Below are 144,179 nucleotides of genomic sequence, written 5' to 3' on the forward strand. Positions count from 1 at the left end.
GATCTTGGTCTCGGTGAGAAGGTTGTCTAACTGAGGTCAACTGTGACCTCGCGGAAGTGGTACTCCGCGATCGTAGGCCCCTCAGCTCTCCTCGTAGATCGGTGACAGTCTCTCGCTATGTCATCAGCTCCTCTCATGCCACCATCTCTCACTGGCGCGATGCCTCAAGATTTGCCATCAATTGGCACACTCAGGGGTGGTCTAAGTGACCTGCGGCTCCTTATTGTGCAGCATCCACCTGTCATTAAAGGTCATCGACCTAGATCTTCAGAGCATCACGTGCCTTCTCAACACTCTCAGCTCATGTCCTCACCTGGTCTCTCTCTTTGAGAATAGTGCAGACATCCTGCAAGGCCTAATCCCGCTGCCCCATCACAATGGCTAGTTGTGTTTCTCCCTGCACCATCTCCACTCAACCTTCCTCATATGTTGTCTATAGTCGTGTTAGGCTCAAACAACTACACATGTCTCCCCGATGACTGGAGGGGTTGGTAGGCATCTAGCACAGGACCTCGGGTCCACATCAGGGATGATCTCTGCAAGCGCCTGGTGGATGAAGCCCAACCACTCGGCCATGCTCTCTACAAGCACAAAACATTTTACATTAGTATCCATCATGTCCAAAAATCTTTACATCTATGCATACACAAAGAAAAGACTAAAGTACATCAATTGAAGCTACATGTGCATACCAGGATCGCCCCTCTGCTAGTCTGGATCTTGCGGAGGCACCCTACTGGAGGATCCCTCTGCAACCACTGCTGTTGTTGGTCATGCTCGTGGCATAGCTGGTGGTGCAACAGTCGATGATGGAAGAGCCCTAGCAGCTAGTACAGCTTGGTCTGGACTCTAACTCCTCGTCTGTTGTCTTTGTTGTAGCCTCTCACCCTCATTGCTTATGGAGGCTTGGTCATCGTTGTCTCCCCCTAGATCTCCGGTGTCTCCTCCCACCACATCTAGCAAAAAGATCGACATTGGACCTAGTCTGCCCCACCAGCCTGTGAACCCCGGTGTGACTCTGACTTTGTTTATGTCAAGTTGTGGTGTGATGTCATCATTGTCACTCCCCTGCAAACTGTCTTGTACATCTCCGAGGGTGGGACGGGGAAGTTCTTGCGGTTGCAGTGCACTCCTCATTGATTGTGTGTAGGTTGGAGCAGCAAGCGAAATAGTCTACACCTGCCTGAATTGTCACATGCATCGTTGCTAGTAGTACGACATCATCAAATGGTCCTGGTGGCCGAGTAGGAAATGGTCTCTTTGCATTCACGGGAGTTGTATGTGGTTTGTAGCCCAGACCCTCATGTCTCAATATGACTGCTAGATCATGTCTCTAATCCTGAGCTGGTCAACGGTGACCCTCCAATAGGTGAGGTCTCCCATCTTCCATCCTTCGCACCATAGTGGATACGCATGTGCTTGTGGCATGTCTAAGGGCATCGACACCAGGAACCCAATTGGCCACATGCAAGTGATGTGCTTGAAGGCCCAGACCTATAGGAGAGTGCACATTGTGAGGTTGTGGTACTCGTGGTGCATGTACTAGGAGAGCTCATAATATAAATGGGCCAGCATACTGTGACCCCATGCATACACCATCTGCCTCTCCTCCATCTCCTGGATCAAAGGGACCAAAACCTAAAGCTAGCTTTGAACCGTGGTCGTTTGTCAATACCTGCCTTGCAATGGTCGTGATCATGATGCATCGTACCAAGGGAATTGGCACTCACCCCTGGCCCAATGCTCAAAGGTATGCATGTCCTATTGCGTCTACCCTCTGCCCCAAGGCCCACTCCTGTTATCTGTCCAACTCCGCTGCAGAAAGGATCGTTGGTGACACTCGCTCCCCCCGGATAGGAAGTCGTAGGATGTGGTAGACATCGATTAGTGTCACCGTCATCTCTACTGTGGGTATCTAGAATGACATGGTGTCTGCATCCCACCTCCCCATTAATTCTCATAGCATGGGGGCATGGAACTCAAACGTGGACAACATATATGTCCACCATAAGCCCACCCTGTGGAGGAGTCATCTATCGACAGTTGATAACTCATCTGCTCGCTCTGCAACATCTTCAACCGATGCCCCGATGTATGCTCCCGCATCTCGAGCAATGTCTACACATAAACAATTTTGCATCAGTTACGATTCCACTTTTCCAAAAGATGACTGCACGCCTAGAAGACAACATCGTGTCTTCTGAATGTCAGTGCCCTTATAGGATGACAGCGTGTTGTTCAAACCAACACACCCATCTAAGACAAAAGCACGCAGATCGGATGATAGCACGTCCCAAGGATGCCTGCATAGCCACCTGATTAAAATACTCCAAAACAGCACTAAGAATAGAAAACAGAGCATGTTTCGAGTCGTACCTAGTCGGGCTCACTGCCCTCCTCGACTGCAGTCTGCAACTCCTCAATCTTGCTAGCCCTAAGCTCTCGTCTGCATGGCATTTTTTGCTCAAACTCTATGCAAATCTCAGCTAGATCGCCTATAGTGAATAGTAACAATGACCCTTCTTCGGTCCTAGTTTCGAGTATATAGCCTAATCTCTGCCCGAAATGGCTTTTGCCCATTTTTGGACAATTTTGGCTCGTTTTCCTTCCTGTTTTCCCCACCTCACTAGGGAAAAAACATGGGGGGGTATATACTCGCCTTCATCTAATTTTTCCCCTCTATCTGTACTAACGTCTCTTAAGCATTCTTCTCGTTGAAGTAGCTTCCTCTATTTTTTGTGCTGACAACTTTTCTAGTTTTGTAGTATGGAATTCATCACATTAGATACTAGATTTTTCTCATGGATACTTGAGGGCATTGCTCATGATCGCCGACTCGACCTCTGCAGCTTCTACGGTATCCTTTTCGGGCTAAGTATTTATTACATCTACTGCATTTATTACATTGCATGAGCTTAATGAACATACCTTTCCAAACTACTTTAGTGTGACTAATCCTTACAGCTCATCAGTCCACTAAAGTGGGGGCAAAATGTAGTGTCCTAAAATGCGCCTAGTGCATTTATGACGATTTCATGGTCAAAATCATATTATTTTGGCATCATGGGCTCAAAAGACAGTGCCTCGAAATTCCTTAAAAGCCCCTTTGGGCCTACTTTTGGACAGACGACAGCGCAACGTGGGGACGTCTGCGCATCATGCTAACATCCCAAAAAGATAACTTCCAACAACATACCAAAACCTCATGATTATAATTGCAACATATCAAAAATGTGAAGCACAAACCAATCACTTAAATGCGGAATCAGTGTGTTGACATCAATGACAACCATACAGATAATCATACTGACACACCATCAACATCACATTTGTAACAAATCTATTCTACTCTTCAAATACATAATTCTTGAAAAAATAATTGTTCCAATAGAATAATTAAAAAAATTGTCAACCAAGTTCTCGTTAATAATGGTCCTAATATTTTTTTCTTATGTGACTCATACTTAGGTGCCACAACATACATGCATTTATAGTGTATTACAAAGTGTGGAGGCATTTAACCTAAATAAGGTTCCAATATGAGATCCTTTGACAACCACCAAGTTCCCTTTTACCAACAATTAAGAAACCCTTATAGATATCACATGTACACTAGAATCATTTTTTTGGAGTTGAAAAGAAACCCCATGGCTCCCAAGAATCACCTACAGCTTAAACACCTATCACATCTAGATAGAAAAGGTCATGGTTGTGTGCTATGTAATATTTTAAAAGAAGATTGATTGATCCACAAATGCACTTGATATTGAAATGAATGTGAATGAACTAAATTACAATGTACAAATGAATGCTTATAAAAATAAAAATCAAACCCTAGATGAAACTCTACATGAAGATTAAGCTGGATCATGACAAGTGGATGACTTGATTATAGAAAAACTTAATAGGTTCAAATTAAGTAAAAAAATTTAAAAAGGACCCAATTAATGGCGATTAATTAATTAAGTTGCTACCTATTTACTTTGAGACCTGCTTTTAAGTACAACTTAGGGAATAGCTAAAAAACTATTAATTCATCCATGTATGGCTCTAACTACAAGGCATGATGAGCTTCCAATGTACAAACAAATTAATCTCTCATAACTATAGAGAGTAAAGAAAAATCATGAGCAAAAGGTCCTCTTCAAAACAAAAAAAGAAACAAATGCATACTAACTAGTGAAAGAAGGTAAGGAGTGCTCAATATGAAGCACCAATGATTGCTTAATTGATGTAAGTATAATGAATTTATGCAATAGGAGAGAGAAAATGAGGATATGAACCCCCCATAAAGAAGTTGCTCTCATGCAAATGATGAAATCCTAAAGACATAATATGATCCACTACCTGCAAACAAAATTTATCCACTTGAGAAGAAATATATCTATTGGTGATTAAAGAATCCATCCACATAAGATGGATAAATAAGGAATCAAAATCCAAATGATGTGTGCCTTTGATAATTACTCAAATATCCTCATGTTACAATGATGCGATGTTAATACAAAATATTATGGAAGTTGATGCAAACCAAGATCTCGAGACAATGATGATGATTTGAAAGTGATGATGTTGCTTTCATGAAAAATGAGATGAATGTCTTTAATAAATTACTCCAAATTTACAATATGGGACTCCATAAACAAGGATTATATGTTGCTTAAATACAAATCCAAAGTAGTTGTTTTTGGAAGAGGATAATTTTTTTGTTGCATTGAATACAAAAATTCCATATATGTGATGATACTAATCTAATTAAAAAAAATAGAAGTTGGATATTGGGTCTAGAGATGAAGAGTGGAAATTGTAACACCTTGCCAAGGAACCCTAGGGGATATGAGAAAACCATACAATTGATACATGTAAATATATATTTTTTTAAGTAATTAAGTGTGAACATACATAAAACATTCAAGAACAATGATCAAACCTTAAGATTAGGTCACATAATTGGTAACTAACTATGCACAAGAAAAAGGCTAAACACTTGAACCTTCAAATGAACAAGAGGAAAGGTCTCCAAAACTATAGGAAAATATCTAAGAGGGGTTTCATATCACACATGATCATCACCAAATTTTACAAGCTCAATTTGACAAACATGACAAATTGGTATGTCCTAGGTGTCATAGATGGGCTCCAATAAAACCCTAATTGTAAATAGATGCTCTAACACCATCCAAACTCACTAAAAACTTACCGAAGACCCCCTTAAGAGTTCTCCGATGTTGCTACCTTTTCAATGCATCTAAAACTAATTCAAATTTATGCTTCTAGCTCCTAGAATCACCTTCGAACTAAATGTTAAGTTATGGGCTCTCAGGCCTAAACCAAGTGTCCAACAATGTCATATACTTGTGATAGTGTCCATGAGATGCAATATCATCCTTGAGACATGTTGGTGTCCTCCAGACTGGTGAAATCACGCTGACGTCCCTAAGATGCATGTTTGTCTAGACTAGAGAGATTCTTAGTCGGATTGTATGAATCCTTAGACACCCCAAACCACTTGGAAAAGTAGAAATGTGGATACAATCCAAGAATTAGGAGAAAATGATGAAACTATATGAAAATGGGTCAAGTTGAGTGGCACCGCATTACCAGGTGGCTCCTACAAAACAAGGCAGAGTTTGGATGGACTCATTTCACCACAAATCAACTCACAACACCCACAACCATCACATACAAACACAAAACAACCCACCACAACCCAAAACCACAATTGAATGGAAGTGTTCCTACGATAACATCATAATTTATGGCATCAAATGAGAAGCATACATAATCATGTTTGGTAGCCAGTTCCAACACTGGTCCACTAAAGTCTACTCTAATCATATCAATGTGTTTTCATTACATCATTATCCACTTGGAGTGCCATCAATATATAATTCAGCCATATTTACAATGCTTACATAAAATTACATTCATATTACAGCTTAAAATGAAGAAGAGTGAAGATGGTGAAGTGTTGAGGAAGGTGAAGAAGCTCTCCAAGGTGCTCACAACCAATTCCATCAGTCCCCAATAGTGGTGTACAATGCCACCTGACCATGTGATACATGTAGGTCCACCCCATAATGCTCATGGATATAGTCATAAGGCACATATACTTAAACAAAACAAACTGGGCTTACACTCACACCATACATAGAACATATATGACACATCAAGCATGCAAGAATGCGATGCACTATCAAAATAGGAATGATACCAAGTTATATCCACCATAAGGTCACTACTCAATTCTATATGGGGTTTGATATTAGAGACCAAGAAGCGGAAGTGTCATTACATAGCTTGAAGGGATGGCTCATGCAAAATTGAGTAGTCCTTTCGTGAAGACAAGGGGACTCGATCATGCAAGATCAACACCCCACAGACGACCAGGCCTTCCCAATACGTCCTTAGACTTTACAAGCACTCAAGGCATGCAAAGTGTTGGAAACATGAGTTTGTGTTGTCATTGATGTCAAACTTGTTGTCATGGGATATTGTTGGCAATATGAATGGTGTTGTTATTGAGGTCACACCTATGTGAATTGATGAAAAAGCTAAAGAGGAATTTATAGTTATTCAATTATGTTTTCAATACAGTTGTGATCATTGTTGTCAATCTGATTGTTGTTGTGTATGTATGGTCTAGAAATGAGTGTTCAAATGTTGTTATGATGACTAGGGGTGATATTGAGTGAGTATGTGGTGTTTCAAAAGGTGGCAATGTGGATGTTGAAATATAAAATGAAGAGTATTTAAATTCCTTATGGGAGAATGCTTTGCATTCCTCTAATTTTGGAGATGGTGGCTTGCGGTTCTAGATTTAATGTCTTTGTGTGCAATGGCTAGTAAGGAGTCATTGAGTTGAATCCACAACTGCACAAATGACTTGAGTCAAATCCACACTTGCAATTCTAATAACTAAAAAATGAATGATATCGAGATTGATGTTCTTATGCACTCCAAAAAGTCATGGTTAGTGAAATCCACATTGAAGCTACGCTTGCCACTATTGCTCAAGACCCATTTCTTGCATACCAATCACATTGAAGGTGGCACTGGTGGGGTGGTTTTGAGCCTTGCATTGTGGCCTTCTAAGCATACTATTGATTCTAGTGTTGATCCTAACAACCATTGTGTTTGGGTCACCACTCTCATTAAGGATATTCTTGTAGGATTCTACTCTATCTACAGTCCTAGTTCACTTGTTGAAAGAACTACCCTTTGGGAGTGGTTGTACGTTAGAATTCCTAGCATGGAATGGGTTTTAGGGGGAAATTTGAGCATGGTTGAGCACCCTTCTTACTATAGTTGGTATTCCCTTGCTCATTTATTTAATTCAAAGTTTCAATCCTATAGTTTAGCTAGAAAGTCCCTTCATGTCCATGATCCTCTTCTTAGAAAAAATAACCTTCAAATGCCTCATTGACCTTTACTTGTAGTATTTATCATGAAGGATCTTAATAGAAACTGAACCAATTGGATTGCTTTTATATCTCTCCCAACCATCTCATTTTTCCATCTCAAGATGGTCACCTTGTTTCTCTTGATACATTTCTCACTCTCTCTAACCACCTTCCCATCATTACTAATCAAACTCCACCCCCATTCATAAAGACCTCCATTTCAAATAAATGCTAGCCAACTTGAGAAACAAGACTATATAGAAGGACTCTTAGCAAGCTGGAATGCAAAACCAAATCATCAACAAGACAAATGGATTAGTTGGTGGGAAAACATGATTTCTAGATGGGTCGCCTTTCTCCAAGACTATGGAAGGAGATCAGTTATAGAAAAAAAATTGCAAAATTGAGAAAACATTAAAGGTCAACTCGAGAAAAATTCTCACTTGTAGCTTACAATCCTCATGATAGAAACATAGAACAATCTACGGTCAACTTAGAAAATGTACTTTGAAAAATGATTGCTTACAGAGGCAAAGATGCTCAAATTCGAGACACATTATTTTGGATCAAGATGGAGACTGGGGTTATGAATTCTTCTTTCAATACATTTGAACAACAAAAAATAAAAGTGAATAAACTTATGTTATTAAATATGTTGATGACAACTACAAAATAACTATTTTTCATTACAAAAACCTTTTATGAACACTTCAAAAACCTTTTACTAGTGAATCCAAATATGACATCCTCCTTCCCATTCTTGAGGATAGTGTTGGTAGTTGTATTCCCAAGAAAATTGACCCTAATTACAATAGATTCATTGACCATCTTCTCACCGTAGAAGAAAATGATGAATCCCCTAATTGCATGGCCTTGGAAAAAAGTCTAGGAATAGATGAGCTCCAATTGAATTTTTTATCTCTTTGACCAAATATTCGGGAGGACTTTTATAATGTTTTCTTTGAAGGAGTAGAAATTAGATCTTTAGGAAACACTATTAATCAAGGGTTGATTAATATTATCCCCAAAGGGAAGGATGAGGACATTGTTAATGGATGGAGACCAATTACTCTAAACACTTCATACAAAGTACTTGCTAAAGTGTTGACTCAAAGAATTAAGCACATTTCTCAAGAAATTGTTTGCTTGAAGTGAATTGGGTTCTTAGGAAGAACATTCATCTTAGATAACTTGGTAATTGCTTAGGAGGCTATTGAATGGGCTCAACAATCATCTCTAGATGTTCTTATCATTAAAATGGACTTTGATAAAGCCTATGATCACATTTGCTTGCCTTTTATACTTAAAATACTAAAATGGATTGGTTTTGGCTCAAAAATCTATGAAAAAATTCTATGATTTTATGGATGTGAATGCTAGAGTGGTTGTCAACTTTCTCAATTTCCCTTGCAAAAGTCCATTCGCCAGCCTGGGTGTCCCCTAGTTACATTCTTGTATGTTCTCGTTGTTGACACACTAGGATATCTCTTCCAACATGCTCTTATCAATAATATTATTAGAGGAATCATGCTTCCATACAATGTTACAACTCTTAAATCCCATTTTGTTGATGACAATACATGTTTTTCATTCAAAAATCAGTTGAGGAAGTGACTAATATGCTTGATATTTTGGAGCTTTATTGTTCAATTTCAAGATCTAAATTGGCCATGCATAAAATTGAATTTGCAGTGACAAGACCCAACCCTTGCCCTTGTTGGATCTCAAGTGAATGGAGAGAGGTGAAGCATGGTGCCATCACAAGGTATCTTGTAGTACTATTTGGTATTGGTGTTTCTCTCAAAGATATGCATAAATGATTTTTAGTTAAAATTAAAAGAAAAAATCCTAAATGGGACCAACAAATTCTTTTCCTTGGTTATAAGAATTCAAGTTGTCAACCACATGTACATTTCCTCTTACTGGTTACCTTCTTAATCATGCTACAATCAATTGACTCGGTGAATTAGAATCTTCCTTTGGTCTAAGTGAAAAAATAAAAAAGCTTGGCTAATGCTTCATAGGTCCATTGCATTCAACCAAAAAGACAAAGGAGGATTGGGAATCATTGACCCTTGCACTCAACACTTGTCTCACTACTAAATAGATTGTTAGAGCCCTACATGGTGATGCTCCTTGGAAACATTCGATTCATCATTGCATCCAAAATGCTATAATTGAGTGATCATGGAATTCGATTAAGCTAATGAATAAACTTTTGCTTGCCCCTTTCTTCAAGACTCATGGCTCTACCCCTTTCAACTCCATATGGAAAACTTAGATGATTACTTAATAAAAACTAGTACAATATGATCAGTCTTTGAGGTATGGTTTAAGTTTTACCTCTTCCTCCATCTCATATAATTGCTTGGTTCAGTTGACTTGACAATGCTCCTCTTGATACTAACAAAGCCTTAAACGTATACAATATTTTTTTAAAAGACATTCAAGTTTTCCATGACTTATATGATCCCATTAGTTTTAATTGGAAATCATGACACCACCTTAAGTCTCTAAAAGGCTCTCCTAAGTAGACAAACCACTGATTCTGCAAATAAAAACTACTTTTATCACCAGAATTTACTTGCCTCTTGTTCAGCCCTTGCCATGATAACTTTCTCATTGACTGGAAATGGCCCTGCAATCGAAATTTCTGTAAGCTTTCTCTCTTAAAACCATCTATAGACAACTCCTACCTACACTAACCTTCTCTACCAGCCTTAACCTCAAACGGCATTGTAAATTTAATTGTGCCAAGTGGAATAAACTAAGTGCTCTTATCTGAAAATCTAAAACCAATGCTCGAGCCCAATTGACAGCCTGAAAAATTCTGCATTTTAAGATACTATTGAAGAATAACTCTTCTTCATCTCCCCCTTTTTGTCTTGACCTTTCTGTGCTAAAAGAAGACGATTAAATAGGCATCCTGCTCAACGTTTATAGAAACACTACTTCTCCAATCTCCTTGCTTTTTGTTTGCAAGTTTGGACTTGAAAAACAGCCCTTCTTGGACTCTCCTCACACCACAATCCTATTCCGCAGACCTTCAGGCACATTATCCAAAAACGTATTCTTCCGTTGCTTAGCTTCCTTCTCTTACATTCTATACCATCCAAATGGAAAGCCTAATCAATTGTGCAAATCTCTCCCCTCGTCTCATCCTTTTGTAGTCTTCCACCCAGAACCCAGACCTCAAAATCTTCTTGACTGAGCTTCAAGTGCAATTTAATGTTTTTGAGGGAAAAACTATGGGTTTTGGAAGTTGACACCCATATAGTTAGTGATATCAAGTTTTTTTTTTTTTTTTGGTAGTTCATAATGTTGTTAAGTGCTGTTTTCGGATTTCGTCTATGTGATTTTATTTGCATCAACATTTCAGAACATTCTGTGATCTATTATCAAGATGTTAGAAATTTTTATGATTATTGTTATACTTCAGAAGTTCCATCCTTCTCCAGACGTCCCCGCTTATGATCGATGGAATGTTAGTATTTCTGATGATCTTCTGGAGTGTTGTGTATTGATGGATGCCTTGGCCCACCTAAGACTTCAAACCATGCAGAAGGCAATGTTTGTCTTATGTTCTGCCCTCTAGCCAGCTTGTTGCTGGATCTTCTGTTTGCTGGACATTATTCCTTATGCTGCTATGATCCTAATTCTCAGTTTCAAGAATGTTAACAGCTCTGTTTCTGTTTTTATTGTCTGTTTTGCTGTCGTTGGACAACTCAGTTTCGGCTCTGTTTCAGCCTTTTGCAGGAAGTTCTTGTATTTTTATCTCTTTTCCCCATACAAAAAAAATGAGCCAAATATATAAAAATAAATGACAATAAAATCAAAACATAATTATACCAATTAAAAACAATCTAACTAAAACAGACCCAATGCATAAAAGGAGAGGGCATGGATATACAAATTTGACCATTACAGTTGTAAAGTTTTCAAAAATTATTGTGACCTGGGCCCAATAAAAATGACCCACTTGAGAGAAATCCCCGACTGCATTCTCAGGATTTTCCCTGCAACAATGATCGTACCAATGATTCTTGGTATGAAAATAAAGTAAACTAAATGTTTTTTTCACTTGTCAATGATTTCAGTGCTCCGTCTGCAGCCATTCTTCAACATGACCTGTGTGAAACCAAGCCGTCCATCATGAACTCATTTGTAAAGTCATCATGCTTGTAATATCTCCAAAACAAGATTGCAATTTGTGCCTCCTCTGCAGAACTTTCGATGTTGCACGTGTGAAAGTGCATAAAATCCAACATCTGGGATAGGTTCAAGGCAGATCAAAATATTTGGTGCAGGTGGACTGACCGTAACAATCATTCTGTCTGGATTGGAAACAAAATCTCCTGCACAAGTTTTTGTCAAACCATTGCCTTGAATCACACGGAAACCAGTAAAATAATGAGCAAATATAGAACCTCTTTCATGTTTCCACCATTTCAGCCTGTTATTGAAAGGACGTGTCTATTCTGGCTTCAAAATGACAGTACCGATTCACTAAAAGGCATGTTAGTCGCGCATTTTACACCGTCAATTTTGCAATTAACGGGTGCGATTGACTAACCTGTCGCTAACACGATGTACGAAAGATCCGTTTTAGAACCAGAATAAACACAGCCGTTATTGAGCTTGTATTTATATATAAGCTCAAACAACTTTCTGCTTAATTCTGGAATATCCTCCACCAATTTCTTCACTTCCCCCAGCCAGAAACTTCTCAAGGTATTCTTTGAATGAATGTATGTCTGTTTGTTTTTAATAAAGTTTACGAGTGTGATCTACTGGATAGACAAAATATAGGTAAACACGAAAGTTCTAAATACGGCTATTATTTGATCTTCATTTTTATTTTGGATCTTCTGCTATGAATCATGATCGAGTAATCTGCAATTTTTGTCATCTTTTTTTTTCAAAGAGGTTAGTTAAAGAGTCCACATTTAGTATATTTGATATGAAATATTTTTCAATCAACCAACTAAAAATAATGTTTACAAGGTCAAATAGTTTATAGGACCTACGGATAGACAAAACAAAGATAAGCACAAAAGTTCTAACAACCAACACTGCATCTACTTGATCCCCTTTTTCTTTTGTATTTTGGATCTTCTGCTATAAGTTATCTGCAACTTTTGTCATATTTTCTTCTTCAAAGAGGTTATTCAAGGAGTCCTCTTTTAGTATATTTGATATGAAATAGTTTTCAATAGTGGCCTTACCATTTCCGCCCTCTTATTTAAATGTGTGTAACACTATTTTCTAAATGGTAATATAGAAACTTATTCATAAAAAATATGTGCTAAGATATAAATGTCTTTCTATTTGTCAAGGATGATTTTAACCCAACGGCAAGAGCAATAATATTTTCCATTTTTATAAGTTTGCCCTTCAATTTGTCAATAGTATTAATTTTAGTAATTTCATATGGTGTCTTTTACATGACAAAAGTACAAGATAGTCTCATATACTAGAAGTCATTTATATGTTAAGCGCATTATAAATTATAAAAAAAATCAATTTCTATATATTTTTAATTGCCTTTAAGATATAAGAATGTGATATGTGCTTATCCTGAAGATATAAATTCATCTAATAGATTGTGATATACTAGAGTCTAAGTTTGAAATAAGTGAAGGCAAAGAGGATATGTGGTACATAGATGATTACATGAAGAAATTGCTTAGCATTTTATGTTGGACTTTTAAATAGCACTTACACGTTTGTTATTTTCTCTCTCTAATATTTCACACTTTAATTTAACATGGCATATAGTTGGAGATTTATAATAATGGGAGGTGGTGCATTTAACTGTGGACAATATCCTTTTAAAAAAATTCTCCTGCATCTCCAAACAATTATGTTTAAACATTAAAATTAGTTTGACAATTTTAAAGATTTTTTATGTGCTAAAATGAGTTCATGAGTACTTTATAGGATTGTTGAAGTGGTAAAATGAGTGTGAACCATATATTATGAGTATGTGGCAAATTTCAAGGTTTTTAAAGTGGTGAAATGAGTGCATTTAAATTAGGATTTTTGAAATGGAAAATGAATGTTCAACCCCAAAATCTTTGCTCCCAATAAGAGAAATGTACCAATCATCCAATCATCCCATACACATGCAAAAGTGATAAAGAGTCATTCTATTTTTAAAAGGAATAACCACTTTTACTAGAGTAATGGTTTCTTTTTAAAAATTAAGGTTGCCCTTTGTGTACATTTTTATTTATCAACCTTTAATAATTAAACTCAAAAGTTTGAAATAAGTGAAGGCAAAGAGGATAAGTGTCGCATAGATTATTGCATTCAAAAATTTATTAGAATTTTATGTTCCTTTCAAATAGCACATGTTTGTCATTGTCTCTCTCTGTCTTTCTACACTTTAATTTAACACATGGCATATAGTTAGAGATTTATAACAATAGGAGGTAGTGCATCTAACTCTGGAGATTAGCCTTTGAAATTCTTTCTCCTACATCCTTTCATTAAATTGTACCTAATGAAAATATCAAGATGCAATTTTTTTATAGATAAGAGAGAATCATGGAGGCCTCTCTTGAACTAAAAAGAACATTTGAAAGAACCAACAAATCTAAGATGCAAATTATCAAACCAATAGAACAAATATTCTTGCATGGAACCAAGGGTCTCTAAGTAATTAAATACCTACAATCTCTCTACCAAGATTTACTTTAAGACTTGCAATCATACCGGCGAGATAATCATAAAAAAAACACTACAATCCCCTAAAGGAGGGAGGAGAGAAAGCCTAACGCACATCCAAATCAATCTCTTTCTTGTTCAATGAATAAGGGCACATAGTCCACTAAGATGAATTGTCATTTACATCACTTGCTTCAAATTGTAGCCTTTCCTCTTTTGAATTTCTTCCATTGCACTTATTCTTCAAACATAGGATTGAGACAGCCTCCTAAATCGAAGGAGAGAGACCTTTCCTCTTTCAATTTACTTCCTTGACATTTCTTATTTAGAGATGAGGTTGAGAGAGCCCTCTAAGTCAAAGGAGAGAGACAACCCACCCAAGCAATCACCCAAATCCTAATATAAGGGGAGATCTTGATGCTCAAGGTTATCTTCCTTATAATCCATATGTCACTTGAACCTTCTGATCAACCTTAAAACCATTGACCCTAAACAAACCTTTAAATCCCTTAAGAGAAAAAAAAAATCCAATGGAAGACTAGCTGCTATTAGAGATCTCCTCTTGTGTTTTTTCAATTTCTAAATCTATGCTCATACTTGCCTTTGAGATAATAATTTACTTTTTTTATTTTATTTTGGGTGATCCCTCAATACTCTCCCACTTTTTAGCCAAATTAAGACATTCAAATCAGCATTTTTAACTAAAACTTCACTTTCTAATACCTATAGTAGCTAAACTGCTAAGAACTTGAAGATGATTTAAGACTAAAGGGGTTTTATCTAAGGAGGGTCGACATAAACCTTCTCAATTAAAATCCTTAAAATTAAACCTCTCAAGGATTAAATAAATGTATTTTCTAAAAAATATGTGATTTTAGGAAAAAATTAGGATGTCCCAAAAGTGGAACACAATATTGTGGGTTCACTCATTCATGTTTGTGATATGCTAATATTTTTTGTGCACAACAAAATCTCCAACCCATGTTAATAAATTTAGACTTTATTCCTTCAACATTACTAACCTAGGAAATAACATCACAAGGCAAAGATAACTCAACAACCTCCTTAACCTTTGGAATCTCTAATTCCAATTTGTATTCTCTTGTAATTATTTATCTCATTTTATCATGAAAGGTTCTTAACCCAATGCCAAAGTTGAACTAAAGGGTGTCTAATCCAAAAAAATCATGACAAGTTGATGGACTACCAATGTCTTGATTTTCATCATTATTTATATGGTGTAGTATGTGCATTAACTTCATGGAATTTATTGTTTCTCAATTTGTGCAAGAAATGTATTTTGGTCAACCTATGTGTGGCGTTTTGGGCCATTACATGTACTTTTGAATGTTCCTAAATGAATTAAAAAACTTAATTTAGTGAAATCATCAGTTGTCACTAGCACTAAAAACATCACTAACCTTACCATTTAACATAAACATCATGAAAAATACATAAATGTTGGTCTATCAAAATGGAAAATCAACAATAGTATAAATAGAATTTGGAATATGAAGGGTTCCAGGATTTTAAATCCTATTTTTACAATTTGATCTTCCATAATTTGTATGTGAGATTTTATAGAAATCCATAGACTTTTTTTTAAAAAAAAAAAAAATCCTATTGGAAGCATCTAGGAAAGTTTAGAAACCTCACTACAAGCCTCTTTTTTATCCATTTTGATTGGTGTGAATAGTGTTATTTCCACTATTGAGTCTTTTTCAAACCTTATCACTTAATTTAATTGAGGGAACTTTTACGATAATTTTACTTTATATCTTATGTCATAAGATTAAGACACTTTTCATAATCTCATGTTCTCTTTTGCCTCACCTTAGCTCATATAACCAAGTTTTTCTCATGCATTGTTCATATTCTATTTACATTCTTTGAGAGGTATAAAATTTATTCTTTTCATATTTATCTTCTAATTTTTGTGTACTTTCCATTTGGCCTCAAGATCTTGGGTGCGTATCTCCATTACTAAATATCACATGGTATTAGAGCTTTTTGAGTGTTGATATTATATTTTTCTTGAACTATTGTATATTCCTCTCTTCAATCCTTATATGATCCAAAGAATCAAAAAGGTGTGATAGAAAAATTAGATTTTGGGGGGTTCTATTATGGTTTTGTATATATGGTACACTTAGGAGATAAATAGAGAAAATTTGAGCTCGTCATGGTATCCAAAGTGTTCAATAATGTCATGTTTTCCTTTTGTTTCATCTTAGTTGGGTGTTGGAGTCCAAATCTACAAGGGCTTGAAGTTGGGAAGTGGTTGCCAAATCCAAAAGGTAGCCATACTTAAGGAGCATTTTGGGTCAAATTTGACCCTCCATTGCATCCAAAAGGCTTAAGAACCTAAAGATTGACTATTCATTCATCAATTTTGGTTATCCTAGGCCAAAGAAATTGGCCCCTAGAGATCCTATGCATTGAAATATTCTACCAAAAAAATGATATTACGTAGGTGATTTTATCTTTTGTTGAGATTTTTTTTTTAAATTATAGGTTATAAAAATATTTGTGAAATTTTTTATTAAAAAATGTATCCTATGTAAGGTACTAATGTACCTATGATAATGTACATTAGAGGAGTTCTTTTAAGGTATGGGTCCCATCTTATTAGGCCACAACCATAACAAGTTGTGGACTCCTTTAAGGAACCAATAAGCCCTTTCTTTAGGTGCAAACCTCCTTGGGGTAAGACCTACATGACCCCCCAATTGTTACAAATTTACATGGCCTTCAAGATTGTGATTAAAATAAACTTTTAAATCTATAAATCTTCCTCTTCATCCATCACATTGGGAAATATTTGTAGCACTTAATGAAAATTGGTGGTTATTTTAGTGACTCAATCATTTTGTATACCCTCCAACAAATCTCGCAGTGTTTCAAATTTATTTGGCAAACTTACAAATTTTATTAGAGCCTTAGATTTATTTGCCAATAACTAAGATGGAAATTTTCCTAAACTTGGTAGTAGTTTCACCAAAATTTAGCAACAATTTCATTATGCAATTTTCTCCCCCTTAACATTGACAATTTTGGTTTTGTAGTCCACCTTTAGAGGGCGATTATTTGGGCAGATGACCTCCTTTTCTTGAGAATTTTTTTTATTTGGTTTTTTTTTTTTCACTCTCCATAGTGGTGTAGATGGTTTCAAATTTTCATGCAAAAAAAATTCTTTTTTAAAAAAAATTTATAGGTATTACCAAACAATTATTATTTTGGGAATTTTCAAGGTTTTGTTTAGGCTCATACAGGTTCCTTTTCAAGTGTTTTTTTTTTTGAAAGTTCATTACTTTTCATGTACTTTTTAATTGTGCTTTCCATTGCATTTTTATATCTTTGGTGAATATCTCCATAACCAAATCTTACATGGTATCAATTTGTATTCAATATGATAAAAATCATACTTTCATCATAATACCTTATTTTGATAATTATAAAGTGTTGAGATCAAATACCACTTTGCATTTTTAGCAAGTAGAAATTGTAATTACCTAAGAATAAAGTCCAAAGCCAAATTTTATTAGGGGAATCTTTGATTGAGTAATTTATGGGAGTTGTATTGTGTGTTTGTGTTTTTTTCCTCTTTGATTTATCATTTGAACTCTTAAAATAATGATAATGGATTATCCTAAGTTCATTTAACTCCACATTACTATGGAACTTGGAAATCAAATGCATGTAGTGTTTTAATATATAAAATATTAACTTACTATGTTGATAGCATTATTACAAAACCAAAAAATGTTAGGGGAAAGATGGAATGGATTATTAAGGGTACTATAGCACATAGATATATACATAAAATAAATAAATAAATCTCCTGGCCTTCTTTTTCATATTGATAAGTGTAAACAATTAAGGAGGATTGGGATAAACTTGCACAATTTTGTATGATCAAATTAATGAGTTGACTAGTTATCAAATTTATAGTGATCTCAATAATATTGATCCAAAAGGTTTTGACAATATCCAAGACTGTGTAAGTAAATTTAATGAATTAAGAGCATAAATCAAAGAATGAGGTATTGACAAGAAGGATGCACAAATTGTATTCAATTTGTTAGGAAAACTAACTTTAAAATATGTAGAAGTTGTTTCTATTTTCTAAACTTATTAGTTGCAATGGGAAAGTCTTATATTATACCTTCATTCAATTCATCCATAGATATGTTGATGATTGAACAAGCAAAGTTAATCTCAATGTGTATTCTCAAGTCATCCAAGTCACAAGATTTGGTGGTAGGTCATCCACATAATGAAAAAGGGTAAAATAAAAAATAAAAGCAATAAAGTTTCAAGTCACACAAGAGATAGAACATAATCATCTTCTCATACACAAGGATCCTCTCCATCCTTTCCCAAGAAAGGAAATTCATAGGAGAAGGATATACTGACTAGTTCATGCTACAATTGTTAAATTTTGCAGCTAATCCTGCAAAATAGAGAAAAGATCTAGCTGGAAAATAAAAACAAAACTTGCAGAGAAAATCAGAAGAACAAATGAAAGCAATTAAACCATTTTCATTATTACAAATCTGTATGATTACAAATGATATATAGATCACAAGAGCAGAAATTATGCATGAGATGCATGGAATTTCTTAAGACCAATAATTAATTGCATGAAATGTTGAAATGAAACTAAAGTAGGCAGAGGAAGTTAAAAATCTATAACTCCTTTGTTAGCTTATGCATGAGCAAGAGTCTCTCCGTGAATTACGGAGATAACAGACTCCAAAGTTGCGCTAACAACAATAAATTTGTTCATGAAAAGAATCATTATCATGATAAATAATTTATGTGTTCACAAGCATTATCAAGAATAATCACATCAATTTTCCATCTTCATACACATGGGAAGAATCCCCTTCCTCTTTTTCTATATCAAGGAAAGGGAAAATATAGGCACTTGTTACAATAGAAAAATATTCATATAAATGGATGATTGACTCAAGTGCTACACATCATATTGGTTCTAATAAAAAATAGTTTTCTTCACTAGAACCTTATTTTATACCACGCATTTCTTACAATTGATGATATTTATGTAGAATTTTTCAAAAAAGGTTCAGTTGACATGGATGGTAGATCATTTGAGAATGTTCTTTTTGTCTTGAATTGTGTTCCAACCTTCTTTCTATCTATCAAATAACTCATCTTAAGAATGGTAAGAAACTTGGGTTTTCTCCTAGTCTATTTGTGTAAGAGTTGGTATAGAATGCTCTATATCATGCTAAATTGACTGAAGATTATAGAAACCCAAGATCTGGGCACTTCATGAAAGCATAAGAGAGCTAAACAATTACATAATAATATTATTAAACCAAACTATACAAATGCTCTATTGTACAATCCAAAATGAATTATATTAGAAAGGGGACTTATTGGTTAAGAGGCCAAGGTAAACATAGGATTGTCTAATATTGTGGCATGTGTTTTAATTGTGTGATTTGAGACAACAAACAAGATAATCTAGGAAACAAAAAGTAAATGTGAAGATAAGATCACATGACAACTAACACTTGTAGAAATATTCCTAGGACCTATGCATGTACCCTAAGTAAACTTAAGTAACATGTGTGATTAGGACCTAGGTGAAGAACATGCTAGGTAAAATACCCCTTTTAAACCTACAAATTGTGCTTAAATATCTTGAGTGTGATGCCTTGGACACAATGGGGAATCTTGACCATGAGTTTTGGCTATACACATACTCTTATTTTGTGCCATAATATTCTTCTACATCTTTACTCTCATATAGACTTGGTGAAAAAACTATCAAATGAGTGGTTTGGCCATCTCAACCACTAGTATCTTAATAGCTTACTTCACAAGTATGATCATAGGACTCCCTCATGTATTATGTTTTTAATGGTTTGTGTTCAAGTTGTATAATGAGAAAGCATCTAGAGGACAAGTTCATGTTTGATAGTTTTTTTAGTTATAATTGGATCAATGTTTCACATTAAGGTCAACATAAAGTTTTCTTAAATCACACCTTGAAAAAAAATTGAATACAACAAAACTTATTTCAATTTGATAAATCTTCGTGACACACTATGGATCTATCATTTTGTGACCTATAAAATATTCTTTTCCTTTTGTATCTAGATGATCTAGTTATATTTTTTAAAGGAAGGAATATCATATTAACCATTTGAAAGTTATTTTTTAGCAATGTTGACAACAAGAAATCTCACTTAACCCAAAGAAGTATATCTAAATGTCATTACAAGAAGAAAACTATTCGAACATATTATCTTAAAAGAAGGGATAAGAATTAATCTAGAGATGGTCAAGGTTGTTCAATAACTTATATTTCCCACAACAAAACTCAAAGTGAGATCTTTATTTGGGAAATTTAACTTCATATATCGATTTGTGCATGATTTTTTTAGAATTAACAAAACTGATGAAAAAAATGACAAATGATTAAAGTAGTTTTTAAATAGAGAAATCAAGATAAACGAAAAAATTTTACAATATGAAAATGATCATAGCCAATGCCCATATTTTATTCCATCTTCATTTTTAAAAATATTGCATTATTTATTGTTATGCATCCAATCACACCATGTCAACCAAACTACTTCAAAAAAATGATGAAAGAATTGATTCCCCTATAGCTTTCATGAGAACCCCTTTGAAGAAGCATGAGATGAACTATTATTTAATTAAAAAGTATGCATTTGTTGTTATGAAAGTAATTAATTAGTTCATATTTCATATTTTGAACTCATATTCAATTGTGTATGAACCTAACAATATAATAAAAATTGTCCTTGTCCAATAGGAGACTGGATTTAGTAAAAGTACTTTGATTTTCAAGGTATAAGAATATGGCAATTCTATTAAACCTACAAATTTGGTAAGAGGACATGTCAAAGCCTATACAAAATTTTAACAAAAAATAAGAAAGAAAAAGATTGAAATGGATCTAATAAAGCTCTCACTTACCCTCTTTCTTAGACTTATTGATGAATAGCTCTCAAATATTATTTATAGCCTCACTTAAATAGATAATTTCCTTAAAATATCTATGTTAGGGAGAAAATTACCATTAGGTTGAAGGTGGCTAAATATATCATTTGGGAAAATACATTGTACAAGAAAGGGATAGATTGCACCTTCTTTTGTTTTATGGACAAAGAATTTGAAGTTATTAGTGAGGCATGTGGAAGGCACATTTCCTCTTCTATTAGTACAGTTTTAAAAATTTAGAAATGGTCGATGTTGGTCTTTCATGCTCAAGGATGATTATGATTGTGTGGCCACATGTGAGCCATGTAAATAATTTGTTGGAAGCTAAGCTTGTAATCTTACCCATGAGACCTATTATAATTTAAGTGTCGTTATAAAAATGGGGTCTAGATTCCATAGGCACACTTAACCCATGCTCCAACACTATCCATACTCAAGTATTGATCGGTATTGATTATTTCACAAAGAGTAAGGTGATTCTCATCAAATAGACTAAATCTAAAGTAGTTCATAATTTTATCAACAAAAGTATATTAGTAAGATTTAGGGTTTCTCATAAAATAGTAAATAAATGTACTTTATTTTTTCTTCTTTAGATATATCTATGCTTTGTTATAAGTATTGCATCATGTTATGTTATTCACCATATTACTACCCAAAAGGTAAAGGTTAAGCTAAGTACAACTACAATGACCTCACAATCATTATCCATGAGATGGTTGACGATAACCAAAAATTTGGTATAAAAATATATTTAATGTACTTTGGGAAAATAGAATCACATAAAAAATAACAACTAGTATGTTCCCTTTTGATCTTGTTTATGAAATTGGTAATAAACTCCCCATACCTTCAAATATTTTTGTACTTCAATTAGAAAAGGTTATCGAAGATGAATAGCTAAAAGATTTATTAGATAAAAGGATACTATACTTGAGAAAATGGTAGATCAAAAGAAATGGTAGTACGTAGGATTGAGAACATCAAGCCAGAGTTAATAAATATTTGATAAGAGAGACAAATAAAGGGAGTTTAGATTTAGTGACATAGTATTTTGTGGGATAAAAGAAGTGGTCCAAGAGGCAAATATGAAAATTTTGATTCTCTTTGGATGAACCCATTCTAAAACCAACAAGTTTGTGGTGGCAATACTTACCTCATGACATGTCTTGAGTTTTTTATTGTAACTTCTTTTGTTTGTCCCTCTTATCCTTCTAGCATCATATATTTCAAAACTTTGATCCCTATTCCCCACTTGAGGAGTTTTAGGCTTTCTTGTTCCATGCTCCCAATGGAATAAGGTATTTTCAACTCAAAATCCCACCAATCTAGTGGACTGTTTATGAACTAATCTTTAAAACAAACTAATAGTGATAGTTTCAAATTTTTAAACCTCTTCAACATAAATTTTTGATCAAACATTTAGATCTTGAAAGTTATAAAATTGGCATAAAAATGTATTTAATATACTTTGGGATAATAAAATCACACAAAAGAGACTTACTAGTATGTCCCCTTTTGATTGTATTTATGAAATTGGCAATAAATTCCCCATACCTATAGATATTTTTCAATTTAATTGGAAAAGGTTATTGAACATGAATAATTCAAAGATTTGTTGGATAAAAGGATCAAATATTGAACAAATAGTAGTGAAAAGATAAATGACATCATGTATGATTGTAGAACATCAAGCTAGAGTTAAATAAGTCTTTGATAAGAGAGATAAACAAAGAAAATTTATAGATCCAGTGACCTAGTGTTTTGTGGGATAAAAGAAGCAAACCAAGAGGAAACTATGAAAATTTTGATTCTCTTTAGCTGATCACATTCTAAAACCAACAAGTTTCTGGTAGTAATACTTACATCATGATATATCTTGAGAATGTGGTTGCAACTCCCTTTGTTTATCCCTCTTATCCTTCCAACATCACGTATTTCAAAAATTTGATCCCTTATCCCCACTTGTGGATTTTTAGCCTTTCTTGTTCCCTCCTCCAAATGGAATAAGGTATTTTCGACTCCAAACACCAATCTAATGGACTTTGTATCAACTAGTCTCTAAGACAAACTAGTAGTGATAATTCAAAGTTTCAAACTTCTTCAACATAAAAATTTAATTAAACAATTATATCTTCCAAGTTTCGAATTTGGCATATAAATATCTTCAATGCGCTTTGGGGAATAGAATCACAATAAAAAGAGGGCCATTAGTATATCCCCTTTTGATCTTGTTTACGAAATTGGCAATAAACTCCCCATACCTTTAGATATTTGATCTAATATAAAACTTGATCTTAATAGATTGTGGAAATTCTTGGCTACTATTTATGATGATTCTATCAAATTGATGATTCAATGAACAACATCTATCACAATTTTTTTATCAAGTTTAGCTAAATTGATTATTATTTTTATTCAAACTTTTGAACATTTATTTTAATACATTTATGATTGCTAACTCTTTATTCTAAATAGAAGGTTTACTCCTTATAATTCAATTAATTTACCTAATATATTTATCCAAGGTTAGTTATTTTCTTTTTCAATAATTTATCATAAAATTATTATTTTCTATAATGAATAATGCACTAGCCAATATTAAAATATATATCAAGTTTTGGATTATTTTTATTATTTTTTCGCCGAAGGCGACTCTTTATTTGAAAGGAAAGAGCTAATATTGTAATATAATGGTTTATAACACTCCAGAGCACATGCTTATGGTGCTTGTTGGATGAGATTGGTTTCAATCTCGGGTTATCCAATAGCGGTAGGCAGTTTTTGTTTTTAAAAACTAAAGTTGGGATTGGTTGACTGCCGTTAGGCAGCTGTGTGTGTGCTGGTAATGCTTTTTTTTGTTTCCTTTGGATCAGCCCTCGGTTTTGGCTGCTTTATAATCAAAAACACTCTAGAGCACATGCAAGACAATCAGAACGTTTTTACCGTTAGATTTCACTTTTTAACTTCACTGTTTGCTAAGTTTTTTGTTCCTCCCGTCTTGTCACCTTGTTTCATTTGGGCCGAGAGTAATTAACGTCTTTGCACTAGTATATTGACATTATCTTTGCAAATAGATATAAACAGATAGAAACGTATGCCACTTGGCCCACTGCTTTTGGATGCACAGTCACATCACCCACCGCCTCCCATTAGATCTTTATAACTTGTTCAGATATTCTAGTAAGGGGATCCAATTAGATATATGTGCAAATTTACACTTTGTCCAAACTAAGAATTTGAAATTTGAAAAAACTTTTTACATATTTAAGACCCAATATTAAATCAATTAAATACACATACAATAAATTCAAAAAATGAGAGAATTTTTTAAAATATGTTTTGTTTAATGCAAGATTTATTTTAGATTAAATATGAATGTAGATAAAAAAATTTAATATAATATTTTTTATGTTCATTTTTTTATACTAGAAAATAAATAAATACAATCTAAATAGCTCATGGCTTAGGAATCTCTTTTTTTAAAGCCATGACACTATTAAATTTATCAACATTTGTTTGGTAAGTGGTAATAATATTATATTATAATAAATTCATATGTAATTCTAAGAGCAAAACAAAGATCCCACATGAGCTTTGAGGCTTACACATGCAAGTAACTCTTATTTCTTCTTTTTTAATAAAATATAAGTGTAAAGGTGAAATAAGAATATTATTTTGTAAATTTTTATTTAATATTATATATATTTATTTGAAGATGTCTTGATGTGATAATACATTGATAAATGATATATTTATGTATTAAGTTTAATTCACATTTTGATTTTCATTTATATTTATTTATCTTTATTTGAATCCATTTTTAATAGATTTGTTTTCTATTTCAAAATTACTACTTTATTTGCATAAATCATTTTCAAAAAATTCAAGTTTGATAAGAATTAATCCTTAAAAAAGATATGAATGGTATCTAAATCTTAAAACTCCAAATTTATATTCAAATTTAAATTTCTTCAATCCTTTATATTAATCATAATGAAGTAGTCTAACACTTTTTTCATACACTATGGTGCGATGTCATGATATATAATAAAATTTAATGTGTATTTAATTTTATAGGGGCCAATAATTATCATGCTCAGTAGGGTAATAATTATAGAACAATTAAATTCTAAAGGCTATTAAAAGAATTAAAAATGCAGAATCATTACATAGGACATCTACATGGTTGCAAATGTTGTCTTTAATATAATTGATTTTAAAATTATATTTAATTATTTATAATACATAAAATATATAATAAATATAATTATAATTTAATATTATAATTAAATAAAAGTAAATAATAAATATATTTAAATATATATTTTTATTGTCTTTCGCCTAACTCATAACTATCTATCTTTCTTTTTTCTATCCCTATCTCTCCCCCTCTCACTCTCACTCCTCGTTTCTACATCTTTCATCTCTCTTCCTCCCTCTCTATCTATCTATTTATATATATTTATCTCTTCATTTTTCTCTCTCACTAATATACACACAATCTCTATTTCTCATTCTCTGTCTGTATTTGTATCTTTATCTCTCTAACTTTCTATCTCTCTCCCTCTCTTTATGCCTCTCTATTACTTGTCTATGTCGCCTTCTCTCACACTCATGCCCTCACATCTCTATCTCACTATCTCAACCTCCCCCTTTATATCTATATCTTATTATATCTGCCACTCTTATGAACACCATCTATCTTGTTCTATATCTCTTACTCCCTCTAACTCCTCTCTATAAATATTTATATCCATATCTCTCTAGCTCTATCTACCTCTCTCTATCCCTCTATATCTTTATATATCTCCCTCTATAAATATCACTCCCTCCCTTTCTCTCTCATTAACTTCATCTCTCCCTCCATCTCTCCTAGTCTATATCTATATCTATATCTTGATCTCTCTCTTTATCCCCCTTACTCTATATCATTATTATCTATATATGTATCTATTATTCTCTCTCTCTCTCTCTCTCTCTCTCTCTCTCTCTCTCTCTCTCTCTCTCTCTCTCTCTCTCTCTCTCTCTCTCTCTCTCTCTCTCTCTCTCTCTCTCTCTCTCTCTCTCTCTCTCTCTCTCTCTATATATATATATATATATATATGTATGTATGTATATGTATATGTATATGTCTATATATATATATGTGTGTATATATATGTGTGTGTATATTTATATATGTGTATATATATATGTGTATATATGTGTATATATATGTGTATATATATATATGTCTGTGTGTGTGTGTATATCCCTCTCTCCCTCTCCCTCTCATTCTCCCTCTCTATATATTGATTTATCCCCCCTTCTCTCCCCCTCTACCTATCTCTCTCCTATCTCACCAACTGTATCTCTCTGTCTCTCCCTCTCACTTCCTTTATATATCCTGCTTCTTCTACATCTCTCTATCTCCCTATCACTCTATATATTTATCTTTCATATGTATCTCTCTATATATCCATCTATTTTTATCTCTCCCTCCCCCTCTATCCCTATATATTTATCTTTTTCATCTTTATCTCTCCCTCTCTCCTCCGTCTCTATCTCTACAGTTCTTAGCCACCCTCCCTTTCACTCTTCCCAACTCTATTTTTCCTTCTCTTTCCCTCTCTATCTTTGTTGCAAACATAGCATGAGCATATTGGTAATGGAGTCTGATTATCCTTACAACCATGTTTGGATCCCTATAAGCGGATGCATATTCGATTTGAAGCTAGCAATTCTAGATTAATACCTTTGTTGTAAAACATCATTTTCTATAGGACCTATTAATTGACCTTATGTACTACACACATGTAGGCAACAAATAGACCAATTTTTTTCCTAATTAACCTTCAAAGCCTATTCGGCGTACCCATTGCACACCAAGAGTGCAATAGCTAGTAATATGTTAAATTCTTATTTTTAAATATGGTTGGCTAGTAGGGGTGGGTGGTTGGTCGCTAGGAGTAAGGGTAGTAGTTTTCATTATTCGTAATGATGGAAAGGCCAAAGAATCATCACATTGATAATTGATCAATCTCATAACAACTATGCCCACACCCATCCCCACACACGATCAATCTTGAGATTCTATACTATAGAGGTGACAATAATTAATTGTAAAAATAGTTTATTTTATTTCATTATTTATTTATTTATTTTGAATAAAAGGGGTAAAAACTTTATTGAAACACAGACATAAAAATTACAAGGAGGACCAAAGCCCCGAGGCACCAAAAAAGAGCCACAGGCCCAGTCCAAGATTAGCCAACATCATAACTATCCATGTCCTCAGCAAAAATCTTCTGCAAGACCTGACAGTAATCCGAGGAGAGATGCTCCCAACCTTCAATTTTCCAATCACTCTCATGTTCCGAAGCCGACTTGGCCAAACAATTAGCTGCTCTATTCCATTCACGAGGAATGTGGATGAAAGACACATGCTCCATTAAAGAACTAATATGAAGAAACTGATGAACAATCCCTGCCAGCTACCAATGAATCCAACTTACCTTCTTCTCCGTCAACAAATTAATAATAATTTGTGAATCCAATTCATAGATAACCTTCCTTCTACCCAGATCCCAAGCCCGCTCCAGGGCATAGAGAATAGCAAGTCCCTCCATAAAATTATCAGATTGCCTCCCTTTATGCACCGAAAAGAAGAAAACCACTTCCCCAATACAATTCCTACCAACACCACCAACCCCTGCAGGTCCTAGGTTACCCCTGGAGGAGAAATCGGTGTTAATATTGATAAACTCATCCTAAGGGGGTCTCCACCTTCCCACCCTTTGGACCTTCTTCATAGCACATCTACCTCTTATGACACAAGCAAAGGCGAGAGACAACTCCTGCCAGCCAAACCTACTCACAATATCCGCCTCATCTCTATGCAAAGGAGAATTCACCTCACATTTAGCTTTCACCGTCTCTCGAACCATAACCATGATTATAATCCACACTTGCTGCACTAATAGTCTGGCCTCTCAAAAGATCCTTTTGTTCCTCTCAAGCCAGATCTGCCAGAGTATGAAAATGGGCCCAATATACCAGACCGTCTGGAGGAAGGGGGACAAGATGGGAGGTCTATCCAAACTGCTCCAAAACTCCACCAGAGAGTCTGCGTGAACACAAGGACACTTCCACACCCTCACCAGTAATGCCAAATAAGCAAAGAGAAGGGGCATCTGAAGAACAAATTTGAGGAATCTTCCTCCCCATTACCACACAAAGCACAGATAGAAGGCCCCAAGAATCCCCACTTGAGAATATTATCCCAAGTTAGGCATCTATTCAAGGCCAGAGTCCAAGCGAAGCAGTTGCACTTCGGCCATGAAGAATTGTTCCAAACCTGTTTCCACTAGTGCACCTCTCTTCCCTCCAATCTTCGGTTCAATAGTTCTCGGTATCCACTAGCTACAGTAAAGATGCCCTTAGGATTCGAAGACCAGGCAAGTCCATCCCTACCCTTAAGGGCAGTACAGTATCTACTCGTCAGAATGCCATGCAACTCAGCACACTCTTCCTCCATCCCAGCAACTGACCACTCATTAGGAGCCTTCCACCGCTCCAACTCCAACCGCCCACACCTGTAAATAGCCTTGAAGTCACTCACCCTTGACCACCCTGCCTCCAAAAACCTCTGGCTAAGGTTCCCAAGATTAGGAAACTGAACAAGGATGGGGGGGTACACATCCCAAGATTCGTTCCAGAAAAGGACCTCTTCCCCCCTTCCTCAAGATCCAAAAGAGTCCTTCCTTAATGAGAGAGGCCCCCTTCTTGAGAGTATACCAAATCATTGAGCCTTTTCCCTCAAGTGGATATCTAGGAACCTCCTGCACTGGGATCCTCTGCATATATTTGTAGGCCAAAATCTTAGCCCAACCACGATCCTGTTCGACACACCACCTCCAGTACAATTTAGCCGCCAGAGCCTCCCCGAATAAAATAGCCTGCCTTAAACCAAGCCCCCCCGACTGCTTTGGGCTACACACCAAGTCCCAATTGACAATACTCCATTTGGAAGAGGATAGATTGCCTGCACATATGAATTGCCTTGCCAAAGAGTCCAAGCCCTTCAAGAACCACTTCAGAGCCACTTGAAGCATACATCGATAAATTGGAAGAGCCTGAACCACCGACTGAATCAATTGAGCCCTCCCAATAAATGATTAACATCTATGAGTCCAATGTTCAACCTTCGACTGAAATTTTTCCAAGATACCCTGCCATGACTCCCGAGGAGGGTTACCAGGAGAAATAGGAATACCCAAATAAGTCAAGGGCAAAAAGCCAACTTGGAATCTCAAGATAAGAGCAATCCTCCTTTGAATAGTTCCAGGGGTGTTGAAGAAAAGGATAGAAGATTTATCTTCATTGATTAACTGGCCTGAGGTCGCCAAATAAACACCCAAAGCCTTATGCAGATTAGTAGCTTCTCTGATCCGAGCAAGTCCCATCAAGGTCGTGTCATCAACAAACTGCAAATGAGATTACAGCTGCAAGTCATTACCCCAGCTCCAACCCTGAATACTACCCAGACCCACATTATGCTTGATCAGCCTCCCTAGGCCCTCGGCTAGGAGAATGAATAAGTAAGGGGAGAGGGGGTCCCCCTGACGGAGGCCCCTAGACGCACCAAATAGCTCAGTATGGTCACCATTGATTAGCACTAAGAAAGAGGTGGACACAACTCCACTCATAACCCATTGGATCCATTCCTCAGCAAAGCCAAAATCTCTAAGGATCTTCTGGAGGAAGGACCAACGAACTCTATCGTAAGCCTTAGCCATGTCCAACTTGATAAACATCGCTTTTTCCTTGGAGGTTGCCATAGAATGAATGGTCTCCGTAGCAATGACCACACCATCCAGAATTTGATGCCCTTCCACAAACCCACTCTATTCCTCAAAGATAACATCCCCCAGACACTTCTTCAGCCTCTCTGCCATCAGCTTAGAGATGATCTTATAAATCACATTGCAGAGAGATATAGGGCAGAACTGGCCTAACTTGTCAGCCCCATCACACTTAAGGATTAGCGCAATGAAAGTCGCATTCAAGGCCCAAAGCATCTATTTATTCCTCTAAGACTCTTGGACTACTTCCAGTAAGTCCAGTTTGATGATATCCCATAAATCTTGAAAGAATTCAACCGGGAACCCATCCGGTCTAGGGCTTTTCCTTTCCTCATGTGAAAAACAATCCTCTCGAGTTCTTCCAGCAAAATAGGGCCCATAAGTTGCTCATTCATCTCCCCAATAACAAGAGGAGGAATGCAAGCGAGAACCTGGTTCTCCTCCACCAAATCCCCTTGAGAATCCTCACTGAAGAGGGATCGGAAATACTATAAAGCCTCCTTAGATATCTCCTGCAAGGATAATAACACCTCACCTCTATCATTGACCAGAGCAGGAATGGAATTTCCATAACGTCTTGCTTTCACAGAGTTGAAAAAGAAAGCAGTGTTCTTATCGCCTGCTTGAAGCCAATCAATATGGGCTCTCTGTTTCCAGTAAATTTCTTCCTTGAGCTCCAATTCCTCTAAAGCCTTGACAACCTCATCCTCCTCCCTAAGCAAGGCTTCAGACAAACCATGCTCTCTGATATCATTGGTGATGCCATTTAACACTGTTTGGGCAGCTTTCTTAGAGAGAAAAATGTTCCCGAAGCCCTGCCTATTCCAATATTTAAGCTAAAACTTAACAAACTGCAGCTTCTTGGCAAAAGTGTACATAGCAGTGCCAAAGGTCGGCCTCCCCTTCCTCCACCACTGCTCAACAAGATCCTGCAAATCAGGATCCCGAAGCCACATAAGTTGGAATTTGAAGGAAGGAGAGCAAGCAACCTAGGCAGAAGAAGAAACCAGCTTGATAGGCCAGTGGTCTGACCCTCTCCAATCAAGAATCTCAGAACTTGTGGACCACCCCCCACCAACCCAAAAACTGGAAACCAAAAATCGATCCAGCCTCTCTGCAATCCAATACTCCCCCACTCTCCTATTATTCCAAGTGAACAACCCATTACCAGGCTTAATGTCAACAAGATGCAGAGAAGATATACTATCCCAAAGAAGGAAAGAAGAAAGTTCCAACTACATGACACCCCCCTCCTTCTCACTCAACTCAAGGATAGCATTGAAATCTCCCGCCATAATCCAAGGATGAAAAGGGACCAGCCTTCACATACTAGCAATATGAGACCATAAGTTCTACTTGCCCTAAAGATAGGTGGGGGCATAGATATTAGAAAACAAGATAAGATCTCCGGTCTCCAGACTAGAGGCAACCCCGGATAACGAAGATCTGGAAGCCACCCACTAGACAGGACGAATCCTTGAAGGGTTCCAAAGACAGACCACCCCTCCAAAGGAACCAGCTACCCCAATACACTGACACTCTCCTCGCCCCCAGAGCTTTGGCACCAGACCCATCATACTCTCCACCGAGACTTTAGTTTCTTGCAAGAACAAGACATCAGGTGAGTGATTCCTAATCAATTCTCGAATAGCTTTTTGTCTAGGGTCGTTATTCAAGCCCCTTACATTCCATGAGAGCACAATCATTTAGGAGGATTGGAAAAGTGAGAATCCAAAGTCTTTACTGACCCTGATTCAACCAAATTCTCTCTCCTTCTTTCTGCCAACCTTTGAGTTCTTCTCCGTAGCACTTTTCTTAATATCTTTCTGATGCAGACCCAGGTGAACGGAAGACTTATTACTTTTAGCTCCAGCCGGTTCCAATTTCAAGGCTATCGGAGAGCCCTCCCCCCCAACCAAATTCACCTCCGACCTAGGAGTGAGTCCCAACTGGACCCCTATTGTCTGATCCATCTCCATTTGCTGGTTTCCAATCACTTGCAGGGCCTGGGTAAAATCCTCAATAACTCTTTCTAGGCCCCCCCTAAAGCACCTTGGTCCAAAGGAGTTAACCCTGGATTCACTTCCTGATGGTTAAGGTCATCCAAGGCCTCAAATCTGTTAAAGGTATCCTCCTCCTATCTCTCTTGTAAGGACCTCTTTTGTCCTCGATTCTTGTTCCTTGTCTTAACTAAGACAAAACCATCAGCACCCACTACCTCGGCCGACATAGCAGCTTTTCCTTTATCAGCCCTATCTTGACTCTAGGCCGGCTGTTGAGGTTGGCGCATCACCAGTTTATATCTAGGGCACTTACGCTGTAAATGACCATACTCATGACACAGACGGCAACGAAAAGGTAAAGTCTCATAATCTAGCTGTTGAACCCATGAGTAAGAGCCCGCACACATATCTATAGTATCTGGCAAAGGTTTACTAATATCAATTTCAACACAGATACGTGCAAAGGTCATTACCTTTCTCCCTAGGGTTTGCGTTGAAGATCCCACTGGCTTCCCAAGCAGTGTGGCCAACAACCGTAGCACATCCTCCTGACAACATTCCACTGGAAAACATGGTAAACGAACCCACATTGGAACCCTATTTGGGAGCTCCTCCGAAGGGTTAAACCCCGCATGCCAAGGTTTGATGAACAATCCCACCTGGTTGTAAAAATGCAAGCCTCCTTCAAAGATCCTATTGCGGTCCTCCATGTAGTTGAAAGTAACCATGAAATAGTTGTTTGCCAGCAGCATAATCTCCATTTCCCCTTCCGGTGCCCAAGTCCTTTGCGCCCAGTTTTCCAAAAACTGCAAAGAAACCCTCATTCCCAAAAACTTGCAATACAGTGAGTGTTTTGAAAAGTACTCAATGTCTTCAGCTATCAACTCAAGAGGAATAACCAACTTTGGCCTCTCACTGCATCTCTCCAGGCAACCATTAATCTTCATAATGCGAGAGCTACCAGCACTCCCCGATCCCGATTCAGATGACAAAAGGTTATTATTAAAAGTCTTCATACTCTGGAGTGGGGGTTTTGATCCCACCACAGCACGAAAATCCATGGCGGGAGGTACCTACGAGGCCTCACCACCAATACTCGTCATCGGAGCTCACAAAAAATTATTCAAGATTATAGAGGACCCATACCCTAAAGGGCCACTCGGGAAGGCATGACACCCACGACCCCACCCCTCCCAAGCGCCACCGAGAGAAGGCACCGACCAAAACCCTTGTCCCCCTGAAAGCCCACAACCTGCAACAAACCAGAAGCCCAGCTGCTTGTAGCCGAAGCCCCACCTGACGCCCACCGATGCACCCTCCACTCCCTCGGTCGAACCCTGCCCAGCCCCGTCTGCCACTTATCTCCCCCACCGCACCTACACTTCCCTTACCCCGTCGACACACCTGCAGCTCTGTCTCCTGCGAGCTAGGGCATCGAAACCCTAGCTCAGTCGCCCACAAGCCCCCGCATGCACGCCATCGATTCCCCCTTTTCAAAAATATCATAAAAAATTCTAAAGATCGCTAAGTTCATTTCATTATTTATATTAATTAAAACATTTGTCATTATTTAAAATTGCATAAAAATATTTACCATAGCGTAATTATAAAAAATACATAATTTTTTATAACTAAAATTGTGTTTAAAATAAATAAGTATTTTTTGTTGTTAATGGTACAGTATGATAGTTAATTATGGTGTTATTGTCCTTGCTACCAAGGTTAAAACTCTTGTTAGGTCATTGAACTTGCAAGCTTTGAGTCCCTACTAGGTCATTGTGGTCATGGGTTTGTATTGTTCACTTTTCTAGATTCAATCTCTCATTAGGCTATTGTGCTTGTGGGCTTTTAGCCCTTGTTGGGCCATTATGTTCTTGGATTTGGACCATTGCATTAATGTTAAGTAATCATGTTGAGGATGAGATCCCTTGTATGTGACCTCACTTGGCTTAGGCTAGATGCTTAACAAGAAAACATATTTTTAAAAATATGTATTAAAGTAGATGGAAATTACGTTAGTGATGGGAATGTAATAGGAAGCTATTATGAAAATTAAAAGTCAATTCCTTACAATCGAAACTTTCCTAATCATTAAGACAAGCTTGATAATTATGATTAATTACTACTTAACCATTTACTTGCTTATCATACCATTCCTATTTTAATACATTCACTTAAGAATTTTTCTTAACTAAATTATAAAGTGTAATGCCATTAGACCCATTTAAAAAATATATAGTATATAAAATTCTTTTAAGATAATATATTTTAAAAACAAATAAAAAGCATACAAAACACTTATTCATTAAAATAATATATAGTTTAGAAATAATTGGAAAGTAGCATTGGCCCTCATCATATGGGACCCACCCACCCCATGATATTGTTGTGAAAGCAACGTTGGGCCTCCTAGTGAAAGGAACCACTCATATTATTGCTTTTTCATTAAAAGAATTATTTTCTTTTTCTTTTAAAAAAACCCAAAACATCGTAACTTTCCCACTTTCAATTAAAGCAAAAACTTTAGTCAATTCGTTATAATTACGGCCTAAACCTTAGCGGATGGTAATGGTATGTATATTGATTCCAATAATATTCTCCAATTCCTCCTTTAATACATGAAAGCGTGGAAAAAGAGGGCACTACTTTGTGATGGAGAAAAAGGGCAGGAATACATGTGCGTGGATGGATGGATTCCAATTTTATCATTCAAAGGAATCCTAGGTTACCAAGGACTTTTACGGCTCTTTCATGGAAGGACCTTCTTAATTTATTCTTTTGACTCAATCATTACTCAAATGTATGTATGTATGTGTGTATGTAAACAACACTTTTAACTATTAGGTTAAATCAAGGAAAAGTCAAGAATGTATGTTTTATTTGATGTGCGGAGTTAATATGGTTGTTATAGAAAGTTAGAAAAGCAAGATGTAGTATGGAGATTTGAAGAAGTTTTAGTGTATTTTGTCAAACATTTTTAATATATTGGGTATAAATAATTTGCGACTTCTGGATTTGATTACGTGAGGATTTTTGCATCAATGTTTCAGATCACATTCTGTGATCTATCATCAGGAAGAAAGAGTGCAATCGAATCCAGAAATCACAATTATCAATACAATGGATTGTGGAAATTTGATGCCATTAATGTTGGGTACAACGGTGTTTAGAAATTATCGTTGTGATATGTCAAGCATCTTAGTATCATAAGGCACATTGGTGACATGTCAACTGCAAGTGCACTAGTGTTTTAAGGCATGTTGATGACCTAGTGTAGGCAATAATGTCCCTTGATTGTGAGCTCTAGAACTTTCTACAGCTAGTAAAAAACTTCTCTGTGGTGGTTATAAAACTGACAAATGTGCTTGTGTGAGTGAGAAAAATTTGGTAGAATTAATAAGCAGGAGCAAAATGATTGTTTGGTTAGGAGCTTGTGTCAATCAAGAACTTATTTGACATGTTTTAGCCTAAAGTAAATATAATAGTTTCTCATGTGTGATTTCTAGAATTGTATTAGGTTAATGTGACATGTGCAAAATAATGAAGGCAACACTACACTTGCTAGGTTGGAATGGGGGGACAAGGGTGATGGAGTGCTTAAAGATGTGCTAAGGATTAGTAATGAAGTTCTTGGAGTGGTTGGTGTGCAGGTGAAAGAAATTGAAAATTTATCATGAGAATGTTAGAGGAATGTGAGAAGAAAGTGAGAGCGTAAGGGAGAAAGAGAGAGTAATCAAATTTCAAATTAGGAAAGGCTACTTAAATTGGAAAAAAATGGATTGAATAAGTTGCTAGGAAACTTCATAAAAAAAGATTAGGGTTTGATAGCTTCAAATTGGTAGAGTGCACTAACATGGACAAGTAGAGGTTAATTAAATGCAAACAATAGAATGGGTTCTAGTTGAGTGATTTAACACACCTATGAGAAATTTTAGGTTTAAAATTATCAAAGGCGGACCTAATTACATCTAGGGATGATGGACACTAAAGTGAGCACAAAACATGGAGGAAAAAGTGTGAGGTTTGCACTTTTCAACTCTATAATATGTATCTATTATACTAAATAATTGACAATTTTTTATGTATTAATGTAGTTAAGATATATTTATTTTTGTGTCTTAAAATTATATTTGACTAAAGAGCTTTTACATCCTTGATGTATTATATTAAGGATCTCTTACAAAATAAATAATATTTAAAATATAAGATTATGTATCACATTTAAATTTCGCTTTAAATATCACTTTCAAATTCTGAATTTGAATCTCCACAATAAATATTCAACGATTTAATCACTTGATCTCAATATATTAGACTTTGCCTTCATTATTTTACTACCCAAAATAATTATATATCAACGATTTATTTTTCCTTACAAAATTTATTAAAAAAAAAAAACTAAAACCTTGATACTACAATTAATATAATTGAAATAATAAATGTGTTTATCTTTCCATGTATTAATTGTTTGAGAATCACTTTTTTCGAGATGTTAATAAAATAATTCATATAAAAAATATTTGTCTATATAAATAATTCATATAAAAAATGTGTGTACATAATTCACGCACAACTTAATAAATACAAATTCAGATTAATAAACAATAAAAATATTAATGACTACATAAAATTTTCAATGATAAATGACTTTTGAAAGATTGTTAATATTTTACACAATTAAGAATAAAACTTATTATCATGCATAAGAGACATATATTGTACTTTTAACAAGATGATAGTTTATTTGACATTAAACATGATTTAGACATCTATATTATTGAAAAGTCACACTGATGATTCATATTGTTTTGTTGTATTTGATTACATCAAAATTTCCTATTAATAGATATATTGCACTAGACTGTTATCTCTATAATTGTTGCCCTAATACTATTATTGTTATCAGTGTGAGTTTTGTCCACTTGTTATATTGACAACAATGCAAATTTAGCCCTAATATTGTTCTCCTTATTGTTCCTATGAGTCAGCCCCCTTGTTTTTTGACTGCTTTTAATATCAAAAACAATGCAAATTTATCTTCAATTCGGTGATCCTCTCTTGTTGAGTAATTTTAAATAGGCAGAATCTTATTTTCTAAGGACACTACCCTTCATACCTTTGACCTTAACATCCCCTCAACAAATTGCCCTAATTCATTGAGCTCACTGATGCCAAACATCCATAAAAAGTCCAAGAACAAGTTGATAAGGATGATGTCTGTAACACCACTTTCCTTTGTTTGTTTGAAGACAGCCCATAGATGGGCCCTTATGTCTTTGTAACTCTCACATCTTCCACATAAATTAAAGGGCCTTCCATTATATAAAAGAGATCATAAAAAAAAAAGTCATAATATCACAAATATTTTCACGTACTATTACACTTTATTAATCTTAGGTGTCCTCTCCGACAAGAAATAGCAAATTAGTATAGGGGGTGCACTTTTCCGTCAATCAATGGAAAATAAATATTTTAATTTATTTTTGGATCCAATGGAATATGCAACAAAACGTCATTATAGTCATGCTTATAAATTTATTGTCAATTGATTGATGTAGGATCATAAATACATGCATGATACGCTAATTGATTTCATGGGGCAAGGTTTGTCGCATTCAATGGTGTATATTCAATGTGTATATACATCCAACGGGTGTATATTTAATTTTGGTGCAAATTGTCTTATTTAATGGTGTATATTCAAAGTGTATAAATATACTTTGTTGAAAAGTGTAAGTCTATTATTATAGTATTAATGGAGGTCATGACAATTTTAGAATCAACATCACATAGATAGAATGATAGCATGTCAATTATGAAGTTTGCAATAGTTGGAGGTGGATAATATTATTGTCTTGTTGTAATCTTTTATGGATTTCTTCAATAAATAAATTAAAATTAAAATGTTATAATTTTTTAAAATTTTATGTTTTGTTTTTTCAGTTGTTTTCAAAATATCTTTGATTTGATATTGTAAGCAAGTAGGTTCATTTTCAAATAATTATCTAGCATTGGTTTTGCAAAAGGGAAAATAATTATTATACAATGAAAGTACAAAGCAACAATAAAATGTGTAGGAGGTTGTGAACAATAGCAAAAGGTCAACAACAATTAGTAAGCAACAAACTTTGGTGATTATACAAACAACCACAAACCAAAAACATGAAAGAGCCCAGTAAGGCCATGAATAAAGAGTTCTAAACATATCAGTAAAGACAAAAAGAAGAGGCTCTAATAGTAGAAGATAGAAAAAGTGCCACAAGAAATTACAAGTAAAAGCCAACAAAATTTGCACAAGCTCCTTAAAAGCCTCAAAATAATCATGGCCCAACAACAAGAATATAGATCAAATAAGAAAATTCCAAACAAAAATAATAGGCCGCTCTTATAAGCACAAACGAGGACATCCTTAACTTTTAGACCTAAGAAAAGATTGACTAGTCCATAAAAAAACTTGTTTTAAGAATCTTGGATGCAAAGAGGAGATCAAATTTTCTGTTGAGTCCATCTATGGATTTGACCAAGTGATTATGATTATTGGCCAAAGTGCCTAACTACACTAATACATGATCCATTTGTTGTCTAGATTTTATATTGAAAAGTAGAATATCATGTAGAGTCTTTGTCATATTGGTAACTTGTAAAGAATATGAGATAAAAGATCACAAGTTACCAATCCAATAGGGAGAGTTTTCTTGGAAAAGGGGTTGCACATATCTATTTACAAATGAATAAGATAATTGTTTGGAGGTGAGATTCAACAATAACATTACGAGAGGTTTTGATTCCTAAAATAATAGATTTCCATGATATTTGGATAGGGAATATAATTGGTATAAAGTGAATGATCAATTGTCATGACATTGGGAATGCTTATAGTACCAAAACAAATGTTTGTCAAAGTCTTTCTTTTTGTAGATCAAGTAATTTACAACATCCATTGGAATGAAATGAATAGAATCTCTAATAGGGAGATAGTGATGAAGGAGTTTCCATGCCAAAAATTGAGCATATGTATCGGCCCATATGCTATTCATAACATCAATAACCATCCTCAGTCTCCAATTCTTTAGCTCACCACCATGAATAGCATCAATCAATATCTTAGAGTCACCTTCAGCCCATAGTCATTTCCAACCATTGTGAATGGCAAGAGTGATACCCATTAGCAAAGCCCATGCCTTAGCCATATTATTAGATGTATAACCATAGGAGGAACAAATATCCCAATTGGTTGACCACTAGAAATTCTGAAAACACCCCCACTACATGCCTTTCCAAGATTCCCTTTCACTGTACCATCGAAATTGAGTTTAATCTACTTTGCATCTGGAGCTTCTTACCTCATCCTCGCCACCTTCTTTTTTGCATTACTTGCATTTTCAATCTACATAAAACTAGGCCAGACATTAACCCAACAAGCTTCATTGTCTACACCACTCCTAAACTTATCACAATGGACCTCTCCTAATTCACCCATTGAACTTTATATCAAATCCTACACCCTTTCAAAGCTCTTAACTTGTTCTTGAAAAATTATTTTGTTATGCTCAAGCCAAATGTTCTAAATATTAAATTTGGGGTGACCATCCACAAGAATTCAAACCAAAATTCTTAATTTGCAAATAACAAATATCAAGAAGTGAACGAATATCTTTAGGCATGGCCCATGAAACCCCATAGAAATGCAAAATAAAGACCACAACTGCCTAGCATAGGGACAAAGTAAAAATAAATGATCATTGCTTTTCCCATCATTTAGACAAAACATATCTAGAGGGCCCAACTCTCCCCATCCTTTGCAATCTATCCCAAGTGATGGCTCTATGTTTTCAAGCAATCTACAAAAAAGCATCGTCTTTAGGAAGACTAAACTTATACCACAAGCATCTAGTTGTGTTTTTATTAGCACCCTCACAAAAATATGTGGAGAAGGCATCTTTAATAGTCACCATATTATTTGCCTTTAAACCTCTACACCATGATATCTTCCTTATCCACATAAAAAGTGGTCCATCTCATTAATTTATGTTGAAGAAAATCACAGGCCTCCTTGAGCTTGACAACAGGAGCCAAAATGGACTTCCATCATAATTGACTAGTGCTAACCTTAGTGTAGTTACTCACCAAACACATCCTTGAAGTGACTGAGAATGGGCCAAAAGTGAGGCCAAGAGTAGAGGGTGTAGTCATCTAACCATCAATCTCTCAAAAACATAATTTTAGAACCATTACAAACCCTCTGATAAATATCCTTAGAGAGAAGACTAGTACATGATCTTAAGAAGTTCCAAACTTTGGAACCACAAGGAAGCACTGCTTTGAACAAATGATCCCTATCATTTCCCAATTATTTAGCTTGCAAAATTCTACTCCATTGTTTATCCCTCTTTGCATAAATTTACTAGGTAAGCTTTACGCCTAAGGCCTTGTTCATACTACTACATTTGAGGTCAATCCCCCTATCACCGAGGTCTACAAACATCAAACCACTTAACCAAGATGAACTTGAACGCATTATCATAGCCCCTACACAAGAAAGTGTGCTAGGTCTTCTCAATAATATTCACCACCTTGCTATGAAATTGAGACACCACCATAGTAAAAATAAGATTGGCTGCCAAGGATGATTTGATGAGCATAATTCTTCCTACCAAATAAAGTTAGTGCCCTTCCATGATGCAAGCTTTCTTTGCACTCTCTCCACAACTGCACTCCAATCAACAACTGAAACTCAACGGTAAATAAAAGACATATCAAGATATCTGATTGGTAAACACTCCATTTCAAAACCTAGAATGTCCTGAACCTCCATACAGTTCTCCTTAAGAAAGAGGATCCTAGACTTAGGACAATTCACAACATATACTACAACCCTATCATAGAGAGTCAACTCCCCAAAAAGAAGAGTGTCATCTACAAATTGGAGGTGGGTGACATTGTCAATTTCCCCCCAAAACCTGTAAGCCTTTAAGGAGACCCCTGCAAACATCTTGCTTTAGAACTCTACCCAAAGATTCACCTAGTATAAGTAACAAGAAAGGGAACAACAAGTTGCACTGCCTCAGCCCATGCTTAACATCAAAAGCGCTAAAAGCCACACCATTGAGCGGAATAGAGAATGAAGTAGACAAAATGCAACTAAAGACATAGTCACACCACTCTTTGCTTAATCCAAAATTACTCAAAACCCTAATCAGAAAATCCCAAGAAACTCTGCCATACGCATTGTTCATATGAAGTTTAATCACAATACCTTCCTTATTATTGGCTTTGATTTAGTAAATTGTTTCATGTGCAATATTAGCCCATCAACAATCTGCCTACTCTTTAAGAACCCACTATGCTCTTCTAAAATAATTTTTTTTTTAAAACCTTGAGCTAGTTTGCCATGGCCTTAGTGCTAATCTTATAAAATTGTATTACAAACGACATAGACTGAAAATCATCAAAATTCTTCAGTGATTTTTTATATGACACAAGGGAAATGAACATGTGATTCCAAGCCTTTGTCATTTAAATGGTAAGACTTTTTTGATTTATATTAACTAATTATAAATATATCTATAACTAAATTTTAATATCTTTATCCACACATCTTTAGACTCAAAGCCAAAGGATGACCTTCAATTTTGTATTCTACCTGTCCTCATATCCAACTACTCTATATGCTTCACCTTCACTTTCTCCACAAATGAATGTAGAGAGCTACTTTGTTTGAAATTGCTATTTTTGAAAACTCAATTGTTGATTCATGCAACAAATTATTATTGTTAAGTATTAATGAAAAAATTAAATTTTTTACTTTGTTTTTCAAAACTGTAATTTTTTATTAGTTTAACTTAAAAATTAATATCTAATTAAAATGAAAAATTACCAATAAAATGAAGAAGATAGTAATTGATTCTAATATATAACAAATAGAATATCCAAAACATCTCTATTGATTTTTAATTAAAAAGATTTTAAATTTTAAAAATAAATAGATCATTTGAATATATGCTTTTTTATAGTTCTAGAGTCCCTCATTTAAGTGCAAATTTATACATAAAATCTTCAATCAAAATTAAAACATATTTTCTTTTATTAATGAAACTTTAAGAACATCTTTGATCCTCGATCTAATGAAGCTTCTCAAACATCTATGAGATTCTAACTAGTTAGTTATATCTACTACAAATTTTATAGTTAATAGAATACCTCAATATAAAATGTTCTTTCACCTTAAATTCAAAAAAACACAATTTGAAACATTTCTCTATAATTTTTTTGAGTTGCCCAACCAGAGCGACACCTTTCTCCCCAATAATATGAATATGGAACTTTGTTTTTTAATATTTATAATTTGTTGGTGCAGGTTTTGTCACATTCCATGGGTTTATAATATTTTTAATGCGTATATACTTCAAATATGTATAAACTCAGGTAAAGACAGAAAAGAAGTCGTAGAGACATTACAGTTACGTGCTTTGGGTTTTAGTTATTAATTTGATGTATTTGTGAGTCAGACCACGTTGGGACGGAGAGGATATGCTTCAACTTCCAGCAGCACAAACTTGTTTGATGGATGGAAGGGATGGGATGGAAGGGAAGGTAGCAGAGAATATGTGTGACTGTGAATACAGATGCATATGTATGAATATAAGACGAACGGTTTGTTGAATAGCTTCAGTTGGTGCAATTGTAGGTTTCTGTAGATCACTTGTTACTGTATCAGCTAATGGAGTTTAAAGTTAAAAAAGTACCCCTTTTACAGCCTGGAGGCGTATGGAATGGGTATGCTATGTTGTCGATATATTATGTGGCTGTGGGTGCTGGTGACTACTGCAGGAGAATGGAGAAATGAGGGCAGTAGGAGGAGGGATTGGATTCATATACATTGTAGTGTTTATAGGTGTGATATGGGGATCTATTCAATGATCATATCGGCATGTTGTGGGTGTGGTTGTTGGTGATTAGTACTGAAGTGAGGATGAATGACGGCACAACATGATGTACTGGAATGAATTGGGATTGATTTTTAGTCTGCAAGATTGTAAATTGTGAACAGAGCAAAGGGGATATAGTTTGGGTGTGTGCATTGAGGGATATTCAATGAGCATGGGATGCTGTGGATATAAGATGTGGGTGTGGTTGTTGAGGCTGGCTTAGGAAGTAGAGAAATGATGGCGACAGTATCATTATGGTTGGGATCGATTTGCTCTGCAATACTGTAATTTGTTAAAAGAAGTGACGAGGCATGGTTTTTGGAGGTGAAGATGGGAGTGCGCACACCATGCTGAAGATACAAGATGTGGTTGTAGTTTTAGAGGTCAGTAGAGGAGGAAGAGCACCAATGGCGGCATTGTTATGATTGTTTGGCTTATTCTGCAAGTTTGTAATTTAATTAGGTTTTGTGTTTAGTGTGGAGATGCGGCGTTGTGGTTGTATGTTCAATAACTGTATCATTTTGTGGATATAAGATGTGGGTATGCTTGTTTGCGAATGGTACATCAGTATTAGGATCGATGGTGGCACTATCGTGACGTTATGGATAATATTGGATTGGATTGGGATTGATTTGTCTTGCAAGGTTACAAATTTTGAATGAAGTGAGTGAGTAGGTTTTAGTATAGTGTGAAGATGGGGGGGTGTGTGTCGTCCAAGGTGGATAATGAAGAAATAGTGTCAAGATGCAAGGAGAGGAGGAGATTAATGAAGCATGCTGTGAATTCAAGGCACCAATTTGCAGCTGCTCACAGTGCCTACCTCAGGGCCTTAAGACACACTGGAAATGCTCTCAGGCAATTTGCAGAGGGAGAATCCATGGTGATGAACTTGGGAAATGATAACCATGTGATTGAGGAAACTATAATACACAAAACTCCATCAGTGGTATCTCGGTCTCAGTCCAAGCGCCACATGAAATTTCAACCACCTCCACCGCCGCCACCATTGGAGAGCAGTCCTTCTGCTAGCCCCAGTGTAGCGAGCTCTCGTATGTCATCCAGGCACATTCCCCACATTATATCTTCTTCTGAATATGGGTCACCTAAGCCCCCACCCCCACCTCCACCGATCCATCATGGAGATCGGACCTCAGATGACTTGTGGGCAAATACCCCTTCCTCTTGCCACGGCTCTTCTTTGTGGAATGCTTGGGAGCCCTTCTATACTTCCGAATCTCCTCAGATCCACCACCATGAATATAAAAAACCAAAGCAGGAGGCTGATCAGATGTCTGAGGACAGAAATGCAGAAATGGATGACGTTGACACCACTGATTATGAGGAGGACGAGGAGGAACCACATTTGGAGAGTGCCAGCAGAGCAGCGCCAGCAGCAGGGAAGTCTACTGGACTGGATTATGCAGATGATGTCTCTTCGGTTACCAGCTGGTACACAAAGGACATTGAAATGCCGATGGTAGTTGCTAAAAGACAGGATTTTGGAGATATTGTCAAGGATCTCGATGACTATTTTATCAAGGCCTCTGATGGTGGAAAGGAGGTTTCAAAGATTCTGGAGACTCGTAGGGCTCACAACGAATTTGAGACCAAGAGTATGAGCTCTAGCCTCATTTTTTTGTGTTCAAAATGTTACGTTCTTTAGTTACTTTGTGTGTTTAAAACTTCAAACGCATGAAGATTGGAATTATGCCCACATGGAGCATTCTTCTTGGTTTAGCGATTTTGGTGTTAGTTTGATCCATGCCATTTGAAAAGTGTGTTCTCTCTTCTGTCTCGTGGGTGTTTTTGTAAGTAAAATTGCCCGGTAGTATGTGGAGTGTGCTACAGAAAACCCATAAAGCACTGAATTTTGTGTGTCTTCCACATTTTCTTTTTGTTAAGGCTATACAATCCTACTACAGTGTCATTTTGTTGAGGGTTAATTACATTCTACTTGATGTGTGTGGGGGTGTTTGGTAATGTATAGCTCTATAATGGGTTTTGGTAGTTTGAGGAGTATTCATTCTATGGCAGTGTGCTCTCACGAGGTTTTTGTTATGCCATTTGAAGTGTGTTCTCAATTTTGCTTCCTGGTTGCTTTTGTAAAGTTCTGAAGTGGTTTTTCTAGTTTGTGCCCCACATAGTCTACAGAGCAATCGATTTTTCCTTTGCCATTATTTTCTGTGTATTGAATGGGGGTATTCTTTCCTATTGCAAGTGAGCTCTTGTAAGGGGTTGAAAGTTTTAAACTTTAATCACATGCCACTTGAAAAGCCCGTGCATGTATTTTTTTAGTTTTATCATGCATCTGTTATGATGAAGCGGAATTCTCTATGGTTTTTGGTTTATTTATAGCATTTGAAGTGTATGTGTAGTTGAATTGGTTTTGTGGGTTCTTGTGTTGGCAAAAAACCATTAAATACCCATATGAAGTGAATGTGGATTTTGTGGGGTCAGGAAGTATTCAATCTTATTGCAATGCGATTTCATTTGGTTTTGAGCTATGCCATTGGAAGTTGATGTGTAGGCTTTTGAGGGATAAGTGACATTATTGTGTTTTGATCAATATCATTTGAAGTTCTCAATTTTACTCTATGGGTGATTTTGTAAAATAAATCTTCAAATAGATTTTTTTCGGTTTATGTTGCAGAGAACCTCTACCACTCCTCCAATGTATTTAATTCTCTGCCGTGGACATGGGCTTCAAAGACGCCTCTTGCCATCAGATATACTCTGGAACCCAGTATCTTTGATACATCTGGAACACATGGGAGCCATTGCTCCACATTGGAGAGTCTTCTTGCATGGGAGAAGAAGCTTTATCAGGAAGTCAGGGTAATTTCTACACATGCCTAGTGTTGTACTTAACTAATATATTCTTGTCTGTAAGTGAACTAATAGCTTTGAAGGACGGTTCCAAGAATGTGTAAGAATATTTACGAACTTGTTAATGGTGTTTCTGTGATTTGTTGTGGTACAAGGGGCTTTATCTTTACATTTTTGACAGGGATGATGTCTTCTTTTAAGTGTTTTTATCGTAATCTTGAGGCATTTAAAAAGAAGAAAATCGGAAGTTAGCGAAACCTTTCAAGATTGATTCGTTTGCTTTTATATATTTTTTTAAATGGAAAGCAGATTTCTGATTGAGCATTTGGGCTACAAGTTTTCCCATGTTAGTGCTATAGTTTACTTGTAAATTGATTTATGTTAGTGCTATAGTTTACTTGTAAATTGATTTATGTTAGTCTATCTGCAGAATGGAGAGGCTAGAAAGATTGAGCAGGAGAAGAAATTGGCAGTATTGCAGAGTCAGGAAATCAAAGGAGAAAATGTGATTAAGATAGATAAGACCAAAGCATCCATCAAGAGACTGCAGTCTTTGATAATGGTTGCAAACCAGGCAATGAATACGACTTCAACAGCCATTGTAAAATTGAGAGAAAGCGAATTGTACCCGCAACTTGCAGAATTATCAAAAGGGTAAAATCTCCAAAACCTTAGTTGAATTAAGTGGTTTTAGCAATTTACATTGGAGTGGCTTGCTACACTATAACTCTTGCATTAAGTCTCTTATAAAATGCATATTTGGTTATTGAGAAATAATATACTAATAAGATAGTAATGCCCCTTAACACCATGTGAATCCTTAAGAAAGAAAACAATTAACTTTGCTCAAGCAAGAGTTTTGCCATCTAAATGTTCAATATAAACTTCCTGACTTTGAAAAACACCATACGAATTCTTGTTTTGATGACGCCTTGAGATTTTTAATAAAATGCACCTGCTTTTTTGGATGTATTGAGATGAAGAGGGTGAGACAGAATTTTGAAGGTACAGGATGAGACAACTAAAACACCAAGACAGTAAAATGCCTTTGCTTTCTGAGATGCATAGGGATAGTAAGGTTTCCATTACTCACTGTTGAAGTATTCATATAGTTGCAGTGGTCAGTCATCTTTATGAATATTACTATATTTATTGACGTACACCAACTGGCAAGTTTTAGTGTCTATAGATTATAACTTATTTTAGTTTTTTTAAATGAGCTTATTTTGCAAAGATAATATATTCAGTGTGACACTTGTGTACACAGGCAAGAACCTCATCCTAGTACTCACATCACCTGGGGACTCTCTCTCTCTCTCTCTCACACACACACACACACACACACACATATATCCATCTATATTAGTGGATATTGCAAAATTTGTATTACTTTCAAGATCATGCAACAGGACCAAAATCCAAATTGAACACACATTGTAAAGTAGATTGCCAAGAGTCAATAACTCATGCCCAAATCCAAGTTTGTTTGGCAGACAATGAGCCCATAACCTTGGAAAGCGTACTTTATCCTCAAATGATCATTACCCTGTATATATGTCACTATTCTCTTACTGACTTACCAATGGGTTTCTTTTGATGACAACATTTATGTATACAGCATACACTATCCCAATCGCAAAGGAAAGATATAACCTGGTATGAATCAACAATGATGGGCTTCCATCAAGCTGCCTGTACAATGTAGCAGCAACTTCTGTTGTTTTACATTTGGTCATTAAAATTTAACTCTTGACCACTGGGTAGCTGATGGTTTACACTAATCAATATTAAACTGCTTCAACAGATCAAATGCATGTTCAGGGTGAGAGATGAGAATTCCCTCTAAGTGGAATGCTTGTATGTCTAGAAAGTAGATGTAAGCCTAAGTTTGCCATTTCAAATGTGTTCTTCAATAGGAATATCATGTACTAGAGCCTTCTGCGAGCACAACCTAAAGCTGAAGCTCACCACATGAACCTACACCTCTATTTCCAATGCATCTTCTGCTAAAGCAGCCTCATCATCTTAAGCAATCTACTCCATAGGCACAACAGGAGGAGTTTGCTCATCCATCTTGAGTACTTTATCCACATTGAACATATAAAAAATCTATGAAATGCTTTTGTGACTCTCAGGCCATTTTAAATGATATTGTATCATTGAAAGTATCATTTCTCAAAATGATCACCTAATGTTTTTGCTGAATTCTATAAGTTGTATGCCTTAGATTATTTAGAATGGCCTGCAAGCACTCACATATAAGTCTTAGGATCAAAGAAACGAGACTCGGACTCGGCTCAGACTCGGCAAGGCCGACTCGGACTCGGACTCGAGACTCGGCGTCAGACTCGGCTGGACTCGGGAAAGTGAAAAACTCAAGAAATTTAGAGATTTTTAAAGATTTAAAACTTGTTTCAGACACCCTTTATTGAATACACCTTAAAGACACAAAAACATCATTAAACTCGGCTCATTTGATTACATACACAAGTATACATCAATCACATAAGCATAAACGCAAATTGTAGCTGAAGAAAATAAGAAACATAGATATATAAATATTGTCAAATGTATACAATATTACAAAACCCATGGAATAAAAAATCCATGTCATCATATGATCATCATCAAATGTTTCATACAAATACCAAAGGTAAATAGTAAATACTAAATACAACTACAAGTGTACAAGCCTATGGTTGAGAGGGCCGTGCACCCTCTCGCCCTGGCCCCCTGCGAAGGCGTTTAAAGTAGGTACTGGATGATTCAGCAGCCATAGTCGCTCCCCGTGACACCATGCCATGCTCACCAACATCAGGAACGGTTGTGTCATGCTCACCAACATCAGGAACAGGTGTGTCACTCTGAGTCTCAGTATTTCCTGTCTTTGCTCGTGCTCTCTGCTCCTCCTCTGCCATGGCTACAACCTCAGCCTCTATATCTACCTGGTCAATCCAATCAATGTCATCATCACTAAATACAGCTGTAGGAGTCCTAGGAGCTGTCTGATTCTCATTGGCCCACTCTGCTTCAAGATCAACCTCATCTAGAATGATAGGAGACATGTCAACTGTTGCATTCTTTCTCATTCTCAGGCGGAGGTTGTAGTGAACAAAGACAAGATCATTCATCTTCTCCACAAATAATCTATTGCACCTCTTGGAGTGTATGTGCTCAAACATACTCCAATTGCGCTCACAACCTGATGCGCTGCATGGTTGGCTCAAGATACGAATGGCCAACTTCTGAACATTTGGTGTCTCTGGGCCAAAAAAGTTCCACCAATGATCTGAGTTTGAAATGAGAAAAATAAATAAAATCAGTCTCACTCATGAACTCATTTAACAAGTTACAATATAGTATTGAATAAAACTAAAATTAAGCCTAACAATTTATTTTTACCTGGCATCATAGTTGTCCTACCGTCTTTGGCGACAGGACGAGAGAAGATCTCCCCTTGTCCATCTGAGAACATCTGTAGCTCTCGAAGAAGGTCTATCTGAGAAGTACCAGCAGGTCCCATCTTCTCCATGATTGCATATAGCCCATTAAGGACCGCCGCATCAGCCTTGAAAGAAGGGATAAAACGGAATGCCGGATTCAGATAATAGGCTGCCGCATGGATGGGCCTATGTAGCTGATGATGCCATCTCCTATCAATGATCTCCCAAATGGGACCATACTTGCTCTCATCTGCTCCATAGACGAATCTGATGGCCTCCTTCGCCCTATCCATGCCCTCATATATATAGCCCATTGCGGGCTTATCTCCATCCACAACTCGCAACAAAACCACCAAGGGCTTAACAAACTGCAAAATTGAAAATATTGTGTAATTTAGAAAAATGAGCAAATAAGAGAATACATATAATAAGTTATAAAACATGAAGCTAAATTGTAGAATATATAAAAAATTTACCTTCACTATCTCATCACAAGGGACCCAAAAGCCTTGCTCATCAAAAATGCAGTCTGCCATCTCTATCCCTGCAGGGGTGGTAGCATAGGATGAGGAAGAGCACTCCTCACCAACAATCATACGTCTCAAGGCAGGCTTAGACCTAAGCATGGACTGCAATGTGAGGAAGTTTGTGGCAAATCTTGTGATTCCTGGACGATGCAACTCCTTCTGCTCTGTGTATTGTCTCATAAAAGCCAACACCCATGAATGATTATATACAAATTTGCAGACATTTCTTGCCCTTTCTACACATCTCTTGACCCATGGGATTTTTCCAATATCCTCCAACATGAGGTCAATGCAATGAGCAGCACATGGAGTCCAAACTATAGATGGGTGCCTCTCCATCAATAGTCTACCTGCAGCAACATAATTTGTTGCATTGTAAATTGTAATTAATGGAGGTACAAACTACAAGATAGTAATTAATTTGCAAACAAAATTAGTTTGTAATCAAAAGTTTACCCGCAGCAACATAATTTGCTGCATTGTCGGTCACCACCTGTACCACGTTCTCCTCACCCACATCTTCAATCACCTCCTCTATCTGCTCACATAGGTAGGTGGCATTCTTGCAATGGGCGGAGGCATCAATGGACTTGATGAAAACGGTGCCCCCTGAAATAAAAAAATAAAGCTAGGTCAATGATCATTCAATAAACCATTAGATAAAAAATAAAAAATTAAAGACTATATGAAACTAAAATTAATCAATCACCTGCGGAAGAAACAAGAAAATTAAGGAGAGTTCTATTTCTCCTATCCGTGCAACCATTAGTCATGATGGTGCAACCTTTAGTGCTCCATATGTGGCGTTGTTCATCTAAATCCATTTTCACATCATCCACCATTTGAGACAAAATGGGTCCCCTCAAATCACCCTCACTAGGGGCTTTGAACCCCGCCCCGCATATGGTAATGGCATCAACCATTTGTTGCCAATAAGGAGACCTGTCGCAAAGAAACTCAATGAGATAAGTTAAGTATAAAAATTAAAACAATCAAAGTTATCAAACATAAAAGTTAGTAAAACATTCACCTGGCTACAAAGAATGGAATACAACTGTAGCTCCAAAACCTGCCAATTGCCATTTTAGCAGCATCATGGACCTCCTTGTTCCAACCCATGCCCTCAAGCGACGGTTGGGACCTAGGAATAGTGCGAGGCACAAAGAAGGAATCCAACCTAGATTTACGAATCCTAGGTCCAATGGTAACATTCCCACTACAACTACTAGTGGTAGGAGCATGAGAAGTGGCGGTGGCACTGCCACTTATAGAAGCAGAAGCAAAAACGGAAGCACCAGCAGTAGCAAACTGAGTGGGATGATATGGAGGTAAGGAAGAAGGGCCTCCAACACAACCTAACTGTGTCCCTCGTCCTAAAACTGTCTCTCTCCCAATGACCGCTCGATCCTCCTTTTGTTTCTTTTTTCTTTCAATCTCCTCAACCATTACATAACAATCACGTATGGCCTCAGAGGCTGCTTTTAGGCATGGTTCGGCATCATGTCCACGCACACCAGCAATATGGTATTTCAGCCTATATATACCTCCATGGAATATTGTTTTGCAAAACATACATTTTGTTTGCCCCTTTCCTTGCCCTGGAAAATCCTCATGATATTTCCAAGCAAGGTCCTTTCTCATGGGGGCTCCCCAAGCTGAAGTAGACATTTTAGGATAGTTTTGTGAAAGTTGAAGTTGAGACAAATAATAAAGTGAAGTTTGCTGCAATAAAACATTACAAATACAAAATAAAATTAATACATACATTCAAAAAAACTAAAGTAGGGTTTGTAAATTTTTTTTTTTAAAAAATTGTAGGGTTTGTCAAACCCTACAATTTAAAAAAAATAAAATTTACAAACCCTACATACAACCCTACATAGTACAACTACATACTACATGCTACATACAAAAGATCTTGCATACAAGAAAATATAAAACTTTCAAAATAAATGAATAGAAAATGGAATTTTTGCATATAAGAAACAAAATAATGTTAAAAAAAACAATCTTACCTCTTACAACAAGCTTGAAATGAGCTGCAAACTCTTCCTATCCAACTCTTGATGCACCAAATCGAAACACAATGCAGCTCCAATGTGACAAATTGAAGAAAACTTGAGCTTCCTCCTTGCTGGTTTTTCTTCTATGCACCCTTGTTTTTCTTCCCAACTCACTTTACTCTTCCTTTTTTTGCAAGTGAATGAAATGAAAGTCAATTTTAGGGCTAGAAGACAATTAACATTAAAAAACGGATTTAAAAAAACTTTCCAAACTATTTTTTTTTTGACTTTTTAGTTGTGCCAACGCCGGTGGAGTCCAGGGCTCGAGACTCGCCGAGTTTGGCGATTTTGGGCCAAAATTGCCAACTCGGCGAGTCTGGCGAGTTTACTCTCCAGACTCGGCCGAGTCCGGCGAGTTTACTCTCCAGACTCGGCCGAGTCCGAGTCCGAGCCCCTGGGACTCGTTTGGCTTGACTCGGACTCGGACTCGTCGAGTTTGGGCGATTTCGAGCGAGTCTCGTTTCTCTGCTTAGGATTCTCATTCAGAATTTGAGCCAATGCCACACCAATAAACACCCTAGCAGGTAATGGTAGGGTTCCTACCATACCACATCTCGTGTGATGTCATATCCCTTATGGCCTCATTAGAAACCAGATTCAAAAAATATTTTGCACAATTTATAGCTTTGTTCCAAAGTGTATCTTGTGTACCTTCGGCTTGTAGCATACATCATGTTATCTCAACGTAATTCTAATTGTTTTGTTTTGTTTGTTTTACCATTTTACCAGGGAGTATATGTTGTAGCATACTGTCACATAGAGCCATTCCTCAAATAGAACTCCTCCAATGCATTGTTATCATACTCTTCGTGTCATTCTAATCATAGACACTTAGTAGGATGCCCAGATTGTTTCTTGACCAATGCTCTCACATTGATAATGTCAATTGTGCAGTTATCCTTAGTTATCAACTTACCACAATAGTAGTAGCATCCCTTTGCACTCTACTTGCCTTTGTGACCGCCCTTGGTTTCACCACTATGAGAACCTGAGAACCTTGTCTTGTTCCCATCATCATTGTTCCTTGATCGTCCTTTGGATGCCCATCTTTCCTGATTTCCCTTGGAATTCTTATTAACAGATTTGCCTTTATGGGTTCTCAGTTTTAGAACAAGCACCCCATGCCTCCAAATCTTAACAAGATTCACAGATCTACCTCAAGACAAGTTTTTGAACCTCAAATTTTTCCAAATCCCATGATTTCAGCACATGATGAACATGACCAAACACCACTTGTGTTTCCATCAATTCCCTTGCACACGAAGTGATTGTGGAGAAGCAAAACCCAAAGTTTTAACCCCAGGCTCTGGTATCAATTGAGAATAATCAATAAGGGCAAGATCTGTGATTGACAAAAAAGTAAAATTGAATAAAAGAAAGGATTCATGGTATGATGTGAAGCTTGGATATCAATACCAGAGCCTGGGGTCAATACTTTGGATTTTGCTTCTTCACAATCACTTCATGTGCAAGGGTATTGATGGAAACACAAGTGGTGTTTGCTCATGTTCATTATTTGCTGAAATCAAATTTCTGAAGAAGAAACCAGGATTTGGAAAAATTTGAGGTAGATCTGTGAATCTTGTTGAATCTTGGAGGCATGGAGTGCTTGTTCTAAAACATAAAACCCATAAAGGCAAAGCCGTTAATAACAATTCCAAGGGAAATCGGGAAAAATGGGCATCCTCTGTGTGTGTGTGTGTGCGTGCGCGCATGCATGTGTGCATGCGTGTGTGCGTGTATGTTGGATTCCCAAAACATAATAAATTGAATAAAAGAAAGCATTCACAGTATAATGTGAAGCGTGGATGTAGGTGGGCAGAACTTTCATGTGTGTGTGTTGGATTCCCAAAACATAATAAATTGAATAAAAGAAAGCATTCACGGTATAATGTGAAGCGTGGATGTAGGTGGGCAGAACTTTCATGTGTGTGTGTTGGATTCCCAAAACATAATAAATTGAATAAAAGAAAGGATTCATGGTATGATTTGAAGCTTTAGATGGTGGGCAGAAGTTTCGTGTGTGTGTGTTGGATTCCCAAAACATAATAAAAAAAAGTATTCACAGTTTGATGTGAAGCTTGGATATGTGTGTGTGGGGGATGCTTTAAGAGAGATTTATCTACTCTTAATGCTTAAGTTCACATTTTTATATATGTATGCTCTTAGATATGGCAGTAACTGTCCATGTTTAGTACTTAGTAACTAATTCTAAATATTGGAAAGCAAAAGTCAGAATCAATGGAACATATTTTCAGTTAAATCTTAGTAACTAATTCTAAATATTGGAAAGCAAAAGTCAGAATCAATGGTATTATTTTCAGTTAAATAAGAACATCAATAATTTCAAATGATTGTGAAGTTGCATTCTTGAAAGGTGGAGGAAAATGTTGTAGTGCTTTAACCAAAGTATAGAAGATTTGAGTAGTTATTCATAACGGACTGAAATAACTTGGCTCCCATCATTGATAGTGTTCCTTTCATGCCTGTTAGTGTGTGAACATCTTGTTGATGTGAGAAATAGTGAAGTTTTTTAGTTCCTGTATCATGCAGAATTTGTAACTATTTTCCAATATTTAGTATAATTCTTCTGCAAATTTGCATTCAGAAAGCATTCTTCTTTACAAAAAGTAGTCAAAGATGTGCTTGACCATCACGTGATAAAGACCGAGTCAAAAGAGATGTTGACAATAAAAGCGTTTTTGAATACTATGAAGTGCACAAAGGTGCAAACATGGCCATCTAGTCAGTCAGCCCCATCCTCAAACGCCATGGAATCTTAGTCTAAATGCATTATTGACTGATGTTACTGAGTATACTAATAAATAGCCTACATGCTATCAAGTGATGTCTGATTGTGTTTGGTAATTGTTTAATGCACATCCATTTTACAGATGAAGACTTTATTTTATTTGACAAATTCCCCTTTTTGAGAAATTTTGTGGCTGACTCTCCTCTGACATCTGGCTTTGTCCCTTGGGGAGTGCTGCACCCAGTATTTGGATATGCAGTAATTTACTCAAGTTCGATATTTTATCTTGTCTGTTTGTGTTTGAACATGGGGCTTCGCTTTAAAAGTCCATATGCTTTTATCGCTTGAGTTCTATCACATTGTTCAATGATGAAAATTTGTTTTACTACATATATATATATATATATATATATATATATTGCCATATTGCCAATGTTAGTGTAAAATCCATCTTTTTGTGTCCCTTTGAGTTACTAAAACTTTGGTGTTTTCGTTGGATTATATGTACCTTGGACATATATTTTGCATATTTATAAGTGTAACTTGCATGCATGAATTGCACTCATATGTGCTGGGAATGGAGCCTTTATGGGTCAGCCTATCCTTATGTAAATTTGTTGATAGGTGTATGATAGAGGCAGTTCTTAACACCTTTACATTAATGAAGTCATTTTATATATAAATTTATGGGATCCTGTTTTATAGCACACAGACACACACACACACACATATCTGTATGTATGTGTATATATATCTCTGTGTGTGTGTGTGTGTATCTGTTTGTGTTTGATAACTGTTCAATGCATATCCGTTTTACTGATAAAGACTTATTTTTATTTTACAAATTCCCCTTTTTGTAGTAACCTTCTGTCTGATTCTCCTCAGACACCAAGCATTGTCTCTTTGTGTTTGCTGCACCCAGCATTTGGATATACAGTAATTTACTCAAATTCGTTATTTCATCTTGTCTGTTTCTGTTTAAACATGGGCTTCCACTTCAAAGGCACATTTCCTTTTAGCACTTGGGTTCTATGTGATTGGACAGTGATGAAAATTTGTTTTACTATATACATGTGTGTGTGTGTGTGTGTGTGTATACCAAAAGTTTTAGTAACCCAAAGAAGCCCAAAAAGATGGGTTTTACACTAACATTGGCAATTTGATGATGATGATGCCCCCCCCACACACACACACCATCATCATCAAATTGCCAATGTTAGTGTAAAACCCATCTTTTTAGGCTTCTTTGGGTTACTAAAACTTTTGGTATTTTCATTGGGTTGTGTACCTTGGACATATATTTTGCATATGACACCTTGCATGTATGAAGTGCACTTATACGTATGGGGAATGGAGCATTAATGGTCAGCCTAACACTCTGTAAATTGTTGAGAAATGTATAATAGTGGCAGTGCCTAACACCTTCTCCACCAATGAAGTCATTTTATATTCATTTGTGCATTAAACAGTTATCAAACACAAATAGACTATCACTGGATAGCTTGTAGGCTATTTATAAGTATACTCAGTAAGGTCAACAAAAAGTAGTGAATAAGAGATTCTTAGATATAATCCACTTCCAGATTCTAGCTTCTTGTACTTGTTTAGATCTCCCAAAGTATTGTTGGTCAATTGACATTTGAGACTTACAGTACTAAATTATCTGTAACAGAGAACTTTAGAAGCATGAAAGCTTCTTTATGTCTCCTTTCAAAATCTGCATCATCATCATGCCTCTATTCTTTGGTTGGCACAATTTGATGGAGGTCACAATACCCACAAATGGTGAGAATATCGTGGCTCCACAAACTGGAGTTTTTCTTGTGTATATTTTTTATTCAAGCAAAACTAGAGCTTGTATGCCAGCCATTATTTAAAAATGAAAGACAATCTTTTCCACAAAAGCAATAATTAAAAGCAAAAGACCTCAAACAGTCCTGGACTTTTTGTAGCTCAAATACCAAATTTGGTGTATGAAAAACTCTCATAGAGTAATAGCTTCAATTACTTGATTGCATGCCCTCGTGCAAAATTATACATTTAAAATCGAAATCAATCAAATATATGTGGAATAATAAACAAGACTGTCTGTGATGGGATGCAGAATACAATGCAAATGTAACACATTTCCATGGTGAGAAGGGAAATGGGACAGGAGTGTGAATTCTGTGCACTCAGAGATCCTTTATGTTCACCACAGCTGCCTTACTCTGCAACTTTTTCCATATAGAGCTAGTGGCTTTTTGCAAAAAAATACAGTTCCAGCATGTGGCAGGTACTGAGAACATGCAATAAGTTGCACTATTGATTATCACAGACCATGCATCTGTGTCTTGTTGCACTGTTGATTGTCTGGATCGCCAGTACTGTTGACTTCATATATGATATTGCCAGCATGGTGATCCAGGACAGCAGAAGCTACACTCGAAAACTCCTCCAAAACAATACAACCTTCATCAGTCCAACAGCTTCAGTATTAATTATTCCCAGCAATAATACCTCTTCATGGGATAAGTTAAAAAAGTCTACATGGGGGCAGAAGACAACCAGCATCTGTTATGTATCATTTCAATTTACCAGCATCTTCACTTAGCATCCATATCTTGAATTTATGGTACTTGATATAGCCAGCAATTAGAATTAGTACTACCCCATTGACCATATCTAATCCACCCCGTAATCTTATGATCAACAAATCTGCTCACATTTACTCCCTTTTGCAGCTGAATAAACAACCTTTACACAGGGAACACGCAAAGATAATTGAATAGCTCTGAGACTGTATGAGCTTTATTCACAGGCCACACAAAACATTATAATAGTGCCTGGCATAACAAATCCACTAAAAAACAAACAATAAATCCTCTCAGTTATAACAGTCTACCAATTTTAGCATCTATAGTTTGCTTAATATTAATCTAAATTCTTTATAATACCAGGTATTACCTGATAAATATAGCATCAGTGACATGGATAACCTTGATAAATTCTTCGTATAATGATTTTGTCATTCACTTTATATTTGATAAATATAGCAGCAATAAGACATCTCAATAGAGCTCCACTGAAAATATAGACGAAAAGAAAACTTATCTTTTCACTACAAAATTATTTTTTCCTCTGAACACATGTTCTGTTAGATGCTTCAGAGAAATTGATGTTAATGAAATCGAGAGAGAAATCGTAGGAAATATATGATGTTCATTGAGTATGCATATTTCATATTCATTACGAACTTTCTTATTGATATTGATTATAAAAGACAATGACTTTGCTCATACAGTCTCTTTAACATCTTTTTATGTGCAGGCTAATGGATATGTGGAGATCCATGAATGAATGCCATCAGTATCAAAGCCTAATTGTGCAACAGGTAAAGAACCTTGAGATGAAAGAAAGCAGAGAGCCTACAAGTGACAATCACCGGCAAGCAACACTTCAATTGGAAACAGAAGTTACACAATGGCACAGCAGTTTCTGTAGCTTGATTCAGAGTCAAAGGGACTATATTCGTGCTCTCCGTGGATGGGTACGGCTCAGCCTCCTTCAGCTTGGGAATGAAGTAGAAAGGGAACATGGAAACCGTCCACCCATTTATGCTCTCTGTGAGGAATGGCAGCAAGTACTTGCAAAATTACCAGACAAGGTTGCTTCTGAGGCCATTAAAAGCTTTCGCTCAATTGTTCATGCTATAGTGATGAAGCAAGAAGAAGAGCAAAAACAAAAGAAGAAAACAGAAAACCTGTCGAAGGAGCTCGACAAGAAAATTACTGCCCTGCGTAATATAGAACAGAAATACTATAATTCATATTCTCTACCTGCTAAGAGAGATTTGATATCAGATTCTGGATATGAAATGGAGACAATCGATCCATTGAAGGAAAAAAGAGATGAAATTGATGCATTTAGGAGGAGACTGGAAAATGAAGTGTCAGACTATTCAAAATCTATTCAAATCACAAGGGCAATGACCTTAAATAATATACAAACGGGCCTTCCAGGTGTATTCCAAGCAATGCTTGGGTTTTCTGGTGTCTGCATGCAGACCTTTCAGGCAGTATATAACCAGACTCTGTCTTTGAATGACCATTCTTCTGTACGATGTTAAATTAGTTTCATTATATTTTTGCATAATACATTAGAAGAAGCCATTCATGATAGAAATAAGGTTTGGCCTGCTTCTAGTCACCAAGGCTTTAATTTGGCTCACAATAGGTGATGATCAATTTTGATCTATATCTTTTAATCAACAGTGCTTATCCTAGGTGCACTTCAAACTACGAGTGCTCTTGATGTAGATATTATTTCTACCTGTAGATATTATATGTACAGGTTGCTTAACTTAATAATATTTGTGTTCGTAGTCCTTGTGATATTATTTTTCACATGAAGCTATCAAATTGCTTGAAACAATTCCTCAGGTTCTGTGGTTAGGGGTAATAAATGTGCTGGGTTGAGTTTAATCATCACTTCTGTTTGCCATAATGACTTGTACCATTTTGGTTAAGCATATTCTGTAAATTTTGTTACCTTACTGAAAAAACTTATTTTTTTTGCTTTAATAAAAAACTCTTGGGCTTCATTGACATTATTAATGGAGCTAAGCATCTGTCTCACTTAGAATATATGAGGACATTAGTGTGTGAAATCTATGTGTGGATTGACAAGACTCTTGATTTTATGGTGTATCCCAATGGGAAGACCTCAAATTTGCCCACACATTGTACCTATTACTTTGTTTTAAGAATGCCCCTCTTTTTGGATGTCTGTTCAATAATCCATTTAACCATAGAAGAGATCAAAGCAGCCTAGAGAGTTGCAGTTGATTATACTCTTCTCATAGAATCTTGTATCATATACATGACTTCATGCCTATAGATGAGAAATTGAGCACTTGCTATTTATTTTTGCTGTAAGAGGAGGGAAAAACTCTGCAAGTGAGAGTAGTACAAGAGATTAATTACTACCGAACTAAGCAAGTTTAGGTTAAACGAATCTTAAAATCATGAGAGAACAAAATGTAGTGTAAAATTGAATTGAAAGCAATATTGATGCAAAGTAGGATTAAGCCTCATACGGTATTCGCAACTTCACAGTGAAGCAATAACCCTTGTAACGTAATCAGTTTAAATTTTGGGGGAACGTTAGTTTAACAGGTGATGCCTTCTAATCAATCAAAATGATGCTTAAAAATGACATTCTTCTATTTTAGTTTTCTAAACTTGAAAAAAGTTAATGCTTCGTAGGATCACAATAGTATTGGATGTGTTCTTCCTTGAAATAGTGTAGAAGATACATCGAATTTTATTCAAATATTAAAGAAAGATGATTTTTTTTTGCCACTAATGTATTAATCATTGCTTTTTTCAATTACACAAGGAGCAATAGCTAATCCAATAGGAATCGGAATATATTGTAATTCTTTTTCATAAAACATGTATTGATATAGAAAAAAAATTATAGAAGCGATGGCGATTTAATCATCAGTTTTATGACATCTAAATTGCATTTACATTGTTTTGAGTATTTGATCATGACCCATGGGAACATTTGATTTTTTTCTTTAAAGAAGTGGTGAATCCCAACTTCTGAATATACATTGTTTTGAGTAGTTGATCATGACCCATGGGAACATTTGATTTTTTTCTTTAAAGAAGTGGTGAATCCCAACTTTTGAATATCAATTATACCTACCATATATATACATAATGTTTTGAAAATCAATTGGGACCGATGAGAACAAAGATCGTGCAAAGATTTGATTTGTTTCTATTTTTTTAACAAAATTTAAAATTTAATGTGGTAACTATAGAAGGTTAGATTTAAACCCTACTTGACTAATTCAATAATTAAGCCATACAATGTTTTGGTGAATTATTAAACATGAAATAATCAACAATATTAATTATATATTAAAAAAATTGTGAAAAAATAGACATCCTATTAATTTTTTCAAATATCTTTGAAGTATACAATTATTCCACTTTAACATAATTAATAACCAAGTAATATATAGTGTAAAGTTATGATCTTATTAGTGTAAACCACGTCATTATTCATTTTGTTTTCTATTTTAACTATTCTTTCAATCATGTGAATGATCTACTTTAATTGACATAATTTCAATACAATGTTTTGGTGAAGTATTAACAATGAAAAATCCAACAATATTGATTAATAGTGGGAAAATAAGCATCCTATAAATTTTTTTTTAAATATCTTTTAATTGTGCAACTATTATTCCACTCTAGTTTGCATAATTTATAACCTATTGTAAATATGGACAGAGGCAAATGTAGCTAGAAATATTTTTACATAAAATAATATGTGCTATTTTTGTCTTACATTCAATAGACATTACATATTTATAGGATGTGTATATCCTATATTATAAAAACTTCCTATAACAACTCCCAAAATATATGAGTTGTTTAACAACTTAAATTCCTACAAACACTCTTAGATATCTATGTGAGTTGTATTAACAACTCACATTATTATTTTCACACTCATGGAGCACTAACTTATATTTCCTAACATTCCCCCGCTTAGTACGAACATGGTAAAAAAACATTCACAAATTCCTCTATAGTATGCTCACCCCTGTGGCATGCCCATTCCTGTGGCTCATGACCTTGATATAAAGAAAATCTCTCTCCTTCAATGGTTTTAAATAGGCTTACCACAAACCTTGATGTGAACAAGAACCTATCAACTGTCCACCTCGTGTGGTTTTCTGGATCCTCCCACAAACCCTTTCAAGATCCATGAACTGACTTACTATGGTGCTTTTGTTCGCCACTATGCTTGTACATCAAGGAAGTTATATAGAAATCAACATACATATCACAAATATGAAAAACTCATATTAGGAAAGGTTTCACATTACATTCCATACAAACACAATGTTCTTAATTGTAGTCAATGTTATCGATCCCTGCCACCTCAAACAGCATAGACGACCACCACTACCACTGGAAGCTGCCCTTGATTTGAGTCATTTTGGCATGAAATGGGAATGGAAAATTGGTAATTATTCCCCCCACAATGTGAAATTTCCACTTATTCACACAACCAGGAACACTGAAAAGCAAATCATATCATGTTGCATACTACTGTCTAGATCTTGTCGTATTCATTAAACGATCATCTTCCAACGAAGTACGACAATCAAAGGATCATTGCAGTCAGAGGACCTCTGCAGTCATCTGCCCTCCAATACAATCATTTTTCAGCATTCACACACCATACTGAAAAACTAAAATAAAACACACTACATATTGTACATGTCACCATATCATGCATGTGGCCCCAAAACTCCAAAGCCTTCGTCCTCCATTAGATTTGCTACTTCGCAAATTTGACTTTGAAGCTCAATTTTACAAAGCCCCCCTCAAGATGCATCCAATTACAATTGAAGCATTTTTTATTTTTGATCATTTTTTACACTTATAATAGACCCTATTTTAAAGAAAATAATACAACTTGACTCAATGACACTTGGAAAATTATAATAACTAATAATGATAACCTATCATTATAAAACTTTTAACTTTAATCTATTATTAGACACTGATCTTTCAAAAACTACGAAGACCAAAAACTGCCATCAATTTACCATGGAATAAGACACTCTTCTTTATATGAAATTCCTCCTTTCTATATTGACTACTCTTTGAATTAGCCTGATACTTGCATACCTCTCTTATAAGCCTCTTTACATCCGTATTTATTGAGGGCCTTCCAGACGAAGAGCTATTCTTTAGCCTAAATTAGATGCTTTGAGTTGTTCTTATGCTTAAGGGTACTTGCAAGAAGTTGAGTCCACTTTTTGGCCAAAAAGTGGAAGTGCTTTCTCAGTTTTTTAGATTTCGTCATGTTTGACCTAAAAATTTGAAGCACTTAAAGAATGAATCTTGAAAAAAGTCAGTAATAGAAAATGTAGTGCTCGAAGTCTACTTTCCAAATATGTAATTTTTTTTAATACCTAGATCTTCAAAATTAAGTTTGAATGGGCATTACTAAAACCTATAGTTTAAAAGTCACTTTTCAAGACCATACCATGCTCGTGTACGACAAGCATAATTTGACCTAAATGAAAGTATTTTTTTGAATCCTTTTGCGAAAAGATCTGTAACTCACTCACCTTTGATGAGGATATTTTTTTGTAATTTTTTTCTGTATATTTGTTTTTTTGGTTAATTTTCTATTGAGCATAATCATTGTTTTGAAAAATCTTCGTGTACGGAAAGTATAATTTGACCTAAACTTAACATTTTTATTTTTTTTATTTTTTAAACTATATAGAATTGTCTCTAGTTTGATGCCATATAATTTTTTTTTCAAAAAACTTAAAGACAAAAAAGTTATTAAAAAACTAAAAAACCCTATTTTTTCAAGTTTATGGACCTCTTTCATTATAAATTATTTTAAAAATAAAAAATATTGATCCATTTTTCAAAAAATTATATATTTGAAATCTAGATAGTATCTACTATAATGGGTTTTCATTGTTCAAAAAAATTCTGAAAAATTTGGTGTTCATATATATTTTTGAAGTCATTATTTTGTATGAAGATTGATTTGGCCTTCAAGTTGCAGGTCAAACTAGGTCCAAGCCAGAGGGTCGGCTCTCCAAGCCAAAATCCGAAGGAACAACAGGCCCAAAAGTAAAAAATTTAAGAAAGGGAATCCCGTTTACCGTTTAGGATACAGGATCCCATTTTTTTTTTCAATAATTAAAAATAAAAAAGCAAACGGGATATCCCGTTTTAAAATAGAACGACCTCTCTCTCCAAAAATCTAGATCTATCTCTCCACCTCTCTCTCTCTCTCTCTCTCTCTCTCTCTCTCTCTCTCTCTCTCTCTCTCTCTCTCTCTCTCTCTCTCTCTCTCTCTCTCCCTACTTAGTTAGATGTTTAAATGTTTAAATTTCTTTCTGATATGTTTAAATGCTATGTATAAGTTCTAGATGTTTTCAATGTTATGTATAAATGTTATACATGTATAGTTAGATGTTAAAATGTTGTCCTAGGACCCCTTAGTACATCCTAGGACCTCTTAAGACACCTATGGTCCCTTAAGACACTTAGGACCCCTTTGTATATCCTAGGACCTATCAAGACATCATAGGACCCCTTAGTACATCATAGGACCTCTTAAGACATCATACAACCCCTTAGTACATCCTAAGAGCTATTAAGACTCATGCGACCCCTTAGTAGATCCTAGGACATCTATTGACCCCTTAAGACACCTAGGACCCCAAGTAGTACATCTTAAGACATCATACCACCCCTTAGGACATCTTAGTACATCATAGGACCCCTTAGTACATCCTAGGATCTATTAAGACAAATCATATGACCCCTTAGTACATCCTAGGCCCCTTAAGACATCCTATTATATAAGACAGGCCCTTAGTACAACCTGGGCCCCTTAAGACATCCTAGTACATCTCTCTCTCTCTCTCTCTCTCTCTCTCTCTCTCTCTCTCTCTCTCTCTCTCCTTGAGTCCTTTTAGGACCTCTCTCCCTTTGTCCCCTTTTAGCCTTTTTAATATTCTCTCTCTTATGGTGTCCTAAGGGGTCATATGGTGTTCTTTTGGAACCCATATGACCCCTTTTAACATCCTAGTACATGACATGACCCCTTAAGACACCATATGACCCCTTAGGAAAATATGATGTCCTAATTGGTCATATGGTGTCATAAGGGGTCATATGGTGTTCTAACACGTGTTGCACCTTAGGACCTCATATGACCCCTAACGACACTATATAACCCCTTAGGAAACCATATGACCCCTCAAGATACTATATGACCCCTTTTAACATCCTAGTACAAACATGATCCCTTAGGACACCGTATGACCCCTTAGTACAATATGATGGATCCTAATGGGTCATATGGTGTTCTAACACATGTGTAGCCCCTTAGGATCCCATATGACCCCTTCGAACACCATATGGCCCCTTTTGACATCCTAGTACACGACATGACCCCTTAGGATACCATATGAGCCTTTAGGATATCATATGACCCCTTAGGACACCATATGAGCCTTTAGGATACCATATGACCCCTTAGGACAATATGATCTCCTAAGGGGTCATATGGTGTCTAAAGGGGTCATATGGCGTTCTGACATATGTGTCACCCCTTAGGACCCCATATAACCCCTAACGACACCATATAACCCCCTAGGACACCATATGGCCCCTCAAGATACCATATGACCCCTTTTAACATCCTAGTACATGACATGACCCCTTAGGACACCATATGACCCCATACTCCTAAGGGATCATATGGTGTTCTAACACATGTGCAGACCCTTAGGAGCCCATATGACCCATAACAACACCATATGACCCCTTAGGACAATATGATGTCCTAATGGGTCATATGGTGTTCTAACACATGTGTGACCTTTAGGACCCCATATGATCCCTAATGATACTATATGACCACTTAAGACATTATACGACCCCTTAGAACACCATATGACCCCTTAGGACACTATATGACCCTTCAAGATACCATATGACCCCTTAGGAAACTATATAACCCCTTAGGACAATATGATGTCCTAATGGATCATATTGTTTTCTAACACATGTGTGACCCCTTAGGAACTCATATGACCCCTAACGACACTATATGACCTCTTAAGACATTATATGACCCCTTAGAACACCATATGACCCCTTAGGACACTATATGACCCTTCAGAACATTATATGACCCCTTAGAACATTATATGACCCCTTAGGACACCATATGACCCTTTTTAATATTCTGGTACACCATATGACCCCTTTGGACACCATATGACCTCTCAAGACACTATATGACCCCTTTTTAACATCGTAGTATACAACATGACCTCTTAGGAAACCATATGATTCCTTAGAACATTCATATGTTGTTTAGAATGGTCATATGGTGTCGTTAGGGGTCATAAGGGTAACTAAGGGGCCACACATGTGTTAGCACAACATGTGGCCCCTTAGGACAATATGATGTCCTAACGGGTCATATGGTGTCTCGAGGGGTCATATGGTGTTCTAACACATGTGTGGCCCCTTAGGACCCCATATGACCCCTAACGACACCATATGACCCCTTAAGACACCATATGATATCCTAATGGGTCGTATGGTATCCTAGGGGGTCATATGGTGTTCTAACACATGTATGGCCCCTTATGACCCCATATGACCCCTAACGACAATATGATATCCTAACAGGTCATATGATGTCCTAGCAAGTCATATGGTGTTCTAGCACATGTGTGGTCCCCCAGGACCCCATATGACCCCTAACGACACAATATGACCCCTTAAGATACCACATGACCCTTTAGGATACCATATGACCCCGTAGGAGAATATGATGTCCTAAGGGGTCATATGGTGTCTAAAGGGGTCACATGGTGTTCTAACACATGTGTGGCCCCTTATGACCACATATGACCCCTAACGACACCATGTGACCCCTCAAGACACCATATGACCCGTAACGACACCATATTACCCCATTGGACACTATATGACCCCCTAGGACACCATATCACATATTAGGACATCATATGGTGATTTAAGGGGTCATACGGTGTCCTAAGGGGTCATATGGTGTCGTTTGGGTCATATGGGGTCCTAAGGGGCCACACGTGTTAGAACACCATATGCCCCTTAGGACATCATATGGTGTCCTTAGAGCTCATATGGTGTCCTTAGAGCTCATATGGTGTCCTAAGGGGTCATGTCATGTACTAGGATGTTAAAAGGGGTCATATGGTGTCCTGGGGGGTCATATGGTGTCGTTAGGTGTCATATGGGGTCATATGGGGTCCTAGGGGCCACACATGTGTCAGAAAACCATATGACCTCTTAGGACATCATATTGTCGTAAGGGGTCATATGGTGTCCTAAGGGGTTATGTCATGTACTCGGATGTTAAAAGGGGTCATATGGTATTCTAAGGGGTCATATAGTGTCCTAAAGGGTCATATGGTGTCCTGAGGAGTCATATAGTGTCTTAAGGTGTCATTTGGTGTCTTAAGGGGCCACACATGTCTTAGAACACTATATGACTTCTTAGGACATCACATTGTCTTAAGGGTTGATATGGTGTTTTAAGGGGTCATATGGTGTCCTAAAGCATCATGTTGTGTACTAGGATGTTAAAAGGGGTCATATGGTATCTTGAGGAGTCATATAGTGTCCTAAGGGGTCATATGGTGTCGTTAGGGGTCATATCAGGCCCTAAGGGGTCATATGGTGTCATTAGGTGTCATATAGGGTCCTAAGGGGCCACACATGTGTTAGAACACCATATGACCCCTTTAAACACCATATGACCCCTTAGGACATCATATTGTCCTAAAGGGTCATATGGTGTCCTAATGGTTCATATGGTGTTTTAAGGGGTCATGTCATGTGCTAGGATGTTAAAATGGGTCATATGGTGTCCTAAGAGGTCATATAGTTACCTAAGGAGCCATATGGTGTACTGAGGGGTCATATGGTATATTGGGGGTCATATAGTGTCTTAAGGGGTCATATGGCGTCGTCAAAGGTCATATGGTGTCGTTAGGGGTCATATGGTGTCCTAAGAGGCCACACATGTGTTAGAACACCATATGACCCCTTAGGACATCATATGACCCTTTAGGAGATCATATTATCCTAAGCAGTCATATGGTGTCCTAAGGGCTCATGTCATGTACTAGGATGTTAAAATGGATCATATGATCTCCTGAGGGGTAAGTAGAGAGGTGGAGGGAAGGAGGGAGGGATGTATGAATAAAGATAGAGGAAGAGAGAGAGGAAGAGGGGAGATAGTGATAAGTTTAGAGGGGGGAAATAGATAAAGAGAGGTGGAGAGGGAAGGAGATAGTGACAGATGAGATATACAAAATTGTAGGGGAGAGTTGGAGTGAGGGAGAGAAGGAGAGGTATTCAAAGAGAGGGAGGGAAGGAGAGGTATTCTTTACTCCACCTCTTTATCAAGTACCCATCTATCTATACTATCTATCTCCCCTCTCCCTTTATGTATTTATCTCTTCTCTCTAGATATGGGTATCTATCTTTGCTCCTGGTATTTTTATCTCCCCTCTCCCTCTCTCTACCTACCTCTCTTTCCATCCCTATCTACTTATATCTCCCCAAATTTTTTACCTCCTTCCCTCCATTCTACTCTCTCTCTCTCTCTCTCTCTCTCTCTCTCTCTCTCTCTCTCTCTCTCTCTCTCTCTCTCTCTCTCTCTCTCTCTCTCTCTCTCTCCCTCTCCCTTTATCTCTCTCCCTCCCTCCTTCCATCTCCATATGCTCTCTCTAGCTACTTATCTCTATCTACCTGAACTTTCTTTAAATACCTCTCCTTCTCTCCCTCATTCCAAGTCTCCCCTCCACTTTTGTATATATCACCTATCTCTATCTCTCTCCTTCCATCTCCACCTCTCTCTATCTATTTTACCCCTCTCAACTTATCACTATCTCCCCTCTTCCTATCTCTCTTTCTCTCTATATATCTCCCTCCCTACAAGACCTCTATTTCTATCTTTTCTTCTATCTCCCAAACCTTCCCTTAGATTCACTTCTATCAATCTCACTCTCTCCCCACTCTCTCTCTATTGCCTTTTTCTCAACCTACATCTCTCTCCCTCCCCACCTATATCTCTACCTCTCTCTAGAGTGAGATAGAGAGGTAAAGAGGGAATAGAAGGGAGATAAAAGTAGAGAGGGAATGAGGGAGGGGTGGAGAGAGAGAGATGTTCGTAGGGAGGGAGAGAAAGGTATGCAGAGATATAGAGGTAGGTAGGGAGTGAGGGGATGCGTAGAGATAGATGAGATAGAGAGTAAAGACTTAAGGATGTGTGAGAGAGGTAGAGATAGGTCTAGATTTTGGGAGAGAACAGAGAGAGTGAGAAAGAGAGGTAGAGAGGAGATAGAGGAGAGATGAAAGTAGAGAGGGAAGGAGGGAGGGGTGGATATATATATATATATATATATATATATATATATATATATATATATATATATATATATATATATATATATATATATATATATATATAGAGAGAGAGAGAGAGAGAGAGAGATAAGTTGGTAGGGAGGGTGAGAAAGATACCTAGAGAGAGAATTATATATGTATAGAAATAGAGGTAGGTAGGGAGTGAGGGGAGGTGTGTATCTAGAGAGAGGAGACAGAGAGTAGAGAGATAGGGATGTGAGAGAGAGATAGAGAGATAGGTCTACATTTTGGGATAGAGAGAGAAAAGAGATATAGAGGTAGAGAGGGGATAGAGGAAGAGTGCTATGGAGAGAGATGGGTCTAGAGCTCAAGGAAGATAAAGAGAGCAAGAAAATGTTGATGGGAGCCCACTGAAAAATTTATAAGATCTGAATTTGCATTATAACTCCTAGAGATTTGAAACCACTTTCAAACATCTTGCCAATATAGATATGGAGAGAGATGAGTCTAGAGATCATGGAAGATAAAGAGAGCTAGAAAATGTTGAACTATTGATTATAAGATCTTCTAAAATCTAGAATTTGCATTATAACTCCTGGAGATCTGAAACCACTCTCAAACATCCTGCCAATATATACATGAAATATAAATTAAAGTATAAGTCACATTTTCCTTTCTTATACTTAAATGTTATATTTCATTTATATATACAGCTTATTTTTAATAAATTAAAAAAAAAGGATCTTGTTTCTTAGATTTAGGCTCGAGATCCCAACACGAAACGGGATCCTGTTTCAAATTTTGACTCGAGACCCCAAACTATAACGGGATCCCGTTTCGTTTCACACATTCCGCACAATTTGACATTTTTTTCTTTGTAAAACTTCCACACTAAGTGGCCACAACTTCTTGCACTTACCCTTACGCAAAATAGTCGGATTGAGAGCATGGCAAATATTGCCAAGGAAGAAATGCATGGCCAACCTTAAACCACACACACTAAGCAACATATTAAACCTAGAGAATGTTATCAACTTTGAGTGTTTTAACACTTTTAAGTCTAGAAGTGTATTCTTAGTGTGACCACACACCTTAAGCAACATATTAAGCCTAGAAAATGTTAGTCAACTATGAATGTTTAACACTTTTAAGCCAAGTGTAAGCTTAGTGTTTGTGATTTAAGCCATTCTAAAATGCACCAGTCACCAGCAAGACTGCTACTAGGCTCGCTCCTACTGGTTCGCATGATAATGACACCTTGAAGTGACGAAGCACCAATTACTGCCAAATCTAAGTAACCATCAGTATGATCCACAAGATGCTTCTACCAACAAGGTGAAGCACAGATGAAATACAATAGACAATCTGCCTATGACAATGTTGACTCCAAGACAAAATGAATAACAATTGGCCAGATTAGATGTGGCATTTTTTATGAAAAAACAACAATGATGCTATGAAAACACTTGCCCAATCTAATGTAGGTGCCCCTGTTTATGCAAATATCAACATCAATTTGATATGACACCAACACAACACAATTTGTACAACAATGTCGATCTTGTCATTGATCATAGAACAAAAGAACCGCATAAATTCACTTTATGCATCGTGAGAGGGTTGTGATCGCCTGCGCCAACGTTGGCAACCACGTGATGTATTGCACCTTGAGCAAGGTGGTCGCTGAAGTAATGGCCTAGATAAGTACAAACACGTCTTCTATGCCATGAGAGAATGGACCAAATTAGTGCCAAGAAAGGATATGAAGGTCTACTTGCAAGGCGAACCACACACACAAAATGTGAGTGAATAAAAACACCATCAATAGCCAATATACAAAAGAAGATTCACCGCCAATCTTAGATTTAACTCATTAACATTAAATTGTAGGCACAGAATCGAGTATGCTCTAATACCATATTGTAAACATGGACAACGCTTTTATATCATATATTATAAAAACTACTTATAGCAACTTCCGAAATATATGAGTTGTTTTAACAACTCAAATCCCTACAAACACTCTTAAATCTCTACACAAGTTGTATTAACAATTCACATTATTATTTTCTCACACATGGAGCACTAACTCATATTTCCTAACATAACCAAGTTATTCATATTATATGTAATATATAACATAAAAGCTATAACCTTATTGGTGCTAGTCACATCTTTATGCATTTTGTTTTCTATTTTAATTATTCTTTCGATCATTTGAATTATCTTCCAATTTAATAGACGTAAATCTGATACAATGGTTTGGTGAAGCACTAATAGTGAAAATTCCAACAACATTGATTAAATTAGAGAAAATACATACATCTTAAAAAAAATTCAATTATCTTTTAACTGCTATTCCAGTTTAATTGGCAAAATTAATAACCATGTTATTGATATTATTTGTTAACCACATAGTTATTTTGATTTTTATTTTAACTTTTTCTTTCATTCACATGATCTTCCAATTTAATTGATAAAAATTTGATGCAATGATTTGGTGAGGTATTAATATTGAGAAATCCAACAACATTGATTAAATTAAAGAAAGAACATTCATCTTGCAAAAAAATCTAAAGTATCTTAAAAATGTAAATGTTATTCCACTTTAATTGGCATAATTATAATCTTATATATGTAAATCACATTTTTTTTTATGTTTACCCTTCTTTCAATCATATGAATGATCTTCCAATTCCATTGATGTAAATTCAACATGCTCCAACAATATTGATCAAATGTGACGAAAAAAGCAAACATCTTGTGAAATTTTTTTAAGTGTCACAACTATCATCCCACTTTAATTGGCATAGTTAATAATCAAATAATTCATATTATTTGTAATACAGCGTAAAAATTCTAATCTTATCAGTGTAAACCGCATCTTTATTCATTTTGTTTTGTATTTTAACTATTCTTTCAATCACGTGAACGTTCTTCCAGCTTAATTGACATAAATTCAATACAATGTTACGATGAAAAATCCAACAATATTGTCTCTGAAATTTTTAAAAATCTTTTAATTGTGCAACTATTATTCCCTTTTAGTTGGAATAATTAATAATCAACTTATTCATATTATATATAATATATAACATGGAAGTTCTAATCTCCGAGCATTTTAACAGTAGAGATTTAGAAATCGGTGTTGCATCAAATAAATTGAGGACTAGGTAGATGTGAAACGCTATTTTAACTGTTTTCCATGTCGGTATTAGAGTCAGTCAGTGAACATGGTTTTAGCAGATCTCTGCTCTTTTATTCCTCAAGGTAATTGAGGCCTATGTAGTTATAAAAAGGGAAAGTCTATTTTCACTGCTTTTCATGTAGTTATGAGAGTTAGTCAATAAGCATAGTTTTAGCAGATCTCTCCTCTTTTATTCCTCCAAATAACCGAGGCCTGTGTACACATGAAAAGGCTATTTTCATTGCTTGTCTACTACAGTTGAGATTTTGGTGCACCGGTTTTATATATTTTTCACTTAGTTTCAAGCTGAAAGAAAGCTAAAACAAAAACAGCATCTTTTGTCTTTCTTCCAAAATGTATTAGAAGTTTGAAGCAAACCATATCAAAAGATTTTAGCTTTACAACAAATGATGCAATGATGTACAACATTTGTTTCCAGTGCACATGGACAAACTATATACATGTTGAGTGGTCGATGCCTGTATATATGCAAGTGGTATGAAAAGCCACAAGTCATGTAATAATCAGGTTTGCTTTCCACCACGCCCTACCCATATTTAACATCTTTGCTATTGTGCTTTCAATTGAGGAAGGCATTCAAATACCAAATGACTGAACCTCACTCAACCAAAAAAATCTTCATATATTCGTGGAGCTAACTTTCTTAGAAGAATTATATTATAAACATGTAACGCTCCCATTAGACTATGAAAAGAGGATGACATTTTATATATATACATGATCTGGTGCAATTGAAAAGCTGCTTGCAAACTCAGTTTAACCAATCTACTTATGATATAACAAGAAATTACTCATGTAATACAATTTGTTACCAAATAACATGTGAAAGAATTCAATCAATTAGTCTTAGCTTGTAGGTTTGACTGCTAACTAGATCCCAAAAGCATACTGAATGCCACCGCTCAACTAAAGGATGTCAATGCTCAACCAAGTTTCCTATCTGCCAGCAATGCTCTACCGTAGCAAGTATTGAGGATAATATGGAAAGATTTTGAAATCCAGCATATACAATAATAATCACATTCGAGTAGATTTATGATTAATATCCAATTGCCTGATCAAATTCCCTCGGTATATCAGTAACTTGTCCATTATGTTGCCAAACTAATAAATAGCCCAGCGATATTTCAATAAATGTTATTAAGTCAATAATCAAAACTCTCTTTCCACTATCAAATTTATATTTATCATCTGGTTCATATAAATACATTTCAGGCCAAAAGATATTCCTGAGTTTGCATATATAAGAGTATCACATTTGGGCATTGAAGATGGTCTCCATTTGGTCATAATTAGAACTAAATATATGATATTTCTATCAGGGTTCAACTGTGTAGTTTTTGAGTCAAACTCGTTGACCCATGTTTCATGCTTCACAAGAACCCATCTCTCATGACAATGAATGGTTCACTTAGCACTCATTGCATCTAGGTGATGCTCACTGGGGTGAAGCATTGGGCCTTCCCGGGAGGTCATGCATCCCAGTACTACTCCAACTCAAGCGCGCTTAACCACGGAGTTCCCTCCAAGGTGAAACCCACTTAGCTTGCAACCCCATTTGCAAAACCTTCAGCAAGTGCTGTGCCTTATGAGCCATTCATTATAGAGCCCCTTTAGCTCATCAATTGATAAGTACGAGGTATTTGTACATAGCACAGTATTGTTCAAATCAACATATAAAATTTGTAATTGTTTCAAGGCCAAGGAAGAAATCACCCAGTTTCGTTACCAAGGAAATGAAACTGCATGGCATTAAGTGAATTCAAAAAAATGTGTAGTTTTCATGTAGACAAATTACATTTGGCAGTTCATAAATGATGTCACATCATTGTCCAAAGTTCAAACCAAAATACAATTTGGCAAATGACAAGACCCAGGAAAATATTTGCTCAGTTCAATTCCAATGAATCAAGAACGCACGGCAATATTTTGCATCTCAAAAACATGTGCACCATCCCCAATTGAATCATTGACTCCAACCAAAATAGACACCATGGATACTCAGTAACAAGATTTGATATCCAGTTCAATTCATTTAAACGAACAAAAACTAGAATAACCAGAATCGCAAATGCATTAATTGGTTATCTATTTTTTTCAAAATGACTAAAATTTAACAGTACCTTTGCATAGATTGTGATCAAGAGGACTTTGCTCAACAAAATTAGCAAATAGCTTGATACAATATCTAAACAAGGTAGATCCAATATCAAGTAAAGATTTGCAGAGAAAAGGAAGTATTTTCATCCTTACATAGAAAAAACTAAACAGTGCATCAAATTGCAAAGGCAAAAAATGAACTCTTAATTACGAGACACTCTTATAGTCTGACTGCACTATTCTCCAAAAGTAACAACTGATGCTGTATAATAACCATTCTCTGAACTGAGCCAAATACAAAAAAATATGAACTCTGGCTCAAAGACCAGAAATTAAACTTTTAACAAATAACTGTGTTACCTCCGCCTGCACTTCCAGGAATAAATTATAAAATCAGCTCATCAAATCACAGAATATTGATCTATGGCTTCAACATTACTTTTTTATTTAAAAAGTAGACAAATAATTATATTGCACGAGACCTTTTTGGTCGACTTCTATCTTCCTCATAGTCCATCACACCTCCAGATTCAGAGTAGGTAAATTCTTCATGCCCGCGTAAGGCTGCCTGCTTACAGTTTTAAACTTCTGCCAACAAGTAAGAAACAAACATCTTCCAACCACATTCTACATTGGAATAAAAAAGGCCTATATATTCCGTACAACCTGCTATTTCTTATGTTTATTTAGTAAGGAAAAAGAAAAGCTGACCTTTATAGAAGATTTCATTTCTTCTGTCTTATCTTCAATTTCCTTGGCATGTTTTCTGTTGATCTCACTCATGGTGTCTGCCCATTTGATCTTCTCTTGAATTGTTAGAAGAAGATTATCTGAGGTAGTCAGCCTGTTCGATAATTCAAAAGATTATGCAGAGGGTAGAAAAATTATTTGACTAGGAAAAAAGGCAGGCCACAGTATACTTTCATTCTGTTCCTAATTCAAATATCCTTATTCTTGATTCATAATAACCAAATACAAGCTTCCATTGATATTTAAGGCCATATAATATCGGTACATGTCATCAGTCTGATCATCCAGGAAGATTGAGTTTAGGGTAATATATATATATATATATATGACTAACTAAATCAAACAAATAGAACACAAAAGCTGACAAAAAGGATTTGTACAATATACTAAATTGCGTGAGGCAAAGCTCAAGAATAAAAGATCAACCAACCAATTTGATAATGTATGCATCATATTATCAAGTTGACCAGGTCTCAAATCCCTTCCTGCTGCAAATTGCACCTGTTCCACAACAACAGAAAATAATGTTATATTTGATAATACAGACAACAAATAGAAGATTTCATGTGCAAATAAACATGTGAAAAAGTAAATAAAGCTCAATAGTTGAGCAGAAAAGAACCTCAAAACATCTCCTTCGTTGGTCCAATTTTCCTTTTACAATACCCTGCAAATTAAAAGGATAAACAAACAATTTCTAAGATGTTGAGGGATACACACTCAAATTATGAGGACTGAAACAATCAATCTTCATTCTCAAATTATGATAGGGCCAAAACAATCAATCAGAATCATTATATACTTATCAAATTTAGGTAGTTGTGACATTTCTCTTCTATACTAAATAGAAGCAAACATTTCCTCACAACACTTGGACTTCCACAATAATGGAAATCTCATAAGCAATTTCACAGTAAGAAATTCTCTAACGTGCACATTATCCTGTTGGATAAAACAACACATATAGAAGTGGAATCCTTGGATAGAATCACAACAGGCACCATGGGAAAAATAGGAAAAGAAATAAGGCGGAGTACAAGCATTCTTGTATTCAAGAGGAAAAAACAATTGCTGGTAGAGAGCCAAAAATCTAAATGCATTCTGCATGGATCCTTCTCTGTGTAAGATGGATGCTACTGGATGCCCACCAGAAGATCAAATCATAAAAGTCTGAGGATCTCTTATGCCTGAACAAGGAACGTAGACAGCAGTTGTCTATACCTCTACCAGCAGACCAAAGCATTATATAGAAGATATCACTTTCAAGGTAAAGAAGAGGCATCGAGTTTTCATCTTTAATGAGAAATCACTGTCACAAATCTAGGTGGCAGTGATACGAAGAGATTAAACTTCAAGAATCCAGCAATTTAAGGAAAACAATTTTATTTTTTCCAGCATGCTACAAACTACAGGATCCAGAAAAACAAAACAAAGAGGATGAACCCACAAAAACATAGATAAAGAAGACGGTAACAACCAATGCACAAATGTGAACACCAAAGTTTCATATGCTATCCATAAAGAAGACAAAGCTGTTTACAATGTTGTATTGTGCAGACCAAAAGCTGCCCAAGTAAGGTTTAACCATCTGAGTCTCTTCATGCCACAACAATGTAGAACCAACATCAGTGCCCACAAGTCGTAATTACAAGATTAAGAAATAGTGCAAAGATTAACATGTAACGGATCATGCAATTAATTTCAAACTATTAATCACTCAAAGCTGTTCTCACTCAAAGCTGTTCTTTTAATGAGCTTTTTAGAAATATATGCTAGAGTAGTTTACACACTTGTGGAATTACCAGATGAAACTTGGGATCCTAAATTGCTGCCCTTGATGTGTAAAGAAAGCTAAACAATTCCAGTCATAAAATACTCGCCCAACTTGCAAGTACTCACAAGCCAAATCTGCTTGGCAAGTTTACTCACCATGTTTTGCCAGGTTTCTGGTGAGTCTCAGCCAAAAACTAACCAGCTAACCACACAAAATAAAAATAAAAATAAAAATAAAATCCTTGCTGTGGGCTTTCACAAGGTGTCAACAATTTTCCTGGTTGTGCATTCTGCATATTCATTCCTTGTACTTTTTAACAGCATTTTGCATATTATTTAAAATTGTTTTATGGTTTTACATATAGTTTTATTTGCAGAATCTCACATGTTATTTTAAGTTATTTTATGGCTTTACATAAATTTACTTTGCAGAATTTTGCATGTTGCTTAAAATTTGGGAAAGATTTGAAAATTTATTGAAACCAAAGGAGGCACAAGAGTTGCCCAGCAAGCATAAGCAACAACAAAGCTCAGAGAATGTTACAAGGGAGGCTGCGCAGAGAAGCAAGACTCTCTAAGGACCCCTCCATTTATTTCCTTGTACCTTCCTTTCGTTTGATAGATGTTCTTTTCCAAATTGATAGGGGATTTAGTAAGTAGATAACCACTAGGGTCTTAACTTAATTAAAGGCTTAGACAGTGGATAGAACAATCAAAAGATCTAAATCCTAATCGGACATGAATTAGTGTAAGGTATAAATCGAATTTGCCTTGTAGCAAGAGTATAAGTCTAGTAATAGTCATATATCTCTCTGCGACCACACAGATTAGTTAAGCATTGCAGCAACTCACCTGAATAAATATTGGTGTGACGGGATTTAATTCTACCTTCTGAAGAAAGACGGAGGCTTTAACTAGCACTACCAGTTTGTCTCTTATCCTTTATTCTAAAGGAAAAAAAATTAGCTAGTCTCAAAATGTAAAAGTTTGGGCATGACAGTTTTACATAAATTTTTACTTTGCCGAATTTTGCATGTTTAGCATTCGGTAAAGATTTGAAAAATTTATTGAAACCAGAAGAACAAGAATTGCCCAGCTAGTGTGGGCGACAACAAAGCTCGGCAAATGTTACAAGGGAGGCTGAGCAGAGCAGCAAGACTCCCAAAAGAGACAAAAGGCAAACTAATTGAAGCTGACTAAGGCCTAGAGCTGGTCAGTGACATGCCTAACTCTCACATCCTTGTGTGCCAGTGAACACCGAAATCCAACTGAGACCACATTTTAGCCAAAAAGTCAGCCAACTTGTTCTGGGCTCTACCAACATAGAGTGGGATCACACCAGCTAAGTCTTTCCATGGTTGATTAATTTGGGAGAATAAAATCTTCAGTTTCCAAGAGTCCAAAGAGAAATTTCTCATGCAGTCCAAAGCTCCTATTAAGATTTGAGAATCAGATTCTAAAATTACTTTCCTATGACCTTGACTGACTGCACAAATGCGGCAGATTTTATGGCAAGAGCCTCAGCTTCATTGTTTGTAGTCTTGCCAAGGCCATTCAATTCCCAAAAGAAAACAGTCCCTTCGTGGTTTCTGCAAACAATGCCAGTAACCAGTTCTATCAGGATTCCCTTTGGCAGCTCCCTCAGTGTTGATTTTAATCCAACCTTGTTGGGGCCATTACCATCTCTATTTGCCCCATCTCCTTTGCACAACATCTTTAGCAGTCACCCAGGTGTCAGAATGGGTGTTAAGTTTGGCATGAGTAGTCACAATTTCTATGACTTCGCTCTGTATGATGTGCCAAACAGCATCAACAGAAGAAGACTTGTTTAAACCAAGCTGCCAGCCAATATGAAGACCTTCGCATTTAACTCTTCTCCCCTTCCATTTGTCCAAAATGTTGTTTCTATTCAAGTCACCTTTATTTTTTAATTTGAAGCAGAGAACCATCTTTCCAAGAACTTTCGGATGAAGAAGCATTCAAAAACGAGATGGTTTGAAGTTTCTTCCTTGGCGTAGCAAAGAACACATCGAGAAGGACCAATGTTGCCTCTGCGCTTCAAGTTCTCAAAAGTAAAAATTCCACTTTGCATGGAAAGCCAAGCGAAAAGATTAACTTTCGACCAGCCTTTGGAATGATAGATCTTGGACCAGTCCACAGCCGGATGATGAGGCTGGGGAGGGTCACACAGAAGAGCATCATACCCAGAATTAGCTGTATAGACACCCAAGCTACCTTGACCCCACACAATTTCATCCTGCATATCACTACCTGAAAGAAAGGATTTGATCAAGATTCTATTCATGATTAGAAATAGATCTGGAGAGATAAGAATACGCCATTCATTCAACTTCTTGAACTGCATAAGTCTGTAGTTCTGGAGCTGGCAGATGTTGAAAATGTTTGATCTTGATCCAACCCCTGCTTTCCAAGGCAGTTTTCAAGGGGCGTGGGATAGGGAATTCAACAATAATAGGAGGATGTTGGTCCCAGGCTAAGTCACAAGGTTCGAATTCGAGTTTGAGTTCGGCAACAATAAAATTCAGATGAAGTTCAGCAAGGTAAAAAATTTGAAAAAAAATTGACATTATAAATTCACCCTATATAATTTTAATTTATTTTTATTTTTTTAAATATAAGTAATTTTATAATGAGAGTAGTTAAAAATCATATGTTTTATTTTACTTATTAACGATGTGTTTTTAAATAGAATCAAATTTTAAAAAAAAAAATTAGTTTTTTATTGTCAAAATAAAAATTAATCTAGTTTTTATTTTTTGTTTTTAAAACTGAAGTTTAGTGTTTTTATTTGTTTTTAGTTTTTCAATATAGAATTTGATATTTTTATAGTTAAAAATAAAAAATGTATCTATTTTTATTTTTTTAAATAAAATTTAATCAATGAATTCGTATCTATTTAGCAAAATTCTATTTTCAAAAACGAAAAACAAATAAAAACACTAGACTTTATTTTTAAAATCATAAAATTAAAACTAGATTAATTTTTATTCTAACTTTAAGAAACTAAAAAATAAATTTATTCTATTTAAAAACACATGGTTGATAAGTAAAATAAAATATATGATTTTTAACTACTCTCATTATAAAAATATAAAATCATTTTTTGCGATTTCTAAAATATTTCTTTGCTCTTCGATTTTTTTTTTATCTTCCCAATGCGAATGCCCCCAGTTCTGTGACTCGTGCCTTCTTCCCCACACAAATATCTTTGGTTCTCTACATTGCAGCTCATCCCTTCAAACCTCAACTATATCATGCCTTCAAACCTCTACCATATCACTTCTTCAAAACTTCGCGAATTTGTTGTGCCCTAGCCACGAATTTTGTTAATATTATATAGGTTCGCCAAATTTCAAATTTGAAGCCGAAAATTCGGCGAACCTTGTGACACAGGTCCTAGGCATCAAACCAAAAACAAGCCGTCTTCTTTTCCAACTTTCCAAAGAAGACCATCTTGGATCAGTTGAGAACGAAGGCTTGCCACACAAGAGAGCCACTATCAAACAAGGGAAAAAGTTTTACTAGCCAAAGCTTTATAGTTCAATTCAGCTTTTCTAAGGCTCAAGCCACCCTTCAGCTTGGCTAAATGACTTTCTCCCACCTAACAAGGGCCCACTTCTCTCATCCTTAGCTCCACTCAATAGAAATTTCCTAGCCATTTTATCCAACTCCTTCCAAATGGTGTGAGGGGCAGCAAGGATGGACAATTTGTACTCGACATGGCCTGAACCACAGGCTGCAAGAAAGTAAGTCTTCCTCCATAGCTTAACCATTGTGGGACTAATAGTTGAGTCTTTTTTGGATCTGCTTCATGAGGCTCTTCTAGACAAGCATTAGCAGTTTTTTGAAATGCAACAGAACTCCCCAATGCTCTAAAGGCAAACAGAATTGCATGAAACACAAAATGCCTAAAATTCTATTTTGAAGCCTCTTTAAGATTAAAAAGCTACATTGGAATTCTGAGCATTGATGACTTTATTTGTTGCATTGAGGTAGGTATGAAGGTTATCTTTTATCATTCTTGCTTCTGTGCAAGTGGCGACCCCCACCAAGCCTGTGTCATCAACAAATTGAAAGGTGAGATAAAACTTCAACACCAACCTTGATACTAATTAGCAGTCCTTCTGTCTTCTCTATAAAAAGAGTCTACCCAAGCCTTCGACGAGAAAAAGAAAAAGGTACATGGAACATGGATCTCCTTGACAAAGACCACGGGAGGTGTTATAAGGATGGGAAAAAAGACCATTAATTAAAATAGAGTAAGTAGGAAAACAAACACAACTCATGATCTAGGCAATCCAATCTTGAAGAAGCCAAAGGCAACCAACATTCGTGCAAGAAAACACCACTCAACTCTATCGTAAGCTTTAGAAATATCTAGTTTGATGAACATCGCTCTATTACTAGAGTTATGCATTGAGTGAGTTAACTCTTGACCAAGAACAACTCCATCCAGAATTTGTCTCCCTTCAACAAAGCCCCCTTGTTTAGGAGAGATATTTTTATGGAGGGGTTTGAAGCTCTCCACAATCACTTATGTGATTATTTGTAAATCACATTACATAAAGCAATAGAACTGTAGTTAGAAATGAGAGCCCCCTCTACTTTTGAAATTAGGGCAATAGGATTGTGATTCAAAGGTTTAACTCCTTTATGACAGCCATTATACTAACCTCAAAATCTTCTGAGAAATCATATAAAAATATTTATATCTCCTTTAGGACAAATCCTTACAAAAATATATAAAAATCCAAAGTAGTCGGAAACTCCTTTGTCCCCTGGGAACGCGTATCCCCGTATCCATTCCCGTTTTCGAAACGGATACGTATCCGATACAGCCCGGATACACATCGAATATTGTACCCATGCGTGGCCAAAAAACCTTGATTTCCAACCATGCTAGTATTGTTTGTAACTAGACTCAGAAAAGGGGATTCGGATTGCCTAAGGCAACATCCGAATCCCTAAAGGGCTGGGCCCCCCTTTCACCAAGCCATAACGTGTAGGGCTGGACCCTACACGCCAAAGAGGGTAGCATGCTCCTAAACAGGGCCAGCCCTATAATGAACACGCCACACTAAAACCAATTTGGCACCAAACATATATATTTAATTAAGGCCGACTTAAGGTTATATGCACGTATAAATAAAGATCATTTGCCAAGTTCATTTTATTTATTCGTTCATGCAATCAGCGAAATCCATCTACTCCTAGGTGTGCGAAATAATGGGCAAACTTAGTCAAGGAAGACAAAGCAATTTCGGTGCTCCTTATTACTGTTAGATGATGCATTAAAGAGCAGACTTGGTGAACATAAAAGGGCAGATCTGAATCATTCAAGTGTGCAGGTTGAAGATTCCAGATCTGAGACACATGAAGTATTGTATTATTACAATTCAGAATTGAATACATAATCTGACCTGTGGGTCTTTAGTGCTGGGTTTTTCCTCCTTGGAGGTTTTCCCAGGGTAATTGAGTTTGTCTCTTATGCACTTAGTTTCTCTCTTTAGTTTGCTTGCTTATCATTTATTTAATGTTAATCTGAAATTAAAGTCTGATCGGTGGTCTGAGACAAAAACTAACATGGTGTCAGAGCAAGGTTCGTACTAACAAGTGATCAGATTTAATCATGTAATTTCAGTCTCTTGTTCCTTCCTTCTTTGGTGATAGGTCCAAATAGAAATCAGATCTGAAGTAACACTAAAACCAAAAGAAAGAATTAGGTTATGGCATGTTGATCAATGAATTAGATCTTCAAACTGTGAACATCTTCCTTAGGCTGGAAAAAAGTTTCATTGATTAGCGAACCTAATGCAAATAAGGGCGACAATTAGGATATGATTCACCTTCAACCAATGGAGAAGCTTGCATGGTAGTGTAGTCACATAAATCTGTCCATTTTAATTAAAATCCACAAATTGACTTTTTTTTAATTAAAATCCTATTTTCCCTCACCCACCAAACCCACTTGCAATTCTAACCCCCTTCTAGATTCTTCTAAACCCTTCTTAATTAACTTAATCCATCCTCTAAATTATTGTCACATTCCTAAACTTGAAGTCACTTCTCAAAAACTTCAAAGTCTTTGAAAAGCATTAAATGCTTTGTGTGTTCAACAAATCAACCTCTAAAGTCTTCCAAACCACTTATGGCTCTTACATGACCATTTATGGTTAACCCCTAACTCAACCCTCTTGTGACTCATGTGTCTCCTCAAGCATTTATTGCTTTGACCATGGTTATCCCTTTAACCTTTGCACAAGAGTTTATCCATTGGATAAAAGCTTTATTCTTTAAATAAAGAATTTATTCACTCAACCCAACCTTGACCTTAACTCCCAAGTTAACTCTCAGGTCATGTCAAGCATTTAATGCTTATTCCCTCTCCTCTCAACCCCTCTCATGTTGACACTTGTCATCCTGGGATTGGTTTGAAAGTCCTCACATGGATTGAATATCATTCAATCTTGACCCTTGTTGAGATTACTCAATCTCAACCATCCATTGCTCCATTTTTCCTATAAATAGAGCCCATTTCTTCATAATCCAGATCCTAAAAACTTGTATGCATCTAAGTTATAGAGAATTTTAGAGAGCATTTAGCATATTTTAGTCATATTCACTCTTTTGGTTAAAATTAACAAATAGCATTTAGATAACTCATCTTTCTTTGGTTATTAAGCTTGCATAGCATAAGTTTATAAGCATTTTCAATCTTGAATCTCCATAAGACATTGTTGACGTGTATTTTGTACACAATCATACACAGAATAAAATACCCAAAGGCATCTTATCCTCTCTTGAATAAAGTCGCTAATTGCTGAAGATATCGCAAGAAGGATCAGTCAGGATGACTCCAATGTTCTTTTTAGTAGGGTCTCTACGTGTGGATAAGCACCAGTGGTCGTTGTGATTGCTGTGTCATCAAGGGGCCTTACGCTGCCGAAGATTTTGCTAAACTAAACAAGCTTTTCAAAAAAAATATCAAAAGGATAGGGTTTGCAAGAGGTCTAATCTAGTCTAACCCTAAGAATGACTCAATGTGGACAAGACTTGGTGAGATTCTACCAACTTCAATATTGCCATAAATTAACAACTCAATTGAAATTGATGCGATCTTCTAAGGTAACAAATGATTTTTCAATACATCAAAGATCAAGGACACTACCACGAAGGTACATATCCAAGATACAACAACGATTGAAGGTTTAAGCGATTCAAATATCTCCAATCGACCACGCAAGGCGTTCCTACAATCAGCAAGAAGCTAGTGGTTTGGAAAGCGAATCCTACCAAAGATCAAGTCCAACACTTTGTCTTTCGAATTAACACACTACTTTGATTGAGAATGATTCAAGAAAATTGAACAACCATGAAGATAACCAAGAGATTTGCAACAAAACACCATAACTTCAATATTTCATTGATCTCAAAGCCATCATGTACAACAATTGTTTGAATTCTTTCTTCAAAACTCAATCTTGCTACAAAAGTAAATTGCTTCTATACTCTAATCTCTCTAATACATCAATAATTTCTAACTCTCTGACTTTCTAGTTTTTTCCCTTATGCAAAATGAAAAGAAATGAGGGTATATATAGCATCCTCAATTACAACGAACGGTCCAGATCGAAAGAAGATCGATGGCCAAGATTATGACACCTAAACCCTAATTAGGGTTTTATTACAAAAGTTCCCCTTTTATTGCACAACATTAAATGCATAGCCAATTATTAAATTTGGCACGAAAATCTAGGAGACATAAACCAATGACAATTAAGGTGCCATATCATCTATAACAACCTCTCATCTAGAATCTTATTCCCTTTCCAATGCTCCCTTTTAGCATATGCAATGAATCTAGACACGATTCCTTCGATTTCAACAATTGGAATCTCGGGAAGATTCTTCATTCTCTCTTCCAAGTGGATGACTTGATCAAATGCCTCGAGAAGAGCAGCGTCCCATTCAGGTTCAAGTTCCTTAGTCTTTTCAATCAGGAGCATGGTAGCAAACATCTGATCCTGTTGCTCATCTGTAATAATATTAGCATCCTTGCAAAAGATGACCTTGATTCTATCCTCCAATTCCTGCAAATCCACATCTGTCTCAACTTCGATCCTCCTGCCAAGAATGGTACGTAGTACCTCAAATACTCTGTCCTGGATTGGGTTGATAACCTCCTCAACATGATTGCACCTAGTACTGATGTCCTCGAAGAGAACTTCCTTCATCTGGAGTAAGGTTGACCACTGAAGCAAACTGTGAGGTCCTCCATCCATGATCTTTTCCTGCGCTAAGACCTTCCTCGATGTTTGTCTGATTACTCGCAAGACAGGAATGATAACCTCTTTGGTATGAGCAAAAGCAGCTACTGTTATCATCAAATTGTGGATAATCTCAAGAACCTGAATAGCTCGGTGAATGGTCTGCATCATCCTTGTTGCAAATTCCATGGCGACTGTATGAGATTTGTCCATCCAAGTACTCATACACTGGACCATACTCCTGAATCTCTCTGCCTCACCAATTGATTGAAGGGGAAGTGCCTGTATGGGTGATCTTGCTGGATCCTGACGTCCTAAAGGCTGATTGAGATGACTGAAATATGCTCTCCATGCACCGACCTCTCTCTCAAGCTTTCTATTCTTCTCCATTTCCTCTCTAAGCTTGTCTTTCAAGGCCTCAAATGAATCGGTGGCATCATCCATCGTCTGTTCAGCTGTGGATGGACCTAGCTCAAATGTCTCTATATCATATTCCTCTGCTAGGATCTCACCTTCATACTTGTCCACGGCCGGTGTAGCTATCTATAATTTTCTGGATCCAGCCTCATCTCTAATCATCTTGGACATCTTGGTAGCCTTCCTCTTCTCTATTACTTCCTGGGAATGTCCAACAAGGCTCTCTAAATCAATTACATTGTCTTCGTCCTCAATCACGATCACCTTAGTTAATCTTTCCTTCAACCAGTCTGGGATGGCAGATTTTGTCTCTTTAACCTGTATCTCCTTATGCAATGTTTCTTCTTCTCTGGGAGGAGATGTTACTTCGTCATTATTCTTGTCTTCATGTAACTCATAATCTTGGAGAGATCCACTTGGTGACCCTTGAGGTGCCTGTCCTTCTTTATCATTTTGTACCATCGACTCCATAGACTCTTCTACTTCAAGTGTCCTCTTCTCTTGTCGAGAAGATGTGCCGGATGAGCGATCTCGGCTGGCCCCTTGCTTCTTCTGGGAAGATTCTCTCTTCTCAGGTCTCTCTTTCCTCTTCGAGCCTCTTGGATGGATATTGCCTTCACTTGCACTTCGAAGGTTGCCTTCACTTGCATTTCTGGGATTAGGATTGCCTTCACTTACACTAGCTCCACCTTCGGCGGGTTTCTCTTCCAAGGTGAAAGTCATAGCTATGCCTTGCTCTCTCAACTTCTGATGCTGCACATCAACCCATCTGCGAGTACAAGACAAGACTGGAGCCATCAAAGCATCTAGATCCACCACCTCGGGCTCATTCCAATCTAACCTTACTGATTTGCTTTCTCGATCATAGGATGACTGGAGATGTCTACCACTGTCCTGAGCTTGGTCGGCCACTCTATAAATCTTGCATTTCCTAATGAAATCCAAAGGCAATCTAGAATGCATCTTTCTTTTCACTTCAAGATCGTCTAAGAGATTCATCATAAAATCTTCTATCTGAAACTCATGCTTAAATTTCCTACCGACTGTCTCCTCTATATATCCATGTGGATCAAAGCTCTCTCTCAAGGCAAAGAATGAAAAAGAATACAAAGCTAACTCCTTCTCTACGTCATCCATGGCTAAAGCATTAGGACATACCTCAACTGAATTGCCTAAGATGATAGGTACAGGAACTCCATTCCCATGTCTGTGTCTGAATGCCTTCGCATAAGCTGCCAACTGTCTTGTTACCTCGAGTAACACTATTCTGTCTATCGGATATCTCGGCAACATGTATGGAGGTGAAGGACATCCATGAACTCTGATATAAGTAAATTTCGGAAATTGGATAAACCAAGCACCGTACCTCTTTACTAGTTCCTGTGCATCCTGAGATAATCTATTGTGAATCCCGCCTTGCAACGTCCTGGTGATGTTCATCGTGAAGGTATCATTAACTAACTTGTAGTTACTTCCTGGTGGATGATGCAAGTCAACATAGGAATCACAAACTCTGACCTCGCCGGGTCCTCTTCCAATCACTCCTCTATGAGGTAGTCCTGCATACTCAAAGCTCCTAATCAAGGCATATATGACATATGAACTCATGTGGAAGGACTTGGTAGCCTTGAGTCTCCTTAACTGTACGTCCAAGCAATGGCTAATCATCCTAGCCCAATGAATTGTTCCTTTTCCCTGAACTATTACCGGGATAAAGTAGAACATCCACTTCTCAAAATAGAAGGCTTGAGGAGCTCCTGTGACTCGGTTGAGCATTGTTATCAAATCTCTGTACTCCTCCTGGAAGTCAATCCTATGTGGTGTGTTCGGGATCTTACTCAGGTGAGGACGACTCTTAAGTAACCAGTTCTTGTTGATGATGCTTAGGCAAGCATCTGGATCATCTTCGTACATAGACCTGGCTCCTTCTATGCTCTTGTAGACCATATCTCTGTGCTCTGGAAGATGGAAAGCCTCACTTATAGCTTCCTCTGAAAGATAAGCTAAAGTGTTTCCCTCATTGGATACAATCGTTCTGGACTGTGGATCATAATGACGAGCACACTCAATCATCAACTCATGGCACTGAATTGCTGGAGGGAAGCCGGCCGCCTTAATGATGCCACTCTCAATTATCCTCCTGGCGACAGGTGATGGCTTGCCAATGTAAGGGACCTCTCAAAACTTCTTCGTGCTGAAGTTGCCCAAGTTGGTATCTCCAATGTTGCTCCACTTAGACACGATCTTGGTCTCCAGTTCCTCGTTCTTTTGATCTTCCTTCATGAGAGCTGGACGACTGGTGGATGCTCCCGCCTTCGGGGTCGCCATTGTAATACCTACACAACATTTCATAATAAGAACTAGATTTTGCAATATACAAACATAGATTAGAGATCAATTTTTTAGGAAACTTCATGATAAGTCCTTGAGTTATCATTTCCCAAAAAACGATTGAGCTATTGAAATTCAAAATTTCAAAATTCAAAACTTAAGGCTATGACGATCAAAATTCAAAATAAGACAAGGGATCACATCACCATACCTCACTTGAGAGCTTAACTCTAAAATGCAAAATAAAGAGATTCGCCTAGGCAAAAATTGATGTTTGGAAGATTTCAACGTGATTCCCTTCAAACGAACGTTCCCTTAGCACTTCGCCACCTTTGGGGGGGGGTCTTCAATGTCTTGATGATAGCAAGTTCGCCTCACTTGAAACAAACACGCACTTCCCTTTGATGATGCTCGCGCCTTCCTTTGAATGGAAATTCGCTCCTTGAACACAATTCGCACTTCTCCTTTAATGATAATTTCGCATGCAAAGATTGCTTGAATGATGATTTAAAATGAAATGATTTACCCTTCCTTTATAGGCGCTCACCCCCTCCATTAACTCTAGGCCGACTTGGTAAAAAAAAAAAAGGTAATTAAAAGCAATTTTTAAATAGAAACCAAGGGCCGACTTTGCAAAAAAAAGAATTTAAATCCAAGCGCTCAATTTGATTTTATTTAAAATAGTAATTAATTAATTAAATGCCTCCGTTTTTAATTAATTCGATTTTATTTTATTTTTTAAAGGCAAAATTAATTAATAAATGCTCATGCGCAAATTTTTAAATGCTATTAATTAAATATTCAAATTTTATCGATTTTAGCATTTAATAAAATTCAAAAAATGTGTTAGCGCCAAAATTCGGAGAGGTAAGGGTACAAACCATATCGCTCTGGTCCCTGGGAGAGGGACAAGAGCGAATTATCATCTTAGTCTTGATTCTTTTGCCTTTTACGTTCAAAACCATCATCTCCACGTTGAAACTGGCATGTTTGCTAGGAATCTCGAGCTTGATTGACTTGATTTCATAGACGAATGCTTTCTAAGGTTGATATCGCCCTGGTCCCTTGGTGAGGGACAGGAGCGAACCTTATGTTCTCCTTGATCTTTGTTTCTTCGATCACCAATCTTCATCATGAGGCAAGCAACAACACCATCCCTCCATTCCACGCTCGCTTTACTCGGCTTTTGCGAGGCACATTTGATGTTTGAAGGATTTTCGCCCTGGTCCCTTGGTGAGGGACAGGAGCGATCTTTATGCTCTAGCCTAAATTCGTCGTTTTTACACCTTGGCTTCTTGTTCATCGCCTTCCAAATGACGCTTTCATCCTTATATAATCTTGCTTTGACGTGATCTTTGGAAGAAAATGAGTGATTTTGTAAATATCGCCCTGGTCCTTGCCTGAAGGACAGGAGCGATTTTGTCTCCTTGCTCTAGTTGATCACCTTTTGACGTTTAACTCCTTCGCATATCATCTTCTCAAGACACCTTAGACTTTGTGCAACCTTGTACGTCCTTGACTTAGCGTGATTTTTGAAAGAACTGGCTAGTATAATGAATATCGCCCTGGTCCTTGCCTGAAGGACAGGAGCGATTCTTGGTATCCTGGGCTCATCTTTGTTTCTATCAACTTGCAATCGCCTTCACAATGTAAAACGGTGTCCTTTGATCCTTCTTGATCGCTTGAAACGTGATCAACATCCAAAACTTAAGTATGTTTAGAAATTTTGCTCTGGTCCCTGAGAGAGGGACAGGAGCGAATTTGGGTACATAGTATAAATCTTTCATCTTTGGCGGTCCTTGCAACTTCCTTCTTCATCGAGATACCTCAAAACGCCATCGCCACCTTACACCTTGACTTGGAGTGACTTGAATTTGGATGGAAGGCAAGATAACTAACATTTCACCCTGGTCCCTGGCTGAGGGACAGGAGCGAATTTTCATTTTCAAGTTCAATCACACTTTGCCAACTTCCACAATTATCTTCAATGGACTCGTTGTGCCCCCTTTCATTCATCCTTGGCCTGGAGTTTGTTCTAACTTGGTGAGAAATTGGTCTAAGGAAGAAATCGCTCTGGTCCCTGACTGAGGGACAGGAGCGCCTAGGCCAATATGGAGTTCATCCGGCGTCTTTCAATCTTCAATTTGGCTTCAACAGGTTCGTTATACCTCCTTTACTTGCTTCGAACTCAAAACTTACTTGATCTTCACTCGAATTTTGCCCTATGAGGAAAATCGCTCTGGTCCCTGGGAGAGGGACAGGAGCTAACATCAAGTTCGCCCTGGTCCCTGGCTGAGGGACAGGAGCGAATTAGCCTCTAGGTCTAATTTTCCTCATGTTTGTGCTTTCAAATTATATTCAACTGATAAAATGCACTTTTTTGGTTCTCCTCAAATCGTCAAATCGCTCAAATCTTGCAAGGACAAGGTAATGTTGGATTTTAAGCTCCGGTCCTTCAGTGAGGGACAGGAGCGATTTTTGCTCCTGGCACATTTCCATGCTTGTGAAATTCTTCAAATTATATTCAACGGAAAGAACATGCCTCCCTTTATTACTTCCAATCCGAAAATTGTCTTGATCCTGCAGAGACAGTAAAATTTTGAGAAACAAGCTCTGGTCCTTCACTGAGGGACAAGAGCGATTTTGCTTCCACAGGCCAAAATATCATGATTTCAAGGGTTTAGTCACTTCACAAGGCAAAAACAAGTCATTTCCAATGCCCAGAATCAATCATCAAAATTCCAAAATTCGGTCAAAATCATAAAAAAAAAAAAAAAAAATCTCATCATTCACACTTAGACAAATTTTGGACTTTGCCTTCAAAATTCCGACTGAAACTAGACCAACTCACTTAGCTTCTGGCAAATTCACTTTATTTCCAAAATTGCATCCCTCGGGAGGAAGCTCTCAAATTCAAAATTGGACTGGACTCTAGCCTGAAAACACATTAACAGAAACCCTAAGGCTTGACCCTAGTCCAGACAACTGGCATACTAAACCAAAATCCTAAAAAGCAGAGAGAAAGGCGAGCAAAAACGAGCAAAAAGAGGGGGTCCCCATTTTAATGGGGCGATGTGTGAAATGGTCACAGACATCCATAGTGCAAAAAGCTGCTGAGAGCTACATTAATTTGGAACTTGGAGAGGAGAGGAACAAGGGAGAAGGAGCTAAGAGCATGGTAAAAGGCATTTGGAAATGCCTTGTTGTATTTACTTCCATAGTTAAATATTTTATCATGCTTTTAGTGTATCTTTGGTATGCCTGCTTAGGCTCTTTTAATTTGTGTCACATAAGCATTGTCTCAGCATTCTATGTATCATTGGTTATATTGTTAAAGGGATGCATCTAACTTATCATGAATGTTGTGATCCTCACCCAAGGTCATTTTTATATAACCTCATATAGTAGATGATGTATGGCGAGGGCCAAGGCCATACTGACATCAGAAATCCATAAGCTTGGATTGATGTGGCTTCAGAGGGAGCTTTGAAATAAGGCATAAGGATCTTCACACTCAATTAGAAGAAGTTTGAAGATATGTCATGATCATAATTGTGCCATGGGTCCAATTCATAAAAGGTGAAGTTGGCATTTCCCATCCTTGTTTATGAATACTTATGATACTATGATGTTTGGCTATCAGTCTGATATTGAGGATTAAGAGGGAGCCCTATGATCTTCAATAAAACTCTTGGTATGAAAGAATTGACAATTACTTGATAAGCCTAGGGTTTTGTAAAGATTCTAACCTGTTCCTTCAAGTATTTGAAATGCTAATTCTGATTTCTTATGTGGATGATCTAACTCTGACTGATAAAGATAGTCCCATAATTTGATATAAGAAAGAATTAGCTCAGAATTGAGATGGAAGATCTAAATCTAAAATGCATTACTTCTAGGTTAGAAGTGTGGTAAGAATCTAATGAAATTATTCTAAGTCAAGTTTTCTATTGCTGTGTTAGAATTATGGATTGTAAACCTATATGGAAACTAACTTGAAGAAGTTGAGTATGTCTACAGCCAACTATGATTTTGCAGATTCATCTGAATAGAGGCAGGTTGATTGGTGAGTGCTTCAGCTTATCAAAGATAAGCATATTGTTGCAGCCAAGCATATCTTGATATATTTACAAGACACAATTGATTATGGGTTGAAGCTGCCATCACATTAGAAGACTACTTAGGTTCAGATTTCTCAAAAAGTGTTACGGACAAGGAAAACACTTCAAGCATTCACCCGCTGCAATCTCTTGGACCTACAAGAACAGTCCTTAGTTGCATTGAGTATTGCTGAAGCTAAATATATTATTGCAAGTGTTGCATCAAGAGAAGCAGTGTGGTTTCTCAAAATTCTTGTTATGTTGTTTTGATTTATTATCAAGGTTGTATAGAGATACCTAACAATTCAGTGTTTTATGGCAGGGCAATCATGTGTTGCAGATGTTCTCACCAAGTCTCTTGAAGCTTGAGTACTTCGAAAGATAGACTTGGAGCTATGGAGAACACCGTCTTGGTTGAGAGGGAGTCTCAACCTCAGTGATACATTGTATTGTATCAACCACCTTCTGCAGGCAATGCAAGGTGGTATTGTACTCTTCTCAGGGAGAAGATCAAATGCTCTACGGGCAATGTAAGATGACAGAAAAGATCCTCTCCACCCTGCGGGCAATGTAAGGTGGATCCATTCTATGCATGTGTGCAGGATGGAAGATTATGATGTCACATTCTTCTTTGGGAGAAGACTGAGGTAAAGGCAATGAATGGTGGATATGAGTGATGGATAGCATGGAAAGACTCCATGATGTGCATGAATACTTGTGTATGCATTCATGACTTGCAAGTGTGCATGTTAAATTTTGGATTCACCCTCCACAAGCAGTACAAGATGGATACTATGGGCTACTATTTGTGGCTACTTGTTGTTATCCTCTCTAAGGAGTATTTGAAGTTCACAGCTAAGTTCGGATTACAAATTAAACATTGTATGTATTACTTAGGGTTGGGCTCTAATCTTGTAACCTGGTTGTAAGATTATCTTTCTCCCTAGTTAAGAGGGAGTGTTGATTGTTCCTATCAGGGCAGAATGCGGATTCCAATTGCCTTAAGGAGCTTCAACCTCAGTGATTCTCTTCTGCAAGGTTTGTCCATTCTTCGCTTGTGTGCAAGAATGGAAGGTTCTGTTCTATGCTTGTGTGCTAGATGGAAAATTGTAATTATGTAAAGACCCACTTGTGTATTACACCTTCTATGCTTGTGTGCTAGAACCATCCTATGCTCGTGTGCTAGGTGGAAGATGTAATTCTATGCTTGTGTGCTAGATCCATTCTATGCTTGTGTGCTAGATGGAACTCTAAAGGTTCAGATTATGTATTCTTTTCTTTCCTAGTTAAGAGGGAGTATTATTTGTAACTAGGCTCAGAAAAGGGGATTCGGATTGCCTAAGGCAACATCTGAATCCCTAAAGGATTGGGCCCCCCTTTCACCAAGCCATAACGTGTAGGGCTGGACCCTACACGCCAAAGAGGGTAGCGTGCTCCTAAACAGGGCCAGCCCTATAATGAACACGCCACACTAAACCAATTTGGTGCCAAACATATATATTTAATTAAGACCGACTTAAGGTTATATGCACATATAAATAAAGATCATTTGCCAAGTTCATTTTATCTATTCGTTCATGCAATCAGCGAAATCCATCTGCTCCTTGGTGTGCGAAATAAAAGGTGAACTGGGCGAACTTAGTCAAGGAAGACAAAACAATTTCAGTGCTCCTTATTACTGTTAGATGATGCATTAAAGAGCAGACTTGGTGAACATAAAAGGGCAGATCTGAATCATTCAAGTGTGCCAGTTGAAGATTCCAGATCTGAGACACATGACTTGAGCTAAGTATTGTATTGTTACAATTCAGAATTGAATACATAATCTGACCTGTGGGTCTTTAGTGCTGGGTTTTTCCTCCTTGGGGGTTTTCCCAAGGTAATTGAGTTTGTCTCTTGTGCACTTAGTTTCTCTCTTTAGTTTGCTTGCTTATCATTTATTTAATGTTAATCTGAAATTAAAGTCTGATCGCTGGTCTGAGACACAAAAACTAACAGCTAGATACTATGTGATTTGATATTTTTGAAAATTTGACGTAAATCTTCCTAAATTTAATTTTAAAAAACTCCATTCATGCATTTTTTTTTTTATATTGTATTAACAAAACCTAGATCAAATGAGAAAGACAAATGAAATGTTTTTCTATTTTAGTGACCCATTTTTTAATTTATCTTTCAATGCAACTATACTATTTTTGCATATTGTAAAATGTTAAATCAACTTATCATAATTTATGTAGCAATTATGTGTCTGTATCGCTTTTGAAATAATGAAAATCTCCTCAAATAACTTGGAAAATTGTGTTAAATAAATGTGTATGTGTTTTTTATGAATGACGTATGCAGCCGTATCCATATTGGGGGTCTTAAAAAATGGCTGTATCCGTATCCGTATTTGAATCCGTATCCGTGTCCATGCAACTTTGTAAAAATCATAAATATAGACATATTTTCACCAAAAAAGATATTAACTTCAGATAGCCAAATATTAATAATGTGAGGTGTCATATAAATAAAATATAACCCAAACCCTAAAAGCAGAAAATATAAAACCCAGGACACAAATGCAGTGGACACTTAAAAGGCACTAAAAGCAAAGCATGTGTTGTTTTTGTTAACGTAAAGAAATGCAATGGGTAATACTTGACACTTACCATAAAAAGAAAAGCCATAAAAGTTTAAAACCCCCAACAGCTGTACAAATCGCCAGAACTTTAAATAAAATATAAGTGAAAGAGCAGCACATGAACTTAAAAAAGCAGCAAGGGCAACAATTAAAAAACCACCATGAAAACACCATCATTTTTATGCACTCATTGACATCACTGGATGGAGAAGTAGAAGGATAAGAAGCCAGGGAATGATTATTTTCCTGCCAAATTTTTCTTTGCTTCCGAACTGTAATGGTAACTTTTGTACAAGTCCCACACCATTAATAGATGGCATTTGTACCAGCAAGGTAAAGAGTTGTTTTATTTATTCTTTCCATGAATTATGATGACAAATATAAAAATCAGAGTGTAATGGGGCTTGCTCTAGGCCCATGATTAAGGCCTGACCTACTGAGACAAATCCAGGGCCCAAAGTCCACAACCTGCTGCACCCACAACAATCTGGACCACAAACCCAGAATGGGAACAAACCAGACCCTGATCAGAAGGTTTTTCTCAGTGAACCAATAACATGGTCCAGAAGTTATGACCACATCAAATTCAGAATTTATAGAGGATGTAGATCTATGAGAGCGAATGGAAGGAGATTAAATTAAGGGAGACTTAATATCTGCTCAACCTGGGCAGTTAATAAGGTTACCATCCTCAATTTCGCTTCTCCATTTGTGTTCATCTCATCCATTTTGGTGATAAAATAACAATAGTAGAATTCAAATGTGAGCAATGGAAGAGGAGCACATGGAGGGTTGCATAAAATCAGAACAAACTTTGAAAATTGGGTAAATAGATGACAAAGTTTTGAGTGTCACTAGTCCATTTGACATTCCCAATCAGACAACAGAAAACTAATCAGCTGCCCCAGAAAAAATAAATGAAAACATTGATGATAGTGCTCATGTTTATCTAAACTATTTAATATAAATTTAGAATGAATGAGAATTACACGAAGAACACAAGCCAACATCTAGTCTAAATGTTCATTCTTTGACCATCTAACTATTAATTTATTAAACTGTGTGATAAATTAATATCCTTGTTAAGAACAAGTCATTGGTTCTAGAAAGATTGGAATCTAATTTGATCTTCTCTAAATTTTTCTGTTCTCAAGTTGAAAACAAATTAAAAATAATTGATGAGTTATTCTTCACTTCTTTCTATCCTGCACAATGCAAAAAAATCACTAGCACATGTTTCTTTAAACATACCGAGTACATGCACTCATTGATAAGAAAGTCTTCAAGTTCACGAACATTCGAAACATCTAGTTGTTGCATCAAGAGATCATATGGCAAAACCTGAGAAAGCAACATGAAATCAATTGCAATTTATACAATTTGAAAGTTAAACCTCCATCTTATCGCATTTAGGCCACAATAAATGACAAACACTTTGTCAGTGGGGAATTTTTTTCCTACAATAGAGGGCAACCCAGAAGCCTTTAATTACTTAATATGCACATTTAGGCAAATATCGTGCTAAATACCTTCGCAGTTTCTGCCAACGTCAATACTGTCAACTGCTTTAATTTGCGCATTTGATCAGGTTCCAATGAAGGCAGCTGTGTGGCATTACCTTTTCAAGAAAAAAGTTCACAAAGATTAAAGATTGAAAGCTCTTTGTGTCCTCTACCTAAAATAAGACGGAAAGATGATGCCAAATATAAGTGTGACAAAAATACTGAAAGATTAGATATACCGTGCCTAAAAAGAGCACTGTTCCAAATAGCATAAATGAGCATTAGAAATGGAACCAACAGAAACAAGCACTACCGATAAGGATGAGTGTGCAAGAGTGCATTGGTTGGCAATGAATAAGAGGTATGTCTTAATGTTCTCTAGCTTCAAAGAAAAAGTAAAAACTCACTTGGAACTTAACATCTACAACTTAAAATGAAAACATGCACAGAATATAATAAACATAACACAATCTGTTGCATGCCCATCATGTTTCATTGCCCAAAGCATGCATGTTTCTAGTTAATAACTCCACATACGCTGCCACAACTCTAACAGCGTGTTCAACTTAATATCCACTTAGTTATTATCATTTTCATTGAATGTGCTAAAATCTTTCAAAAAAATTAAGAATGTGAACCATTTTTCTCAGTTATGTTGCTGAAAACTGCATGGCAAAGAACAGGAAAGGGGAAGGCATCACAACTTAATGCAGAAATTGGCAGATCCAGAAATAATTCATATAAATATATGACCATAATTTGTGCTGTTAAGATTTTACTTCATAAGCAAGTCATAAAAAGGAAAAAAAATACCGCATCTTTGTTTTCACTCTGGTTCAATTTACAGCTTCTGAAAACAACTTATTCAAGATATAATATATAGAAGTGCTGCAGTAAATCAGCATTGCCATGTAGAATTTGTGATTATTGAACATTATAAAAGAAACGGAGATCTGTTCAAATAATAGAAGCAGTTCTCTCGCCATAGATTCATGAGATATCATTTCTCGCTGCAGGCACTGAGAAATTTGCAAAAATGTCATGACATTTTGATAAAAAACTGAACAAACAATATTTTGACTGAGACGTCATGATAAAATCTTATAAAATCCAATATTTTCATTTTAACCCTATCTACATGTTGTGGACTATAATTTTTAACTACATTTGTTCTGCAATTTTTTAGCTTTCTGCTCTGTGATTTTTTCTGCAAATTTTAATTGGGTTTATAGGTCTTAGCCTTTAGGGCTTGGTTTCAGCAAACATTTGAGGATTTCATTGTGATCGAGGACATACCGATCAGATCTGCAACACCACCTTCAAAATCAGCAAATATTTTTATATTTTAGTGTGCCAATAAATCCCCAAGAAAGATGCTTCTTACCATAGAAGCGTGTTACTGGCATAGAGTTTATGCATCATCATTTGCCATGTGTTTAGGGCTTATGGATTTATTTATTCGACAGAGACATATAATACATTGTTAAACACATGGCTACTGCACAAAAATCCATAATAATTAGTTTGAATGCATGGCACAACATCATGTTCTTTATGAGCCACTTTAGGTGCCACCATAATGTAAAAGAGACACAAACAAACAATTAAACTAGTAGTTTTGAACTGTGTTCAACAGGGATGTGCCTCCCCCTCCCTCAAAAAAAAGACAAGCCATTGCCAGTATGGGGGCATACACTTGCTATGCCCCCACTGCCATTAATAACAGAGGCATATACCTGGGACATCTCCCTCAAAGAGGAGAGGTTTCCAGGTTGAAAGGATGTTGAGGACTCAGGACATCCCCATTTAAAAATTCATTTCATGAATATATGGCAGCTCTACAGCATTTCAGAACAACATTTGTAGGGTATGAAGGAGGGAGCTGAAGATAATGACATGACAGCAGCAATGATTGAGTGTTTTGTTATGTTGAGATAATGTTTAATGCAGCTATTTGAAAGTTCGAAACATCCGCCGCCCTCCTTAAATAGTAAAACCTTTAACTTTTTAATATTGTGGCCCTCTAGAAATTGAACCATTCAAAATAATATGTCTCCACCCTTTTCATATATATCTTTTATATTATTAACTATGTTTATTACAATTTATTCTTATATTATATAGATTAGATCATTATATATATATCCTTAAATAGTAAAACCTTTAACTTTTTAATATTGTGGCCCTCTAGAAATTGAACCATTCAAAATAATATGTCTCCACCCTTTTCATATATATCTTTTATATTATTAACTATGTTTATTACAATTTATTCTTATATTATATAGATTAGATCATTATATATATATATATATATATATATATTAACAACAATACATATTAACAACAAAGAAGCGATCAATCCATCGCCACCTTCCCTGCCGCTGGTTACATTGCAGGTATTTTTGAGGCCAGCACTGTCAGGGACGCGGCAGCTGATAAAGCTCTGGTTCTTTAAAAAAAAGGAATTGAAAGTAGAAATTTTGAGGAATTTGGAGCTCATTTGAGTGTTAATGGGGACCTTTTCTCCCCCTCCCCAAATTGAAAGGATCTATGAATGTGCAGGAGGCATGATGGGTATGGGATTTGTATTCAGATTTGGGTATGCAAGTGCGGCAAAAACAAATTCCTTGGGTACGGATACAGGTAAAAATTATTAGTATGGATAAAATCATCTAAATCCAAGCACTTCACCTACAGCTATTTTTTTTAACTGCATGATTTTTCCTATACATTGCAATAGTGTGATCAGATTGATCACATTCTATGTAAAAATTGTACTTTGAGCTTGTGGCCAAATTTGGCATCTATAAGCATTAAGATCAAATCTACTTGCTATTTTCTAGCATCTAGCACTCGTAATTGCACTGAACATAATGTGCCAAATCATATTTTGCTAGAGGGGATTCTTAATTGAGTAATTTGAGGGGATAATCTTATATGGTGGTTGATTGCATTCTTTTTGCTTGTTGTCTGTTCATTCCACGGGGAAATCTCAAATTGAACTCCTAACTCCATATAATTATGCATCATTGAAAAAATCAGTATGGAACTATCTTATGGGAAAGGATTATCTTGGCTATCTAAAGGAAGCAATTTCTCAGCCTACTAATCCTAATGAATTGACAAGGTGGGAGATCAATCTATTGAATCATGTAAACACCTAAGAAGGCTTGGGAGACTTTTCAAAAAATGTATGGTAAAATTGATAAGATTAGTGGATATCAGATTGACAAATCTTGATCCAAAAGTTTTTGATCACATCCATGACTACATCTCCAAAATTAAGAATCTAAGAACACAGCTAAAGGATTGCAATATCATAAAGAAGGATTTACAATTGATTCTTAATGTGTTATCCAAGATTGGTCCTAAGTATCCACAATTTGTTTATGACTTTCATAACCATCAGCTTTCTAAGGGAGCATCATATGTTGATCCTAAGTTGATGATTTTGCAAATCGCCTAATACAAGAGAAAGCAAAGTTAATTCACATTGGTTTAATGTGGCCACATTTGAGGAGATATGTTATAGTCTTTTGAATCTAGGAGAGTTCTTTCATCTTCTGAGGTTCTGTGTGCTGATATTCCATCTCTCTCATCTACTATTGCATGTGATGACACTTGTGTTGCAGTTTTGGCTACTTGTGATTCAATGCAACAGGACTCACATTGTCTTCCAACTATTGCTACATGGGATGATCTCTTGACAGGCATTACGGGTTTTCATAGAGTCCCACATTTCAGATTTGGGATACACCATTGATTGCATTCATCTTCTCTTTGATGAAGATGATCGTTCTTCAATTGTTGTGAGGGAACACTCTGACCCTCTTGTTTACTCTCTACATGATCATTCCTCACAATTTGACATGAGTGTGGATACTTTTGAGCAGCATCTAAAGGAGGTCTTCAGAGGAGATATCCTTTACTTTGAATGATGATCTACATCAGTTTCTAGCAGATTCTCAATTGTCATCTTCATCGGTGTGGCCTAGAATGCCTGATTGGATGATGGCAGCTTTCGGCATCAACATGGAGACACCTAAGCAGAGTTTACAGACATCTCACTTCATCCTTCTTCCCTCGTCTTCCTTTCACAAATGGAAAGACATCCTACATACCATCTTGGTTTTGTTTCTTCCTAAGTGGAGGAATGTTGTTCGACAAGATTGGATCATCTTCAACATTCAGTGTCGGGCATTTACCATCATTGAAAGAGACTCTACATTGAGGGGAGCCTGCATGGTCTCTCTTCTTCTTCTCTGTTATGGGGCAGACTTCTTCCTCATATGGGATTTTGTCCATCTCATTCTTCATTGAGATCATTCTGTATTTTAATCTCTTTTTTGGGGAGGAGTTCTGCCCCATTGAGCTTTCTCCTTTTCTCCGTTTGTGAGAGATTGCATTGCATCGCATTTGTACATGGCTCCCTAAGTTGCACTTAAGGTGGGTGCTGGTGTGAAAGGGGTGTTTTACCTAGCTAGTTCATCCCCTAGGTCCTCTTCACACATATTACTTAAGTTTGCTTAGGGTACATATAGGATAGTTATCACTTTATATCTAAGTCATAAGATTGAGGCACATGTCATAAATCTTATACAATCCTATGTTCACCATGGTCTATATAACCAAGGGGTCTCCTTTGTAATCTCAATTCAATCCATTGTAATCTATCATTTGCATCCTTTGATAGAATAGCATTATTCTTTCATAGTTGATCTCTCTTATGCTAGATCTTGAGTGGCTATAATCTTCAGCCAATCTTGCATGATATAGAGCATTCTATACCAACTCTTACAGCTATTACATTTATCCATGGAGAAAATTTTCAGTAAACTTCTTGCTAAACTGTTAATTTTTGTAACTTCCCAACACAATGAATTTTAAAAAATTTATTTAGCAATTATCCTACAAGACATTTAAAAACTGTGGAAGCCCTAAAAATGTTATCTTAAGATTAATAAACTTAGAACACATCTTATTTAAGTCTCTTTTCTATTACTAATCCCATATTGCTCCATATGAAGGACCTCAATTAATATCAAAGGCAAACTTCAACTTTCCTCCAAATCCCAGTTTAAAATTGTACTTTATTGGTTCACATTTCAATTATGTAGTTTGTAATTGATTTTAAGGTTCACATGTTGATGTCAAACTATGCAGTAATGAAGTCTGCAGTGTGCACTATAATTGGCGATCTCAAAATTAATGAGAAAAAATCATATTTAAAATTCATGGTATACACTCTCCTTTACTTTCACTCTCTAACTTTCTGTGCAATTAGGAAAACATCAATTATTTCTCTTCTTTTAAAAATCAAACTCTTCATTTTTTGGATTCCTGATTTAATCCCTATTTTATTCCAAAAAAAATTTGGAAAATATCTTTAGCTTTTGGTTTTCCAAGAGATTCCTAGGAAAGATATTTGCTTCTATGGTCAAGATCACACACTACAAATTACTCATTAACTCTTAAGCAAATTGAAAGGAATTGATAACATTTTAAATACAACGCCACAAAGCATAGTAATAGCTATGGCGAGACTGAACAAAATGTAGATGAACAAAGGCACAACTATTATTGATAGTGTATAGAAATGGAGCACATATCTACTATGAGTATGGACCCTAAACCTTCTATTTTATAAGTTGTTGCAGCTGCTATATTTCTTTAGGGTTTGTTTGCGATTGTCGCTAGGGCTCTGGGGGTAGAGGAGGCTTCAAATGATAGTTTTGGTTGAGTGGTAGCTGCCCCAATTATGTGTGGGTGAGATCGCATGTGGCAACTTGGTGGGCGAGGCTCGTCTTTCCCCACCATCCAAGCAACTTTTATTCACTCATGTGGTGGGTAGGTCTGAGAAAGAGCTAGATGGTGTCTACGAGTGCTTTGTGCATAGTAAGGATGATGGTTTTTCCCACACTAGTGCAGTTTGCGTTCTAATGTATTGCTTAAAGTCTGCAAACATGTTAACACAGCCAGCAGTTTACACTCTAAGAAGGAGATGATTGTTGAAGTTAAAACTCGCCACGATTTACATTGATGTGCTTTCTAGGGCCAACCAGATTTTGAAAGCAATAAGGAAAAAGAACGAAATGTGCATCCAAAGGTTAATGCATGTGCTAGGTTGAAAGGGAATGCATATTCAAAGCTAAAAATTTTGCAAGTCAAGGGAATGCCACAAATAGTGTGGGTAAATTTGGTCAAGATAAGAATTACGGATAGAGCATATAGGGGGATGCCTTTTATAAGACTGACCCATTTTGATTAAAAATTCCTGTGAGCAGCTCTATAGAGTGACATCTTTTTTATGAATAGTCATGATTTTTCTAAAAGAGAACTTCATCTATTCATGCAAGATCAATCCATCTAAGTAGAAAAGCAGATTTGATAGCCATTTAAATAGTCAGAAAAGTAATTTCTTTATTTGGTTGATAAAAGATTGAAAACAGCAGTGGTTTATACTTTATATCAATGAGAAGGTTTTCAGCACATCAACCTTTGTTAAATTCCAAAAGCACCTATTTCAGCATGAATATTACCTCAAACTTCAAAGAAATCATATTTTCAAGTGTTGCTATGTGCCTAGGGTTTTGGAGTCAATTTTCAGTCATTGTTGTGACCAATAAACAGCTGTTCATATACTTCAAGGCTGATTAAGCAGATCAGCAACAACAATCTACATCATGGAATTTCAACCTTCAATAACAATCAGAGAGATTAATAGGAAAGCAACAATGGAGAGTAGACCAGCTAGGGCAGAGATGGGGAAATTTGCAAATCAACATATGCTTAAAAAACTACTTGGCTTTGTGCATATGGCAGTTTGCGTGCTACTCGACAAAGAGAAAATCTAGTAACAAGGCAGTGCAGTGGAAGGATACTAATCCCTACCATTTTAGGAGTGGTACTATAGTTCATCAGAAGGAGACTCGTGTGTCTCCAGATCTGCTGCTTGTGGCTGGGGTCCCTCCTCCCAGGTATGTTCCTTCTTCCCTTCCTTCTCCTAAGGTTGCAGAGATGGTTGCGAAGAGTTTGCCTCCTAGGGCAATCATGGAGGTTTCAACTTATTTGCCTCCTTCAGTTATTCCTTCTTTGGCTGCAGAGTTTTCTTTGGCATTTTCACTGACCTCTCTCCTCAGTTTGCCTATTTAGGAATTGTTTCTCCCTGTCATCCCCTTCTACATCTACTTTTTGGCATTCATTTTTGGGTTCCTTCTCTGGGGTTGGGCAATTGCTAGCAAGTTCTTGATGACCTTGATGGGTCTGATTCAGATATGGATGTTTGGACACCAATCTCATATAAGAAATCAAAAAAGGTGGTCTCCTCTCAATTGGTTATACAATCTCATGTAGTTCTGTGATAGTTACGCTAAAAATTGGAGAATTTACATTGTTTTAGTTATGCTTTATTTTAAAACAATGTTGCATGGAGATGGATACAAATACAATATCGGATATGAATATGGCTATTTTTCAAGACCCCTAATATGGATATGGCTGGATACTGAATTTTATAAATATATATATATGCCCCTGGCCCGATTTCTGCAGACCAAGACAGCAAGACAGAGACGATTTCACATGGCTATTGATGCCACATAATGCATCGACCACTCAAATGAACAGTTTTAATGATAAACAAGGTATAAATAAAATCAAAGCCTAATTAAAATCGAGATGGTTAAACCACAGCAAGTAAGCACAGGATTAGTTAAGGAGGAGGAGGCACTGGTTAGCAAGGGGTGCCCCCTTAAAAAACCAACATGTCCCTAAGGAAAGGATGTGACTCACAGGCCTCCAAGGAAGATATAAGATCAAACCAAGCATTTCCAACAGGAGAGGCATCAGATCCAGTTGGAACTCAAGAGAGCTAAGCTACTCAACCGACTCAGCAATAGAAAGAAATACTTGTAATTTGAGGAACAATACGGTTAATCTACACTCATCAAGAGGAAGATCAAGCATTACTGCCTGTGTCAACAGATTGGTATGACGTATCTCACCTATTGCTAAGTGACTAATTGCAATTATATGATATGGAGAATTAAGACTAAAGAACAAATATCTATAATATGAGACATTATATTTATAAATGCATATTAGGAAATATTGTCAATAGTTTGCATTGGTAATAATAAGGAAATCAGATTTATACTTAGTTTCTTATAGATTCCTAATACTTGAAAGACCAATATATTAAACAGTCTAGTCCTTGATCTTTCACTAATGCCTTCATGAGGCTAGGTTGGTTTGTGTAGGCAGAGGCAGAGTAATTCCTCACAAAACAGGTAAGTCCCAAGATGGGGTATAGACAGGTGTTCCGCAAACCTTGAGGGAGAAGTCCCAAGATGGGGTAAGGGCCTGTGTTCCTGAAACCTTGAGGGACCCTGCTTGTAGATTGCTTTCCAAGTGCCCTAGCACAGTAATTCCTCCGATCCTCTGTTAGGGTTAGGGAAGTAATAAGGATAAACCCTTAATATAATTGGTTATTGATTATATTATGAAGAATTAGTTGTTCACTAATCTCAAACACTTAATTTGAGGCATAATAATATTTAATGATTGATAAACTCGCAGCCTCCTAGTAGGGAATAAATAAACCTCAAAAACACAATAATCTCATCAAATAGAAACTACTTTGAACACATACACAAGTTTACATTCATCGCATAAGTATAAACACAAATTTTAGGCTTGAGCTGAAGGAAATAAGCTAAACTAAATAACATATTATAAATATATAGGGTCAAATGTCTACAAATTTATGGAATATGAAATCCATGGCATCAGAAGTTCAAAACATATGTCAACATAAAAGCTAGAGCCTAGAAGTCTAAGGCTTAGAGGAGCCAATACATTCTATTTTAATTTTTAAAGTTAAGGCTCAAAGGAGCATTGTAACTAGAGGATCCTAGAAGTCTAAGGCTCAGAGGAGCATTGTAACTAGAGAACTCATTATCATCTCAAGTACATGTAGAATGTATGGTAATTGTATGAGCATGTTTTGTTTATTTAAATTAACACATACCACTTTGTTATTTTCCAGTGTGTTGTATAAGAATCTGGGTAGAGAGAATTAAATGTTTAACCAGATGAACTAATCTTAGATTCCTTAAATAAGTGGTTTACCATGGTGCAATCACTGGAAACAATGTGTCTGGTTCATTCTTGGTAGTGGTTTAAGCATCTCCACAGGTGAAGAAATCATTGTGCAAGTAGTTCATGATGCAGTTAGTATCCAATACCATGTGAAAAGGAATGTCCCTCGAAGTGAAGAATGTTGCAAACAAATCAGCAGTGCAGATCTTAATTTGTTCGTAAAACTAGAAAGAATTGCTTTATGTTGTTATATGGAGCCTAATCAGACTTGGAGGCTAAATTTTCCCCACTTTTATCAGCGCAGTTTCCCCCCAAATTATTCAACGGGGGTTTGGGGGCAGCACCCCCAAGACGGGGTCAAGGGGCAACGCCCCTAACACACTCCCTGGCTCAAACGACTTTTATTATTTTATAAAGGCGTCGAGAGTTATTTTTCTATTGGCTAACATTCTAACCCTATTTTTCTGTAAACTATAAACTATAAAAAAAATTGGCTTTTTTTAACCTTGCTAGGCGGCAGAGTCCTAGGGTCCAGACTTGGTGAGTCTGTGCAGACCCGGTCAAACTCATCTGCCTCCAAGTCCACGGTCTGCCTCGACCGAGGTGACCCGCCTCAGGACTTGCAGAGTTTGGGCCAAACTCTACGAGTCCTGTAACTATGATATATATATATATATATATATATATATATAAAATTAAAAATATATTGTTATATTAAAATACAATTTATTATTTGTCGATAGTAGAATAGTGTGATGGTTAAGTTGTGGTGTTGTTGTTCTTGCCATCAAGGCTCAAACCCCATTGGGGTGATATTGTTGAATTTTTAAATGGGGATGAGGTCCCCCATTTGTGACCTCACCGGTTCATAGCTCCGAGTCAAAAGCGTTTACCCCTTCTTTAAAAAAATATGTATATAATTTATTATTTTATACCTAAATATTATTATTTTATTAATAAGAAATATTAAACTTATTTAAATTAAATACTAAATACAAATAAAATTAATGATAATGATAACAAACTTATTACATAAATTAATTTTCATAAAACTTAAATTGTATTGATATTTAACATATTAATAAAATTATAAATACTTAAAGTTAATATTAATATCTAAGTTCTTCTTGTTGGTTGTAGGTGCATTATACTCTCCAAATGTTACTCAATCTCTTGTTAGTTGTTTGCATTCCTCAGATTAAACACATGGTTGCTTTTTGCCTTCCTGTTATGAAATACTTGTAAGATATTTTTTAGACATATTTTTATGTCTAACTCTAGAAATCCCTGGAGATGGGAGATGCCTAGCCTGTGAAAAAATATATAGAAATTGCAATGGCCATAGTATCACAAACAGTCTTGTCTCATATTAATTCTAAATAATAATTTCTGTCGAGTTCCAGTTAAAAAAAGGCTTCCAATATAAAATTTGCAAGTCACAGCAACTTGACGGTTAGAAGGTTTGAGTTCACCATCATGCTTTTAGACATTATTCATCACAACAAAGGGAAAACTATTAGCTCAAAGGAGATTCAGAATGATAGTCCTCTAGTAAAGATAATCACATATAAATAAATATTTCCCTTTAATTTTAATATTAATTGCTTGCAGCTGTTTAATATAATCACAGGAAGGCAAAAAACAACCATGTGTTTAATCTCCGGAATGCAAACAAATGATCCAAATTGGGAAAAAGTGGGAGTTACATTGATATCAAACAACTAACAAGATATTGAGTAACATTTGGAGAGTATAATGCACCTACAACCAACAACAAGAAGTTTAGTGACTGTTGTCAATGCCTTTCCCAACAGAAAAACATGATGAACACAGAACTTAAACCCAGCTAGACAGGAACATTTCCAAACAAAATCCAGAAGTAGAGGATGTAATTGTAAAGCAAAATATGAAACAAGCTCAAGAACCAACGTTCCTAATATAGACCGAAATGTGTAAAACATCAACCTAAACAGCTGCAAGCAATAAACTACTTCAAAATAATCTGCAAATTATATGTGGGGTTAATATACCCCAAAACCACCATCATCTAGCTAAAATCTACATAAGTTATTCGAAACTCTAGCAATTTTTAAAAGACATGTTTCAAGTCTAATGTACCCTAGCTATAAGAATATTATCAATTAGAATATATCAGGCACAAATAGATGAAACAGGATACTGACATCATAACAACAAAGGATTCCATCAGAGCAGTGCAGAAATAGCAACACATTTTAAGGGAGATAACTCACTTTTGTAATCATTCCATGTGCCATGTGCAAACAAGCGAAGCAGATCCAGAAAATTAGAGAGTTCTGTTCCATGAAGCTGCACAGAAAAAAAAAAAAAAGTCCAGTTTCCAATTGAAAAATAATGATAACACTTCTCTAGAGATCCGGACACCCACTAACCAAGATTGTTTTAAAAGCATAGCTAAAATATTTCTTCATAAGATTTCTTATTAAGAATAAAATTTCCTCATGGTTCAAGGCAAAAAAAAATGCAATATCCAGACACAAAAACAGTTTTTAAACAATAGTATTTACAAACCAAGCCTGTTGTATGCAAAACTACACCTATCAAGTAAACTAAATATAGTATTTTATGCAGTTAAAGGAAACAATTAGGAAACTAGAATCAAAAAGCAATGCCAGAAGGACTCATTACACACAAAATATCGTTCAAGAAAATGAATTTTACCAGAAGAGGCGTGATAAAGATGCGATGCACAAACCCAGAAAGCGCCAAGATATAATAAGGGCACGATTGTAGAAAAGGATTTGTGGACGTTAGTGAAATTCGGAGTCATAAAAAATTTACAACTTTATAAATGATGCCAAAAAGTTAAAATGCATTGCTTTTGAGTTCCTTGACGCTTTAACAGAAAGGTGAGGACTATTCTGTGCTGAAAAACTTGAAATACTCTTTGATTTTTCAAACTGTGCCTTTGCACAACAAACCCCTGGGTGACAAGATTGTTGGCCTAAGTGGGCTGTGCAAATCAACATTTTTATTTTAAATGTAATTTTTCTCAATTCAAGCAAGCAAACTGTTAAAAATTTGAAGATAATGTAAACTAATGATTGTGAAATCTCCTGTGTAGATATTTCTAATTTTTAAATCAGATTTAAAATAATGTCTCATTTTTAAATATTTGTTAATAAAGTGTTTTTTAATCCTTAATAGTATTTTTAGTGAGAAGTATTTTCCTGTAACACATAATTTGAGTCATAAATAAAATCTTTTCATAATTTCTCAAGGTTACTAGGAGACGGGGGTACTTGGAGACTCCGGAGACTGGTACCGGTACTGGTACGACTAATTTTCAAAAATAGGAGACGGGGGTACTTGGAGACGGCAATTTTTTAATAAATAATATTTAATAATTTCCAAAACATATCATGACAGAACTTTGAAAACAGGAACAGTGGTAAAGTTTACCATTAACTTTAAAATTGAACAAAAATTGAAATTAATATTGCTTATATTGCTGATAGCAAAGCCAGTCTAAATTGTTTAGTGAAAGTAAGGTAATATAGATGTTGAGCACACTCAATATTGTCGGCTAAATAGTAAAGGTAACTTCTCTTTAGACTATTACAATGATAAGAAATCAGTCCTCTCAAAAAGTCTACATTGTCAATAGATCTGATCACTATAACTTTGCATGGATTTTTGTCTTCCTATGAAACAGTTTACTTAGTAGTCATTTCCCTATGACTTTTCTTTGTTGCAAGCTTATCTTATTTGTTTGCTTTTTTTTTTTGCCTTTTTACTGCATTTTGCCCTAAGTTTTCTAGGAGGAGACATCAATTTTCAGTCGGGAGACTTTGGAGACGGCAGGAGATGGCAGCCAAAAGCACCTTATGCGTCAAGAAGTTTCCGGAGAAGTATCCGATACCGGTACGGGTCTCCAGGGGTAGGAGACGGGTCTCCCGGTAACTATGTAATTTCTTGAACAAATATCATTAAAATTGATACATGGGGCACTTTGTTGTGTATTTTATATATTATTAATTTATTAATTTTTGAATGAGAATAAATATAATTTAGAGACATTTCTCCATAATGCATCTCTTTTTGTATATAACCAAATTAATTAAGTTTTTTTGTTGAAAGGAAAGCATTAATACAAAGAGTAGCCTTATTTTTCTGAATTTTTTTCCATTGTTTGCTATTTTCCCAAGCAAAGGGTGGAATGAGGGCTTTCACCTCAAACTTCTCCCAGAGAAAATGCATTAACAAGGGACTGCACCTCGAACTTCTCCCTCACAGAGAAGAACTTATTAACCAAATCTTCATGACAATGTAGCTCCCTCTAAAGCTGAAATGTAAGGCTCCCTATGAAGCTGAAAAAATCAGGCTCCCTCTGAAGCAGATATCAACCTTTTGACCTCTTCATCCAAGGTTGCTTCTGACGATATGTCAAACTCCCTCTGAATGTTGATTCTTCCTCTGCGAAGAAATGCAAGCAATCTTCCTTCCTTAATGCAATCTTTGATTCATCCTGGGATTTCTTGGTGGGCATGAAATCGGGACGAAGAACAGCAATAATGCTCTTACTCTTGAGATCCCAAATCTTTAACGTACTGCTACGTGGCGGCACAAAGCCAATACCTGTTGGGGCTGAAGCAGAGGGCGTAGAAGATGTACCCTGCATCGAGTGAATAAAGCCTCTTGCCCTCAGCAAGGTTCCAGAGCACAGTAACCCCATCCTTCCCACCGCTGGCGCAAAGTGAGCCATCGGGCGAGACGGCGACAGTGTTCACATAGCCGCCATGGCCTACAAGTGTGTTCTTGAGCTTGCAGGTTGGAGAGGTTCCAGACCTTGACGATGCGGTCCTAGGATCCCAATACAATGGTGGGGTTAGTAGCAGAGGGGCTGAAGCGGACGCAACTAATCCAATTAGAGTGTCCATCAGCATCGACCTGGATGGTGTACTTGCACTTGCCCAAAGTGTTCCACAGCTTGATTGTGCGGTCACGCGAGGCGGACACAATCTGACGATTGTCAATGGAGAAGGCCACATTGAGGGCATCCTTGGAGTGCCCCATGAAGCGCCGAGTGGTGAGGCTAGTGTTGAGATCCTAGAACCTCAACTCATCGTCCCACAACCCCAACAAAGCAAACTGCCCATCTGATGAGATCACCAAGTCCTGTACGAAGTGAGAGTGGCCCGTGAGGCGACGCCTCGGCATGCCATAGGTCATGTCTTTGGTCAGCTGCCACTATAGGATGGATTTTGCTGTTCACTGCCCTTCAAGTGATTAATGTTGATCTTCCAATGATGATCGCTGCCTCTTGAAACCAGTTCACAGTCCTTCAAATGATGTTCGCTGACTTCAAGAAGAATTCGCTGACCTCTTAGGAGGATTCGCTGACTTCTTAGAAGCATTCGCTGGATACATAGATGAATTCGCTGATTAGAGAAGTAATTCGCTTGAGTGTATTGAACTCCCTCAAAAACACAGGATCTACCTTCAAGCGGTTAGGCTCTATAGAAGGAACCCGCTCTAATACCATGTTGAATTTTATGGTAGTGCTCGTAACCACAGGCAAACATCAGATCTGTTGCCTTCCCAACCATAGACGATAAACTCTTATTGTCACCCCCAAGCACAGTACATGACCTTCATGTTGTTGAATTCATGTCTTTGATGCAATCATGACCTTGCATATATATGAATCAACACCTCCTAATAGACCTCAAATCGGCCATATATTTTTGGCGCCAAGGAAGGGGTCAGACCTATATATTACAAGTTACATATGAGTCTCCCTTAGTTGCAAGTTACATTTAACTTAATCACAAGTTACACACAAGTGGTTCGCCCAAATAGGGTCTGCCCCAAATTAGACTCATACAACTGAGATATCCAAATGCCAAGGCAGACAGGCCACTTGGCATTTTGTACACTAGGTCGGCCCTAGAAGGGATCCGACCTAGCTACACAACAACAAAAATCAGCATGTGTCCTACAAGTGAGACACACATTTATGCTTCTAACCTGTATGCGGTCTATTAAGGTCAAATATAGAAAAATTGTTCACTATAAATACAATTTGCTGCAAATTACTTAAATTGCAGCATATTACTTAACCCCAGCACCCAGATGAGACTCTTTTTTAGATGGAATACTTGGAATTTACCTTATTTCATGGGTAATTACTCCAGATATATGGCTACACTGTCATAAATTGGCATAATTACTTGTTTTCGATACCCTGTGTGACCAACCTCAACTGGACAGGTGCCTCGGTTTATTTTAGAATTCTAGCGTCTGGAAACCTGGTAAAACAGATGTTGACCTTTCTGGTGATGATATAGTTTTGTTTTACTTTTTATCAAAAAAAAAAGTCAATCGAATTAAACTTGAAAATTGTTAACCGAATTTCAATAAATCAAAACAGACACTGTATAATTTCATTAAGCCCTATCCTCAAATTAGATTTTATATATCCTATTAGCTTTTTCCTCTATCATTATGTCAATGACAAGTTTTGCCTCTTCAACCTAGGGCAACATTTGTCCTTTGGTTTCTACAACTATTCACTAGCCGTTGCATTATGTCACCTTTTAATGCATTTGTACTCCAATGACAGTGTAAAAGTGGACAAGAGGCCCTGGGCCAAACACTGAACTATAGCCAAACAAAACCAGAACTTTCCTTTTATGGATCTGCAGTTTCACTAGATTAACATTGTTACCCCATGTCCCCATGCTGCTGCTTATCTGCTTAAATTTAAGCAGCCAGAGTGTTCCCATGTAAAATTTTAATTAGGCAAAAAGGATAAATTAGAATCTTCCCCTATTTTAGTGGAGCAGCAGCTGCTTAAAAGTTGAAAATAAGCTTTGGAAAAAAAGGGGGGCTAGAAATAAGCAGTGGCTGCTTATTGAAAAAACAGACATGTAGCTTTACCATATTGTTCCCTCTCCTTTCTATTTGCCTATAATTTTGCCTACAATTTTTATTTACAAAACTATTACTAATAATTTCAATTACAAAAATGATTTAACATGATTGCATAAAAGTAAGCAGCCATTTTACTTTTCATGAGGCCACCTGCTCCACAAATTACTCCTAAAAAAGTTGAGCAGCTGCTGCTAGCCAAAATAAGCTAAGCAGCAGCATGGAGACATGCCCTTAGATATCATATTTCAGTACTTTGACTGCATATAAAATTAAATGTCAAAGTCTTTCCCTGAATGACCCAAAACTCGTAAGTAATGATTCAAAAGAAACCAGATCTACCACAGTGAACGTTCACATTGTGTAAAAGGTGGAACACAATTCAGATGATGGAAACTGTAGCCCACCACGAAAACTATATTTAGCCCAAATATTTCATAGAATTTGTACCAAATCTATTTTCTGACAACGACTTGGTATTACCTATACCATACAGAACCACGCTGAAGAAGACCTCGATGTTCTATATGCTATTATAGTGACAAAATATACCAAAAGCTTAAACCTAGACAGAAAATTGCGAAATCAACGAGTAGGTAAAAGTCCCGATGAACATAACAATCCTATGTGGAATGCCAAGCATTCAACTCCACTGCACATACCAAGTTAAAGGAAAAAAGTGAATGAATTAGGTTCCGCCACTAATGATAGGTCCAGACTCCACTAAAGAGATGATACATCAGAACCTAATTTAACTACTTAATTGATCCTAGAAAAACATTGCAATCTAATGCACTGCAAAGAAAATACTCTTAAATATAAAAGTGAATGAACTGCAATCTGAAAAGGGCAAATTTAGTACACATTGAACAGTAGTTAGAGCCTCTAATTGGCAACAAGAGGTTGCGAATTCGAGTCCCGCCGAGTAAAACTTTCAATTGTTGATAGAAGGTCACGAGATCAAATCTTACTCCGTTACATAACCAAAAAAGAAAACTAACACGCTAAACAAAGAATACTAACCTCCAAGATATTGGGTACTGACAAAATCTCTGAGAAAGCAAATAAGGAAGGGTGTGATGTAGCGTTTGCTATCAATCTGGCCGCTTCCAGCCCTCTGGCATTCTCGGCTTCCTTCACAAATTGCTGTACAAACTCTGCCTGCCTCTGCTCAATCTCCATTAGTTTTTTCTGTGTTTGTTCAGCAAAACATTAAAAATTTACTAATATGGTATATATTGATTTAAGCGAGACCAAGACTACAATAATAGAAGGAAATCTCGATTCCTCGCTGTGTATATAAATGAAACAGAAAAGGATTGTTCGATATGCAGGGATAACGAACAAAGAAAATCCCCAAAGAGGAAAGCAAGTGATGCTTATATTGCAAGCTTTGAGATCGAATCAAAGGATGTTTTTCCTCCTTCGTAACTTCCTCTAACTGTGGAGGCCATCAAAATTTATTTATTTTATTGGAAAGCTATATACATTTGCAAAGAGAAATAAACAACCTTGTTTTTTTAAATAATTAAACAGTTATTTGGAGTAAAATTTTAAATAAAAGTACAAGAAATTTAATAAGGATGCGTTGTAATAAATAGTTATAATTGCTTTATTCACATGTAAAAAATAAAGAAAGTTCAAATGAATGTTTTGATTTAAATATTTAATGTTTATTGTGGGTCATTTAATCATAACTACAAAAGTGATATATAGTATGAATCTAATTTGTGCTTACAAATCTAAATTTTGATGCATTCTTTGATTTGTACAATAATAAAAAAAAATTGTTCATATAAATGTCTATAATACAATTTAGCTTTGTAATAGTGTTTAGGAACACATTTGGGTTTTTTTAGGCATTCTCTTTTGCTCAAACCTTTGGATTGATCAATTAAACAATTATAAAAAATATCAAAGACAATAAGCAAACATATAGAGAATTTCCCATATATCAATGCAACAAGGTAATGTAGTATGAATATTTTGACATTGTGATTGAATGTTCTAACTTTGTGCAAGATATCTAGGTATTGGATGATTAGATGTGTGGAAATGAACTAGATCGGTTCTTAAGCACAACTCTGAGGGTTGCAAATGAAATATTTTACACTTCAAGTCAATACATGCTGACTAGTAGGAAGGGTTAGGTTGGCCCCAAGTTTGAATTTAAAATTTAAAAGATTTTGGTCAATTTCCTCATATCACGCAACCGACCTAGATCACTTATACAAATTACAAATCTAAACCTAGGGGAAAAAATGGATAAAATAAGGGTTAAAATTGGCTCCTAAGAACAGGTGTAGATAAGATCAAATAATTTTTGGGTTATGTGCCGACTTTCAACAAAAACTATGCCACTTGTTCATTTGTCATCACATAAAGCACAACCAAGCCACAATGAGACCAAGTGGAATGGGATAAATGTAAGACATGCAATCTTCACCATGACTTTTTGTGCTTATTTTGACTTGCATGAGAATTGCTATGACAATGCATGTCAAAGTAGAAATTCATGGATAAGTGCTAAGAAATAAGTGCTCCATACTGGACACTTGCAAAAATATAAGAGAGTTTGATGAGCAGCATTATGTTGGACTTTGAAATAAAAATATGGTGTTTTTAATCAAATGAGAGGAGTGAGAGATGCTCCACTTGTGGTGGAACAAGGATACCACCTAGGGACCACAATATTGATAGATACCAATTTGGAGCAATAAGAGTAATGTGGTTCCATGTATATATAGCATATTAGGATCATGTGTTGGATACTACAACTATACTCAAAAAAGGAATATTGATGTCATTGTAGCACCCTCTTCAATTAGTTGCATGCAAATAATGTAATTAATTTGGAAGAGAATAAAAAATATATGTAAAATATTGTACTTTTTGAAGGTACAATGATCATATAGAAATAGAATGATAGCATCTTGTGGTACCATTAAGAAGATATTGGTGAATTTTCATGAGAGCACATATAATGGAAGGTACCAAAGTCCCCTATTGTTACCCCCAAATAGGGATATAGGTGAAATTAGCCATGGATGTTATATGAAAGATCTTAGAAGCATAAATAAGTGTTAAATATCATCATGATAAGTGTTAATAAAAATATATAATTGCCACAAAGCATGTAAGCATAGTTATATGAAATATCTTTTAAGAGTGAATATGTAATATCATTATGATAAGTGTTAGGAAAATATATAATATATTTATTTTATTTTTTTGGCAAAAGTGGAAGACCACTTATATATATATATCTTCCACATATATATATATATATATATATATATATATACAAAAAAACCTGGCTCGACGAGCATACCGATAGGAAAGACCTCTGGTTATAGCTCGACTCGACAAGAAGGAGACCTAAAAAACTAAAGAGTAAAACCTAAAACCTAAAATCTAAAAATCGAGGCTAGGAGAAGTGAAGGGTCATTCCCAAAACAGGGTCAATGACTCATTTACAAAGATGATAATTAGTCATTAACATAAGATGCTAAGTAGACCCAAGCGACGCCGACAGATATAAGTTACAAAAACTTTCAGAAGTCGACCAATCAAAAAGTGCTAATATCTGCTGAAGGCACCATCGTATTTTAACATAGCAAAAACTTTTGAAATAGAGATTTGCAGAAATCTATTCTTCCATGACCACTGGATATCTTTTCGAGTCAATATGTAGATCAAACAGGTAAGATCATATCTCTGGAAGCCTATTGTAATGAGGTAGAACTGATATTGCCACCTTCCAAAATAAGGCCATGCTGAGGAGGAGCATTAAGGTTTGGTACGGGACTATACAGAGTGGCTAGTGGAGCATTCGGATCTCTTGCATCAACAGAGGGAGCGTGAAGGAGGATAAGATGGGCATTGACTTTCTGTTTAATTTGGACCATCATTTCATGCCCAATGTCCTTATAGTGCCTATCTAAAACCTTCTGAATAAAAGCATAATTATGCGTTTCCAAAGAGTATTTGATGTTGTCATAAATTGAAAGGAAAACATGCATGTTAAGGAGGAGATATTGCGGGAAAATACCACCTATGTAAGCTACCCCATCCCATAAGTCGTACCTCTGCACTGCAGATAAAAGCTCATTGTTTGGAAGGAAAATTGACACCAATTGAGAGGGGAAAATAATTCTCCTTGATTGGGGAAACAGGATATGCTCCCCAATAATCCTTTTTATACTCTTCCGCACCTGGTAACTGTGGGAAAGAAAAACCGAGCCAAGATGTTCATCTGATATGTGTTCTGAGAAAGGTTGCTCCCATTCTTGCATGGAAATGTTAACCATGTAATTGTGAGGCATGTATTCAAGGTGCTCTCTTCGGCGTGTATGACATATTGGAAAATTTTGAATGTCACTCATCCCTTTAATGTCCCTGTCTAGCTGCATTGAGAAAATGATAGCTTGGCAAGCGAAAAAAACTCGCCTATTGAAAGAGGGATAAAATTGCCAGAAACTTGGAGAAGAAGATAATAATAACAATCTGTCTGCTCAAACCTTGGAATTCGAGAGTAGTAAATACTGGCACATAGAGCAAAATTCTCGCATGCTCGAAGATAACAAATCTAGATTTTTGCCATGGTAGCAGTCGCCGATAGGCCAATTAATAACTATTTGCACATACGACCGTAAGGATAGTAACTAATATCTCGGTACGTGTAATATATCTCCTGCAAAAATCATATCAATGCAAACCAAGCAAACTTGAAATAATGATTAGAGTATTTTTGAGCGGCTAATCTTTTCCTGCAAGGATAAAATCCGACTTTAATGTATCATCCATGTAAGAAAGGATAAAGTTTAAATTAAAGCCATCTTTTACTGAGTCAGCAACTACACCATCACAACCCAAGCTGGCTAGCCTATCCGCGAGCCTGTTTCCTCCCCTATATGTGTGTGACAAATTAACTTCCTTAAAAGAGTCTAATAGATTCCACACTTGAGTGAGAACATAATGGATATGTCAGTTAAAAGAATTCCTACACTTACAAGCATTAATAATAATAGAGGAATCCCCCTTAGCATGAATTTTAATGTATCCCATTTGTTTGGCTAGAATCAACCCTTGAAGCAAAGCCTGAGATTCAGCCAAATTATTAGTACCTGGAGGCAATGTAGATGATTTGTAGGCTCTTAATCTCCCTTTATCATCCCTAATGCAGGATCCAGCACCTAAAATACCTGGATTCCCTCATGAAGAGCCATCAAAATTAATTAACAAAGTTAGTCTGAGGAAGTTGCCAGATGATAGAGGCTCTGTCAATTTTAATTTTATTGTCTGATGAGGGCAAAGGAGAAGTAGGAAAAACAACCTATTTCCATTCCTTAAGAATATTTGCATCCCATAAGGTAAATATCAAAGAATAATGCTTCTGCACATAAGAGTTAACCAATTTTGAAATTGTTGATTCTAAACTTTCAAAAAGGGATTCAATAAAAGATGGTTGATTCCTGAAAATTCTTTTGTTCCTCTCCACCATATTGACCATATCACTGTAGCTGGAATTACCCACCAAATGCAAGAAAAAAAGGAGGATCTAAACAAAATTGGTCATGATTGAAATAAGTCCCAAAGGGAGTTTGGGAGAGGCATAGAGAGACTCGGTTTATTCAAAACGAGGCACCAACATTGACAAGAAAAAGAGCATTGGAAAAATAGATGGTCTGCATCCTCATTAGCATGGCCACATAAAACACATAAAAAAGGTTGAGCAATCTGTAGTTTATGCAATTTGTCACTAGTAAGATTTTTTTTTTAGGGCCAGCCATGAGAAGCATCCTGCTTTTGGTAAAATTATATTGTTCCAGTAGAAGATGAAAGGCCTTTGTTTGATGTGTTGTGTGACCTTTTGTTGAAGACATTTATAACTGAGCTTAACTGAATAAGAGCCATATTTAGAAGGAGCCCAAATCACTTTGTCTTCCTTGTTAGACAAAAAAATTACTCGATGAGCTAAAGATTCAAGGACAAATCCCAGAGCATTGTTATCATCAATTATTTCAGAGAAATCTTTCCAAATTACCTTCCCTGAATATAATTCAACTGCATCTACATAATCAATAAGTTTATCTCCCCACTTTTGGATAGCAGATGAAATTACATCTTGTAAAATTTGCAGTTGGGATAATGGAGTGTACCCATTCCAGGAGTCATTCCAGAAAAGGATTAATTCACCATTATTCACTTGCCAGGAGATATAAGATGTGATCACTTATCTGGATAACATCGTGATGTTCCACATAGCAGAACCTTTGGGGGTATTAGAGATTGTAAAGATTCTATTGGGGAGAGAAGAGTCAAGGTATTTCGCTTACATAATTTGACACCATTTCATGTTAGTTTTATCATACATTTTCTAGACCAGCTTGCCTCCAAATCCCATATTTCGTTTAGAAACATCATGTAGACCTACCCCTCCTAAGACCTTATCATTCGACATGCTGGATAGAGAAGCAAGTGGAATCTTGTTTCCTTGAGATAAGTTTCCTTTCCAAAGGAATTTTTTGATAATTTTCTCTATCTGTGTTACAATAGATTTAGGAGCCTTGAGCATAGAGATGTAATAATTAGGGATTGTAGTTAGGACAGTTTTGATGAGGAGAATTTTTCCTGAGAGAGAGCCATCTAACTTTCCAGGCTGCAATTCTGTCTTTAATTCTATTTATAATATTTTTCCAGTAAGAAGACCTATTAGCTCTCATAAAGAGGGAGATGCCTAAATAAGTATAGGGAAGTTCCTCAATCTTAAAACCAAAGATTTTAATAATCTATTTTATAACAGCCGACCTTCTATCGAATATGAATATTTTGGATTTGTGTGCATTAATCCTTTGATTTGAGGCTGACAAGTAAGCTTCCAAGGAATGTTTCAAATGCTTAGCTTCAGAGATAGATGATTTACCATAGAGAAGGGTGTCATCTGCAAATAAAGTATGGGTGACAACAATATTAGTTCTTGGAATAAGAATCCCCTACCAATTACCACTATCCTTCTTAGAGCTGATTAATTTGCTAAGGGCTTCAACCATGATTATGAATAGAAAAGGGGATAAAGGATCCCCTTGTATAAGACCTTGAGTCCCGGAGAAAAACCCCATTGGGGACCCATTGATGATGACTGAAAAAGTTGCTCCTAAAACACATGCCTTGATCCATTTACACCATTTATCTGATAAACCGAATTTGTGAAGAACTTTTAAAAGGAAATTCTAATCCACCTTATCATATGTTTTCATCATGTCAAGTTTAACAATAAATGAAGGCAATTGAGACAACCGAATTGAGTGTAGGACTTCGTGAGCAACTAGAGAACCTTCAGAAGATTCCATTCCAAGAACGAATCCCCCTTGTTCAAGAGAAATAATTTTTGGAATTAGATATGTCAATCTGAGGTAGATGGCCTTCGTGATGATTTTGTAGATAGTGTTGCATAGTGAATAGGCCTGAATTCTACAAAAGTCTTTGGGTCCTTGACTTTGGGGATGATTCCAATATTTATGGTATTGAACATTTTTAAAATTGAGGAGGTTCTTCTAGATTCTTCCAGAACAGCCACCATATCAACACAAATTACATCCCAACATTTTTGGAAAAAAAGGGTTGTGAATCCATCAAGCCCCGAAGCTTTGTCTGGGGATAGTGAGAAAGCTACCTTATGCACTTCTTCTAGAGTGAAGGGTTTCATAAGAATATCATTATCTTGTTGTGATACCAGAGAAGGAATGGGAGATAAGACTTCTTGGTCATAAACATTGGCATTATTAACATTTGCAAAAGGGAGAGGAGCTAACAAGGACTTGAAAAAGGTAACTCCTTCATCCTAGATCTCCTTCACCTTAGTGAGGACTTTGCCTATCTTACCATCATTAATTAAAAAAATAGTGGTTGTTGCTCTTTTTGCTTTTGCATATGCATGAAATTTTTTTGTATTCCTATCCCCTTCTTTCAGCCATAGTTCTCTAGATTTTTGTTTCCAATAGATTTCTTCTCTTTTGCTAAGTTCTTCCTATTTGGCTTGTAAATCTCTTTGCTTATCATAAGTGGAAGCATCCATCCCATTGAAAATGATATGATGATGGATATCATTGAGTTCTTTTGTGACTAAATCTTTTTCCAATAAAATATTTTTGAATGAGAGCACATTCCAAAGTTTAATTTGTGCTTTAACAAACTGCATTTTCTTGAAAAATTGATACATCTTAGATCCAATGAAGCATGGAGCGCTCACCCACCATTGTCTTAGTAGAGGGAGGAAATGTAATTTATAAAGCATGTGAACATAAGATATGATCTCAGTTAGCATAAACCTAGGCAAGCATAAATTCATAAGATGTGAGCATGACAATCTCAGGAGATTTTGCAACCGTTATAGTAAAAGGTCATGTTAGTAAAGGATATCACTGAAAATTTCAAATGTAATAATATAATAGAATCATATGAAGAATAAAGGGAGTGTATCATCAATATAGTATAAAAGTGATTGATGTCATAAAGGATACGCCCTTAAATGGGAGACACCATCTCAGTAATTTTGTGTGTGTGTGTGTGTGGAGTGTGGAAGCTCCAAATCTCAACTAGTTATGGGTTCCTCATTCATTAAGTCATCCATGTCCTAGTTGTGTAGTTTGAAACCATCTTCAAGTAAGCGAATTTCATCATGATAATATGTAGTACTTTTGATAAATGTACTTGATGATGTGGAATAGACTTGTTGCCCTTCTTTATCTAATATTCATTTGTTTTTGGATTAGCATCCATTTGTACCTTCAAAATATTTGCGTTTTGCTTAGGAACTAATGTGGATGAAGTGGCTTTGAATATGCAATAATAGATTGACAAATCTTACATTCTTATTCTTCTATGGAGGATAAGAATGCAATTTTCCTTGATATGGTGCATATTGGGGACTAAAAACAACTTGTTCTTGGTTTTTTGTAGTGAAGGACAAAATTGTAACTTGTGTTTGTCTCTTTAGATGTCGTGGGAAGTAATAAAGAGGACTTCATTATAAATGTCTTAATTCTAAATGCATATGATATAATTTATGAATATTAATTTATTATTAAGTAAGTCATATTTTTATAATGCATCAAATTGTACGGTATTTTATCAAAATCCAACTATATAGTTGAGTTAATCTTATTGACCCACATTGTAATTAATATTTGCACAAAAGAGGAAGATAATATGAAATAGTATGCAACTAATGGATAATAAATAAGAATAAGAATCCAAATTGAGTGAGCAAACATATCTCCAATGAGAACATAATTCACAATCCAATGATCCAATAAGACTCATTAACTCCTATATATAACCTACTTATGCCTAATATATTGCCCATGTTGACTTAGATAACAACTTGTAAGCCTTGGGACAACCTAAATAACTGAATAAGAATATAATAATGATAACATAACTCAATTAAGACTTAAGATAGCCACAAGACAAGTACCCATAACCCTATGCATACTCTATGATTAAGGATGTAATATGCCCCCATCTTCAAAGAAGCATTGCACTCAATACTAATCAAATGTGTATGCTTGTGAATGAACTCTTCATCCTCCCATGTGAAATCTTCAATTACTAAATTTTTCCACTAAATAAGATACCCAATGAGCATTCTAGTCCTCAGCTTCTTTGTCAATGTTTGAAGAATGAACTCGGGCTTCGATATGATTCTCCCTTCTTCATACATAGCTATGGTAATATTATATGTGTATGAATATTGCATTGATTCAATTTCTTCAAACAAGAAACATGAATTTTTTTATTTTTTTTGTTGGAGGTAGCTCAAGATTTTAGGCGATGCTACCTTTTTTTTGCATGATTTGGTATGGGTCATAATATTTGGAAACAACTACTTGTTCTTTCTTTGTTGTTTCAATTTAATTTTCTTATAAAGTTTCAATCTCAAATGGTTGCCAACTTTAAAAATCCTTTCAATATGGTATTGGTCAACCTATTGCTTCATACAAATCTAATTCATGGCTAGAGTCTCTTTGAGTCTTGGAAATTATTGATGATGCATGTGGTCCTCTGCAACCCAAAATCTTGGTCTCACCCTCAATGATGATGTGATGGATGAAAGAAACTATATATTTAGTGTCATAAATAAAGACATCTTTATGAACTATGGAAGGGAGTGTAATGCCAACACTTTGTTAATGGTAGGCAATATACCTATTAGGATTGTTTATCTAAAGTGAAACAATGTAGAAACCCTTCCAAATACTTATTAACAATGTCATTTTACTCATAAGATTGATGATGGTATGAAGAGATATGAACCAATTGAGTTCCCAAACTATAGAATAAATGTATTAAAAAGTTACTAGTAAGGCAATCATTGATAATAACCTCATGTAATGAATTGAAAATAGGATTCACTATTTTATGCACGCAAACTAGGAACTAAACTTTTTTTCACAATAATTACACTTAAAGGAGAATGAACTCAATAAGCTTAACCTCAAACTTATTAGGAAAGGACTGAACATGAGGTGAATCCAATACTCCTTGATTGGTTAAAAATGAACTATGAAAATGGATGTGAATGATTGGAAATTGAATGTAGAGAACTAGGGTTAATGGGTGCAAAATTGATAATGGATAGTATAAACAAGTAAATGCATAACTAATAATCGCATAGCAAACCTAGATTTGGAAAGGGGATGCAGAGAGAAACCTATCACTAAAATTTAAGTTGAAATTGAGTGGACAGTGATGGTTAGGCACCCTTGTCTAATTGGATAATTTATGAGCATCGAATTAGATTTGAAATCCTGAGACCATGTGCCTGCTTCTTGCCAAATTTGTGTTTGAACTAGAAGGACAAAGGCAGAAAAAAACACCCTTGTCCTAAAAATACCCTTATCTAGGTGACTTCTGATGAAATTTGGAGAGGTTCTATATATCCAAATCCTAAGCAATTCCTCATCTCCGATCTCTATTGGAAGCCTATAGCTAAACCTGAATCTACACACAAAAGGAGAAAAATAATGTTTAGGGTTGTATAGTCAAACCCCGAGTTGGGACCCGACCTTGCAACAATGATGAATTGGAATAAAACCATAAATTGAAATGCTTGAATGGAAATTCTTAATTGAAATGATTATATCTTCAATTGGTGATGCAATTCTCGTAGGGTAAGTCCTCCATGTGTTGATGTAATAACATGATAAATCATCATAAAATTCATCATGAAATATAATTGAAAACATAATTGAAGATGTCTTTATGTAGCTTGTTGCTTCTTAGACTCAAATTTGTTCTTGAATTGAAATAATTGCTCTTGAAGTGAAAAAATAATGTAAGAATGTTGTGATGATGAAATGAATTGGAAGTGATCTGCCTTATATAGGTATTTCATAGTAAAAACATAATTTGGCTAACTTAGACTTATCATTTTTTGCACTGGGGTTAGTTATAGAAATGCCAAGGCCAAAATATTATCCTCCCAAAAATTTAGCTAAAAAGCATCAAACAATGGTGGAATATCGCCATTATCCCAACAAAATAGGGCCGAATTTTTAAGATCGCGAGATAACAAGGTTCTAATTCCATAAATATAATTTATATGAAAATTTATAATGTTTAAGTGGGGGAAAGTTGCATTGAACTTTGAAATGGGTAGAACTTAAGATAATAAAATATAAAGGGCATACTTTAAAATAAGGGCCCAAATAATAAAGTGTTTATATATTAAAATAAAATAGGATTCGTAATATTGAATTAAATACTAATTTAATACATAAAAGTCCTATAATGCATAGAGGAATGAGAAATACCAAAATGAGTGCTAGGAGAGTGTGAAATTGGACTCCAAAATTTAAAAGAGTACAATTTATGACGCTACATTTGGCCCCCACTTTAGCGAAGTATGACCTTATGCTCATACTCACGATAAAGTAGAAATGAAGAGATAGAGCATTTGAGAGTAATACAAGCTAGGGATAGGAGAACACTAAGTTTAAGGGATGTGCAAGCCCTCAAGAATAAGATCCTATCAATCCATGCAAGTAACCTTCAAATATACACAAAGCAAACAACGCTAGTAATAAAACAAAAGAATCTAAGTCAACTGGTTGAAGAGACGTCGACTTCAAAATGTCTCAATTGTTGAACTCATTCTCGACGAGTTAATATTATAAAAGTACAAAGTTGTGTCACACTTTATAAAGGAAATGGTCAATGTTGATTCAACTTTTTAAATCAAATCAATAAAAAGTGAAATATATGTTTTGAATTTTGAAATGGTGTAAACTAAAATATATATATTCTTTTGTCTATTTTATGTTTGTGATTTTAACAAAAATTTAAAAAGTTATTTGAATTTAGTTTTTGATAAAGTAAACACTATAATTTAGTTGTCGATAAAATGTTGAAATTGAAGTTACACAAGCCGCCACACTTTATTTAGTAAATTTTACCCTTTTTTCTTTAATTTTTGTGTGTATATTGATAACTTGAAACTTTAGTGCATGGATATATTTTTTAGTATCTTTAATAAATATATATTTTCAATAAATTTGAAAAGTTGAGTGTGCTAAAATATAACTCTTTCCAATTGCCACCACTTTTTTTCTTAATTATTTATCCAAATTAGAAAAGAATTATATCATCTTGACAAAGATTCTTTTCTCTACAACATCATATTTTTTTCAAAAAATTTAAATAAATTTTAGTATTTTTTCTTGACAAGGCAGTCAACCTTATATTTTAGTGTCGATGACCTACTTTCAATAAAATAAAATATAAAATATAAAACTAATTAAAATATTAAAAGATATATAATTTGGAAAATTCACTTATAGATCTATAAAAGGGTATTTTTACATTTCAAAAAAAATATTATTTATAAGAGTAGGAGTTGTTGAAACATTGAGTTTTTTTAATTTTTTTTTTTTGTAATTAAACTCAAAGTGGTATAAAATATACATTTAGTAGACATTTCCAATTGGAAAAGTTGTGGCCCATATATAACTTAGCTATAATGAATCTATATAGACCATATGTTTGACTAAAATTAATTTTTAGTTAGAATTACCTAAATTCACTTGTGTTGATAAGTTGGCTTGAAACGTGACACAGTTTTGTGCTTTTACCTGCCCAGGACAAGAAACTACAATCTAACAACTAGCAAAATGTGTAAAATTATTGTTCATGGGGAAGGGAAAAAGAAGGAACATGAACTCCAATGGTTAGCAAGTTGTGTTATGTTAGGTGATCCATGAAAGAACATGGATTCTATGGGGAAAAAAAGTGTGTTATGATGTGTGATCCATGTGGGAAGGAGATCAATGGGTCTAGAAAGTTGTTTTATGCTAGTCAACTCATTCTAAGATACTGTGCAAATTAAAAAAGGAAAGTCAAAAGCTCTAGCAAGTTGTGCTATACTAGTCAACTCATCTTGAGATATAATGCAAATTGAAAAAGGAGAGTCAAAAGGTCTAGCAAGCTATGTTATGCTAGTCAACTCATCCTAAGATACTGTGCAAGGAGAGTCAAAAGCTCTAGCAAGTTTTATTATGATAGTCAACTCATCCTAAAAGGGAGGTTTTTGCCAAGCAAAGATTTCTTTTACAAGGCAATCGATTGGTGAAAATTTAACAAGGATAACCAAACAAAATATTGTATGTAAGGAAATCTACAAAATTGAAAAAGGATAACCGAACAAAGAATTTTCAATAAGAAAATCTACGAAATGCAACTGCAAAATGAGCAACAAGGAGGCCACATATATACCCCCCATAAGATGTCAACATAGCCCTATGTCAATTTCTTAAGGTAGAAAATAACAAGGATAAACACCGTCATCACCAAGGACATATCCTTTAGGCAAAAATGTACATACACTCCAAGCTAAAGAGGACACAACTCTTTTAAGCGAGGAAGAGATAGTTGTAAAAGATATATCTTGCAACAAGTGTAACTAGATCCTTTTTCAGGAATGGATTATTAAAGGAGAAAGCAATCTTTTTCTAAATATATCTACCTCTAAAAAAGAGGAGATTTTTAATATAGATGGCATCTTTGAAGGAGGAAGGAGATTAATAATGCATGCCTTCCCTATTGTTGGGAAAAAAGGGGATTCTTAATGAGGATTTCACACATTCTAAGGATAAGTTATTCGTAAAAGATGTACCACTATGAGAAAGGAATAGATCCTAACCAAAGATAACACATGTATTTGCATGAATAATAATTCTATGCAAGAAAGGACACCAATTTATAAAATATACAACTCAACAAAGGAAAAGTGAATCCTTACCAAGAAGGAATGATTGAAAAACTATTCTTGTCCCCCAAGCATAGATACAAGAATAAATATATTATTATGTTTCTACTCAAATATGATTGCGACTTTGGATTCGCACTTTTCCAACCCTCCTAAATGATTGTTCTCTCATGGAATGTAAGGGGCTTGAACAACGGCCCTAGACAAAAAGTTGTTCGAGATTTGATTAGGAATCACTCACCTGATGTCCTTTTCTTGCAAGAAACTAAACTTTCAGTGGAAAGTATGATGGGTCTCGTGCCAAAGTTGTGGGGATGGGGCGAGTGTCAATGTGTTGGGGCAGCTGGTTCCTCGGGAGGGGTGGCCTGTCTTTTGAACCCTTTAAGGTTCCGCCCTGTCTGGTGGGTTGCCTCTAGATACTCATTATCTGAGGTGCTATCTAGTCTTGAGACTGGGGAATTCATCTTGTTTTCGAATATCTATGCTCCCACTGATTTTCAGGGTAAGCAAAGCTTATGGTCACATGTTTCAGGTATGCGAAGGTTGGCCCCTTTTCATCCTTGAATCATGGCAGGAGACTTCAATGCCATCCTGGAGTTGAGTGAAAAGAAGGGGGGTGTAATGCGGTTGGAACCTTCTTCTTTCCTTTTCCAGGATAGTATCTCCTTGCTGCAACTAGTTGACATCAAGCCTAGCAATGGTTTGTTCACTTGGAACAATAGGAGGGTGGGAGAGAATTGGATTACTTAACGATTGGATCATTTTCTGGTGTCCTATTTTTGGATCGGCAGGGGGTGGTCCACAAGTTCTGAGATTCTTGACTAGAGAGGGTTGGATCACTGGCCCATCAAGCTGGTTTCGTCTTCAGCTTGGGTAGCCCATTCGCCTTCATTCAAATTCCAACTTATGTGGCTTCGGGACCCTTCTTTGCAAGTTCTTGTTACAGATTGGTGGAGGAAAGGGAGGTCGGCCTTTGGCACTGCCGTGTACTCTTTTGCCAAGCAGCTGCAATTTGTTAAGCTTCAGCTTAAACAGTGGAATCGTCAAGGTTTTGGGAACATTTTTCATGAGAAGAAAGCTACTCAAATTGCGCTGAATGAGATCACCAGTGAAATTAGGGAGCATGGGTTGTCTAAGGAACTTCTTAGAGAGGAAGACAGGGCTATCAAGGTGATAGAGGAATGGGAGCTTTGGGAAGAAATATATTGGAAGCAAAGAGCTCGTATTGATTGGCTGAAGGAGGGGGACAAGAACACTGCTTTCTTCTTCAACTCAGTGAAAGCAAGAAGACACGGAAATTCCATTCCTATTCTGGTTAATGACAGAGGTGAGCAGTGCTTATCCTTGCAGGAGATGTCTAGGGAGTCTCTCCAGTTTTTTCAGTCCCTCTTTAGGGAGGACTCTCAGGGGGAAACAGTGGAGGAGAATCTGGTTCTGGATTGCATCCCTTCTCTTGTCTCGAGGGAGATGAATGAGTAGCTTTTGTGTCCTATTTTGTTGGAAGAACTTGAGAGGATTGTCTTCCACATGAGGAAAGGAAAGGCTTCTGGACCAGATGGGTTCCCGATTGAATTCTTTCAAGAGTTCTAGGATATGATTAAGCTGGATTTATTGGAAGTAGTCCAGGAGTCCCAGAGGAATAAACAGATGCTTAGGGCATTGAATGCGACCTTCATTGCTCTAATCCCCAAGTGTGCAGGGGCCGACCGGTTAGGCCAGTTCCACCTGATCTCCCTCTGCAATGTGATTTATAAGATCATCTCTAAGCTGATAGTGGATAGATTGAAGAAGTGCTTGGGGAATGTTATTTCTAAGGAGTAGAGTGGGTTTGTGGAAGGGCGCCAAATTATGGATGGGGTGGTCATTGCTATGGAGACCATTCATTCTATGGCAACCTCCAAGGAAAAAGATATGTTTATCAAGCTGGATATGGCTAAGGCGTACGATAGAGTTCGGTGGTCCTTCCTTCAAAAGATCCTCAGGGCTTTTGGTTTTGCAGACGAGTGGATCTAGTGGGTTATGAGTTGTGTTACGTCCACCTCTTTCTCTGTGCTTATCAATGGAGACCATACTGAGCTATTTGGTGCTTCTAGGGGTCTCTGTCAAGGAGATCCCCTCTCCCCTTATTTATTCATTCTTCTTGCTGAGGGTCTAGGGAGGCTGATTAAGCATAATGTGGGTCGGGGTTTTATTCAAGGTTGGAGATGGGGTAATGACTTGCAGCTGTAGTCTCACTTGTAGTTTGTGGATGATACAACCCTTATGGGGCTAGCTCGGATCAACGAAGCTACGAATTTGTGTAAGATCCTAGATGTTTATCTTGCAGCATCTGGCCAGATGATCAATGAGGATAAATATTCTATCCTCTTTTTCAACACTCCTGAGTCTATTTAGAGGAGGATTTCTCTTATCTTGAGATTCCAAGTTGGCTCCCTACCCCTGACGTATTTGGGTATCCCTATTTCTCCTGGCAACCCCCCTAGGGAGTTGTGGCAGGGGATCTTGGATAAATTCCGCTCCAAGGTTGAACACTGGACTCATAGATGGTTATCCTTTGCAGGGAGGGTTCTACTCATTCAATTAGTGGTTCAGGCTCTTCCGATCTATCGATGTATGCTTCAGGTGGCTCCTAAGTGGTTCTTGAAGGGGTTGGACTCTCTGGCTAGGAAATTCTTATGGGCAGGTAATCTCATCTCTTCCAAATGGAGTCTGGTCAATTGGGACCTGGTATGTAGCCCGAAGTAGTCCGGGGGGCTTGGGTTAAGGCAGTCTATTCTTTTTGGGGAAGCACTTGCAGCTAAATTGTACTAGAGATGGTGTGTTGAGCAGGACCGACGCTGGGCCAAGATTTTGGCCAACAAATATATGCAAAGGATCCTGATGGAGGAAATCCCTAGATATCTACTTGAAGGAAAGGGCTCATCGATCTGGTACACTCTCAAAAGGGGGGCTTCTCTCATTAAGGCAGGGCTTTTTTGGATCTGCAGAAGGGGGGAAGAGGTTCTTTTCTGGATTGATTCTTGGGATGGATACCCTCCCATCCTTGATCAGTTTCCTAACCTTGGAAACCTGGGCCAGAGGTTCTCGGAAGCTGGATGGTCAAGGGTGAGTGAATTTAAGGCTGTCTATAGGTGCGGTCGGCTGGATTTGGAGCGGTGGAAGACTCCTAATGAATGGCCGGTTGTGGGGATGGAGGAAGAATGTGCAGAGTTGTAGGGCATTTTGGCGAATAGACACTGTAGCTCCCTTAAGGGTAGGGATGGGCTTGCTTGGTCTCCAAATCCTAAGGGCATTTTTTCTGTGGCTAGTGGTTACTGGGAATTGTTGAGTCAAAGACTTGAGGGAGGAGAGGTGAACTGGTGGAAATAGGTGTGGAATAATGCTTCTTGGCCGAAGTGTAATTGCTTTGCCTGGACTTTGGCTTGGAATAAATGTCTAACTTGGGACAATATCCGCAAGCGGGGATTCTTGGGGCCTTCTATTTGTGTTTTGTGTGGTAACTGAGAGGAAGACTCCTCACACCTGTTCTTCAGATGCCCCTTCTCTATGCTTATCTCGCACTATTGGTGGGGGGTGTGGAAGCATCCTTGTGTCCATGCAGACTCTCTGGTGGAGTTTTGGAGCAGTTTGGGTAGGCCTCCTATTCCATCCTCCTTCCTCCAGACGGTTTGGTATATTGGACCCATCTTCATTTTGTGGCAGATCTGGCTCGAAAGGAATAGGAGGATCTTTCGGGAGGCCAAACTGTTTGTTCAACAAGTTTGGAATAGGATCACTACTATGATTCGGGAGATAGTGGAAGCTAAATGTGAGGTGAATTTCCCGTTGGGTAGAGATGAGGCGGATATTGTGAGTAGGCTTGGCTTGGAGGAGTTGTCTCCTACCTCTGGTTGTGTCAGGAAAGGTAGACGAGCTATGAAGAAGGTGCAAAGGGTTGGAAGGTGGATACCCCCTTAGGATGAGTATATCAAGATCAACACTGATGGCTCATCTAGGGGCAACCCAGTCCTTGCTGGTGTAGGGGGTGTTGGCAGGAATAGCAGGGGGGGGGTTGTTTTCTTCTTTTCGGTGCATAAAGGGTGTTAGTCTAATAATTTTATGGAGGGTTTTGCAATTCTTTATGCACTTGAGCGGGCTTTGGCGTGGGGTTTTAGGAAGGTGATTTGTGAATCGGATTCACAAATTGTTGTTAACTTGTTGTCTGATCAGAAGGTGAGTGGGATTCAGTGGGAGTTGGCAGGGATTGTTTAGCAGATTCTCCAAATTAGCTCTTTAATGGAGTAGGTGTCCTTCATCCATATTCCTCGCGAATGGAATGGTGTGGTTGACTGTTTGGCCAAGTGGGCATCGAAACATGATAGTGAGTGGAAAGTGGAAGGTTGGGAGCATCTCTCTGGGGATTACTGTCAGGAATTGCAAAAGATTCTCACTGAGGACATGGATGACTTTGAAGTTGGTTGATCTGTGACTGGGTTGGTAGTTCTTCTCTGGGGCCTCGGGGCTCTGATTCTTTTTTGTAATGCTTGTTTTTGATTCTCAATAAAGTTTTTACCCTTTTAGTCAAATATGATTGCACCTAAAATTGTACCACCATCAACTACAATGAGCCCCCAAAAGGTAAGCTACAAATGTCACATGGTGAGGAGCAACAAAATAGGAACTTAGATGTTATTTCGAATAGTGATTACAAAGATGTCACTCATTGTCACTTGTTACTTGCATGATAATAGAATCAATGAATTGTTATATTTTAGCATGCAAAGCTTGAGATTCTTTGGTGAAATGGCCATGAAATTGACGTTGCATGGCAAAAAATAAAAATAAAAAAATCTCAAGATGTTGTGGAAATCTAAACCCCCTTTGGAAAAGTGTGATAAAAATTTCACATGACGTTCAAATCTTTGTTGCACACATCCTAAATAATGTCCATTGTATCCATGTGTATATTCATATATAGGTGTTGAAATGTCAAGAGGAAATGATTTACTCTTAATCTTATGTGGAATAAAGTTTAAAGAGACCTGATCAATATAAAGACATGTATTAGAATAAGAAGGTTGAGTGGATTTAGAACTAGGCTCCTTTGAGGCTTGAGTCTCAAGATTGGAATTTTGTATTCTCCAATAAAGGAGGGTGTAAATTCTAATGACCCCCAATCATACTCCAAGAGTACCTCTTTGGGAAGGAGTGTCTTTAATAGGAGATGGTGCATTTGTTTGTATTGGATGAAGAATTGAGGAGATTTAAGAAGAGAGATTTTATTTCCATTTGCAATTTTTTATCAACCTTCGAGGTATGCATCTCATTGTCATAGCTAAACTTGATTTTAGGATGAAGATTAGAAGAGACCGCTTGCATAGCATGAATCTAATGTCTTCCTATAATAAGGTTGTATGTGGGAATATCATGCATGCCATGGATATTTGTAGGTAAAATAGTGAGACATAACTTAATAGGTAAGGTAATTGTACCTAACATCTACTTACCAACATCATCGAAGCCACAAATAGAAAGAGAATTGGGTGGAATAAGAGAAGTATCCATATTTATTTTTTGCAATAAGTCAGTGCTACAAACATTAAGACTCAACCTACTGTCCACTAAAGTTCATCTTATATTATTACCATTAATAAGGACAATAATCATAAGAGGATCATATTGGTTTTGAACTTCTATAGGAGGCAACACATGTTGAGAGAACACAATGTCAGCTTCAGTCACATGCATACATTCTAATTTAAAGAATACACATCATTAGGTATCACAAAATGTTGAGTATCTATATTCTTTAAAGCTTCTTGTAGCATTTCATGATGTGTGGGTGAGGTTTGAATCAAGTCCCAAAGAGATATCTTAGCTACAATTGTAGGAAGCTACTCAAAAAAATCATACTCCCAACCAACATGTTGTGAAAGATAGGGGGCTCAAGGAAGAAAAGGTTCGTAAGGGGGAAGAACATTACAATATTTCTTGGTGTTTCGAGAGTTATATGCATGATCTACTACATAATAATTAGGTTAATGATTCATTCCGCCTTTAAAACTAATGTTTGGTTTATTTTGAGGTTGAGGGACATGTCAATCAAAGTGGACAACAATTTTAAGCTTCTTATAACCAACAACATGAATGGAATTGACTTGATCTTGGATAGGTTCTTTGTCCACTAAATATTCATGTTTAAAAGAGAGAGTAACAAGGGAAGTGTTATTGACATCATCCTCTTGCTCTAAGGAATCCTCACAAGTAGGACAAACTTTGGGAGAGGGATTAACTGTCGAGGAAGTGTGCCTCAATCTTACTGGTTGAAACCTCTCATAAAGGAATAGTTTTGGAAAGTTCGGTGTGACTTTTTTGGTGTCTTGGTGAGGTCGAGCTTAGAAGGATTTTAGTGTAACATATGGGTTCGGTAGCACTCTTCAAGCAATTTTCAAAGATCATTCTTCTTATCGATATCGTTGAGACATTTCGCAAGTCTTGGTGCAGTTTGGTGTGACATTAGTTTTCAATAAGATGGTCTAAGCAGTTAACCAAAGTCATGTTACTTCCCTGACAAAGGTCAGCTTCAATATAACCTTAGGTGAGTCTTGGCGACAAGCAGCATTTTTAGTATAACTTATGGTTTTAGTATGCCTTTCCTAGCAGTTAGTTGAAGTTATGTTCTGATTAATTAAGAAAAAGAGGTTTTCAGGACCTGAAACCTTTAACATAGGAAATTAAGATAAGTCATCAAAGAGTCCAGAGCATAAAAAACGCTTACAAAATGACTGGCAATAAAGCCAGCATGCCAAAAAGACAACAAAGGAAAGAAACAACAAAGAAACTAGGAAGGCACTACACAATTATAGTCTTCAGAAGGACCTCCGCCTTTTTCACCAACTGGTCATAGGTGGCCGCAACAACTTTGAGATCATCCAGGTCCTTATTAGGCTTCTTTTTACCTCTGGTTCTAGTTCTGGGTCCTTGAGCATCTCCTGTGCCTTCAGTGTCAGGGTCAATATCCTGGGTATCCTTCTCCTTGTCCAATTTGCTGATGAGAGTTTTAGTATTGCCAACAGAAACCTTCAGGATGTCTAAACTTTTCTCTACAATACTCTTGAGGCAATCCTCAATTTTGCTAACTTTACTAATAGTGCCCGATATAGTTTGATCCATAGCGCTAGCAAGAGTATTCCTCTCCACCAGGTCTTTCTCCATTTTCTCAAATCTGGGGTTGAAGGAGTCTCTTGTATTTTCATCTTTTACAATAGTATTTTTTAGATCCTCAATATAATTAGCCATAGTCTTCCCTTCCCCAGTGTTGATAGTTTCCAGAATCTGAATTTTGTGGCTGAGCTTCTTGTTGTCATCCACAAATTTCTTGTAACTAGTTATTAACCACTCCATGGTGTCCATAAAACCTTTCATACCCTCAGGAGGAGGGTTCAGGGGAAGATCAATCTTATCGGAGTTGTCCTATTCCTTTTTTGGAGTGTCACCAACAGTAGTTGTGTCGTCAACCCTATGAACCTCTCCAGTGATCACCTTCTCCAGGTTCTGTTAAGCTTCCGAAATCTTTTCCTACTTATGAGCCTCCAGCTCCTTCACATTCTTCACCTTTCTCTTATGCTTGTTTCTAGTTTGAGTATGGACTTTAGTTTTCTTTTTTAGAGAACCCTGGGGTTTCTCCTTCTCTGAGTCTTCAAAGACCTCCTCCTCCTCCGAGGAGCTAATCTAGAGGATTTTGCCTTTAGGTTTTTTGCCCTTTGAGGAAGAAGGTCTGGTTTTCATATATTTCCTCTTCTTACCAATTTCAAATTCCGAGTCATCCAAACTCTCCTCAGATTCACTCATTGGGTCACTGTCGGAACCCTCATCCACAAAAAAAATAGAGTCCTACCCATCCTCCTCAGACTCAATAGAGGGTTGTGGGTGAGCAATTTGATTAGCCTTGAGATGGTCGTAAATAAGAACCATTAAGCCTTGATGCATGGAAGTGTCCCCCATAGGGTTCTCTTTATAGGCCTTAATGGTGGCATTCATAGAGCATAACAAAAAATAAGGAAATTTAACCTTCTCATCATGCCTAAAATTATTTAGCAAACAAAATTGTAGCCGTATACTTTAGTAAATCTACCATCCAATGTAATATAGCGCATTATAACAAAGAGGACCTCCCGCCAAGGTTTAACAAAAGCCCTAGGGGGATAGTAAGTTTTACTTAGCTTCACCAAGCATTTTTTCTCCTTGTCGGTTTCAGGATATCTGTCGATGGCCTCCTTACTCACTTTTTTGTCTCTATAGAAGTTGCTTCCTTCCCTTCGGAGACCCATGGCTTGGGTGATAAGATCTTCATCTATGACAATAGACTGGTCTCCATTTTCAAAGTACCCTTTCTCTAGTTTTTGCAGAAGAAACTGGTGACCGTGCCATCCTATCCATGGAGTCTCTCTATAAATTTAGAAAACCCACCCTTCTGCAAAATATTCTAGACCTCCTCCTTCTACTTCCATTCCTTGCAACTGCTAGGTTCGTATCGACGTTTGTTTCTGCTATTTAGAGCAGAAAAATGAAACTTGTGAAGAGTTTTAGACAGAAAGTTTCTCGAAGCTACCAAATTTACCCATAAAGCATGGGAAGTGATAGAATGAGTATTATAATAAATGGTGCTGACAATATTATAATAACTCGGAGTACTCCATTTAGTCCGTTTCATTATTGTTTTGTCCATAAAAAATCTTTGGAGTGCTACTATATCGGTCATTAAAAATGATTAGTCTGACATCCTCAAGGAGTCCTTGTTCTCCCATCCACGTAATCATTTCATCTTTATTGACCGTCGCATTGGCTGCCCAGTCAGCAGACCCATTGGCTTCACTATAGATATGAGATATATAACTTTTTTCAAAAGTGCTAATAAGTTCTCTAGCGGCTTTTATAATATTTTTGATAGACCATGAGGGCTTAGAGGTCCCCTTGAGACATTCAATGATGTTGTTTGAATCCCCTTCAATCCATATGAAGGGGCAATTCCATCTTTTAGCAAGGAGAATTCCTTGGAGAGCTGTCATTGCTTCTTCTTTGTGGTTTGTTTGACTCCCTATTGGGACAACAATCATTTCCTTGCATATACCTTTATCATCTCCAAGAATAGCTCTGCAACCCGCAGGGCTCGGATTACCTTTTGCAGCACCATCAAAATTGACTATGAACCAACCATGAGGGGGAGTTTGTCATCTTTCTTCAAGTCTTTTGTTTTGCTTGGGGTCAGAACTACCAGCATTCTTCAAATTCTAGGAACTTAAAATGTTTGATTCCAGGGGGTTGGTCGAAAAACAGGGACCCCCAATGATCCCAATATTCTCCACAATCCCCCATTGTATTTTATGGAACACAATATCCTAATTGAGGGATGTGTCCCTGAAGATACGATTGTTTCTTTCTTTCCATAATCCCCACAGAATGTGAGGAAGTGATAGCTGCCACAGAGATCTAAAAAAGGAGTTAGACCAATGGATATTTCAGGAGTAGAACAACTCACTGATAGTTTTAGGAAACACCCAATCAATGCTAAAACTTTTAAGAAATCTTTCCCAAACCAAGGCAGAAAAGGAACAGTGGATGGCTAGGTGGTCCACTGACTCTTCCTCCTTAAGACACAGAGCACATCTATTAGGAAAGGAAAAACCTCCACCCTTGAGGTTATCTAGGGTCAAGATTTTATTTTGAAGAATAGTCCAAAAGAAAAAAGTTGATTTTGGAGGTCAGATCCTTAATCCAAGCTTTAGACCAGAAAGGATTATCAGGAGGGGTCAAGGACAGAACACCATACATTGAAGAAATAGTAATGATACCTTTGGGTTCATATTTCCAAATGAGGGAGTCTTCCTCTTTGTTCAACCAGACCGAAGACAGGTGGATCTTGAGCTTTGTGAGGCTTGGGTGGATACTTTCGATGTTTTGCCATTTATTCCCAGACCAATACCCTTCAACTAAGGTGCCAAAAAATCTAATACATGAGGGAGCATAAGGGCCCCATTTAGGAAAATCAGTCAAGGGTTTATCAAAAAGCCAGGGGTCTTCCCAGAATTTAACTCTCCTACCATTTCCAACTTTCCATATAAATCCTTTAGCAATGCTTTCTCTGCACTTAGAGGCATGATTCCATATATGGGACCCATTAATACTGATTTCCGAATTGATAAAAGAAGAAAGAGAAGAGGACAGAAGAGAGTACTTACTTCACCAGATTTTACACCATTCAGTATCTGAATGGAACATTCTCCAGACTTGTTTGGACATTAGAGCTTCATTTAAGGTCCAGATTCTTCTCAGGCCCAGACCTCCTTTACTTTTCGGTCTGCATACCTGATCCCAAGCCACAAGAGACATTATTTTCTTGTCCTCCACCCCTGACCATAGAAATTTTCTTTGAATTTTCTCAATTGCATCAACATACTTAACTGGAATTCTGAAAAGGCTTAGGGCATAGATCAGTATGATTTGAAGAGAATCTTTTAGAAGTTGAAGCTTGCCAACTTGACTCAAAAGGGCTCCTTTCCAACCAACTATTTTTTTATGAAATGTATCCACTAATGAGATCCAAAAAGGATCAAGAGGTGCAATGCCCATGGGGAGGCCAAGATAGGTCATAGGAAGATCAACAATCCTACATTCTAGGATTCTGTTGATTCTTTGTTGTATTCTCTCTAGAGTATTGATGAAAAAAACCTCTCTTTCGACCTAATTAATGAGCTGACCAGAAGCTGAGGCAAACTTACAAAGAGTATTCTTTAGGGTTCTAGCTTCAGAGATACTTGATTCCCCCATAACAATAGTATCATCCACAAACTATTGATGGGAGCAAATAAGGTCAGCAGAAGAAGGTTGGAGTCCCTTAAAAGATCCTTGCATAACCATATTTTCCATGGACCTACCAAAACATTCAACCATAATGATGAAGAGGATAGGGGAAATGGGATCCCCTTGCCTTAGTCCTCTAGAAGCTTGGAAGAAGGGGGAAGGGGTGTTGGCATTTTTGATGATGTTGTGATTGTCATTCATGGACACACACTTGTTTTGTGATCACTTTCTTTATGTATGAATTATGCTCAACCGGTAATTGTTCCAACCGGTACTATGTATTATAGTCTTTAGACTATCAGTGTTTTGCAAAAGATGTTTACTGATCACAAACTGACTGAAGACCTCAAGCGGTTCAAGGATCTCAAGCGGTACAAAGGAACAAAGCAGTAGTTAACACTTTGATCTACCAGTCTTCATTTTGACAACCGACAATCGATAAATTGTATGAATCGGTAATTCTATGATGAGTTATCATCCACCGACACTTTGGCGGTGATTTTGTGTCGTGTTACCAAATGTGTCTAGATGCACTGAACCTAGGAACTTGTAATACAATCCTATTGGACCGACATGAAATCAGACTCCTTTATAAGGACATCATGTATGGGTTTTTAAAGGATGAGGGTTTTGTATGTGTGAATATAGAAGAGAAGATTAGGTCTATGCGAAGAAATAGAGCGAGGAGATACTGAAGGCTGAAGTAATGCTAAATGTGCATTAACAATGAGCTATCAAGGATCTAACCAAGCATACTGTGCTAGTATCTAGATCACCTACTTGTTGATTACTCATGTCTTCGACAAGTCTGAAACCCTTAACCGGGTAGGCTCAAAAAAGCCTTTGTAAATCCTCTAACAAGGTGGTTCACATCTGTGAATTTGAAATCCTCTTACAAGGTAGTCTTTAACAGGACTTATCTCCTAACAGAGATCTAGATTCCTAACAGGATCTGTTCTGGTGAAGAACATTGTATGACTTTAGCCGGTCTGGTTTCCATTATGCAGATAGTTACTTGTGAGTCTCTGCTCACCATGGTTTTTCCCATTTGGGTTTCCACGTCAAAACTTCTTGTGTTATGGTGATTGTGCTCTTGTGGGTGAATGCTTTCCTTGCTATTTGGTTTGCATTTATCTTAATCAGTTTATTTGTAAATCTGTCATACCAGTTATCCGCTAAACTATTTAAGTGTTTGAGTTCAGAGTTTTTTGGTATACTAATTCACCCCCCCCCTCTTAGTATTCATCAATTGGTATCAGAGCCAACCTTTCTATAAGTCTAACCACTTGGAAGGAGATATGGGGGAATACACTGTGAGGGAACTTACTCACCGTCTCACTCGGATTGAGAAAGCCTATGATGAACTCAAAGACAAATATAAAGCCTCTTTAGCAAAAAGAAGAGAGCATGCTGAGAAACTAATGGAGCTTACTGAAAATAGCTCTTCCGATGAAGCAGACATGGATGCCCTGGTTGAAGAAGTTGAAAAACTGAATGAATCTAATGCCAACCTGAGAAGGGAACTGGAAGGATTGACTATTAGAATGTGTGAAGAACTTGAGAACCGAAGGATAGCTGAAGATCTGGTAAAAGACAAAGATCATGAGATCTTCGAGCTGAAGCAAGAAATCAGTGCCCTTACCGCTCATCTCTAAGAGAGTAAAGTGGAAAAAGAAGAAATACAAGGTGAACTAAATATGGCTATTTCTGAGAATGCAACCTTGAAGGAATCCAATGCTGCTATTTCCAAGGAACTCACTGAGTCAAAGAAAATACTTGCCAAATTCAATAAGAGTAATGTTAAGCTAGAGCAAAAGCTCGAATCAACAAAACCAGTAAAGAATACCGTTGGACTTGGTTTCTCCGGTTATGAGGAAGGTGAGACCTCTGGAACAAAAGATGTAGCATCAAAGAAGCAACTAACATCAAAGGATAAAGGTAAGCAAAAGTTTTAACCTGTTTGCTTTAATTGTCTCAAGGAAGGACATACTGCTAATGTGTGTAGAAATAAGGCCTACAATAATTTTCCTTATTTTCTAAACAATAAGCCTAGATCTAATAGATTCAATGGAAACTATTATGCATGCAACAAGTTTGGGAATAAAGAATTTGAATGCAGGTCTATTGTGCACAACACTGGGAGATACCCTCTAAGGACTCAAGGAGTTATCCTGGAACCCACTGTGAACTGGAATCCAAACCGGTACAATGCCTATGACCATCAGTCAGGTGGCGGTGGCTATAAACTGGTAATTGGTTGGAGAGAAACCTGTTTGATCTGTAATGGTAGCGGTCACACTGCTGCTACATGCAGAAGGAAGAATGGTAGAATGAACAATGGACCATGGAGAACACCTGGAATGATATGCTACCATTGCAACAAACCAGGACACCCTGCTAGAACCTATAGAATGAGAAAGAACCTATCAGATGATATACCAGTCACTCCAGAAGGGAAGATTGATGTTGAAACTGTTCAAGTGGGAATGAATAAAACATGGAAAAAGAAACTTGAAGAAGTGTCATGAGATGAACCGGTTTCCGCACCTAGTGTGGAAGTCTCTGAACCGGAAAACTGAGCTTCAGAAAAGCTTAGGGGGAACAAATTAGTGAAAAGTTTCGAACCCCTGGTTTATATCGACAAAAGACCTTAACTGGTATATGGTACCTATCAATCGGTAGAAATTTGCAAAGTGGTAAAAGGCAAAATTAGGGTTTATGCCCTAACAGTGAAGCATTCATTATGGTAGGTGAAGAATTTGTTTAAAAGGGATTCTTAATGTCATTTTCACTTATCACTTTTTAAGCGAAGAATTTTTCAAGTGCAGAGTGACAAAAGGCGATTCAACTTGCAATTCAGAGAGATTTCAAATCTTGTAGAAGAATCCAGAGATATTGTCAATCAATCAAGTGAAGAACACCAAGTGGTAATCCAGAAACCAAAGTGGCGTGTTGCGAAGCTGCATTTGCAAGCCCTAAATTTTGAAATTCTAAAGGTATTTCTCGAAATTCTTGTTTATCAGTTAATCATGGCTTCTGCATCGCACTCCAGCTCTAGTGTACCTATAGAATCAACTTAATTCATTCAAAGAAAAATGAAATACAATGCCTTGTCCAAAATACCTGTCGGAGTCATTGTCGAAGGAGATATTTTGGGGTATATTGACTGCAAATTAGAAGACCTAGGATCCTTAGCAATTCATTCCTAGTTAGGTCTGTTCTGTGGGGATGACAAGAAGATCAAACCGGAATACAACATCATCCTGGAGAGGAAGAAACTTCACAATGTGATTTACTTTCTTGAAGAGTTCACAGAAGAGCACATCTGCATCATCCTGAGCAGAGTGCATGGCAACAAGATATATCTGGAAAGGATGCATGACATTACGCCCAAAGAAATTCATGTCATCACCAGTTTCTGCAACAATGGTGAGGTGCCAACCCTAAGGAAGGTCATCAAGAATGAAATGACTAAGCTCACTGGTTCTTTGAGCAACCAAAAGGGAATGACTGTCTATCCCACCAAGGATGACTTGGTTAAGTATGCCTATATGGTGATTGGCTACAAAGTGTTTTATGCTAGCCGAATAAACTTTGTCCCTACTGCTGTAGTAAACATCGCATACAGAATGATCAAGGAAGATGCCTCATTTGATCTATGTACCTGTTTGCAAAAACAACTTCTATTAAACTTGAAGTCCATCAAACAGGATAGTGCCTTAAGATTCAGATTTGGACAACTTTTGGTAGGTCTATTTTTCTACTTCCAAGGCTATTTCCCAGGAGTTGGTGATATTCAATGGTTTGTTGACCAACCGATAACCAAACAAATTAGGGAAAGTCTCCAAGCGGTGGGAACCGGATACCCTGAGGTCTTGAATAAATACTTCGATGAATTTAAGCGAAAGATGAGCCAGAGGATGAGGATATCTGGGGATATTGTCAAGAAATATGAAGAGGACATCTGCTTTACCATTAAAGTAGATGAGTGCATAATGGAAGCAGTAGAACCAAGACAGGAAGAAGTAGAACCTATGGGATATGAGGTGATGTATGACATGTTAGATGGGTATGCCTCTACCCCGATTGCCTCTCCTTTAAATGCAAATAAAAAGTGAACCGACACCTACTTGGAAAGGGTAACACCGGTTGAAGAACCTTCAGTGAAAAAGGGAAAGGCAGTGCCATCGGTATCGGCACCAGTTACCTCAGCGAGCCCAAAAGTGACCAAGCGGTCACTTGCCAAGAAGAAACCAGAAGTTGCACCCGCTAAAGTATTTGAGAGGAAGCAGAAGACCAAGAACAACTCTCCGAAGTTAGAGGATACCGAATTAGAAGTGCAGCCAAAGAAAACCAGGCAATCAAGCAAGAAGGCTAAGTCTACCAGTACTGCACCTGCCTCATCAACACTAGTAAATATAGACATCTCTTCTCACAAGCCTCTGACACATTGTCAAAGGAATTCAAAGAATATTAAGAGAAAGGTGCTTGATGACTTGAAAGAATACTTTGATGATTTTTCTGATATTGAGAAGGAAGAAGTAGAATAGGAGATGATAAAATATTTGTGTGTGAATGATCGATCTCCATCTGAAATTAAATTAGTGTCACCTGATTCTTTATACAACTCTTTGGACAACAAATGGCACATTGCCATAGAGAAAGAACAGGAAATAAGGGAGAAGGTATTTGCTCAGTACTTTCCTAAAGCCTCCAATTCTGAATTATTTGAGATAATGGACACTCATTTGCATGAGAAGAAGAAGACTCAGGCTACTAGAAGGCAAAATCATTGACGTAGAAAAGGACACTCATTTGCATGCCAAAGCTGTTGTCCGGTTGCATCAAGTGTATGAGGCCAACAAGAAGGCCGAACAAGACCCAAACCTATCCTCAACCAAACCAGATGAGGTATTTGATGAAGAAGGAGAACCAGTTATAGAATAGGTGGACACTATTGATGTTGATGCTCTGGATGTTGAAGATGTCACTCCAGACACAGAAAAAGAAAAGGCTGATAAGGAAAAAGTAGACAAGGAGAAATTGGACAAGGAAAAGGCTGACAAAGAGAAAGCAGAGAAAGAGGAAGAGAAGCAGAAAGATGAAGAGAAGAGGAAACAAGATGAAGAGAAAAGGAAAGACGAGGAGAAGAAGAAGAAAGAAGAGGAGAAGAGGAAAGATGAGGAGAAGAAGAAGAAACAAGAGGAGAAGCGGAAAGACGAGGAGAAGAAGAAGAAAGAAGAGGAGAAGTGGAAAGATGAGGAGAAGAAGAAACAAGAAGAGGAGAAGTGGAAAGAAGAAGAAACAAAGAAGGGGGAAGAGAAGAAAAAGCATGAAGAGGAGCAAAGGGAGAAAGAAGAGGAAAAGAAAAGAGCGGAAGAGAAGAAGGAAGCAGAAAAAGCCAAACAAGCGGAGACCCCAAAGGCAACTGGTGGTCAAGCCAAATCGGCTGACATCACCAGTCCTCTTGACCTCCAATCTGCACATGAATCGGAGCTGTTGCAAGGCATAAAGCTAGTGCAAGAGAGATTGGAAACTTTGAGGAGGAAAAAGGAGTAGGATGTCATTCACACTGCGATTTACGCCCTTACCAGTTTGATTCTAGGTACTAACCTCCCCAGTATCGATTCCTCTTTGTCAAAGCTAAAACTTCTATGTACAGTTGCCAAGGACCAGGTACAGTGCCTAGAAGAAGTTGCTAAAGCAAATGCAAAGAAGAAGCATGAGAAGGCACTCAACATTGCCTTAGTAAAGAAACTGAATGAGCTCCAGTCTCAACTTCAGAAACAACAGAAAGACATGAGAGATGCTATGAATGAGGGAAAACTATTGTTGAGCAAAATCAGCCAACCCCATCTATTTTGTGATGATGTGCTTGTACAAAAGGATAAACTCCAATTCAATTTGTAGACATACATAAGCAACTTTAAGACGCCGTATGATTCTTTCACTACATATGGGAAAACTGTTCACCGGTATCAGCTTCAGTCTACCAGGATAGAATTGGAGATTAGCAACCAGACATGAGATTTGGAGGAACTTCAACTGGTTCTATTACCCAGACTGCAAATTCTTCAGAAGAGCTTTCTCAATCTAGAAGCTTTAACGGTCACTCAAGAGATGAGTACAATTGATGCCATGAAAGAATAGGTATCACAGATGCAGATGGAAAGTGAGGTTGCTACCTCATTGCTTGAGTCATGGTCATTAGCCATGAAGACTTTTATGCGGGATTTTAAATATGTTTTTGATAAGTTTCACTCATTATTGTATAAACATTTACTTATTTTAATGATAATGAGAAACATGGGTTATTTTGCAGTACTTTGTCATTGTTGGCAAAGGGGGAGTAGTATTTAAATTTTGATGAATGTTATGTATACTTTCATGTTTACCTCTTTAAGGGAGTAGTATACATTGTATTTTCTGCAAAAAGGGATAGTGTATATGCTTAGGGGGAGTAATTTTGATTATGGCATATTTTTGTTATAAAACATTGAGATGTCAAAATTTTCCTAAGTGTTGCCATCAATGCCAAAGGGGGAGATCGTTGGCATTTTTTATGATGTTGTGATTGTCATTGATGGACACACACTTGTTTTGTGATCACTTTCTTTATGTATGAGTTATGCTCAACCGGTAATTGTTCCAACCAGTACTATGTATTATAGTCTTTAGACTATCGGTGTTTTGCAGAAGATGTTTACCAGTCACAAACTGACTGAAGACCTCAAGCGGTTTGAGGATCTCAAGCAGTATGAAGGAACAAAGTGGTAGTTAACACTTTGATCTACCGGTCTTCATTTTGACAACCGACAATCGGTAAATTGTATGAACCGGTATTACTTTGTGATGAGTTACCAACTGGTATTTCTGTGATGAGTTATCATCCACTGATACTTTGGCGGTGATTTTGTGTCATGTTACCAAATGTGTCTAGATGCACTGAACCTAGGAACTTGTGATGCAATCTTATTGGACCGACATGAAATTAGACTCCTTTATAAGGACATCATGTCTGGGGTTTTAAAGGATGAGGGTTTTGTATGTGCGAATATAGAAGAGAAGATTAGGTCTATGCGAAGAAATAGAGTGAGGAGATACTGAAGACTGAAGTAATGCTAAATGTGCATTAACAATGAGCTATCAATGATCTAACCAAGCATACTGTGCTAGTATCTAGTTCACCTACTTGTTGATTACTCAAATCTTCGACAAGTCTGAAACCCTTAACCGAGTGGGCTCAGAAAAGCCTTTGTAAATCCTCTAACAAGGTGGTTCACATTTGTGAATCTGAAATCCTCTTACAAGGTAGTCTTTAATAGGACTTATCTCCTAATAGAGATCTAGATTCATAACAGGATTTGTTCTGGTGAAGAACATTGTATGACCTTAACCGGTTCGGTTTCTATTCTGCAGATAGTTACTTGTGAGTCTCTGCTCACCATGGTTTTTCCCATTTGGGTTTCCACACCAAAACTTCTTGTATTATGGTGATTGTGCTCTTGTGGGTGAATGCTCTGC

At 36.7% G+C, this 144,179-nt stretch overlaps 2 protein-coding genes and 1 pseudogene across 3 annotated transcripts; 1 reads left to right on the forward strand and 2 right to left on the reverse strand.

Moving 5' to 3' along the window:
• Positions 1-42,422: 42,422 nt before the first annotated feature.
• Positions 42,423-58,847, forward strand: LOC131070001 (protein ALTERED PHOSPHATE STARVATION RESPONSE 1). The gene is made up of 4 exons (XM_058005554.2): positions 42,423-44,464; positions 45,502-45,686; positions 46,108-46,331; positions 57,772-58,847. The coding sequence occupies exons 1-4, from the start codon at positions 43,546-43,548 to the stop codon at positions 58,568-58,570; spliced, it is 2,127 nt and encodes a 708-aa protein (XP_057861537.1). The 5' UTR covers positions 42,423-43,545; the 3' UTR covers positions 58,571-58,847.
• Positions 58,848-73,705: 14,858 nt separating this feature from the next.
• LOC131070002 (COP9 signalosome complex subunit 7) lies at positions 73,706-113,031 on the reverse strand. Of its 2 annotated transcripts, XM_058005555.2 has the most exons (10): positions 112,896-113,031; positions 112,574-112,741; positions 106,891-106,966; positions 95,564-95,652; positions 95,286-95,375; positions 75,122-75,166; positions 74,930-75,000; positions 74,461-74,593; positions 74,232-74,317; positions 73,706-74,115 (listed from the first exon to the last, which is right to left on the reverse strand). In XM_058005555.2, the coding sequence occupies exons 2-10, from the start codon at positions 112,730-112,732 to the stop codon at positions 74,106-74,108; spliced, it is 759 nt and encodes a 252-aa protein (XP_057861538.1). In that variant the 5' UTR covers positions 112,733-112,741; positions 112,896-113,031; the 3' UTR covers positions 73,706-74,105. The 2 variants fall into 2 exon arrangements, with proteins under 2 accessions (XP_057861538.1, XP_057861539.1); XM_058005556.1 differs by having other exon boundaries at positions 74,232-74,337; positions 112,574-113,000.
• On the reverse strand, positions 108,908-110,034 carry LOC131069978 (small ribosomal subunit protein RACK1-like; annotated as a pseudogene).
• Positions 113,032-144,179: the final 31,148 nt, after the last annotated feature.

This window comes from Cryptomeria japonica, chromosome 6 (genome assembly GCF_030272615.1).
Source record: "Cryptomeria japonica chromosome 6, Sugi_1.0, whole genome shotgun sequence".
NCBI lineage: Eukaryota > Viridiplantae > Streptophyta > Pinopsida > Cupressales > Cupressaceae > Cryptomeria > Cryptomeria japonica.

Coding starts and splice junctions, on each gene's coding strand:
- LOC131070001 (XM_058005554.2), top strand. CDS start 43,546: ATGGGGGGGTGTGTGTCGTCCAAGGTGGATAATGAAGAAATAGTGTCA. Junction 44,465..45,501: donor CAACGAATTTGAGACCAAGA/GTATGAGCTCTA, acceptor TTTATGTTGCAG/AGAACCTCTACCACTCCTCC. Junction 46,332..57,771: donor CTTGCAGAATTATCAAAAGG/GTAAAATCTCCA, acceptor TTTTATGTGCAG/GCTAATGGATATGTGGAGAT.
- LOC131070002 (XM_058005555.2), bottom strand. CDS start 112,732: ATGGAGATTGAGCAGAGGCAGGCAGAGTTTGTACAGCAATTTGTGAAG. Junction 75,167..95,285: donor TCAATGAGTGCATGTACTCG/GTATGTTTAAAG, acceptor TTTAATTTGCAG/GGTATTGTAAAAGGAAAATT. Junction 74,594..74,929: donor ATGCATACATTATCAAATTG/GTTGGTTGATCT, acceptor ATTATCGAACAG/GCTGACTACCTCAGATAATC.